This window comes from Rhinoraja longicauda, chromosome 6, assembly GCF_053455715.1.
Source record: "Rhinoraja longicauda isolate Sanriku21f chromosome 6, sRhiLon1.1, whole genome shotgun sequence".
In the NCBI taxonomy this organism is placed as follows: domain Eukaryota; kingdom Metazoa; phylum Chordata; class Chondrichthyes; order Rajiformes; family Arhynchobatidae; genus Rhinoraja; species Rhinoraja longicauda.
This window is the reverse complement of record NC_135958.1, coordinates 7,590,509-7,734,687: the sequence shown is the minus strand read 5'-3', so window position 1 is coordinate 7,734,687 and position 144,179 is coordinate 7,590,509. Positions and strand designations below refer to the sequence as shown.

At 45.6% G+C, this 144,179-nt stretch overlaps 3 protein-coding genes across 3 annotated transcripts; 2 read left to right on the top strand and 1 right to left on the bottom strand.

Annotated features, from left to right (window-relative positions):
• Positions 1–30,622: 30,622 nt before the first annotated feature.
• On the bottom strand, positions 30,623–48,244 carry snx20 (sorting nexin 20). The gene is made up of 4 exons (XM_078401639.1): positions 48,107–48,244; positions 43,595–43,791; positions 39,081–39,232; positions 30,623–32,350 (listed from the first exon to the last, which is right to left on the bottom strand). Exons 2-4 carry the CDS (start codon positions 43,776–43,778, stop codon positions 31,673–31,675), a joined length of 1,014 nt encoding a protein of 337 aa, XP_078257765.1. The 5' UTR covers positions 43,779–43,791; positions 48,107–48,244; the 3' UTR covers positions 30,623–31,672.
• Positions 48,245–54,939: 6,695 nt separating this feature from the next.
• nod2 (nucleotide-binding oligomerization domain containing 2) lies at positions 54,940–79,090 on the top strand. Its single transcript, XM_078401638.1, has 12 exons — positions 54,940–55,000; positions 59,693–60,211; positions 62,257–62,359; positions 64,357–66,178; positions 67,222–67,305; positions 69,260–69,343; positions 70,483–70,566; positions 72,748–72,831; positions 72,929–73,012; positions 75,612–75,695; positions 77,665–77,748; positions 78,928–79,090. The coding sequence occupies exons 2-12, from the start codon at positions 59,741–59,743 to the stop codon at positions 78,998–79,000; spliced, it is 3,057 nt and encodes a 1,018-aa protein (XP_078257764.1). The 5' UTR covers positions 54,940–55,000; positions 59,693–59,740; the 3' UTR covers positions 79,001–79,090.
• Positions 79,091–83,891: 4,801 nt separating this feature from the next.
• cyld (cylindromatosis (turban tumor syndrome)) lies at positions 83,892–124,598 on the top strand. Its single transcript, XM_078400399.1, has 17 exons — positions 83,892–83,957; positions 87,335–87,998; positions 94,429–94,728; positions 97,362–97,461; positions 99,267–99,362; positions 101,226–101,351; positions 102,757–103,124; positions 105,152–105,317; positions 106,177–106,318; positions 107,274–107,396; positions 108,447–108,538; positions 110,316–110,382; positions 111,944–112,076; positions 115,236–115,344; positions 118,661–118,779; positions 120,274–120,490; positions 121,178–124,598. Exons 2-17 carry the CDS (start codon positions 87,495–87,497, stop codon positions 121,360–121,362), a joined length of 2,847 nt encoding a protein of 948 aa, XP_078256525.1. The 5' UTR covers positions 83,892–83,957; positions 87,335–87,494; the 3' UTR covers positions 121,363–124,598.
• The last annotated feature ends 19,581 nt before the right edge of the window (positions 124,599–144,179 follow it).

Sequence of the window (144,179 nt, the reverse complement as noted above, 5' to 3'; positions counted from 1 at the left end):
ACACTTTCAGATTTCTTTGTTTTACCTACCAAATCAGAACCACTTTATGAAGAAGAAATTTCAAAAGCAATGTTATCCTGAATAGCTGCTTTCATGTACATCACATATCGAGGAAGGAACTGCAGCTAGATGCTGGTTTAAATCGAAAATAGACACAAAATGCTGGAGTAACTCAGTGGGTCAGGCAGCATTTCTGGAGAGAAGGAATGGGTGACGTTTCAGATCGAGACCCTTCTTCAGTCTGAAGACCCGAAACGTCACCCATTCCTTCTCTCCAGAGATGCTGCCTGACCCGCTGAGTTACTCCAGCATTTTGTGTCTATCTTCATGTTAATCATACCTGGAAACTATATGAATCCTAATATAAGACTATTTATATTATATAAGATAATATAACATAATATAATATAATATAATATAATACAACATAACATAACATAACATAACATAACATAACATAACATAACATAACATAACATAACATAACATAACATAACATAATATAATATAATAACATATAACAATATAACATATAACAACTACAGCATGGAAACAGGCCTGTCCGGCCCTACCAGTCCACGCCGACCATTCTCCCTGACCTAGTCTCATCTACCTGCACTCAGACCATAACCCTCCAATTCCCTCCTATCCATATACCTATCCAATTTACTCTTAAATAATAAAATCGAGCCAGCCTCCACCACTTCCTCCGGAAGCCCATTCCATACAGCCACAACCCTCTGAGTAAAGAAGTTCCCCCTCATGTTACCCCTAAACCTTTGTCCCTCAATTCTGAAGCTATGTCCCCTTGTTGGAATCTTCCCCACTCTCAAAGGGAAAAGCCTACCCACGTCAACTCTGTCCGTCCCTCTCAAAATTTTAAAAACCTCTATCAAGTCCCCCCTCAACCTTCTACGCTCCAAAGAATAAAGACCCAACCTGTTCAACCTCTCTCTGTCGCCTAAGTGCTGAAACCTAGGCAACATTCTAGTAAATCTCCTCTGTACCCTCTCCATTTTGTCGACATCCTTCCTATAATTTGGCGACCAGAACTGCACACCATACTCCAGATTCGGCCTCACCAATGCCCTGTACAATTTCAACATTACATCCCAACTTCTATACTCGATGCTCTGATAATATAATATAATATAGAACTAGACTATAAACATATTTTACGTTAGGACTAATTAGGACTGTATTATATTATATTATATTATATTATATTATATTTCTTTTTTTAATATAATATAATATAATATAATATAATATAATATAATATAATATAATATAATATAATATAATATAAATAATATAATATAATATAATATAATATAATATAATATAATATAATAAAATATAATAAAATATAATATAATATAGACCTAATTAGTCCTAATGTAGAATATGTTTATAGTCTATATATATATGTATTCTATATTAGGACTAATTGGACTACATTTTATTATATTAATATATAATCTATATTTAATTATATATATTTCTATACATATATATTATTTATATAGATTACACACACACACGCACATCTTATATATATATATATCTACACACACACACACACACACACACACACACACACACACACACACACACACACACACACACACACACACCCCACACACACACACACACACACACACACACACACACACACACACACACACACACACACACACACACACACACCCCACACACACACACACACACACACACACACACACACACACACACACACACACACACCCCACACACACACACACACACACACACACACACACACACACACACACACACACACACACACACACACACACACACACACACACACACACACACACATATATACAAATAAATATTATATATAAATTTATATAAATAGTTCTCTATGTTGTTTATAAACTCAGCAGATTTAATAATGGTGAGTGCAGCCAGGCAGTGTTTCCAGTTCTCCACATGCTTTCAGTGGAATTGGCAAGTAAGTTTGGATAATATTTTGCATCGTAACATATATTTGCAAAGAGAATCAAATGCCTTTGATTACTTGCTGCAGGTTGCCAGTCTTCACCCTGAGCCCGGCCGCAACAGCTCCCATCGCCACGCTATTCTCTCATTATTTTCCTGGCTTTCATCTCCTTGGCGTGTGCACTCAGTGCTCCAGGCACTTGTCGACAGGCCACCCTCCTTCTGCCGAGAAGGTGAGGCGGTGTGTGTGTGAGAGGCAGGCATCAATGCCCGTCAATAATACCTGCTGACAAGAGGCAGGCTTTGCTTTCCCTCCTATCCCCGGTTACCCGGCTATCCCTGGTGATGCAGTGCCGCACCACAGCACGGAGCCACCGCCTCGCCTCGCCTCTTGGCCACGGACCAGAGACCAGACGGGGAAGAACATTTGAAGTACAAAACCACAGAGAGACGCCGCTCACCGCATCGTGTTAACTGCAAGGGGGGGGGACACGTGCGGTTCCTGCCTCTTCATCCAAGCTTACAATCAATAGCTTGTACTTAAAACTTGTTTAGAAAGTAAGTGGAAGAAAAATAAACTTTAGCTGCATTTGGGAGCAAAAGAAACAGGTTTAGTCCAGTTTAGTTTATTGTCACGTGTGCCAAGGTACAGTGAAAAAGCTTTTGTTGCGTGCTGACCAGTCAGCGGAAAGAACCAGTCTGAAGAAGGGTCTCCATCCCTAAAGTGACCCGTTCCTTTTCTCCAGAGATGCTGGCTGACCCGCTGATTTACTCCAGCTTTTCCTGTCTTTATCAGCGGAAAGACAACACGTGATTACAATCGGGTCATTTAAAGATAGTCCAAGGGTCACCAATGAGGTGGATAGTAGTTCAGGACCGCTCTCTGGTTGTGGTAGGAGGGTTCAGTTGCCTGATAACAGCCGGGAAGAAACTGCAGTCAAAAGGGAAGGTGTGGATATAAGGAACTGCAGATGTTGATTTACGGGGGGAAAAAAGGACACAAAGTGCTGGAGTAACTCAGCGGGTCAAGTTTGTCTCAGAAAACCGAAGCTAAATTGGTGTTTAATGAGGATGATTTGAATTCATGATTAGGCATTCTATTGGGAAAGTACAGTAGAATCGAGCTGTCCACAGTGTATAGATACATGATGAAAGGGAATGACGTTTAGTGCAAGATAAAGTCCAGCACAGTCCGATCAAAATGTGAAACCGATAGATCAACAGATTCAGGGACAGTATCTTCCCAACTGTTATCAGGCAACTGAACCATCCTACCAACAGCTAGAGAGAGGTCCTGAACTACTATCCACCTCATTGCAGACCCTCGGTCTATCTTCAATTGGACTTTACTGGACTTTACGTTGCACTAAACGTTACTTCCTTTTTCATGTATCTGTACACTGTGGACGGCTCGATTGTAATCAGGTATGGTCTTTCCGCTGACTGGTTACTTAGCACACAGTTAGTGCGGGTGTCTGGGGCTGTGGGGAGAAGGCAGGAGAATGGGGTTGAGAGGGAAAGATAGATCAGCCATGATTGGATGGCGGAGTAGACTTGATGGGCCGAATGGCCTCATTCTCCTCCTATCACTTATGAACAACAAAAGGCTTTACACTGTACCTCGGCACATGTGACAATAAACAAAACTAAAATTAAAATGTTATCTTAATGTTCTATCGATGACAAGTGAGAGTAACTGGACAACATCTGATAGCATCTAAACTGCTTAACAATGTGTTAATTACCACCTTAAATCCAGCTGTAAATAATGAGAGCCTGCTCATTGAAACTGCAGTTGGGACAAGAGTGTTTAACGGTCAAAAACATAACAATGAGATTCTTACTTGCCACAGCACAACACGGTGGCGCAGCGGTAGAGTTGCTGCCTTACAGCGAATGCAGCGCCAGAGACCCTGGTTCGATCCCGACTACAGATGCTGTCTGTACGGAGTTTGGACGTTCTCCCCGTGACCTGCGTGGGTTTTCTCCGAGATCTTCGGTTTCCTCCCACACTCCAAAGACTTACAGGTTTGTAGGTTAATTGGTTTGGTAAATATGTAAAAAAAATTATAGGATAGTGTTAATGTGCGGGGATCACTGGTCAGCACAGACCCGGCGGGCCAAAGGGGCCTGTTTCCGCGCTGTATAACTAAACCAAACTGGTCCATTAACACAGTACTTATAGAAGGGTCTCAACCCGAAACGTCACCCATTCCTTCTCTCCTGAGATGCTGCCTGACCTGCTGAGTTACTCCAGCATTTTGTGAATCAGTACTTATAGATAACACACGGTCTGAAGGTCTGAAGAAGGAAGGGTCTCGGCCAGAAACGTCACCCATTCCTTCTCTCCAGAGATGTTGCCTGACCCGTTGAGTTACTCCAGCACTTTGTGTCTACATTTGGTATAAACCAGAATCTGCAGTTCATTGCTTCTACCCGTTAACACTAGCTCTATGTTATCCCACTTTTGCATCCACTCCCTGCACACGAGAGGCAATTTACAGAGGGCCAATTAATCTACAATACTTCGGGACGTGGGAGGAAACCGGAGCACCCGGGGGAAACCCACGACGGTCACAGGTAGAACGCGTAAAATCCACACGGACAGCACCTGAGGTCAGGATGGAACCCAGGTCGTTGGCAGCAGCTCTACCAGCTGCATCACTGTGCAACCTAGATCTTATCCGAAGACCTTTTAGTTCCACATGTTGTGGTACTTAGTTTATCTTTCCTTGATTAGCTCCATTTATCTTGGCCTCATTAAACATCTTAACTGCCAACTTCAGAATTAGAAGTTCACAAACTTTATATTGTGCAGGCTTTGCTGCCTATTTGAAATGTGTAATGTATGCAGAAAATGACATTTAAATTGGAATAGAATGTAATGTGTAAAATGTGAACTCAACCGGAAAGTTTATTGATGGGAAACAGAGCAAAGAACTTGGTAGAGTTGTTTACTCTGGCAAAGCCAAGAGGCAAACGCTGACAGTCTCGCACTGAGAGTCAGATCGAAAGTCTGTGCCATCAAAAATACTTCCTAAAAAACACTTTTTAACATTATTTATTCATTGTTATCAGCATTCCTTACTCATGTCATGTGGAAACGAAGAACTGCAGATAGACACAAAGTGCTGGAGAAACTCAGCAGGTCAGGCAGCATCTCTGGAGAGAAAGGATGGGTGACGTTTCAGGTCGGAACCCTTCTTCGGACTGGAGTGAAAGTCTTGTGCCTCTACAAACACAGACAGAACCTCCTCTCCTCCAGCTTTCTTGCACTTCCCTACAATCATTCTGTAGATGGGTCCCGACCCAATACGTCACATATCCATGTTCTGTATAAGAAAATCACTGCAGATGCTGGTACAAATCGAAGGTATTTATTCACAAAATGCTGGAGTAACTCAGCAGGTCAGGCAGCATCTCGGGAGAGAAGGAATGGGTGACGTTTCGGGTCGAGACCCTTCTTCAGTCTGAAGTAGGGTCTCGACCCGAAACGTCACCCATTCCTCATCTCCCAAGATGCTGCCTGACCTGCTGAGTTACTCCAGCATTTTGTGAATACATATCCATGTTCTCCAGGGATGCTGCCTGATCCGCTGAGTTACTCCAGCACTCTGTGCCATTTTTTAAACTCTTGTGACTCCAGTCTTCAGCTGGATTATTGTTGATTATTTGTGCTGGGGTAACTCAGCGGGCCAGGCAGCATCTCTGGAGGACATGGGTAGATGACATTTTGGGTCAGGACTCTTTTTTTAAAGCCTACTGTTAAATGCTGTTCCCCATAAGGCCATATATCAAAGTCTTATGCCATTCTGTTGCACCTTCCCCAAAGTTGTGTGTACATTTAGAGACACAAGAAACTGCAGATGCTGGGTTACAAAAGCAAAACACAAAGTGCAGGAGTAACTCAGCGGGTCAGGCAGCATCTCGAGAGAACATGGACAGGTGATGTTTCAGGTCAGGACCCATCTTGAAGCTCTGAGAAAAGGTCCTGACCTAAAATGAGGCATATCTGTGCCCTCCAATAAGTTTGAAGAAGAGTCCCTAACGAAATGTTACCTATCTGCGTCACGGTGGCGCAGCGGTAGAGTTGCTGCCTTATAGCGAATGCAGTGCCGGAGACTCAGGTTCGATCCTGACTACGGGCGCCGTCTGTATGGAGTTTGTACGTTCTCCCCTTGACCTGCGTGGGTTTTCTCCGAGATCTTCGGTTTCCTCCCACACTCCAAAGACCTACAGGTATGTAGGTTAATTGGCTGGGCAAATGTAAAAATGTAAAAAAGATTGTCCCTAGTGTGTGTAGGATAGTGTTAATGTGCGGGGATCGCTGGGCGGCGTGGACCCAGTGGGCCGAAGGGCCTGTTTCCGCGCTGTATCTCTAAATCTAAAAAAATCAAAATCTAAAATCTATGTCATAGTCATAGAGTGATACAATGTGGAAACAGGCCCTTCAGCCTAACTTGCCCACACTGGCCAACATGTCCCACCTGCCCGCGTTTTGCCATATCCCTTCAAACCTGTCCTATCCATGTACCCGTCTAATTGTTTCTTAACTGTTGGGATAGTCCCTGCCTCAACTACCTCCTCTGGCAGCTTGTTCCATACATCCATCACTCTTTGTGTGAAAATGATTCCCTTCAGATTCCTATGAAATCTTTTCCCCTTCACCTTAAACCTATGTCCTCTGGTCCTCGATTCCCCTACTCTGGGCAAGAGACTCTGTGCATCTACCGGATCTATTCCTCTTATGATTTTACACACCTCTATAAGATCACCCCTCATCCTCCTGCGCTCCAAGGAAGAGAGTCCCAGCGTACTCAACCTCTCCCTATAGCTCAGACCCTCTAGTCCTGGCAACATCCTCGTAAATTTTCTCTGTACCCTTTCCAGCTTGACAACATCTTTCCTATAACACGGTGCCCAGAACTGAACACAATGCTCTAAATGTGGCCTCACCAACGTCTTATACAACTGCAACGTGACCTCCAGAGATGCTACCTGTCCCGCTGAGTTACATCGGCACTTAGTGTATTTTATTATGTATAATCATATTTATGTTCTTAGCACAGAACATAGAACAATACAGCACAGGAATAGGCCCTTCGGCCCACAATGTCAATGCCGAACATGATACCAAGGTAAATTAATCTCATCTGCCTGCACATAATCCATATCCCCCCCCGCCCCATTCCCTGTCTCTCTGTGTGTCTATGTAAAAGCCTCTTAAACATCCAGTGCTGAACTACTATCTACCTCTTTGGTGACCCTCGGACTATCCTTAATTGGACTTTGCTGCCCTTACCTTGCACTAAACGTTATTTCCTTTATCGTGTACCTGCACACTGTAAATGGATCGATGGCAATCATGTATTGTCTTTCTGCTGACTGGACAGCACGCAACAAAAGCTTTTCACTGTACCTCGGTACACGTGACAATAAACTAAACTGAACGATCATATCTGCCACCACCACCACCCCTGGCAGCGTGTTCCAGGCCCCCACCGCCCTGTGTGTGTGTGTGTGTGTGTAAAATAAAACATGCCCTGCATGTTCCTGCACATCCCTTGCACAACTCCAATCCTTTCCATTCGTCAATTTAGTTTCACGTTTCATGTATTTTGTGGGATTTTTTTGTTGTTGTGTTTGTACGACTGTTGGCAGATCAATTTCCCTCCTGGGATAAATAAAGTTCTTTTGTATTGTACCGTATCGTAACGTAATGTATCCTAACGTATCGTTTTGGGCGAGTCCAGAACCGGGGGCCACACAGTCTTAGAATAAAGGGGATGCCATTTAAAACTGAGGTGAGAAGGAACTTTTTCACCCAGAGAGTTGTGTATTTGTGGAATTCTCTGCCACAGAGGGCAGTGGAGGCCAAATCACTGGATGGATTTAAGAGAGAGTTACATAGAGCTCTAGGGGCTAGTGGAATCAAGGGATATGGGGAGAAGGAAGGCACGGGTTATTGATTGTGGACGATCAGCCACGATCCCAATGTATGGCGTATAATTCTTGTATGCACTGGAATTTAGAAGGATGAGAGGGGATCTTATCGAAACGTATAAGATTATTAAGGGGTTGGACACGTTAGAGGCAGGAAACATGTTCCCAATATTGGGGGAGTCCAGAACCAGGGGCCACAATCTTAGAATAAAGGTGAGGTCATTTAAAACTGAGGTGAGAAGGAACTTTCTCACCCAGAGAGTTGTGAATTTGTGGAATTTGCCACAAAGGGCAGTGGAGGCCAAATCACTGGATGGATTTAAGAGAGAGTTAGATAGAGCTCTAGGGGCTAGTGGAATCAAGGGATATGGGGAGAAGGCAGGCACGGGTTATTGATTGTGGACGATCAGCCATGATCCCAATGAATGGCGGTGCTGGCTCGAAGGGCCGAATGGCCTCCTCCTGCACCTATTGTCTACGTTTCTATGTTTCAATGTGTTGTATCGTATGAGCCAGGATCGATGTTGCTGACGGATTGAGGATAAGAGTTGTCATTTTTGAGAAACTATGTAAACTGCTGTTTATTTTCAAGCTAAAATACAGAGAGCAGCTTGAGATGGAACTGATTTGATCAAAGACAAGCCTGTAGAGGCAATGGTAACATTAGATAATTGCAAAGACAGACTGATAATGGAAACTGTGAAATAATTAGTGGTCAGTTCTGCGGCAGATCTGTGTGGAGGCATTATTAGACTGCTTCACTTGAGATACGGGTATGTGATTTTAGTTTAGTTTACAGATACACCGCGGAAACAGATCCTTCGGCCCACCGAGTCCGCACCGACCAGCGATCCCCGCACACTAACACCACGCTACACACACTGGGGACAATTTGCAATTATACCAAGCCAATTAGCCTGCACACTGGTACGTCTTTGGAGTGTGGAGGGAAACCGGAGCTCCCGGAGAAAACCCACGCAGGTCACGGGGAGAACGTACAAACGCCGTGCAGACAGTGCCCATAGATAGGATCGAACCCAGGTCTGTGGCGCTGTAAGGCAGCGACTCTACCGCCATGATACCACCCTTCCTTTAGCAAAAACACCAAGTATGAAAGGACAATTGTCAGGCTCGTGAGGCTATGTTGGTCAAACTGAAGGCAAGAGTAAAAGGTAATGTGATATTAGCAGGGCGAAAGTGAGAATTTAAGAGGTTTAAACAAATACCCAGAATAGCACATTGCTTCAGTTTGGCGCGTTAATCAGTGCAACTTCTAGGCTTAAGTCCCTTGCATGGAATGTTGATTTTTCCATGGGATGTGCCCGCGTTGTTTCTTCCGCTGTGATTTTCCATTGCGGATTTCAAGACTTCTGTATTTAATCAAGATCGAATCCAGACAAGAACTGCCAGTTGTTACTTCCAGGAGTTTGTCAAAGGACATTAGCAACACAGAATCATACGGTGTGGAAACAGGCCCTTCGGCCCAATGCCAACCCAACCTGACATGCCCCGTCTACATTAGTACCACCTGCCTGTGTTTGGTCCATATCCCTCTAAACCTGTCCTATCCATGTACCTGTCCAAATGTTTTTTAAATGTTGTGATAATCCCTGCCTCAACTACCTCCTCCGGCAACTCGTTCCATACACCCACCACCCTTTATTTTAAAAAGTTACCTCTCAGGTTCCTATTTAATCTATGTCCTCTGGTTCTTGATTCCCCTACTCTGGGTGAAAGACTGTGAGTTTACCCTTATTCCTCTCATGATTTGCACACCTCCGTAAGATCAGGTGGCCCGAACCAGGGGCCACATTTTAAGAATAAGAGGTAGGCTATTTAGAATGGAGATGAGGAAAACCTTTTTCACTCAGAGAGTTGTGAAGCTGTGGAACTCTCTGCTTCAGAAGGCAGTGGAGGCCAAATTCCCTGGATGCTTTTAATGATAGTGGAGTCAAGGGATATGGGAAGAAGGCAGGAAAGGGGTACTGATTGTGGATGATCAGCCATGATCACGGTGAATGGCGGTGCTGGCTCGAAGGGCCAAATGGCCTCCTCCTGCACCTATTGTCTATTGTCTATCACCCCTCATTTTCCTGCACTCCAAGGAATAAAGTCCTAATCTGCCCAACCTCTCCCTATAAATCAGACCCTTGAGTCCTGGTAACATCTTTGTAAATCGTCTCTGCACCCTTTCCAGCTTAAAACATCTTTCCTATCAGAGGGTGACCAAAACTGAACACAAACGGCGGCACGGTGGCGCAGCGGTAGAGTTGCCGCCTTACAGCGAATGCAGCGCCGGAGACTCAGGTTCGATCCTGACTACGGGCGCCGTCTGTACGGAGTTTGTACGTTCTCACCGTGATCTGCGTGGGTTTTCTCCGAGATCTTCGGTTTCCTCCCACACTCCAAAAGACGTACAGGTATGTAGGTTAATTGGCTGGGCAAATTAATTTAATTGTCCCTAGTGTTAATGTGCGGGGATCGCTGGGCGGCGCGGTCCCGGTGGGCCAAAGGGCCTGTTTCTGGGCTGTATCTCTAAATCGAAAAAAAATCTAAATACTCTCAATGTAGCGTCACCAATGTCTTGTGCAACTGTAATATGACCTCCCAACTTCTATACTCAACATGTGTAGAGAAGTAAATGCAGGTCCTGGTTTACTCTGAAAATGGACACAAAATGTTGGAGTAACTCAATACTCTGACTGATGAAAGCTTTCTTGAACACCTTACCTGTGACGTCACTTGCAAGGAACTATGTACCTGCGCTACTAGATCCCTCTGCTCTACAATACCCCCGAGAGCCCAGCCATTCACTGGACATTCACTCTAATTTCATGTTTCATGTAACCTTGTTGTGTTTTATGCCTGTTGGCAGACCAATTTCCCTCCTGGGATAAATAAAGTTCTATCGTATGGTTATTTTATGATGACTTGGCTGTCTGTGTTAGCTCCAGCTGAAAGTCAGTGCCATTTCCCCATGTCTCTCGAGCTGTGGACTTGTAATGGGAGCTCTCAATCATGACTCACGCAGTCTCCACTGCTCTGGCATGGAGGATGCATTGCGCCGGCTTCATTGTGTCCTGGGTTCCACCTTCCATCCATATCTCAACCTCGGGCTTGGCATTTCACGCCTCTCTCCTCCTCTCCTCACCTGACATCCCTTTGCCCTCCTTTCCACCTCCTGTCATACAGTGTGGAAACAGGCCCTTCGGCCCAACTTGCCCAAACTGGCCAACATGTTTCGTCTACACTCGTCCCACCTGCCTGCATTTGGCCCTTATCCCTCTAAACCTGTCCTATCCATGTAACTGCTTCTTAAACATTACGATAGTCCCTGCCTCAACTGCCTCCTCCGGCAGCTCATTGCATACACCCACCACCCTTTGAGTGAAATGTTACCCCTCGGATTCCAACAAAATCTTTCCCCCTTCAACGTAAACCTATGCCGTCTGGTTCTTGATTCTCCTACTCTGGGCAAGATACTCCACCAAGATCAACCCACCCCCCCCCCTCCAACTGTGTCCACCTATCACTTGCCAGGTTTTGTCCAGCCCCCAACTCCCTTTCCCAGCATTCTCCCCCCTACTCCAATTGGTCTGATGAAGAGTCCTGGCCTGAAATGTCATCTGTCCATTCTCTCCACAGATGCTGCCTGGCCTGCTGAGTTACTCCAGCACGTGGGGTGTTGCTCAAGGTTCCTGAGTCGCAGGTTTCAAGCGTCTCCATTTCGCGAGACCTTCATCCATTGCTGTTCAGAGGGGATTGGTTCCAATATGAAGACCTCAACACAGCGGAGATACCGAAGTCTTGCTACTCCTCACCGAATCCTTGCCTGTTGTTAAAGGGGATGTTGAATACGTTTACCTTTCCGGGTAAGTGCAGATTATAAATGATAGGAGCAGAATTAGGCCATTCGGCCCATCAAGTCTACTCTGCCATTCAATCATGGCCGATCTATCTCTCCCTCCTAACCCCATTCTCCTGCCTTCTCCCCATAACCCCTGACACCCGTACTAATCAAGAATCTGGTCTATCTCTGCCTTAAAAATATCCACTGACTTGGCCTCCACTGCCTTCTGTGGTAAAGAATTCCACAAAGAATCACCACCCTCTGACTAAAGAAATTCCTCCTCATTTCCTTCCTAAAGGAACGTCCGTTAATTCTGAGGCTGTGGCCTCTGGTCCTAGACCTCAGTTTTTAGATTGGTGGGAACTGTGGGAAACGGTCCATACTTCATGATCCTATCTTTCTTTAAAAGTCCATCCACATAATTCCCATCAAAGTTCAGTTGAACCTTTGATGATAAGTTATCTTCTTCAATGATAACACTTATGACTGGCAATATGCTTGTGCTAAACTACTTTCTGTACTGATTGAAATAACAGTGAGTGGTATTTTAGATGTTTTACCGAATTATGATTTAAAGTCAAAGTAGTCGACACGTAGAAGGGACATGACCCAAAACGTCACCCATTCCTTCTCTCCAGAGATGCTGCCTGACCCGCTGAGTTACTCCAGCATTCTGTGTCTATCATCAGTTTGAACCAGTATCTGCATGTCCTTCCTCCACCTTATTGTTATGGGTTGGTTGAAATACCAGCAGGAGACTATTTGGCCGAATGATCGCTGCATATTGAAGTTAACTCCTCTAATTCCATTCTTCTGATCATTTCCCACTGCTGGTGGAGCCGATGCCTCATGGCGCCAGGTTCGATCCTGACCTCGGGCGCTGCCTGCGTGGAGTTTGCACGTTCTCCCCGTGACCGCGTGGGTTTCCTCCGGGTGCTCCGGTTTCCTCCCACATCCCAAAGATGTGCGGGTTTGTCGGCTAATTGGCCCCTGGTGTGTCGGGAGTGGATGAGAAAGTGGGATAACATAGAACTAGTCTGAACAGGTGATTGATGGTTAGCCTGGACTCAGTGGGCCAAAGGGCCTGTTTCCATGCTGTATCGTTCAATTAATATTTCAATCAATCAAAGATACTCTTTAATACCGTTTTCTCTCTAATCTTTCTGATTAATGTGGGGGTTGACTGCTTCATATCCACCTCCAGCATATTTCCGCATTCCAAATTCTAGCATCTCTTTACATAAAATGAAATCTCTTAATCTAATCTTCTCAGCTTTAGGTTATAATCTTAAATTCGTGCTCTTGCTGCTGATTTGAAGAATAGTGGGGTCTATTTATTTTAGTTTAATTTAGAGATAGAGTGTGGAAACAGGCCCTTCGGCCCACCAAGTCCACGCAGACCAGCGATCCCCGCACACAAACATTACCCTACACCCACTGGGGACAATTTACAATCTTTACCGAAGCCAATTAACCTACAGACCTGCAAGTCTTGGGAGTGTGGGAGGAAACCAAAGATCTCGGGGAAAAACCCAAGCAGGTTACGAGGAGAACATGCAAACTCCCCACAGACAGCAAATCTCAGACCTTAACTACAACCCAATTGAAGGGATTTATTCCTCAGAAAATAAACTGATATCACTTTTGGGATGTGTTTGCACACAAAGATGTGCTATAGTTTTGCCATTGTGCAGCAGAGATTGTATAATAGGATATAGAGTGATACAGCGTGCAGATACAGAGAGAGTCATAGAGTGATACAGCGTGCAGATACAGAGAGAGTCATAGAGTGATACAGCGTGCAGATATAGTCATAGAGTGATACAGCATGCGGATACAGAGAGTCATAGAGTGATACAGCGTGCAGATACAGAGTCATAGAGTGATACAGTGTGCAGATACAGAGAGTCATAGAGTGATACAGCGTGCAGATATAGAGAGTCATAGAGTGATACAGCGTGCAGATATAGTCATAGAGTGATACAGCGTGCAGATATAGAGTCACAGAGTGATACAGCATGCAGATATAGAGAGTCATAGAATGATACAGCGTGCAGATATAGATAGAGTCATAGAGTGATACAGCATGCAGAGATAGAGAGAGTCATAAAGTGATACAATATGGCAGTGCCTAAGAAACATAGAGTCATAGAATGATACAGCATGGAGACAGGCCCTTAGGCCCAACTCGCCCACACTGACCAACATGTCCCATCTACACTAGTCCCACCTGCCTTCGTTTGGTCCATATCCCTCCAAACCTGTCCTCTCCATGCACCTGTCTAAATGTTCATGGAACGTGTATGGAACGAGCTGCCAGAGGAGGTAGTTGAGGCTAGGACTATCCCAACGTTTAAGAAACAGTTACAGACAGGTACATGGATAGGACAGGTTTGGTGGGATATGGACCAAATGCAGGCAGGTGGGACTAGTGTAGCTGGGACATTGGCCGTCATGGGAGAGTTGGGCCAAAGGGCCTGTTTCCACACCGTATCACTCTGTAACTGTACGCCTCTATGTTTCTTAGACGTTGCGATAGTCCTTGCCTCAACTACCTCCTCCGGCAGCTCGTTCCGTACACCCACCACCCTTTGCGTGAAGAAGTCACCCCTTGGGTTCCTATTAATTCTTCCCCCCCCCCCTCCCCTCACCTTAAACCTATATCGCCATTAAGAGGAATTAGAAGAAAAAGTAATGCATTTAACATTATTGCATTGCACATTGGAGGCTTTCATGTGTTTCAAATCCTCTTATCTCAAAGTCTGCGCTCGCATCTGGCGAATTTTCATCATTCGAAAGCATCTTTTTGATCTGCAGAAATAAAAGCAGTTCGAAAAATTAGCAATTTCTTCATATGTGCTGCCAGCAGTGAGAGAGGTTGCAGTAACTGTTCCATTGGCGAGAGTCTAGAGAGAGGGGGGGTGGTGTCTGCTGAGGTACGGGGAAGATTCCTGCTTTGATGAGCGAAGATGAACCCTATTATGTTTTAGCCAAAAGGAGATAGGCACTGATATTGACTTAAATACTCAGAGAATTAACAGAGGCCCATATGATCCCACTTTGTGCTTTGTGTCTCGGAGATAGAGAGAGGGCTTTGATGTGCACGCTGGCACAGTGGGGTGTGAGCCTCTGTGAAAACTAGATGGTAAGTGAGAAGGATGTCAGGGAACATGGGAAAAACTCTTCACTAATGCTGCAGCAAAGAGCCCAGGCAGAGCCAGTGATAATGTGCATCTGTTCAGGGGAATTTCTAAGCTTTGAACATTTCTGTGCGTAGATAAGTGGATCATTTATATTTTAGCATAATGGTCTGATTAATTGAAGTACTTCAAAGCAGATTGGCTGGATGATGTAAATAAGGATTTTTGTTTTTTGAACGCGGAGCTTTTAAAGGCGAGAGAGAGGGAGAGAGAGAAAAAAAGATATGTTTAAAAAGAACCTGCAGTACCGACCGCAGTGCCAACACTTTACCAGCAGGTGCAACAGAGAGTGAAAAACTAAAATAATAAGTCATCAGGAGTGTTGATTCAGGAAATCCGAAAGACAGTTTTATCTTCCATTTAAGTGGTAGAGGTTCTGCTGTTTGAGATTTGATAAACCGATCATACAAATGGGGCCAGTCTGAAGAAGGGTCTCGACCCGAAACGTCACCCATTCCTTCTCTCCCGAGATGCTGCCTGACCTGCTGAGTTACTCCAGCATTTTGTGAATAAATACCTTCGATTTGTACCAGCATCTGCAATTATTTTCTTATACAAATGGGGTGGCACGGTGGCGCAGCGGTAGAGTCGCTGCTTTACAGCGCTTACAGCGCCAGAGACCCGGGTTCGATCCCGACTACGGGTGCTGTCCGTACGGAGTTTGTACCTTCTCCCCGTGACCCGTGTGGGTTTTCTCCGAGACCATCGGTTTCCTCCCACACTCCAAAGATGTACAGCTTTGCAGGTTAATTGGCTTGGTATACGTATAAAATTGTCCCTAGGGTGTGTCGGGTAGTGTTAATGTGCGGGGATCGCTGGTTGGTGCGGGCAGGGTGGGCCGAGGGGCCTATTTCCACACTTTATCTCTAAAACAAGGAAAAACCCTAAAGATAATAAGAGCGTAACTTAATATAAAAGGTGGCAAATTTAATAAGTCAGTCAAAGAGACTGTTATCTTTCATCTAATCTTAATGCTGCTAGTCTGAAGAAGGGTCTCGACTCGAAACGTCACCCATTCCTTCTCTCCTGAGATGCTGCCTGACTGCTGAGTTACTCCAGCATTTTGTGAATAAATACCTTCCATTTGTACCAGCATCTGCAGTTATTTTCTTATACTATAATGCTGCTACAGAAACTATTAAACACGATGTTTGGCATTTCAAAAAGATGTTATACCAGTGATGTTCACTCTCATCATTATGTCCCTATGTACCTGCTCACTGAGTTGACAAATGTACACTTTTAGTTTAGTTTAGAGATACAGCACGGCAACAGGCCCTTCAGCCCACCGATCCCCGATCAGCGATCCCCGCATATTAACACTATCCTACACACACAAGGGACAATTTACAATTACACCAAGCCAATTAACCTAGAAACCTGGACGGCTTTGGAGTGTGGTAGAAAACTGAAAATCTCGGAGAAAAAAAAACATGGGGAGAATGTACAATCTCTGTACAGACAGCACCCGCAGTCAGGATTGACTCTGGCGCTGTGAGGCAGCAACTCTACCGCTGCGCCACCGTGCCGCAGCCCCCGATTACTATTTTTTATAAAGAAGGATCAGAAGGGTGAGAATGCATTTGTAATATTGTGTCCAGTTTTGGTCACCCTACTCGGGAAACATGTTGGGGGAGTCCAGAACCGGAGGTCACAGTTTAATCATAATCATAATCATAATAGTACTTTATTAGCCAAGTATGTTTTTCAACATACGAGGAATTTGATTTGCCATATGTTTCCAAATACACAGGACAAGATGTTAGAAATCCAAAGTGCCAGATGTCAACTTGCTCCCGGTGGTGATGGGAGGCTTATGCACTCACCTATGCTCCTCTGATGTTGAGAAAGGCTAGGCAGACACGTCATTGGGGTTATCAAGTGGGCACCTACTTTCACCGACGTTTCGCTGATTGGACCCACGACATCTCCAATAGGCTCAGCAGTGCATTCTGGCGTCCCAGAACCACCCCCCTCTGCATCTGCCTAGCCGGCTTATTTGGGAGACCAGATGGGGTCTTTCCTCTTCAGCCAGAGCCACTGGCTACTCCGCTCTGCCACCCGTGAAGTTTCCTTGATAGCCTGGCGTAGGGCTTGTCCGCTGATCCCCAGGTCCTTTGCCATACATTCATACCAAAGAGCAACAAGACACCCAAATAATTTGTTTACATGAACATGCGCCACAGTGACTCCTCCACATTCCTCACTGTGATGGAAGGCAAAAAAAAAGTTCAATCTCCTTCCCTTCTTTGTTCTCCCGCGGTCGAGGACCTCGAGCCTTCCGTTGTCGGGGCGATCAAGCTCCCGCATCGGGGGGTCTCAGCTCCCTGTGCCAGGCGATCGGACCCCAGGTCGGGGCTAGTCAAACCTCCTGCGACTTTGGAGCTTCCTGACATCAGTCTCTACCCGAGACTGCAAGCTCCTCGATGTTGAAATCCGCAGGCCACAGTTGGAGCGTCGATCCCAGGCAAGCGATCGCAGGCTCCGAGGGTAAGTCCACGGCCCCGCGGTGGGGCTCAAAGTCAGTCTCGAGCAAGGCCGCCAGCTCCACGATGTTAGGCAGCAGAGCGACCGGAGATACGATCCGGAAAACAATCACATCGCCGGCAAGATAAGAGATTGAAAAAAAGTTTCCCCCAACCCCCCCCCCCCGCCCATCCCCCACATTAAACAAACCATAGAACATTTACACAAGCTTTATAAAACACACTAAAAATAACAAAAAAGACGAAAGACAGACAGTCCATTGGCGAGGCTGCCAGCGTTGACGGTGCCACCTGGTGGAGAATCAGGGGTTGGGCATTTAGGACTGAGATGAGGAAAAACTTTTTCACCCAGAGTTGTGAATCTGTGGAATTCTCTGCCACAGAGGACAGTGGAGGGCAATTCACGCGATGTTTTCAAGAGAGAGTTAGATATAGCTCTTGGGGCTAACGGAATCAAGGGATATGGCGAGCAAGCAGGAACGGGGTACTGATTTTGGATAATCAGCCATGATCATATTGAATGGCGGTGCTGGCTGAATGGCCAACTTACTCCTGCGTCTATTTTCTATGTTTCTATGTTTCTAAGGCGTCAGATTTCTGGATTTCTGACAAGTTAAATATTTCACTGGCACTTCACAAATTGAAGAACTAATAGAGGTTTAGATATGAAACCGCACCTGTCATCGCCAGCATAAACTAGTACTGCATTCTAGTCGTTGTTCCTCTCTCCAGAATGTCAATCTCACAAAGATTATGACTGCCGCCAAACCCACAGTATGTGGCCTGGACGTTGGATGATTTGCCGAGTTATTTCACTTGTAAGAGAGACATCAATAAAAACAGCTTTTTTTCTGTGAGTAGTAGCTCTACTCAATAACCAAAAGTCTGCGGTCTCTTTTTGCTCTGGTTTATTTCGCTCACATGTTTAAACCGTAATGTTGTATTTTTAATGTTTTAATTGTTTTATGCTTTATTCTTAATTGTTTACTGTACGTTCGTGTTCTTACTTGCGAGCGGAGCACCAAGGCACATTCCTTGTATGTGCACATACTTGGCCAATAAACGTATAAGAAAATAACTGCAGATGCTGGTACAAATTGAAGGTATTTATTCACAAAATGCTAGAGTAACTCAGCGGGTCAGGCAGCATCTCAGGAGAGAAGGAATGGGTGACGTTTCGGGTCGAGACCCTTCTTCAGACTGATTTATTATCCAATAAACGTACTCATTCATCCATTATCCATAGAAACAAGGCGAATGACAAAAAGTGCTGGAGTGAATCAGGGGGTCAGGCAGCATCTCTGGAGAACATGGATAGGTGGAGTTTCGGATCGAAACCCTACTTCAGTCTGAAGAAGGGTGTCGACCTGAAAGGTCACCGATCCATATTGTCCGGAGATGTGGCTGAACCTGCCGAGTTACTCCAGCACATTGTGTCATTTTGTGCATTAACCACCATCTGCAGCTCTTTGTATCCACCAAGTACTGCAGTCCTGTTATAAGTCTGAAGAAGGTACTCAGCCTGAATTGTTACCCATCCATGTTCTCCAGAGATGCTGCCTGACCTGCTGAGTTACTCCAGCACTTTGTGTCCTTTTGATCATTTCTCGTTTACTACGTTTAGACTTTAGAGATACAATGCGGAAACAGGACCTTCCGCTCACCGACACAACAGCCCGAGCGAGGCCTCTTGTTTGTACAGTGGACAGTGGTCGAGGGGTCAGCACACCAACATCCCAGGCATTTTGCAAATGCCTCCACATACCTCAGCCAACTGGTACACAGATGCTGCTCGACTTACGATGCTTCGACTTACAATATTCGACTTTACGATGGTGCAAAAGCTGGGCAACGGCAGCGAGCCGCAGCGAGCTTCCGGCCACGTGATCAGGTGTATCAAATGCATTTTCGACGCTATATCTTTGGCTTACGATGGATTTATCGGAATGTAACCCCATCGTAAGTTGAGGAGCACCTGTACTCTACTCTACAAGGCGGCACAGTGGCGCAGTGCCAGAGACCCAGGTTCAATCCTGGGTAGCACAGAAGTGCAGCGTTAGAGTTGCTGACTCACAGCGCCAGAGACCCGGGTTTGTACGTTCTCCCTGTGACCGCATGGGTTTTATCTGGGCGCTCCGGTTTCCTCCCACACTCCAAAGACATTTAGGTGTCGGCCTACTGAGTCCACGCCGACCAGTGATCACCCCGTACACTCGCACTGTCCTACATTACCCTACAAACCTGCACGTCTTTGGAGTGTGGGAGGAATTCGGAGCACCCAGAGAAAACCCACAAGGTCACGGGGAGAACGTACAAACTCCATACAGACAGCACCCGATTTGGTCACCTTCAGCCAGGGCGCTGCTCCTCAGGGTGAGGGGGGTGCTGTGGTTGTGAGGGGGGCCGGTCCTCACCCTGTCACGGTGGGTGTCGAGGAGAGGCGTGTGCGTGGAGCAATTCCGACTGGGCTTACCCCCGCTCCGTCGGAATTGCTCATTGGGCCCACGGCCCGGGTCCCTTCCCGAGAGCCGGCCCCACGCAATATAAGCCGACTTTCCCAGATGCCCAGCGTGCCGTTCCGTGACGCGGAGAGGCGCGTTTTGTACAGGCTGCTCCTGCACACTCTCCACTTCCTCGCTCTCGTCTTCCGTCCGGACACGCCCTGGCGGTCCGTGTTACCACCTGACGGCGGGAGCGGTCCCCAGTGGAGGTCTCTCTATAAGGGGGTCCTCCCGCTTTACATCGGGGACCTGGGGTGGAGAGTGTTGCATAAGGCTATAGCCTGTAACAGATACTTGAGCCGGTTCACGGTCTCGTCTGCCGCCTGTCGCTTCTGCGGTGAGGAGGAGACCGTGTACCATTTGTATACAGAGTGCGTGAGGTTACAGCCCCTGTTCCAGTATCTGAAGGGGCTGCTCCTCAAGTTCTGGCTCCATTTTAGCCCTACGCTTTTAATTTTTGGGCACCCGGTACAGAGGGGGGAGGGTCAGGAGGGAGGAGGGGGTCTCCCTGTCGGTCTGCTCCTGGGCCTGACCAAGATGGCCATCCGCGGGTCCAGGCAGCGGGCAGTCGACGGCCTCACAGAGGTCGGCTGCCTACCCCTGTTCCGGGCTTACGTCCGTGCCCGCGTGTCCCTGGAGAGAGAACACGCGGTGTCCACGGGGAACTCTGGAGGCCTTCCGGGAACGCTGGTCGCCGCGGGGGGTTGAATGTATTATTGACAGAGATGGCGGGATTTTAATGTGATAATTGTTTAATTTGTAAACTGCCGATACAGGCGGCTTTTGTTTGATCACATTTTGCTTAGTATGTTTGTATGTTTTTGTTTGGAATAAAACTTTTATATATTAAAAAAAAAAAAAAAAAAAAAAAGAGGTCAGGATTGAACCCAGGTCTCTGGCGCTACAAGGCAGCAACTCTACCGCTGTGCCGCCATGCCACCTCTCCCCCCAACCCTCCCCCCCCCCTGAATGTTATTGCTTGTGAAGTAGTGTATCTTTGACAGTTTCCTGCATCTTCTTCAGTGCAAGCTACAAAACTCTCAAATGGTTAATAAAGATTGCATTGAAGTTCCTGAATAAAGTTGCTTTATTTAAACTGAGAGTTGAGGTTAGCAGGAGGGTGAGGAATAAAACACAATAAATATCAAGTAACTATATAGTTTTTTTTTTGGAAAAGTACTGTCTGAAAATGTTGTTTGATTTTCCCTCACATCAAAGGCAGTGGTGTCTCTTTGAAGTCTCAGCATGGTGTTTAAGGTTCTACCTGAATGCAGAAATGCCAGGTTGCATGGAGTCCATGTAGTTTGTGCCGAACAGCAGATCAAACTTGGAGATAAAAGGCAAACACAGCATTTGACAATCAATGTGCCTAGCAAGCGTCTTTAATGGAAATGGCAGGAAATCTCTGTTGGGTAACTTCTTCCATCAATTTAAATGCATTGCCTCCATCAGTACTGCAACCGATTATCGGAATCTGAACTAATTAATTCCCATTCTTTTTAGATTTAGATTTAGATTTAGAGATACAGCGCGGAAACAGGCCCTTCGGCCCACCGAGTCCGCGCCGCCCAGCGATCCCCGCACACTAACACTATCCTACACACACTGAGGACAATTTTTACATTTACCCAGTCAATTAACCTACATACCTGTACGTCTTTGGAGTGTGGGAGGAAACCGAAGATCTCGGAGAAAACCCACGCAGGTCACGGGGAGAACGTACAAACTCCGTACAGACGGTGACCGTAGTCAGGATCGAACCTGAGTCTCCGGCGCTGCATTCGCTGTAAGGCAGCAACTCTACCGCTGCGCCACCGTGCCGCCCTTGTTTCTTTGTTGCCTTTTCTCCCTCACCACTGCCATCTACACCCTCACAGGGCCCCATATCTGAGGAAGGATGTGCTGGCACTGTCGAGGGTCTGGAGGAGGTTTACAAGAATGATCCCAGGGATGACTGGTTTAACCTACGATGAGCGTTTGTCGGCATTGGGCCTGCACTCGCTGGAGTTTAGAAGGATGAGGGGGGGGGGCCTCACTGAAACTTACCAAATAGTGAAATAGAGTGGATGTGGAGAGGGTGTTTCCACTGATGGGAGAGTCTAGGACCAGAGGTCACAGCCTCAGAATTAAAGGACGTTCCTTTAGGAAGGAGATGAGGAGGAATTTCATTAGTCAGAGGGTGGTGAATCTGTGGAATTATTTTCCACAGAAGGCTGTGGAGGCCAAGTCAGTGGATATTTTCAAGGCGGAGATCAACAGATTCTTGATTAGTACGGGTGTCAGGGGTTATGTGGAGAAGGCAGGAGAAGGGGGTTGAGAGGGAGAGAAAGACCAGCCATGATTAAATGGCGGAGTAGACTTGATGGGTTGAATGTTGGAGTAGACATGATGGGCCAGATGGCCTCATTTTGCTCCGAGAACTTATGAACTCACTCTTGTTTGATTCTTTTGCCACTTATCGACACACAATTTATTTATTGATTTATTTAACTTTAAATTAAATTATTTAACTTTCAATTCAACCGAAGGCACTTTGTAGGAATGAGGGAGGGAACTGGACACAATGAGAACACAGCATCTCTTGGCTTTACACTTCAGTCTGGCATCCTAGGCATGCAAGGAGTTTGGTTAAAATACCGCGCAGTACGGAAATAATTAAAAACATTAAATTAAGTTCCTCGCTCTTTCCCTCTTCATTCCAAAAGCTAAGGATTCCCAGCAAGATCGGTTTTCTGGGAAACAGCACAATATAATAGAAGTGCCAGTGTCTGGTATTCACTACGTTACAGCTTATTGCACTTGGACTTATTGCGTGCAGTTCTGGTTGCCTCCATTACAGGAAGGATGATGTGGCTTTGGAAAGGGTGCAGGGAAGGTTCACCATAATGCTGCCTGGATTAGTGGGTATTAGTTGCAGGGAGAAGTTGGACAGGCTTGGTATGTTTTTAGTTTAGTTTAGTTTGGAGATACAGCGCGGAAACAGGCCCTTCGGCCCATCGAGTTTGCGCCGACCAGCGATCCCCGCACACTAACACTATCCTACATACACGAGGGACAATTTACATTTATACCAAAGCCAATTAACCTACAAATCTGGACGTCTTAGGTGTGTGGGAGGGAACCGAAGGTCTCGAAGAAAACCCACGCAGGTCAGGGGGAGAACGTACAAACTCCGTACAGACAGCATCCGTAATCGGGATCGAACCCAGATCTCCGGCGCTGCAAGCGCTGTAAGGCAGCAACTCTACCGCTGCGCCACCGTGCCGCACGGTTTTCCAGAGAACCTGGGGTTTTTTCTGGAGCGCCGGAGGTTGACGGGAGACCGGATAGAAGCATACAAAATGATATGAGGCATAGACAGGATAGACAGTCAGAAACTTTTCCCCAGGATGCTAATCATACACCTAGTGGACACAACTTTTTGAAACATAGAAAGTAATTTCTTAACCACAAATGTTTCTTGATAAGCAACCTTAGGGTAGGGAATAAGATTTGAGTTGACAATATCTTTTTGAAGATATCTGAAGAAGGGTCTCGACCCGAAACGTCACCCATTCCTTCTCTCCAGAGATGCTGCCTGTCCCGCTGATTTGCTCCAGCATTTTGTGTCTGTCGATATCTTTTTGATAACTGGATCAATAATCAATGCTTCCTTCCTCTACACTGTACCCTTCCAGCAATTGGTCTAGCTCGATTCTGTTCCATCTAAAATGGTTATTCTTTTGACGATGTAAGCAATTAGTGATCACGGCTGCATTTGCCTCCCTGGTTTATTGATAACTGCCTGATTGGTATTTACTGATAAAACATCTATCTCTCAAAATATTGTACAGAGTCTCTTGCCCAGAGTAGGTGAATTGAGGACCAGAGGACAGTGTTTAAGGTGAAGATGGAACGGTGTAACCTGAGGGGTAGCTTTTACACACAAAGGGTGGTGGGTAGATGGAACAAGCTGCCAGAGGAGGTAGTTGAGGCTGGGACTATCCCAACATTTAAAAAACAGTTAGACAGATACATGGATAGGTCAGGTTTGGAGGGATATGGACCAAATGTGGGCATGTGGGACTAGTGCAGATGGGACTAGTGTAGATAGCGTTGGCCGGTATGGGCAGGTTGGGCCAAAGGGCCTGTTCCCACACACTATCAGTATGACTCTCTCTGTGACTCATCAGCAGCTTGGTCAGCGGACCTCAAAGATTGCTTTGATGCCAATCTATTCAACAACTATACTGGCCAAGGAACAATGTTCTTACTTGCAGCTGCATGGAGTTAGCCTGAACTTTTGTTGGGCATTTTTATTGTGCATTTATGAACATGGAAATCTCAGGAGTAAGTTAACTTGTAAAGCTATAATATTCTAACCTACATCTTAACCCTTAGAGCTGTTTTTATGGTTAGAGCTGAATGGGGGGGAAAGTATGAACATAAGAATCAAAATACACAATTATCTTCTGTCTTTGACCGCCAATGGAGCATCCGTGTCTTGTTTGGTAAAACTAATAGAAATATTGAATCTATCCCCTTAAGACAAAACAATGCATAACTGGTTATAGATTCATAGAGTGATACAGTGTGGAAACAGGCCCTTTGGTCCATCTTGCCCACACCGGCCAACATGCCCCATCTACACTAGTCCCACCTGCCTACATTTGGCCCACATCCCCCCTAAACCTGTCCTATCCATGTACCTGTCTAATTGTTTCTTAAAGGTTGCTGCCTCAACTACCTCCTCTGGCAGCTTGTTCCATACACCCACCACCCTTTGTGTGAAAACGTTACCGTCAGATTCCTATTAAACCTTTCCCCCTTCACCTTAAACCTATGCCCTCTGATTCTCAATGCCACTACTCTAGGCAAGAGACCGTTACTCTGTGCATCTATCCAATCAATTCCTCACGTGGTTTTGTACACCTCTATAAGTTCACCCCTCGTCCTCCTGCGCTCCAAGGAATAAAGTCCTAGCCTGCCCGACCTCTCCCTGTAGCTCAGAGTCCTGGCACCATCCTTGTAAATCTTCCGACTTGATTGGTATTTAACAGATCTAAGTACCGTAGAAGCCAAAACGTTATTTCCCTCAAGGATTTCTGTTGAAAGGACATGTCCATGATGTTAAAATAGCCGACTTTTTCTACGTTCCTCAAAAGCAAATGTCGGAACAGAAAATATATGGAATATCTATTGAGGAACGAGCAGCCACAGGTAGATGACCCCCCTCAGCATTTAACCTTGGGCGAATTATTGGAACACTTTTGACATTAGAATTGACCCTCTGTGGGTGGTGCAGTGGTAGAGTTGCTTCCTCACAGCGCCAGATACCCAGGTTCAATCCTGACCTCGGCTGCTACCTGTCTGTGGCATTTGTACATTCTTCCTGTGACCACATGGGTTTTCTCTGGGTAGAAACATAGAAACATAGAAAATAGGTGCAGGAGTAGGCCGTTCGGCCCTTTGAGCCAGCACTGCCATTCAATATGATCATGGCTGACCATCCAGAATCAGTACCCCGTTCCTGCTTTCTCCCCATATCCCTTGATTCCATTAGCCCTAAGAGCTGAATCCAACTCTCTCTTGAAAACATCCAGTGAATTGGCCTCCACTGCCTTCTGCGGCAGAGAATTCCACAAATTCACAACTCTCGGGTTGGAAAAGTTTTTCCTCATCTCAGTCCTAAATGTCCTAAGGTGCTCTGGTTTTCTCTCACATACCAACGACTTGCGGATTGTAGGATAATTGGCTTCTGTAAATTGCCTCCAGTGTGCAGAGAGTGGATGTGACAGTGGGATAACATGGAACCAGTGTAAATGGTGATCGGTGGTTGGTGTGGACTTAGTAGGCCGAAGAGCCTGTTTCCATGCTGTATCTTTAAACATAATCATAACCTTGTTATCCAAGGACTACAATATACATTAATGACGGATGAAGGGATTAAAAGTACCATTAGCAAATTTGCAGATGATACAAAGCTGGGTGGTAGTGTGAGCTGTGAGGAAGATGCTATGAGGTTGCAGGGTGACTTGGACAGGTTGTGTGAGTGGGCGGATGCATGGCAGATGCAGTTTAATATGGATAAGTGTGAGGTTATCCACTTTTGTGGTAAGAATAAGAAGGCAGATTATTATTTGAATGGTGTCAAGTTAGGAAAAGGGGACGTACAACGAGATCTGGGTGTCCTAGTGCATCAGGTACAACAGGCAGTGAAGAAAGCCAATGGAATGTTGGCCTTCATAACAAGAGGAGTTGAGTATAGGAGCAAAGAGGTCCTTCTGCAGATGTATAGGGCCCTAGTGAGACCGCACCTGGAGTACTGTGTGCAGTTTTGGTCTCCAAATTTGAGGAAGGATATTCTTGCTATTGAGGGCGTGCAGCGTAGGTTTACTAGGTTAATTCTCGGAATGGCGGGACTGTCATATGTTGAATCACTGGAGCGGCTAGGCTTGTATTCACTGGAATTTAGAAGGATGAGAGGGGATCTTATCGAAACATATAGGATTATTAAGGGGTTGGACACGTTAGAGGCAGGAAACATGTTCCCAATGTTGGGGGAGTCCAGAACAAGGGGCCACAGTTTAAGAATAAGGGATAGGCCATTTAGAACGGAGATGAGGAGAAACTTATTCAGTCAGAGAGTTGTAAATCTGTGGAATTCACTGCCTCAGAAGGCAGTGGAGGCCAATTCTCTGAATGCATTCAGGGGGTATAGGGAGAAGGCAGGAACGGGGTACTGATTGAGAATGATCAGCCATGATCACATTGAATGGCGGTGCCGGCTCGAAGGGCTGAATGGCCTACTCCTGCACCTATTGTCTATTGTCTATTGTCTGAAATCTGGTGATAGACACAAAAAGCTACAGTAACTCAGTGGGTCAGGCAGCATCTCTGGGGAAAAGGAATGGGTGACGTTTCAGTTCGAGACCCTTCTTCAGGCTGAGAGTCAGGGGACAGGGAAAAACGATAGATATAGACAGTGATGTAGAGAGATATAGAACAAATGAATGAAAGATATGCAAAAATGTAACAATGGTAAAGGAACAAGGCCATTGTTAGCCTGTGGGCGAGGTGGAATAATTGTTGTTCCATTCCCTCAATCATGGCTTCTGCTAAGCTGCAAATCTCTGTGAGATGACTTTCATCGCCTTCATCTGAGCTGTGAAGAACCTCCATCAGGCCTGGCTTCAATTAGCACCCTCGAGCTTCAATAAGGGTTTTTGCACTAAATTGGACGTTGTGTGTGTGCAAGAAAGCCAGAAACAACCCACTAAATGCTGGAAGCTCACCGAGCCCACGCCGACTAGCGATCCCCATACATTAACCCTATCCTACTACACACACCAGGGACAATTTTATATTGATACCAATCCAATTAACCTACAAACCTGTACGTCTTTGGAGTGTGGGAGGAAACCGAAGATCTCGGAGAAAACCCGCGCAGGTCACGGGGAGAACGTACAAACTCCATACAGACAGCGCCCGTAGTCAGCATTGAACCCAGGTCTCTGGCGCTGTGAGGCAGCAACTCTACCTCTGCGCCACCGCGCCACCCTGGATGTGAACTGAATCGGAGCAGGTATGCTTGCAGGAGTTTAGAAACATAGAAACGTAGAAAATAGGTGCAGGAGGAAGCCAATTAGACCTTCGAGCCAGCGCCGCCATTCATTGTGATCGTGGCTGATCATCCACAATCAGTAACCCGTGCCTTAGTTCTTCCCATATCCCTTGATTCCGCTAGCCCCAAGAGATCTTGTAGTGGTCGGCACGGTGGTGCAGCAGTAGAGTTGCTGCCTGACTGCGCTAAAGACCCAGGTTCGATCCTGACTACGGGTGCTGTCTGTACGGAGTTTGTACGTTCTCCCTGTGACCATGTGAGTTTTCCCTGGGTGCTCCGATTTCCTCCCACACTCCAAAGACGTGCAGATTTACAGGCTTGTTGGCTTCGGTGAAGATTGTGAATTGTCCCTAGTGTGTGTAAGAATAGTGCTAGTCTATGGGGATCGCTGGTCAGCACGGACTCGGTGGGCTGAAGGGCATGTTTCCGAGCTGTATCTCTAAACTAATCACTGAATCGGAGAAAGCGATGATTTGATCAGATGTATAATAGAGTCATAGAGTCATAGAGTGATACAGTGTAGAAACAGGCCCTTCGGCCCAACTCGCCCACACCGGCCAGTAATGTCCCACTACCCTAGTCCCAATTGCCTGCGCTTGGTCCTTAACCGCCCAAACCTGTCCTATCCATGTACCTGTCCAACTGTTTCTTAAACGATGGCTAGTCCCAGCCTCGACTATCTCATCTGGCAGCTTGTTCCATACACCCACCACCCTCAGTATGAAAAAGTTACCCCTCAGATTCATATTAAATCTTTTCCCCTTCAACTTGAACCCATGTCCTCTGGTTCTCGATTCCCCTACTCTGGGTAAAAGACTCTGCGCATCTACCCGATCTATTCCTCTCGTGATTTTGTACACCTCTATAAGATCACCCCTCATCCCCTTATGCTCCATGGATTGGAGATCCAGCCTACTTAACCTCTCCCTATAGCTCACACCCTCTAGTCCTGGCAACATCCTCGTAAATCTTTTCTGAACCCTTTCAAGCTTGACAATATTATTCCTATATCATGGTGCCCAGAACTGAACACAATATTCTAAATGCGGTCTCACCAACGTCTTATACAACTGCATCATGACCTCCCAAATTCTATACTCAATACTCTGACTGATGAAGGCCAAAGTGCCAAAGGCCTTTTTGACCACCTTATCTACCTGCGACTTGACCTTCAAGGAACCACGCACCTGTACTTCTAGATCCCTCTATTCACAAAATGCTGGAGTAACTCAGCAGGTCAGGCAGCATCTCGGGAGAGAAGGAATGGGTGATGTTTCGGGTCGAGACCCTTCTTCAGACTGATGTCAGGGGGGCGGGACAAAGGAAGGATATAGGTGGACACAGGAAGATAGAGGGAGATCTGGGAAGGAGGAGGGGAAGGGAGGGACAGAGGAACTATCTAAAGTTGGAGAAGTCGATGTTCATACCACTGGGCTGCAAACTGCCCAGGTGAAATATGAGGTGCTGTTCCTCCAATTTCCGGTGGGCCTCATTGTGGCACTGGAGGAGGCCCATGACAGAAAGGTCAGACTGGGAATGGGAGGGGGAGTTGAAGTGCTCGGCCACTGGGAGATCAGGTTGGTCAATGCGGACCGAGCACAGGTGTTCAGCGGAGCGATCGCCGAGCCTGCGCTTGGTTTCGCCGATGTAAATAAGTTGACATCTGGAGCAGCGGATGCAATAGATGAGGTTGGAGGAGGTGCAGGTGAACCTTTGTCTCTGCTGGAAAGACTGTTTGGGTCCTTGAATGGAGTTGAGGGGGGGAGGTAAAGGGACAGGTGTTGCATCTCGTGCGGTTGCAGGGGAAAGTGCCTATAGTTCAATTGTTCTGAGATTATAAAGTAAATCATCGCCTTTGGAGATTTCCAGAATGCAGCTAACATCAGTGACAAGAGGTTATATATGTGTGAGGTCTTTCAAAGATCTATTTATTTTATAATAATAACTATTATTATTATTCATTACATATATATATATATATATAATAATAATAATAATAATAATAATAATAATGCATTACATTTATATAGCGCTTTTCAAACACTCAAAGACGCTTTATAGGGATTACTAGAACATAGAGAAGAAAATAAATAGGTAAATAAGTAAACGAACAGAAAAAGGAGACAGAAGGTGAGGTGACGGTCAGTGGTTGAAGGCAGTGCTGAACAGGTGAGACTTCAGTGATGTTTTGAATGTGGTGAGTGAGGAGGAGTCTCTGGCGGTTTGGGGTAGTGAGTTCCAGAGGGTGGGAGCATATATATATATATATATATATATATATATATATATATATATATATATATATATATATATATATACACACACATACATACAGGTAAATATATATATGTGTGTGTGTGTAGGAAGGAACTGCAAATGCTGGTTTAAACCGAAGATAGACACAAAATGTTGGAGTAACTCAGCATCTCTGGAGAGAAGGAATGGGTGATGTTTCGGGTCGAGACCCTTCTTCATATATATTGTGTGTGTGTCTGTGTGCGTGTGTGTGTCTGTGTGCGTGTGTGTGTGTGTGGTTGTGTGCGTGTGTGTGTGTGTATGTCTGTGTGCGTGTGTCTGCGTGTGTGTGTCTGTGTGCATGTGTGTGTGTGTGCGTGTGTGTGTGTGCATGTGTGTGTGTGTGTATGTCTGTGTGCGCGTGTGTGTGTGTGTGTGTGTGTGTGTGGTTGTGTGCGTGTGTGTGTGTGTATGTCTGTGTGCGTGTGTCTGCGTGTGTGTGTGTGTGTGTGTGTGCGTGTGTGTCTGTGTGTGTGTGTGTGAGTATTTGTATATATACACACACTGAACTTTTTTCTCGTTTATTATATAGTTTACAGTGCACTATGTTTACACATTCTGCTGTGGTGCTGCAAGTAAGAAGTTCATTGTTCTATCTGGGACACATGACAATAAAACACTCTTGACTAGTGAATAAGAAAACATTGTTTAACTATTCCCCTCCCCCTCCCCCCCACTTGAATTGATGAGACTGACACAAAACTAAAACCTGATGAAAACTTTATCTCATTCGTATGTTCCCGATAAAACCAGAAACTATTAAAGAATTCCCCGACGTGTAAGTTTTCTTCTCGTGTGTGCAGTTATGAAGGCTGTGGACCAGACTGCATTGGACTTCATTGTTACACAACTAGTTTGCCAATGTGCGTCTTACAATATTACGGTGCCATCTAATGGTGAAGAAGGGGGAATATCGCTCAAAAGCTTGACGCAAAATGCTGGGGTAACTCAGCGGGGACAGGCAGCATCTCTGGAGAGAAGGAATGGGCGACGTTTCGGGCCGAGATCCTTCTTCAGACCGAGAGCCAGAGGAGGGGGAGACACAGAGGTAAGGAAGGGTAAGGTGTGGAAACGAGACATCAAAGGGGACGGGGATTTATAGAATAGATCACTGTTTGCGATTGGACGATGACAGCGAAGCATTCAAAGGTGAACTTTAATCAGGACAGTCAAACTGGTCAGAGAACTAGGATGGGGGAGGGAGGGGGGGGGGATAGAGAGTGAGAGTACTTGCTTGTTTACTCAAAAGCTTGATTTGCGTGTAGACACTTGAAATGGCGGTAGAGAAGGAATGGGTAACGGAATGGCGGGACTGTGATATATTGAAAGACTGGAGCGACTAGGCTTGTATACACTGGAATTTAGAAGGATGAGAGGAGATCTTATCGAAACGTATAAGATTATTAAGGGGTTGGACACGTTAGAGGCAGGAAACATGTTCCCAATGTTGGGGGAGTCCAGAACAAGGGGCCACAGTTTAAGAATAAGGGGTAGGCCATTTAGAACTGAGATGAGGAAGAACTTTTTCAGTCAGAGAGTTGTGAATCTGTGGAATTCTCTGCCTCAGAAGGCAGTGGAGGCCAATTCTCTGAATGCATTCAAGAGAGAGCTAGATAGAGCTCTTACGGATAGCGGAGTCAGGGGTATGGGGAGAAGGTAGGAACGGGGTACTGATTGAGAATGATCAGCCATGATCACATTGAATGGCGGTGCTGGCTCGAAGGGCCGAATGGCCTCCTCCTGTGTCTATTGACTATTGTCTATAAGTGAGGTGATTGTAGTCAGTGGGTAGGACTTCAGTCTGTTGATCAGCCTTCTTGTATGTATTCCTGCACCACCAGTTCTTTCAGCGAAGGCTGGTTGCTTTGATCTCCATGTAGTTCCTCCATTTTGATCAGCTTGTCTTGTAAGTGCCGCATGTCCCTCCCCAACTCATTTCCCAGAATAACCTGGATCGTCATCAAAGGGTAATAGTACCGGTGGCAACTAAAATCGTGCAAAATAAGCGCTGCTCTCGCGCAAAATTCATAGGCATTCTCTCGATCGTCCAGATCTCTGCAGCACAGGCCAATGGCACTGAGAGTGAGGACCAGGGTGTCGTGGTGAGGCGTATACAGCTTCTCCTGCAGACCAAGCACGTTGAGCAGGCTGGCCAGTGCTTTGGTGTACTGCCCGCTTCGCAGGCACCCGTATCCTTCCCGCGCCTCCGGCAGAAAGAAAAACCCAATAAATTCATCGGAGAGACGGACGTCTTTGATTGCGTACAGTTGCGCCAGGTAGTCTCGGAACCCCAGCTTCCGTTCGGTGATTTTCTCGGGGAGAAAGTTCCCAGCCATGATTTTCTTTGGAAAAGTGATCTCCTCCACCTCTTCCTTGAAATTCTTCAAGATATTTCTGTGCAGTTTCTCGAAGTCCGAGTATCGCCGTTCAACGTAGGCCTGGCTGGCATCGTAGGTGCCTGACCTTATCACCACCACCTTGTACACCTGATGAGTGGAGAATACACACGGCAGAATGGCTTGGGTCAACTTCAGAAAATGATTCATAATTATTCACCGTTAAATATCCCATTGAATGTCCTCGCAAATTTATGAAGTTAATTCAACATTTCAGCACAGCTGGAACAACTTAATTAATAAACAGACAGACAGACAGACAGACAGACAGACAGACAGACAGACAGACAGACAGACAGACAGACAGACAGACAGACAGACAGACAGACAGACATGCGTAGGAAGGAACTGCAGATGCTGCTTTTAAACAGAAGACAGACACAAAATGCTGGAGTGACTCAGCAGGACAGGCAGCATCTCTGGCGAGAAGGAATGGGTGACGTTTCGGGTCGAGATTGAAAGTCACGCTATGTAACTGTGCTGTTAGAGAGTGTTTACTGAAGGTGATGTTTCGCTGTGTGTTGATCGTATTTGCTTGTGAGAGGCTACTTGGCCCATCGAGTCCATGCTGGCACTCAGAGCAATCTCATTTCTCCACTCATCTCTCTCATAAGCCTATCACCTGTGCTGTTAGTAACTTATCACAGCCATTTAAACTACCAACCAGCACGCCGGCAGCAGGAGCATGTGGGTGAAGCCCATGCTGGCAGAGAGAGAATGCACATCCTCCAGGCAGGCCACACAGGAGATCAGCCACGAGGACACGTTGCGGGTCGGCCAGATAGATAGAAACATAGAAACGTAGAAAACTGGTGCAGGAGTAGGTCATTCGGCCCTTCGAGCCAGCACCGCCATTCAATATGATCATGGCTGACAATCCAAAATCAGTACCCCGTTCCTGCTTTCTCCAAACACCCCTTGATTCCTTGAGCCCTAAGAGCTCAATCTAACACGCTGTTGAAAACGTCCAGGGAATTGGCCTCCACTGCCTTCTGTGGCAGAAAATTCCACAGATTCACAACTCTCTGGGTGAACAGGTTTTTCCTCATCTCAGTCCTACATGGCCTACCCTTTATTCTTAAACTGTGACCCCTGGTTCTGGACTCCCCCAACATCGGGAACATTCCCCTGCATCTAACCTGTCCAATCTCTTAAGAATTATATACGTTTCTAGAAGATTCCATTAGATATACAGACAGATAGACAGATAAATAATCAATAAATACGTAGACCAATAAACAAAGAAATAGATAGAAAGATAAATAAATAAACAGATCAATAAATAAATATATGGATAAAGTAATAAAAAAGATTAAAGTAATCAGAATTAGAGTATTTGGCTCATCGAGTCTACTCCGCCATTCAATCATGGCTGATCTATCTTTCCCTCTCAACCCCATTCTCCTGCCTTCTCCCTGTAACCTTTGATACCCTTACTAATCAAAACTTTGGTGTATCTACACAGAGAGACTCAGGTTCGATCCTCTCTACGGGTGCTGTCTTTGTGGAGTTTGCACGTTCTCCCTGCGACTGCATGCGGTTTTGCTCCAGGTGCAACTCCAGATGGGTTCCTCCCCCATCCCAAGGACGTGCAGGTTTGTAGGTTAATTGATCTTGTGACAACCAGGACAATGTATTTTCTACATATTAAAATAATTCTGTGCATCTACACTCCTGGAAAACGTAAGATTTTGTTTTTTTGTTTTTGTTTTAGAGATACTGTGAGGAAGCAGGCCCTTCGGCCCATCAAGTCCTCGCCGACCATCGATCACCCGTTCACACTAGCTCTATGTTATCCCACTTTCTCATCCACCCCCTGTACATTAGGGGTCAGGCGCACTACAATAGACAATAGACAATAGACAATAGGTGCAGGAGGAGGCCATTTGGCCTTTCGAGCCAGCACCGCCATTCAATGTGATCATGGCTGATCATTCTCAATCAGTACCCCGTTCCTGCTTTCTCCCCATACCCCCTGACTCCGCTATCCTTAAGAGCTCTATCTAGCTTTCTCTTGAATGCATTCAGAAAATTGGCCTCCACTGCCTTCTGAGGCAGAGAATTCCACGGATTTACAACTCTCTGACTGAAAAAGTTTTTGCACATCTTTTTTGATGTGAGACCCGAAACGTCGCCTGTCCATGTTCTCCAGAGGTGCAGCCTGAGTTACTTCAGCACTTTGTGTCATTTTCTTGAGAATATTTGTTTTTTTTTCATTTGCAAGCATCATATTCGTGAGCATATGATACCTAGCTTTTCCCCCAACAGTTTGTGTACAGTGCAGAGACACAAAGTACACAAAAAATCAAAACTAAGGTTTCAATATCTTGATCATTTTGAGAGCCTTTGGAAGTTTGTGGGTTAGAAGAACAGTGACCCTCACACCGAAAGATTAGCAGCCCATTCAATGTTCATAACTTCATAATTTCTAGGAGCAGAATTATGCCATTCATATAAGTGATAGGAGCAGAATTTGGTCATCAAATCTACTCCGCCATTCAATCGTGGCTGATCTATCTCTCCCTCCTAACCCCATTCTCCTGCCTTCTCCCCATAACCCCTGACACCCGTACTAATCAAGAATCTAACAATCTCCACCTTAAAAATATCCATTGACTTGGCCTCCACAGCCGTCTGTGGCAATGAATTCCACAGTTTCACCACACCCTAACTAAAGAAATTCCTTCTCATCTTCATTCTAAAGGTACGTCCTTTTATTCTGAGGCTGTGCCCTCTGGTACTAGACTCTCCCATTGATGGAAGCATCCACTCTCTCCACATCCACCATATCCAGGCCTTTTCTCCAGAGATGCTGTCTGACCCGCTGAGTTACTCCAGCATTCTGTGTCTATCTACGGTATAAACCAGCTTCTGCAATTTAGTTTTGTTTAGTTTAGTTGTTCAGTTTGGAGATACAGCGCGGAAACAGGCCCTTCGGCCCACCATGTCTGGTCCTCCACCCTTCGGCCCACCACCGACCAACGACCACCCACTCACACTAGTTCCATCCTACACACCTGGGCCAATTTGCAGAAGCCAATTAACCCACAAACCCGCACTTCTTCGGAATGTGGTAGGAAACCAGAGCACCCGAAGAAAACCCACGCGTTTTTATGACCTCGTGCTTTGACATGTGGGAAGGAACTGTAGATGCCGGTTTACACCGAAGATAGACACAAAATGGAGTAACTCAGCGGGACAGGCAGCATCTCTGGAGAGAAGGAATGGGAGAGGTTTCGGGTCGAGACCCTTCTTCAGTCAGAAGAACGTCACCCATTCCTTCTCCCCAGAGATGCTGCCATGTCCCGCTGAGTTACTCCAGCGTTTTTTTGTGTTTATCTTCCTCATTGACTTCCTCATTTTCGACTTGGCATGAAACTAAACGCAGAGTCAACACTTCAACAAAAGCCAACTCTAAAAGCCAAGAGCAGGTTCCCTACCACTGGACTTCACACGGAAGTGAAACTGAAACTCGGCAGCGTTTCCCGGGTGGGGATTGTTAGCTTCCATCACCTTTTTGAGTGGAAACTAACCAGATCCCCGTAACCCCTGATGATATCATGGGCGAATGTGTGTAAGGTTACACAACTGTCTTGGGGCTTTCCATCCATGCTGCAGTCTACGTCTGCATGCTCTTATTCATTTTTGATCATGAACTCACAAACAAAATTCCTCCCAACAGCCATCAGGCTATTAAACCCTGCAACCTCCAAATAAGCTTCAAACTACATAGACTTGGGGACACACACACACACACACATATATATGTACATATATACACACACACACACACATATATATGTACATATACACACACACACACACACACACACACACACACACACACATATATATATGTACATATATACACACACACACACACATATATATGTACATATATACACACACACACACACACACACACACACATATATATATGTACATATATACACACACACACACACATATATATGTACATATATACACACACACACACACACACACACACACATATATATATGTACATATATACACACACACACACACACATATATATGTACATATATACACACACACACACACACACATATATATGTACATATATAGGGTGAGCAGTTTCAAATACTTGGGAGTCCGCATCGCAGAGGATCTGACGTGGGCAACGCACATTGCCGCACTGGTGGGTAAGGCTAAGCAGCGCCTTTACCACCTTAGACAACTGAGGAAATTCAGAGTGTCGCTGAGGATCCTTCATTGCTTCTACTCTGGGGCTGTAGAGAGCATCCTGTCCGGCAACATTACAGTCTGGTTTGGGAACATCTCTGCCCAGGACAGGATGGCCCTGCAGAGAGTAGTGCGTTCGGCAGAACGCACCATGGGAACTACACTCGTCCCCCTGCAGGACCTATACATCAGGAGGTGCAGATCCAGAGCAAGCAAGATCATGAGGGACCCCTGCCACCCCAGTAACGGACTGTTCCAGCTGCTACGGTCAGGCAAACGTCTCCGCTGTCACGCTGTGAAAACGGAGAGGATGAGACGGAGCTTCTTCCCACAGGCCATCAGGACTGTCAATTTTTATAACCCCAGAGACTAAATTTTTGTCGACACTTTTTGTGCTATGTTTAGTAACTTATTAACTTTATTTATATGCTGTAACTGTAATTCTTTTTGTGCACAACCCGCAGGCATTGCCACTTTCATTTCACTGCACATCGAGTATGTGTATGTGACAAATAAATTTGACTTGACTTGACACATATATATGTACATATATACACACACACACACATATATATATATGTACATACACACACACACACACACACACACACATATATGTACATATATACACACACACACACACATATATATGTACATATATACACACACACACACACACACACACACACACACATATATATGTACATAAATATATAGATATATTACACATGAAAAACAATTCAGCGTGTGTATATATATAATTTTTAAAAGTTCAATATATACTGTATATATATATATTTATGAAACAAAATTCAGTATGTATAGGTGTATATATATATATATATATATATAGACACACACACACACACACAGACCGTGTAGAGCTGCACCAGAGACCCAAGTTCGATCCAGACCTTGGGCGCTGTCTGTGTGGAGTTTGCAGGTTCTTCCTGTGACCACGTGGGTTTTCTCCGGGTGCTCCAGTTTCCTCCCAGATCCCAAGAAACATGGGTTTGTAGATTAACCTGGCCTCTGTTAAATTGCCCCTCGTGTGTATGGTGTGGAAGGGAATGTGAGATTACGTCGCACTCTTGTGAACGGGTGATGAATGGTCAGCATGGCCTCGGTGGGACGAAGGGCCGGTTTCTTCAGACAATTTCATTTGGATTTGAGGAATGCAAATGCACACCATTTTGCCTAGTGGTCCTTGTTAGAATTCTCTTTTAATCCAAATCTCTAGCAGATTGACCAAGGCTTTCAATAATTCACACAGTATCACATCTGAATTTATCATGTTCCTCTTTCTACTGCTAAAGTTATCTCTTTAAGGTATATTACATGAAACCCATTTCCCTTATTAGTGAGGGAAGTGGTAGCAAAACTGTACTATACCAACTGAAACACATTTCAAGTGAAATTAGTTTGAAATAGATCTAATCGCAGCAGATTTTAGAGAAAAAAGTGAGACTTATTCTGCTTTCATAGGTCATTTTCAGTGTCAGAAGAACTGGTTGGATCCATTTGCATTACAATTAGCTTCATCACCTTCTAATTTTACAATTTTACAAAGGTTTAGCTTAGTTTAAAGATACAGCAGCCCATCATGTCCGCACCGACCAGCGATCCCTGCACACTAACTCTACCCGACACACACTAGTGACAATTTACACTTATACCAAGCCAATTAACCGACAAACCTGCACCTATTTGGAGTGTGGGAGGAGGCCGAAGATCTCGGAGTAAACCCACGCAGGTCACGGGGAGAACGTACAAACTCCGTACAGACAGCATCCTGGGTCTCTAGTACTCAAGCACTATGAGGCAGCAACTCTACCGCTGTGCCACCGTGCCCTGATGTCTCCTTATGGATAAAGGCATTTCGTACAATAATCTGATTAATAAGCATTATGCTTTTAAAAGGACATTTTGAAAGGACATTTGAAGAAATTAACTTTTAATTATTTTCAAGAATATTCCAAATATTAATGGCGGCACGGTGTCACAGCGGTAGAGTTGCTGTCCTACAGCGCCAGAGACCCGGGTTCCATCATGACTACGGGTACTGTCTGTACGGAGCTTGCACGTTCTCCCCGTGACAGTGTGGGCTTTCACCGGGTGCTCTGGTTTCCGCCCACACTCCAAAGAAGTGCGGGTTTGTAGGTTAATTGACTTCCGCAAAAATTGTCCCCGGTGCGTAGGATAGAACTAGTGTGCGGGTGATTGCTTGTTGGCGCGGACTCGGTGGGCCAAATCCTACATGTCTTTGGAGTGCGGGAGAAGACCAGGGCACCCGGAGGAAACCCACGGGGTCACAGGGAGAACGTACAAACTTCGTACAGACAGCGCCCATGGTCGGGATTGAACCCGGGTCTCTGGCGCGGTAAGGCAGCGACTCTACCGCTGCGCCACCGTGCTGCCCGGGATTGAACCCGGGTCTCTGGCGCTGTGCCACTGTGCCGCCATGTAAAGTAGAGTATACTCATTGTCTGAGGTTTGAGGAGACAATTGCAAAATGCCTGAGATGTTGGTGTGGCGACTCCTAGACCATTGTCTACTGTACATGCAAGAGGCCTCGAGTCCGTTGTGTCAAACTCACCACGTATCTGGAGCACTGCTCCTTCACTATTCTGGTTTCTGGTATCTCGAAGAGCAGGCGAATGGGCTTCACCTTCTTGTTCACGGTGTTCCAGTACTGAAACAGCTGCTTCGTGGTCAGCAGAGCCTCCGGCAGAGTCCTGTTGCACGGCACTGAGGGGGGCAAAGAGAAAACTAGTTGAACTTCAACCCAGAAAACAACACAAAGTGCTGGAGTAACTCAGCGGGTCAGGCAGCATCTCTAGTGATGGAAAGGAACAAAGTGCTGGAGTAACTCAGCAGGCCAAGCAGCATCTCTGGAGATAGAGACACAAAGTGCTGGAGTAACTCAGCGGGTCAGGCAGCATCTCTGGAGATAGAGACACAAAATGCTGGAGTAACTCAGCAGGCCAAGCAGCATCTCTGGAGATAGAGACACAAAGTGCTGGAGTAACTCAGCGGGTCAGGCAGCATCTCTGGAGATAGAGACACAAAATGCTGGAGTAACTCAGCAGGCCAAGCAGCATCTCTGGAGATAGAGACACAAAGTGCTGGAGTAACTCAGCGGGTCAGGCAGCATCTCTGGAGATAGAGACACAAAATGCTGGAGTAACTCAGCAGGCCAAGCAGCATCTCTGGAGATAGAGACACAAAGTGCTGGTGTAACTCAGCGGGTCAGGCAGCAGCTCTGGTGTGTGTAGCGTATTGTTAATGTGCGGGGATCGCTGGTCGGTGCGGACATGGTGGACCGATGGGCCTGCATCCTCGATGTAGCTCTAAACTAAACAAAACTAAACCAATACTAACCACCTCAACTTTGTAGCTCTATTAGCGTCAACAAATGTCACCTAGCCATTTCCAGATGCTGCCTGACCCACTGAATCCTCCAGCATTTTGGCATTTTGTGTCTATCTTCAGTATAAACCAACATCTACAGTTCTTTGGTGTTACAAAGGCAGGATAAACCCTGGCAGGTCATAGGGGCATATTTTGATTCATATCAGGAAGGAACTGCAGATGCCAGTTTACACCGAAGATAAACACAAAAGGCTGGAGTAATTCAGCGGGTCAGGCAGCATCTTAGGACAAACGGAATAAGTAACACGTTTTGGGTCGGGACTCTTCTTCTGACGCATCCTTCTCCGGGGATGCTGCCTGGCCCGCTGAGTTACTCTGCCTTTTGTGCCTCACTTCGGTATAAATCAGCATCTGCAGTTCCTTCCCACACAGGTGGATACAGGTGGGGAAGGTTTTTAAGCCAAAAGGCAGATGATTTGCCCGGAGGTCTGATATTAAAAAAACCGAAGGCGTGAGACAAAGGATGAAAGTCTCGCGAATTATGAAGCTAGAGGAAGGAATGTAGTGGGAAGGGGAGGGTGAGGAGTGTATCGGCCCATCAGTAAAACAAATACCTTGCAGCGTTTTGCTTCTCATTTAGATTTAATCAGTCCAGGAAATCCTCTATAATATTATTCCCAGGATGGGGAAATCACTTTTCCCCCCCAGATTGGAAAAATCAAATACTAGAGGGCAAAGCTTTAAGGTGAGAGGGGCAAAGTTTAAAGGAGATGTGCGGGGTGAGTTTTTCTACACAGAGGGTGGTGGGGGCCTGGAACGCGCTGCCAGGGGTGGTGGGGGAGGCAGATACGATAGTGGTGTTTGAGAGACTTTTGGATGGGCACATGGACATGCAGGGAATGGAGGGGGATGGATTATGTGGAGACGGATAAGAGTTGGTCTTGGCATCATGTTCATATTTTCATATTTTCATATTTCAGATACAGCGCGGAAACAGGCCTTTTCGGCCCACCAAGTCGGCGCCGCCCAGCGATCCCCGCACATTAACACTATCCTACACACACTAGGGACAATTTTTTACATTTACCCAGTCAATTAACCTACATACCTGTACGTCTTTGGAGTGTGGGAGGAAACCGAAGATCTCGGAGAAAACCCACGCAGGTCACGGGGAGAACGTACAAACTCCTTACAGTACAGCACCCGTAGTCAGGATCGAACCTGAGTCTCCGGCGCTGCATTCGCTGTAAGGCAGCAACTCTACCGTTGCGCCACCGTGACGCCCACATACAATACATACAATTCAATGCACCAATTACATAAAATTATCCCCCCATCCTTGCCACTGGCGTGAAACAGAAGCACAGAAACATAGAAAATAGGTGCAGGAGGAGGCCATTCGGCCCATCGAGCCAGCACCACCATTCATTGTGATCATGGCTGATCATCCACAATCAACAACCTGTGCCCAACTTCTCCCCATATCTCTTGATTCTCCTCGCCCCCAGAGCTCTATCTAACTCTCTCTTAAATTCATCAAGTGATTTGGCCTGCACTGCCCTCTGTGGCAGAGAATTCCACAAATGGACAACTCTCTGGGTGAAAAAGTTCCTTCTCACCTCAGTTTTAAATGGCCTCCCCTTTATTTTAAGCCTGTGGCCCCTAGCTCTGGATTCCCCCAACATTGGGAATATTCGAGTAAGACATTGTGGGCCGAAAGGCCTGTCCTGTGCTGTGCTGTGTTCCAATATGCCAATTCTTCTGATGGTGTGCATGTGGTTAGAACATGGGCCGAATGGCCTATTTCTGCTCCAATGTCTCGTATATTATAGACATTTTGCTTACATAATTTCTTTCACTCCTTGCAATCTTAGAAATTTCAGCGCAGCCGAGGGCATGTGGACTTCTCGGTTTAAGTCAGCACTTCCTCTACAAATTAAGATGTTGTTTTCACTGCAGAAACAAGGAACTGCAGATGCAGGGTTCAACCCAGGTCCCTGGCGCTGTGAGGCAGCAACTCTACCAGCTTCTCCACGATGCCGCCCAAAGTGATTTTCTAGGCCTAAGCCTGACTTAAGCCTGTTTCCGGGAGCCGGGTTCAATCCTGACCCCAGGTGCTGTCTGGACGGAGTTGCGGTCTTCCCCCAGCGACCTCATGGGTTTCCTCCGGGTGCTCCAGTTTCCTCCCACGTCTAGGGATGCCAACTATGGCGCTCCCAAATACGGGACAAGGTGACGTCACTGCCCCGCGCCCCACGTGACCTCACCCAGCCAGCGGCCACGTGCTCCCGCTCCACCAATGGCGGCCGCCCGGGCCGGGAGGTGGGTTGCTACACAACCTCTGTCAGGCGGTGCACGGGCCGACGCCGTCCGGAAGGTAGGCACAGATTTTAACCAGCATCTGCAGTTTTTTTCCTACAGCGTCCAGGCCTACAGCGCCCCCGGGCCTAATACGGGCCAGTTGGCAACCCTACCCACGTCCCAAACACGTGCGGGTTTGTAGATCAAGTGGCCTCTGTAACATTGCCCCTGGTGCGTAGGGAGTGGATGTGAAAGAGGGATGTCATAGAACGAGTGTGAATGGGTGATCGATGGTCGGCGTGGACCAGCATGGGCCAAAGAGCCAATTCCCATGATGTATCTCTAAAACTAAAAAACTAAAATGAAAGAAAGACACAAAGTGCTGGAGTAACTCAGCAGGTCAGGCAGCATCTCAGGACAACACACGTTTCTGATCGGGACCTTTCTTCGGACTGATTGTTCAGACTTGTGTCTGAGGAAGGATCCCGACCCAAAACGTCACCAATCCATGTTCTCCAGAGATGCTGCCTGACCCACTGAGTTACTCCAGCGCTTTGTGTCTTTCTTCGGTACAAACCAGCAACTGCATTTCATTTTTTTGTTAAATTAAAATTAAAGTTGGAATGCTCTCCGATTTTTCAATATCTCTATAATAATAAAATGTAGTACAGATGCCCCTTGATTTACGATGCTTCGACTTACGATATTTTTCGACTTTACGATGGGGCAAAAGCGATACACATTCAGTAGAAAGTCAGTCAGCCGCGCGATCAGCAGTGTAAACAACCGGTACTCGACAGTGTACTTGCACAATATAAGTGCTCTGAGCACGTTTAACTTAGGCTAGGCTAGGCGATGATGTTCGGTAGGTTAGGTGGCTATGATGTTGGGTAGGTTAGGTGGCTGTGATGTTCGGTAGGTTAGGTGGCTATGATGTTCGGCAGGTTAGGTGGCTATGATGTTCGGTAGGTTAGGTGTCTATGATGTTGGGTAGGTTAGGTGGCTATGATGTTGGGTAGGTTAGGTGGCTATGATGTTGTGTAGGTTAGGTGGCTATGATGTTCGGTAGGTTAGGTGGCTATGATGTTCGGCAGGTTAGGTGGCTATGATGTTCGGTAGGTTAGGTGTCTATGATGTTGGGTAGGTTAGGTGGCTATGATGTTGGGTAGGTTAGGTGGCTATGATGTTGTGTAGGTTAGGTGGCTATGATGTTGGGTAGGTTAGGTGGCTATGATGTTGTGTAGGTTAGGTGGCTATGATGTTGGGTAGGTTAGGTGGATATGATGTTCGGTAGGTTAGGTGTATTAAATGCATTTGCAACTGACGATCTTTTCGATTTACGATGGGTTTATCGGAACGTAGCCCCATCGTAAGTCAAGGAGCACCTGTATTAAATTTGACAGTAAACGTATCCTCCATTACGTTCCGTGATCCCACCTTTTTGATTTGCTTGGTTTGGTGATGGAATTCCATTCATTGGGTTACATCCCTGTTCTCGGATATCTGTGCTTCCCGCATCCGGAACGCACGCATCCTCGCTCCCACAGCATGCCACAGATTGATCATCGCTCGTCGATAAATGTTGTGGTCTGTTGATCTGATCAATGCCGTCATATTCCATTGCTGCAAACAACCTACAAGTGAAAGCACGAGATTATATCATTGGATTTAACGCTGAGACATCACGGTAGTTGGTTGATTGGATTGAAGGGCGACAAGATGGCGCCCAAGCCAGGCGACTCTTTGTGTGCTGGGCCCAGACCACGCGCTCCAGCATTTTGTGTCTATCTTCGGTTTGAACCGCCATCGACAGTTCCTTCCTACACATTCAATGGCCGTTATTTCGTTTTGAGATACAACGCAGAATGAGGCCCTTCGGCCCACCGAGTCCACGCTGACCATCGATCCACTACACACACACACACTAGGGACAACTTACAGAAGCCAATTAACCTACAAGCCAATAGACAATAGACAATAGGTGCAGGAGTAGGCCATACGGCCCTTCGAGCCAGCACCGCCATTCAATGTGATCATGGCTGATCAGCCTGTACGTCTTTGGGATGTGGGAGGAAACCAGAGCACCTAGAGAAAACCCACGCAGGTCATGGGGAGTACGTACAAACTCTGCACAGACAGCACCCATAGTCAGGATCGAACCCGGGTCTCTGGGCGCTGCGACCAAAACTGGGCTTGTATTCACTGGAATTTAGAAGGATGAGAGGGGATCTTATAGAAACATAAAATTCTTAAGGGATTGGACAGGCTAGATGCAGGAAAAATGTTCCCCATGTTGGGGCCTTCCATAACCAGGGGTCGCAGTTTAAGAATAAAGGGTAGGCCATTTAGGACTAAGATGAGGAAAAACCTCTTGACCCAGAGAGTTGTGAATCTGTGGAATTCTCTGTCACAGAAGGCAGTGGAGGCCAATTCACTGGATGTTTTCAAGAAAGAGTTGGATATAGCTCTTGGGCTTAACGAATAATCAAGGGATATGGGAAGAAAGCAGGAACGGGGTACTGATTTTGGATGTTCAGCCATGATCATGTTGAATGGCTTGAAGGGCCGAATGGCCTACCTATTTTCTATGTTTCTATATTAAAACCTTATACTAGTACAGGTGAACATTTATTCAATCCATCAATAGAAAATCTTAGTCAGGATCAAGGCCGGGTCTCTGGCGGCCTGAGGCAGCAACTCTACCGCTGCGCCACCCTGATTGGAAAACATGCAAAACAAAGCCTTTCAATGTACCTCATTACTTATGCTGATAATAAACTTAAACCATTTTCCTGCTAACCACGTGTATGCGAAGATGTTTTAAAATGGGAAATGAATCTGCTAAATATGAACATGATACTTGACAGAGAGAACTCAGCCGTGACAGCAGGTGGGAGAGGGCGGGCAGATCCAGATGTTGCATGTTGTAAGTACACATGTGGGCAGCGGTAGAGTTGCTGCCTGGCAGCACCAGAGACCCGGGTTCGATCCCGACTACGCGTGCTGTCTGTACGGAGTTTGTACGTTCTCCTGCGAGGGTTTTCTTCGGTGCTCCGGTTTCATAGAAACATAGACATAGAAAATAGGTGCAGGAGTAGGCCATTCGGCCCTTCGAGCCTGCACCGCCATTTAATATGATCATGGCTGATTATCCAACTCAGTATCCTGTACCTGCCTTCTCTCCATACCCCCTGATCCCTTTAGCCACAAGGGCCACATCTAACTCCCTCTTAAATATAACCAATGAACTGGCCTCAACTACCCTCTGTGGCAGAGAATTGCACAGATTCACCACTCTCTGTGTGAAAAAAAACTTTCTCATCTCGGTCCTGAAAGACTTCCCCCTTATCCTTAAACTGTGACCCCTTGTTCTGGACTTCCCCAACATCGGGAACAATCTTCCTGCATCTAGCCTGTCCAACCCCTTAAGAATTTTGTAAGTTTCTATAAGATCCCCCCTCAATCTTCTAAATTCCAGCGAGTACAAGCCGAGTCTATCCAGTCTTTCTTCATATGAAAGTCCTGCCATCCCAGGAATCAATCTGGTGAACCTTCTCTGTATTCCCTCTATGGCAAGAATGTCTTTCCTCAGATTAGGAGACCAAAACTGTACGCAATACTCCAGGTGTGGTCTCACCAATGCCCTGTACAACTGCAGCAGAACCTCCCTGCTCCTATACTCAAATCCCCTCGTTATGAATGCTAACATACCATTCGCTTTCTTCACTGCCTGCTGCACCTGCATGCCTACTTTCAATGACTGACAAGAACAAGGCGCACCCCGGCCACTCCCTCCTCTCCCCTCTCCCGCCAGGCAAGAGGCACAGAGGTGTGAAAACGCGCACCTCCAGATTCAGGGACAGTTTCTTCCCAGCTGTTATCAGGCAACTAAACAGTCCTCTGGTCAGCTAGAGTGCGTTCCTCACAAGTTCATAGGTGATAGGAGCAGGAGCCATAAGTGATAGGAGCCATTCGGCCCATTAGGTCTACTCTGCCATCCTATCATCAACTTGAGAGCAGTCCTGACCTCCCATCTGCCTCGTTGGAGACCCTCGCGAGGACTATCTTTAAACGGACTTTATCTTGGACTGAACGTTATTCCTGTATCTGTGCACTGCGGACGGCTCCATTGTAATTGTGTATCGTCTTTCTGTTGACATGTTAGCAAGCAACACAATCGCTTTTCACTGTACCTCGGGACACGTGACAATAAACTAAACTAATTATGTAATTGAGGTACATTTCTGCAGATATTCCGGTTGTAATACGGAGACGGTGGTTTTGAGAACGTTTTTAAAAAAGGCAGAGTTTATGCAGAGTACAAATGTAAAAATAATGTTTCCTTCGTTTCTGCAAAGTAGTTATTTCTAATTATGACACAAATTACGATTATAATTATGAAATTAATCCATGTGTTACAGTCACTGTTTGATATCTGGCTCACAACAGGGCCGGCATGGTGGCGCAGCAGGTGGGGCTGCTGTCTCACAACGCCAGAGACCCAGGTTTGATCCTGACCTCGAATGTCGTCTGTTTTGAGTTTGCACGCTCCCCATGTGACCGCGTGGGTTTTCTCAAGGTGCTCCGGCTTCCTCCCACACTCCAAAGATGTGCGGGTTTGTAGGTTAATTGGCTGCTGTAAAGGGTCTTCTGTCCCTAGTGTGTGTGGGATAGAACTAGTGTACAGGGTGATCGTTGGTTGGTCTGGTCTCGGTGGGCCAAAGGGCCTGTTTCCATGCTGTATCTCTAAAGTCTAATGGCTAGATCCCTAAGGGGCGCGTATTTGTAGGTTAATTGGCCCCCTGTAAATTACCCTTGGTGTGTAGGGAGTGGGTGGGAAAGTGGGTTAACACAGAACCAGTGTGAACGGGTGGTCGATGGTTGGTGTGGACTCGTTGGGCCGTAGGGCCTGTTTCAAACTCAATTGAAGTGCACTTAATGTAAAGTAGGCGTAGGCGTAGGCGTAGGGGTTTGCACAGTATGATCCCATAAAGAAAGTGGGATAACACAGAACCTGTGTGAACAGGTGATCGATGGTCGGCGTGGACTCGGTAGGTCGAAGGGCCTGTTTCCATGCTGTAGTTGTAAGATTACGTGGATCAGAAATAGCAAACCGAAAAACTGAATCTACGATCCCTGCTGTGGCGCAGCGGTAGAGTTGCTGCCTTACAGCACATGCAACGTCAGAGACCCGGGTTTGATCCCGACTACGGGCGCTGTCTGTACGGAGTTTGTACATTCTCCCCGTGACCTCCGTGGGTTTTCTCTGAGATCTCCGGTTTCCTCCCACATACCAAAGACGTGCAGGTTTGTAGGTTAATTGGCTTGGTGTAAATAAAAATTGTCCATTGAACTTAGTGTGTGTGGGATAGTGTTAATGTGCCGGAATCGCTGTTCGGCGCGGACGCGGTGGATCGAAGGGTGTGTTTCCACGCTGTATCTCTAAACTAAACTAAACCAAACTAAACCAAACTCAAATAAACTATGGAATTCTTAGCCACAGAAGGCTTTTGAGGCCAAGTCATAGATAGATAGATAGATGGATTCTTGATTAGTACGGGTGTCAGAGGTTATGGGGAGAAGGCAGGAGAATGGGGTTAGGAGGGAGAGATAGATCAGCCATGATTGAATGGCGGAATAGACCAGATGGGCCGAATGGCCTAATTCTACTCCTATCACTTATGACCTGAAACTAAACCAAACTAAACCTGCTGAGCAGCAGATATCTTGTTGCAGTAACTGCTGCAACTTGACCGTTCAGTTACATTTCCTCAAAATATAATTACCAAACCAAAATACATGAACAAACAAAAAAATGCCCACCAACAAGTGGGTTCAAAATCTGTACGCTGAGAAAGTCAAAGACAATTCAAACTCTGAATTACGTCATTACAACACAATCATAGCAATCTCAACATCGAGCGCACTGAATCTGAAGCATAAACTAACCTTTAATCCCTTCCTGGAAATGAAACATCAAAACAGGCTTGCTCTTTGCAACTGTTGTGATCATGGATGTAGGCAAGCGAGGTGTAATTTGCACAATCGACACATATTTCCGTGTGTACTCGCACTTAAACACTTGTGTTTCCGAGCTTGGAGGAAATACAGAAATAGCGCCCGGTTACTTTAAACTACCTACTTCACACAAGGGAGGAGTTAATGCAAAGTAAAAGATTCCTGTAGCTCTTCTTTTAAAGAGACACTCGCGCCGTTCAAAATGTTTGCAAACTGTTTTATTTTTATGTGTAAGAAGGAACTGCAGACTCCGGCTTATACCGAAGTTGGACACAAAACGCTGGAGTAACTCAGCGGGACAGGCAGCATCTCTGGAGACACGGAGTGGGTGATGTTTTGGGTCGAGACCCTTCTTCAGTCTGATGAAGGGTCTCGACCTGAAAAGTCACCCATTCCTTCTCTCCAGAGATGCTGCCTGTCCCATTGAGTTACTCCAGCGTTTTGTATTTTATTTTTATGTTGACTTTGATAGGCCGGGAACAATTATTTGATTTTCATTACATTGCTACCGAAGTCGAGATTATAGCAATGAGTTCCTGGTTGCTAAACTCCCCCTCCCATTCCCATACTGACCTTTCTGTCCTGGGCCTCCTCCACTGTCAGAGTGAGACCCAACGCAAATTGGAAACCCACCCTTGGTAAAATATATTCTGACTGTCGAGACCAACATCATGGGTATTTATATACACATTTACAAAAAACAGGCACAGAGTGCTGGAGTAACTCAACGGGTCAGGCAGCATCTGCGGAGAACATGGATAGGTGACGTTTCGGGCCAGGAATCTTCCTTGGTATGCTCATTAATCATCTTCGCTATTGGATAACGTAAAGGAATGAACTAGAACATTTATTTGTTTAGACTTAAGAGTTCAGTTATTATTTAGTGTAAGAAAATAACTGCAGATGCTGGTACAAATCGAAGGTATTTATTTCACAAAATGCTGGAGTAACTCAGCAGGTCAGGCAGCATCTCAGGAGAGAAGGAATGGGTGACGTTTCGGGTCGAGACCCTTCTTCAGACTGATATTATTTAGTTATTATTTAGATTATTATTATTATTATTATTATTATTATTATTGTTTTATTATTATTATTGTTATTATTATTTAGTTTAGTTTGGAGATATAACGTGGAAACAGGCCCTTCGGCCCACCGAGTTTAAGCCGACCATCGACCATCGGACTGTCACTGTCACTGAGTAGCTACTGCAATAGACAATAGACAATAGGTGCAGGAGTAGGACATTCGGCCCTTCGAGCCAGCACCGCTATTCAATGTGATCATGGCTGATCATTCTCAATCAGTACCCCGTTCCTGCCTTCTCCCCATACCCCCTGACTCCGCTATCCTTAAGAGCTCTATCCAGCTCTCTCTTGAATGTATTCAGAGAATTGGCTTCCACTGCCCTCTGAGGCAGAGAATTCCACAGATTCACAACTCTCTGACTGAAAACGTTTTTCCTCAACTCTGTTCTAAATGGCCTACTCCTTATTCTTAAACTGTGGCCCCTGGTTCTGGATTCCCCCAACATTGGGAACATTCAGCTGCTTCAGTGACAGATTTCTTCACCCAAAGTGTGTGAAGGAGAGATATCGAAGGCCCTTCCTTCCTGCTGTCGTCAGAGTGCACAACCAGCACTGCTCCCAGCAGCCTAATGTATAAAGATAATTACCCTTATCTTATTTTTTAATGAATGTTTATCTATTTTTGCTATCCACTTTGCCGCTGTAACCCTGCAAATTTCCCCGCTGTGGGACGAATAAAGGATTATTATTATTATTATTATATTATCATTTCACATCCACACCAGGGGTAATTTACAGAGGGCCACACAGCCGCCTAAAAGACCCGCGCGTCTTTGGGATGTGGGAGGAAACCGGAGCACCCGGAGGAAACCCACGTGTGGACAGGGAGAACGTGCAAACTCCACGCAGACAGCACCCAAGGTCAGGATCACACTGAGGTCTCTGGCGCTGTGAGGAAGCCGCTCCACCCGCTGCGCCGCCCTTTGGACAATAAATTAAATTGCTTTCTATATCTGCGACTGCAGCATCATTTTTTTCTAAGGAGCAAAATAATGAAAACACCTTATTCTTAAGGTCATAAGTTCTAGGAGTAGAATTAGGCCATTCGGCCCATCAAGTCTACTCCGCCATTCAATAACGGCTGACCTACCTTTCCCTCTCAACCCCATTCTCCTGCCTTCTCTCCAGAACCCCTGACGCCAATACGAATCAGAATGGGGTTAAGGGGGAGAGATAGATCAGCCACGATTATATGGCGGAGTAGACTTGATGGGCCGAATGGCCTAAAAATTCTGCTCCTATTCCTTATGACCTTATGATAATCCATCTATTTCTGCCTTAAAAATATCCATTGACTTATAACGTGAAGGATTATTAAGGGGTTGGACACGTTAGAGGCAGGAAACATATTCCCAATGTTGGGGGAGTCCAGAACAAGGGGCCACAGTTTAAGAATAAGGGGTAGGCTATTTAGAACGGAGACCAGGAAAAACCTTTTCAGTCAGAGAGTTGTGAATCTGTGGAATTCTCTGCCTCAGAAGGCAGTGGAGGCCAATTCTCTGAATGCATTCAAGAGAGAACTGGATAGAGCTCTTAAGGATAGCGGAGTCAGGGGGTATGGGGAGAAGGCAGGCACGGGGTACTGATTGAGAATGATCAGCCATGATCACATTGAATGGTGGTGCTGGCTCGAAGGGCCGAATGGCCTACTCCTGCACCTATTGTCTATTGACTTGGCCTCCATAACCATCTGTGGCAGTGAATTCCACAGATTAACCGCCCTCTGACGACATACCTCCTGCTACTAACCCGCCCAAATAAAAAACCCCAGCACACACTGAATTCTGCAAGGAAATGTAGAGCAGGAATAAGTCAGCCCACAAGGCAGGACACGTGTGGATGTGTGACAAGAGTGAGTGAGGTCTGGGGTTTGGAGAGGGTGCTTTCCCAAGGAAATCCAAGGTTCTCTCTGTGTCCCCTGTATACAGGTGCCAGATCTCACACATGCAATGCAGCAGACACAAGGATCAGTGTGGGGACAGAAACAGTAGCCTGAATGCGTCATGTAAAACCCCGACAGCCTGCACTGAGAGAGACTGGGCACTTCCACCGTTCCAGGTGTGGACTCCTGTACAACGGCCAGACCACGCGCAGTCTCGCCGATCGTTTCGCTGAACACCTCCGCTCAGTCCGCCTAAACGTACGCGACCCAACTTACTTTAACTCCCCCTCCCATTCCCAATCTGACCTTTCTGTCCTGGGCCTCCTCCACTGTCAGAGTGAGGACCAGCGCACATTGGAGGAACAGCACCTCATATTTCCCTTGGGCAGATTACACCCCAATGACTTCACTAACTTCAAGTAACCCTTGCTTTCCCTCTCTCTCCGTCCCTCCCCCACCCTAGTTCTCCGACTAGTTTCACTGCGCTCCTGATTAAATATTATTGATTGTACTCCTCGTTGTCACCATCCCCTCAGCCAACAATGAACCATTCCACATTTCCATGATCACCGTCTGCTTTGATCTGTGTTTTCACACCTCACTCCTCCATATCTCCAGTTTCCCTCTGCCCTGACTCTCAGTCTGAAGAAGGATCTCGACCTGAAATGTCCCCCATTCCTTCTATCCTGACCCACTGAGTTACTCCAGCATTTCTATCCTGACCCACTGAGTTACTCCAGCATTTCTCCACCCCCTGACCCACTGAGTTACTCCAGCATTTCTACCCCCCTGACCCACTGAGTTACTCCAGCATTTCTACCCTCCTGATCCACTGAGTTACTCCAGTATTTCTGTCCTGACCCACTGAGTTACTCCAGCATTTCTACTCTCCTGACACACTGAGTTACTCCAGCATTTCTCCACCCCCTGACCCACTGAGTTACTCCAACATTTCTACCCCCCTGACCCACTGAGTTACTCCAGCATTTCTACCCTCCTGACCCACTGAGTTACTCCAGCATTTCTCCACCCCCTGACCCACTGAGTTACTCCAGCATTTCTCCACCCCCTGACCCACTGAGTTACTCCAGCATTTCTACACTGACCCACTGAATTACTCCAGCATTTCTACCCTCCTGACCCACTGAGTTACTCCAGCATTTCTACCCCCCTGACCCACTGAATTACTCCAGCATTTCTACTCTGACCCACTGAGTTACTCCAGCATTTCTACCCTCCCCGACCCACTGAGTTACTCCAGCATTTCTCCACCCCCTGACCCACTGAGTTACTCCAGCATTTCTGTCCTGACCCACTGAGTTACTCCAGCATTTCTAGCCCCCCCTGACCCACTGAGTTACTCCAGCATTTCTACCCTGACCCACTGAGTTACTCCAGCATTTCTACCACCTCCCCCCGACCCACTGAGTTACTCCAGCATTTCTACCCCCCCCGACCCACTGAGTTACTCCAGCATTTCTACCCCCCCCCTGACCCACTGAGTTACTCCAGCATTTCTCCACCCCCTGACCCACTGAGTTACTCCAGCATTTCTACCCTCCTGACCCACTGAGTTACTCCAGCATTTCTGTCCTGACCCACTGAGTTACTCCAGCATTTCTACTCTGACCCACTGAGTTACTTCAGCATTTCTACCCCCCCCCCCCCCCCGACCCACTGAGTTACTCCGGCAATTCTACCCTGACCCACTGAGTTACTCCAGCATTTCTACCTCCCCTGACCCACTGAGTTACTCCAGCATTTCTACCCCCCTGACCCACTGAGTTACTCCAGCATTTCTACTCTGACCCACTGAGTTACTCCAGCATTTCTACCCCCCTGACCCACTGAGTTACTCCACCATTTCTAACCACCCCCCGACCCACTGAGTTACTCCAGCATTTCTACCCTGACCCACTGTTACTCCAGCATTTCTATCCTGACCCACTGAGTTACTCCAGCATTTCTACTCTGACCCACTGAGTTACTCCAGCATTTCTACCCCCCCTGACCCACTGAGTTACTCCAACATTTCTACCCTGACCCACTGAGTTACTCCAGCATTTCTACCCCCCCCTGACCCACTGAGTTACTCCAGCATTTCTACCCTCCTGACCCACTGAGTTACTCCAGCATTTCTATCCTGACCCACTGAGTTACTCCAGCATTTCTACCCTGACCCACTGAGTTACTCCAGCATTTCTACCCTGATCCACTGAGTTACTCCACCATTTCTACTCTGACCCACTGAGTTCACTTTGGAAGTAAGAATAGAAAGGCAGATTATTATCTGAATGGTGTCAAGTTAGGAGGAGGGGGAGTTCAACGAGATCTGGGTGTCCTAGTGCATCAGTCAATGAAAGGAAGCATGCAGGTACAGCAGGCAGTGAAGAAAGCCAATGGAATGTTGGCCTTCGTAACAAGAGGAGTTGAGTATAGGAGCAAAGAGGTCCTTCTACAGTTGTACCGGGCCCTGGTGAGACCGCACCTGGAGTACTGTGTGCAGTTTTGGTCTCCAAATTTGAGGAAGGATATTCTTGCTATGGAGGGCGTGCAGCGTAGGTTCACTAGGTTAATTCCCGGAATGGCGGGACTGTCGTATGTTGAAAGGCTGGAGCGATTGGGCTTGTATACACTGGAATTTAGAAGGATGAGGGGGGATCTTATTGAAACATATAAGATAATTAGGGGATTGGACACATTAGAGGCAGGAAACATGTTCCCAATGTTGGGGGAGTCCAGAACAAGGGGCCACAGTTTAAGAATAAGGGGTAGGCCATTTAGAACGGAGATGAGGAAGAACTTTTTCAGTCAGAGAGTGGTGAAGGTGTGGAATTCTCTGCCTCAGAAGGCAGTGGAGGCCAGTTCGTTGGATGCTTTCAAGAGAGAGCTGGATGGAGCTCTTAAGGATAGCGGAGTGAGGGGGTATGGGGAGAAGGCAGGAACGGGGTACTGATTGAGAGTGATCAGCCATGATCGCATTGAATGGCGGTGCTGGCTCGAAGGGCTGAATGGCCTACTCCTGCACCTATTGTCTATTGTCTATAGTTACTCCAGCATTTCTACTCTGACCCACTGAGTTACTCCACCATTTCTACTCTGACCCACTGAGTTACTCCACCATTTCTACTCTGACCCACTGAGTTACTCCAGCATTTCTAGCCCCTCCTGACCCACTGAGTTACTCCAGCATTTCTACCCTCCTGACCCACTGAGTTACTCCAGCATTTCTACCCTCCTGACCCACTGAGTTACTCCACCATTTCTACTCTGACCCACTGAGTTACTCCAGCATTTCTAACCCCCCTGACCCACTGAGTTACTCCAGCATTTCTAACCCCCCTGACCCACTGAGTTACTCCAGCATTTCTACTCTGACCCACTGAGTTACTCCAGCATTTCTAACCCCCCTGACCCACTGAGTTACTCCAGCATTTCTAACTACTCTGACCCACTGAGTTACTCCAGCATTTCTAACTACTCTGACCCACTGAGTTACTCCAGCATTTCTAACCCCCCTGACCCACTGAGTTACTCCAGCATTTCTACTCTGACCCACTGAGTTACTCCAGCATTTCTACTCTGACCCACTGAGTTACTCCAACATTTCTACCCCACCTGACCCACTGAGTTAGTGTCTATCTACGGTGCCAAACCAGCAGCTGCGGTTGCCTCCAGCACACTGCATGGGTGTTGACAAGTTGGAAAGGGTTACACTTGCACTGCGCCTGGCCATGCCTTTCCTCCCACCGCCTGAACTTCCGCAGCAGAGAGAGGAGCAGTCAGAGCTCGGTGCAGCCAGGGGCGGTGAAACAAGTGGCTGGCCGTCCTTCCACAACGCCAGGAACAAGCGCAAAGGTAAGACCCGACCCTCGCCTTCACCTGTCCCTGCATCAACCCGCACGCTTTCTGCCCTAACCCTCTCCCCAGTGCCCTCCAGCGCCCTTCCATCTTCTCCCCAAAGAACCCCCCCCCTGGCTTGCCTGACTCCAACCCATTGCTGACCCTCACTGTTCACAATGATCAATTCCCTCACTCAATGCAATAAGGTGTCCTTACTTATCCTCACTGTGTAAACCTAGAGCTTTGTCAAACCGTCTGGGATATCTCTCCCCTGCAGGACTTTATGCCAGATCTACGTTTGCTGTTTTAATTCTCTCTGCAAGGGGGGTGTGAGTGTATTCTGAATGTCTCTGGTAGTTGCGTGTGTGTGTGTGTGTGTGTGTATGTGTGTGTGTGTGTGTGTGTGTGTGTGTGTGTATGTGTGTGTGTGTGTGTGTGTATGTGTGTGTGTGTGTGTGTGTGTGTGTGTGTGTGTGTATGTGTGTGTGTGTGTATGTGTGTGTGTATGTGTGTGTGTATGTGTGTGTGTGTGTGTGTGTATGTGTGTGTGTGTGTGTGTATGTGTGTGTGTATGTGTGTGTGTGTGTGTGTGTATGTGTGTGTGTGTGTGTGTGTGTGTATGTGTGTGTGTATGTGTGTGTGTGTGTATGTGTGTGTGTGTGTGTGTGTGTGTGTGCAGGCATTAGTTAATGCAAGGGTCTGGGGGAGGGGAGGGGAGGGGAGGGGAGGAAGCATTCTGCAGGTCAGGCAACATCAATGAGAAACAGTAAATATTTCAGGTCAAAACCCCACCGCCCAAAACCGAGAAAGTGGGGAAATAAAAGTTAGAAGAGAAGGGATTGGGTGACGTTTCGGGTCGAGACCCCTCTTGAGACTGGTTCAGGATAAGGGAAACGAGAGATACAGACGATGATGTGGAGAGATAAATGGATGAAAGATAAGCAAAAAGAGTAACGATGATACAGGAAACAGACCATTAGACAATAGAAAATAGACAATAGGTGCAGGAGGAGGCCATTCGGCCCATTCGAGCCAGCACCACCATTCAATGTGATCATGGCTGATCATTCTCAATCAGTACCCCGTTCCTGCCTTCTCCCCATACCCCCTGACTCCGCTATCCTTAAGAGCTCTAACTAACTCTCTCTTGGATGCATTCAGAGAATTGGCCTCCACTGCCTTCTGAGGCAGCGAATTCCACAGATTCACAACTCTCTGACTGAAAAAGTTTTTCCTCATCTCCATTCTAAATGGCCTACCCCTTATTCTTAAACTGTGGCCCCTGGTTCTGGACTCCCCCAACATTGGGAACATGTTTCCTGCCTCTAACGTGTCCAACCCCTTAATAATCTTATATGTTTCGATAAGATCCCCTCTCATCCTTCTAAATTCCAGTGTACACAAGCCTAGTCGCTCCAGTCTTTCAACATATGACAGTCCCGCCATTCAGGGAATTAACCTAGTAAACCTATGCTGCACATCCTCAATAGCAAGAATATCCTTCCTCAAATTTGGAGACCGAAACTGCACACAGTACTCCAGGTGTGGTACTGCCTGCTGTACCTGCATGCTTCCTTTCAGTGACTGATGCACTAGGACACCCAGATCTCGTTGTACGTTCCCTTTTCCTAACTTGACACCATTCAGATAATAATCTGCCTTCCTATTCTTACCACTAAAGCGGCTAACCTCTCACTTATCCACATTAAACTGCATCTGCCATGCATCTGCCCACTCACACAACCTGTCCAAGTCACCCTGCAACCTCATAGCATCTTCCTCACAGTTCACACTACCACTCAGCTTTGTATCATCTGCAAATTTGCTAATGGTACTTTTAATCCCTTCATCCAAGTCATTAATGTATATTGTAAATAGCTGCGGTCCCAGCACCGAGCCTTGCGGTACCCCACTAGTTACTGCCTGCCATTCTGAAAGGGGCCCATTTATCCCCACTCTTTGCTTTCTGTCTGTCAACCAATTTTCTATCCATGTCAGTACCCTACCCCCAATACCATGTGCTCTAATTTTGCCCACTAACCTCTTATGTGGGACCTTGTCAAAGGTTTTCTGAAAGTCAAGGTACACCACATCCACCGGCTCTCCCCTGTCAATTTTCCTAGGTACATTCTCAAAAAATTCCAGAAGATTAGTCAAGCATGATTTCCCCTTCGTAAATCCATGCTGGCTCGGAACGATCCTGTTACTGCTATCCAAATGCTCCGCAATTTCGTCTTTTATATTTGACTCCAGCATCTTCCCCACCACTGATGTCAGACTAACTGGTCTATAATTTCCCGTTTTCTCTCTCCCTCCTTTCTTAAAAAGTGGGATAACATTAGCTACCCTCCAATCCACAGGAACTGATCCTGAATCTCATCTCAATCCATAGAACATTGGAAAATGATCACCAATGCGTCCACAATTTCTAGAGCCACCTCCTTAAGTACTCTGGGATGCAGACCATCAGGCCCTGGGGCTTTATCAGCCTTCAGTCCCATCAGTCTACCCAACACCATTTCCTGCCTAATGTGGATTTCCTTCAGTTCCTCCGTCACCCTAGGATCTCTGGCCACTAGAACATCTGGGAGATTGCTTGTATCCACCTTAGTGAAGACAGATCCAAAGTACCGGTTCAACTCGTCTGCCATTTCCTTGTTCCCCATAATAAATTCCCCTGCTTCTGTCTTCAAGGGACCCACATTTGCCTTGACTATTTTCTTCCTCTGTAAGGCAGCAACTCTACCGCTGCGCCACCAAATTGATGCAGCACAGAAAACAGGCCCTTCGGCCCAACTCATCCATGCCGACCAAGGTGCCCCGTTGAAGCTAGTCCCATGAGCCTGAGCGATTTACAGGGGTTTCTCCTCAACGTTGGTCTTTAAACAGAGCCTTGCCATCATTTATTACAATTGTAAACCTTTCACATTTTAAATCCATTCCACCAATTCTTGTGACAGATCTTTGGAATTGATAAAATGCCAGATGACATCGCGGTGTAAGTCTGATGGGGATGATTTCACCCAATTGCCACATTATCACTTCCCTTTACATTCTGAAGACTCAATGTTGCAACTATTAGTCTGGTCTGTAATATAACGTGCTTTTTTCTCTTGATAAGCAATTTCTTTGCATTCTTCTTGTGAAAGTGCAGCTGCGTCATTATCTGATGCCAATGTTTTTTTAAAGATATTCTATATTTTGTGCGACACGGTGTCGCAGCTGGTAAAGTTGCTGACCCGAGTCCCATCCTGACCGTGGTTGCTGTCTGTGTTTGTGTGTGTGTGTGTGTGTGTGTGTGTGTGTGTGTGTGTGTGTGTGTGTGTGTGTGTGTGTGTGTGTGTGGTGTGTGTGTGTGTGTGTGTGTGTGTGTGTGTGTTTTTGTACGTTCTCCCTGTGACCGCGTGGGTTTCCTCCGGGTGCTCCGGTTTCCTACCCACATCCCAAAGACTTGTGGGTCTGTGGGTCGATTGGCCCTCTGTAAAATTGCCCCCCTAATGAGTCGGGAGTGGGTGAGAAAGTGGGGTGACACAGACCAAGTGTAAGCCAGTGATTGATGGTTGGCATGGACTCGGAGGGCCGAAGGGCCTGTTTCAATAGACAATAGGTGCAGGAGTAGGCAATTCAGCCCTTCGAGCCAGCACCGCCATTCAATGCGATCATGGCTGATCACTCTCAATCAGTACCCCGTTCCTGCCTTCTCCCCATACCCCCTCACTCCGCTATCCTTAAGAGCTCTATCCAGCTCTCTCTTGAAAGCATCCAACGAACTGGCCTCCACTGCCTTCTGAGGCAGAGAATTCCACACCTTCACCACTCTCTGACTGAAAAAGTTCTTCCTCATCTCCGTTCTAAATGGCCTACCCCTTATTCTTAAACTGTGGCCCCTTGTTCTGGACTCCCCCAACATTGGGAACATGTTTCCTGCCTCTAATGTGTCCAATCCCCTAAATATCTTATATGTTTCAATAAGATCCCCCCTCATCCTTCTAAATTCCAGTGTATACAAGCCCAATCGCTCCAGCCTTTCAACATACGACAGTCCCGCCATTCCGGGAATTAACCTAGTGAACCTACGCTGCACGCCCTCCATAGCAAGAATATCCTTCCTCAAATTTGGAGACCAAAACTGCACACAGTACTCCAGGTGCGGTCTCACCAGGGCCCGGTACAACTGTAGAAGGACCTCTTTGCTCCTATACTCAACTCCTCTTGTTACGAAGGCCAACATTCCATTGGCTTTCTTCACTGCCTGCTGTACCTGCATGCTTCCTTTCATTGACTGATGCACTAGGACACCCAGATCTCGTTGAACTCCCCCTCCTCCTAACTTGACACCATTCAGCTAATAATCTGCCTTTCTATTCTTACTTCCAAAGTGAATAACCTCACACTTATCTACATTAAACTGCATCTGCCATGCATCCGCCCACTCACACAACCTGTCCAAGTCACCCTGCAGCCTTATTGCATCTTCCTCACAATTCACACTACCCCCCCCCCCCAGCTTAGTATCATCTGCAAATTTGCTAATGGTACTTTTACACTGGTCTTCACTCTGACAGTGGAGGAGGCCCAGGACAGAAAGGTCAGTGTGGGAATGGGAGGGGGAGTGAAAGTGTTGAGCAACCGGGAGACCAGGTGGGTTTAGGCGGACAGAGCGGAGGTGTAAAACTTAATGATTGATCGATTTCTTGGCCCTGGCAGATTACCGCTCCACCTTAAAACACCCCGAACGCTTGGGCAGCAAGTGGAATGAGCACCGATAAGCTACTGAACGCAGAAAGACACCAGCTCATCAACATTCTTGGAGAAGGCTCGGCGGAAAACTTTGAGACAGTCCTCGATCACCTGTTGGCCTGGGACCTTCTGAACTGGGAGGAATATGAGACGGTGAAGTCGCCGCGGCAGCTGTTCAGTGCCAGCCGCCTCCTGCTGGACACCGTGATGTGTAAAGGGGTGAGAGCCTGCGAGCTCTTCGTCCTCGTGTGGAGAGAGGTCTTTCCCAGCTACCAGCTCCCGCGTATAGAGCTGAGAGACTGTAACCCTCCAGCGGAGATGGACAGGACACTGCCCGCCCAGACGCTGCAGCGGCGCAGGCCCTCCGTGGTGCGGAGACTGCATGGGCGTACCGCCGCTGCATTGCTGCTGCTGCATGATTGTGGACACTTTACACAGTACGAATGCGACGAGATTCAATTGCCGATATATACTCCGTCCCAACAGGTAGGTGGACCCGAAGAATTAACCGTGTCAATGGACAATAGACAATAAACAATAGACAATAGACAATAGACAATAGACGCAGGAGGAGGCCATTCGGCCCCTTCGAGCCAGCACCGCCATTCAATGTGATCATGGCTGATCATTCTCGATCAGTACCCCGTTCCTGCCTTGTCGACATTGTAGACAAGGCGTAGAAAGGATATCTGAGACGGCATGTTTTTAATTTGCAGGTTATCGAAAAAGGTGCAATTATAAGTTCATGAGTTGTGAAAGGATTTCACTGCGCTGTCCATAAGTGCCAATAGAGAACCATTGAACCATTGATTACGCACTGCAGAATCTGTAGTTGCTGCTTATTAACTTTGTCTCATAAGAGATAGGAGCAGAATTAGGCCATTCGGCCCATCGAGTCAACTCTGCCATTCAATCGTGGCTGATCTATCTCTCTCTCCCTCCCTCCAAACCCCATTCTCCTGCCTTCTCCCCATCGCCCCTGACACCCGTACTAATCAAGAAAAAGTATTATTATGGTTAACAAAACGTAGAATCAACAGGAAAGTGATGCAATATCTTTTTTGATGCAATATGTTTACAGCCTGCTCCTAGAGTACAGTTCAGTCCTGTAAAGAATAACCTTTTCACCCAAAGGTTGGTTGGTTTAAGGAAGGATTTGCCTGAGGAGAGAGTTGAGGCAGGTACTATCGCAACGTTTAAGTAACTTTTAGAATAACTGTGTGCAGAGGAGGCATTACAGGGAAGAACTGCAGATGCTGGTTTAAATCCAAGGTACAATTCTTGATCAGTCTGAAGAAGAGTCTCGACCCGAAATTTCACCCATTCCTTCTCTCCAGAGATGCAGCCTGTCCCGCTGAGTTACTCCAGCATTCTGTGTCTACCTTCCTGTATAGGAACCCTTCTTCAGGCCAATTGTAGTAGAGTCTACCAGACATCACAGGGAGTTGTGAAGCACTGGCACGGTGGCGCAGCGGGTAGAGCCGCTGCCTCGCAGCGCCAGAGTCCCGGGTTCGATCCTGACCTCGGGTGCTGGCTAAGTGCGGAGTTTACACATTCCCCCCATGACCGCGTGGGTTTTCTCCGGGTGCTCCGGTTTCCTCCCACATCCCAAAGACATGCGGGTTTGTAGGTAAATTGGGCCCTCTGTAAAATTGACTCTGGAATGCAGGTGAGGGAGAGAATTGGGGGAGAGAATGAAATGGGAATAATGTTAGATTACTATGAAGGGAGGTTGATGGTTGGCACAGACTTGATGGGCCGAAGGGCCTGTTTCCGTGCTGTATCTCGTTCTCTTATATGTAGCTTACGTGCTCAGAATTCATATCAGTTTGTCTGGCTCCATGATGAACACAAAAAAAACATCCCTTGCCTTGAAGCAGCTTGTGTCTCATATTTGATTGAATTATAGCTGTGTATGGTTTTAAAGCTATTTAGTCAGTTGTATATGGATATTGGTGCAGTTTTATGTAATTGGTTCGGTCTCTGACATCTTGGGAAAGATCATCCATGTTTAGTTTAGTTTAATTTAGAGATACACCACGGAAACAGGCCCTTCGGCCCAACTTGCCCACACCGGCCAACATGTCCCATCTACACTAGCCCCACCTGCCTGTGTTTGGCCCATATCGCGCCGACCACTAACACTATCCGACAGACACTGGGGACGATTTACGATTTTTACTGAAGCCAATTAACCTCCAAACCTGCACGTCTTTGGAGTGCGGGAGGAAACCGGAGCACCCGGAGAAAACCCACGGGGAGAACAGAACGTGCAACCTCCGCACAGACAGCACCCGTGGTCGGGATCGAGCCCGGGTCTCTGGTGCTGCGAGGCAGCAACTCTATCACTGTGCCGCCGTGCCACCCCATTATGTGTGTTGGGACTCTGAGGAAGTTGTAATTAAGATGAGTTGCCATTATCTCTGCCGCGATACATGATTTGGAATCTGGGCAGCTGATGCTCGTGGGCTGTTCCGTTCCCGCCATTTCATAAAGCACTATTTTTGTTGTGATTAATATCTCATTGTTAGGCACGGAAGCTTCTAGATCTCACCAAAGGAAAGGGGGACGATGCAGCTCGGGCCCTGTTAGAATATCTTGAATCCGAACCCTCGCCTATCAAGTCTGTGGTCGGTAAGAAATATTGCCAGGTGTTCTTAGTGATTTATTATCAGTACTGTGGTTGCACTGCAAAATTGTCTAAAGGTGATTTTGCAGCATAAGTAAGCTCACAAACTCTCAACCCTGTTGTGGTTGCAAATAAGAATCTCATTGTTTTGTTCCGGTGCATATAGAGTCACAGTGATACAGCGTGGAAACAGACCCTTCGGTCCAACTTGCCCACACCGGCCAACATGTCCCATCTACACTACTCCCACCTGCCTGTGTTTGGCCCATATCCCTCTAAACCTGTCCTATCCATGTACCTGTCTAAACGTTCCTTAAATGTTGCGATAGTCCCTGCCTCAACTCCTCTAGCAGCTCGTTCTATAAACCAACCACCCTTTGTGTGAAAAAGTTACCCCTCAGGTTCCCATGGAATCTATCCCCCCCCCCCCCCCCCCCTCACCTTAAACCTCTGGTCCTCAATTCCCCTACTCTGGGCAAGAGACTCTGTGCGTCTACCCGATCTATTCCTCTCATGATTTTGTACACCACTACAAGATCACCCCTCATCCTGCTGACTCCCAAGAATAGAGTCCTAGCCTGCTCAACCACACCCTGTAGCTCAGGCCCTTGAGTCCTGGCAACACCCTCGTTAATCACATGCCAAATCATAGAACAATGAAATACTCTTGGCTCTCCTCTCACCCTGTTTCCAGCAAAGATGCGGTGTACAGTTGGCCTACGGCCCTCTCTGAACTTCACCTATAAAATGGTTGAATATACTTTGAAAAACGGGCTTGAAAAATGAAACAAAAGGTACAAGTTTGTAAATATCAGCATTTCCTTTGTCTTTTGCATGTTGTCAGTTCCAGTCTTCTTTTAGAATCTGGAAGAAATCTAGTGCAGTGGTAGAGTTGCTGCCTTACAGCGCCAGAGACCCGGGTCTGATCCTAACTACGGGTGCTGCCTCTACGAGAGTTTGTACGTTCTCCCAGTGTCCGCGCGGGTTTTCTCCAGGTGCTCTGGTTTCCTTCCAATATTCCAAAGATGTGCAAGTTTGTAAGTGACTTGGATCATATAAATCGCCCCTAGTGTGTGGGATAGAATTGGTGTGCGGGTGATCGCTGGTCGGTGCGGACTCAGTGGGCCGAAGGGCATGTTTCCATGCTGTATCTCCAAACATAAACAACATAAAGATCACAAGGATGTCGGACACAGAGCCAGTGTGGGGTGAATGATGACCAGCACGGCCTCAGTGGGCCGAAGGGTGGGTTTCCACACTGTATCTCTAAAACTAAAACTGAATCTATGGCTGGTGCTGATTGCACTTTGGCACAGTAATGCACCAAGATAATTCAACGGTTGCAGTTGACTTCCTGCCATTTATAAAGAAGATGGTCATTTAAAGGGCGGTCACGGTGGGGCAGCGGTAGAGTTGCCGCCTTACGGCGAATGCAGCGCCGGAGACCCGGGTTCGATCCCGACTACGGGCACTGTCTGCACGGAGTTTGTACGTTCTAGCCGTGACCTGCGTGGGTTTTCTCCGAGATCTTCGGTTTCCTGCCACACTCCAAAGACGTACAGGTTTGTAGGTTAATTGGCTTGGTATAAATATAAAAATTGTCCCTAGTGGGTGTAGGATGGTGTTAATGTGCGGGGATCGCTGGTCAGCGCAGACCCGGTGGGCCGAAGGGCCTGTTTCCGCGCTGTATCTCCAAACTAAACTAAACTAAAAATACACAAAATGCTGGAGTAACTCAGCGGGTCAGGCAGCATCTCGGGAGAGAGGGAATGGGCGACGTTTCGGGTCGAGACCCTTCTTCAGACTGATGTCAGGGGAGGGGGCGGGACATTTGTCCCTGACATCAGTCTGAAGAAGGGTCTCGACCCGAAACGTCGCCCATTCCTTCTCTCCTGAGATGCTGCCTGACCCGCCGAGCTACTCCAGCATTTTGTGTCTACCTTCGATTTAAACCAGCATCTGCAGTTTTTCTTTCCTAAACTAAAACGGCTATCTTTTTCAGATAACGCCCGGTTAAAGTATCAGGAAAAGTTGAGTTCCACGCTCGCGGCCCAGTCGCGGTTCCTAACGAACTACGCAGGAACTGAAAACATGTGTCTGGAGGATGTCTACGTGAACTGTACCTTGGAACTAACTGACACCACCTGCGGGAGCAGCCGCCTGCGGTCTTCAATCGGGCTGCAAGACATCTTTGGTTCGGAGGGAGTATTAAATAAAGACGCAGATATGGTGCTAATCATCGGGGAAGCCGGAAGTGGGAAAAGCACTGTGTTGCAGCGAATCCAACAGTTATGGGCCACAAGGCAGGCCTTCCAGGAGTTCACATTTGTGTTTGCGTTCAGCTGTCGAAGGTTGAACTTCATTGACACGCAGGTCTCTCTCAAGATGTTGCTGTTTGAGTACTGCTGTTGGCCGGACGGCGGCCAGGACGAGGTTTTCCAATATATTCTGGACCACCCCGAGGAGATTCTCTTCACGCTGGACGGCTTCGATGAGCTGAGGCTGCGGTTTGCGGATGAGGTGAAGCACTGTTCCCCCACCAGGCCCGCCTCTGCCCTCGACCTCATCTCCAATCTCCTTCAAGGGAACCTGATGAAAAACACCAGGAAGGTGGTGAGCAGCCGCCCCGGTGCCGTCAACGCCGCGCTGAGGAAGTACCTGCAGAAGGAGGTCGCCCTGAAGGGCTTCTCGCCCGAGGGGATCCAGGCCTTCATCAGGAAGAGCCACGGCGGCCGCTCGGACGCGGAGCGCATCTTGCGTTTCGTCGAGGCCAACCCAGCCGTTCACGGGCTGTGCCACCTGCCCTTCTTCTGCTGGATCGTGTCCAAGTGCCACGAGCAGCTGATGCGGGGCGGCAAGGACCTCCCGCAGACCATGACCGACATCTACCTCCTCATCCTGGACCACTCTCTCTTGCATTGTACGCACGACGCACGAGGAGGAGATGGCGTCCTCCCGTCTCACGCCAGCACCATCCTCCACCTCAGCAAGTTGGCCATGGACGGCCTGGTCTCCTGCAACTACGTCTTCTCAGCCGCACAACTCCAGGAGGCCCAGATATCGGAAGAAGACATCTCCATGGGGTTTCTTGTCCAGAGTCAAGGTTTCTCCCATGCGCGGACCACGACCGGAAATAGGAATTATGAATTTCTTCACATCACCATCCAGTGTTTCTTCGCTGCGTTGCACATCACATCGAGCGAGGATGTCGGCGAACCGACCCTTTCCTCGTTGTTCAGAGCCAGGGAGAAGGTGACGTCTTCTTGCCTGAGGCCCATAGCTTGCATCGAGATGCTCTCACTCAATTGCCTCCAGTGCCACCTGCAAACGGAGAGGAGGTGCAAAGTGATGTTGAGGGAAGCAGAGAGGTCTAATCTCCACATCACAGCCAGCTTTGTCTCTGGGCTCCTGTCAGCTCGACACAGGCACCTGATGCACAGATTATCGGTTAGCCCGAGGCAATCCAAGAAGTCCAAGCTGGTGAAGAGCTACTTGGCAAAGGGCATTGAGAAGCACTTCCTGTCCATACCACCAGCCGTCAGGGACGAGAAAAAGAGCATGCATGCCTTGCCTGAGTTTGTCTGGTGGATCAAGTGCATTTACGAAATGCAGAACGATGATTTGGCCAAGCAGGCCGTTAGTAACCTGGAGGTGGATCACCTGAAGCTGACCTTTTGTGGAATCGGGCCTTTGGAATGCACTGCCCTCGCCTACGTTCTCAGGCACTTGAAAAATCCCGTCGGATTACAATTGGATCACAACTCGGTTGGTGATATCGGCATTGAACAGCTCCTGCCCTGCCTGGGAATCTGCCAGTCCATCTAGTAAGTGTTTCCAGTTGGAAACTAGAGTTGACGATGTTAATATAAATACATGTTAATGTGTCCCTGTGACATTCGGGCGGCACGGTGGCGCAGTGGTAGAGTTGCTGCCTCACAGCGACAGAGACCCGGGTTCCATCCTAACTATGGGTGCTGTCTGTACGGAGTTTGCACGCTCTTCCTGTGACCGCGTGGGTTCTCTCCAGTTGCTCCGGTTTCCTCCCACACTCCAACGAAGTACAGGTCTGGAGGTTAATTGGCTTTGGTAAAAATGTAACTTGTCCCGAGCTGTGTGTCAGACTGTGTTAGTGTGCAGGGATCGCCGGTCGGTGTAGACCCGGTGGGCCGAAGGGCCTGTTTCCATGCTTTATCTCTAAACTAAACTATAAGTTCAAGATTGATTAGTGCGGGTGCCAGGGGTTATGAGGAGAAGGCAGGAAAATGGGGTTAGGGGGGAGAGATAGATCAGCCACGATTGAATGGCGGGGTAAACCTGATGGGCCGAATGGCCTAATTCTGCTCCTTTCACTTATGAACTGATAAATAACGAAAATAAAACATTGTACTAAAGAATATTACAATACTTAGAAATTGCAAATATTACCATGATAGAAAACAATTTAAATCACAAAATTGAGGCACAATGTTCAAAAGAAGATTGGCACGGTGGCGCAGCGGTAGAGTTACTGCCTTACAGCGAATGCAGCCCCGGGTTCGATCCCGACTACGGGCGCCGTCTGTACGGAGTTTGTACGCACTCCCCGTGACCTGCGTGGGTTTTCTCCGAGATCTTCGGTTTCCTCCCACACTCCAAAGGCGTACAGGTATGTAGGTTAATTGGCTGGGCAAATGTAAAAATTGTCCCGAGTTGGTGTAGGATAGTGTTAATGTGCGGGGATCGCTGGTCGGCGCGGACTCGGTGGGCCGAAAGGGCCTGTTTCCGCGCTGTATCTCTAAACTAAACTAAACTAAAGATCTCTTTGCAAGATCTCTTTCTATTTGCGGAAGGTTTATCGTGCAATCAATTTTATTTTTATATCTTACAGCCTCCGGGCAAATAACATTTGTGATCGGGGAGCCGCCACACTGGTTGATCAAGCTCTTGGGTGCAGCAACTTAAGAAAGATTGCGTAAGAACGGGGTTCCTGCTTGTCTCTCTAAATAGTAGGTCTGGCAGCTGCTGTCAATAAAGGAATCAGTGAAGGGAGACACAAAATGCTAGAGTGAGGACAGGCAGCTTCTGTGGAGAGAAGGAATGGGTGACATTTCGGATTGAGACCCGTCAGTCTGAAGAAGGCTCTCGACCCGAAACGTCACCCATTCCTTCTCTCCAGAGATGTTGCCTGTCCCGCTGTGTCACTCCTGCATTTTGTGTCTATCTTCGGTTTAAACCAGCACCTGCAGTTCCTTCCTACACAAATGGGGAAATGCTAAGAATATGCAACAGGATTTGATGGAGGGGTTGCTTATGTGTTTGATTAATTATAGTTAGGGTCATAGAGTGATACAGTGTGGAAACAGGCCCTTCGGCCTAACTTGCCCACACCAACCAACATGGCCCATCTACACTAGTCCCGCCTTCCTGCGTTTGGCCCATATCCCTCTAAACTACCCTATCCGTGTACCCGTCCAAATGTCTTTTAAATGTTGCAATAGTACCTTTCTCAACTCCCTCCTTTGGCAGCTCATCCCATACACCCACCACCCTTTGTGTAAAAAAAATAGCTGCCCCTCAGGCCCCTCAGATTAGATCTTTAGTGCAGGAAGGAACTGCAGATGCTGGTTTACACCGAAGAAAGTCTGAAGAAGGGTCTCGATCCCAAATGTCACCCATTTTATCTCTCCAGAGATGCTGCCTGACCTGTTGAGTTACTCCAGCATTTATTCCCTATTAAATCTCCACCCCCCCCCCCCACCCCCCACCTTAAACCTATGTCCATTGGTTCTTGATTCCCCTACTCTGGATGAAAGTCTGTGCGTTTACCCTAAAATATTCCTCTCATGATCTTAGGCACCTCAGGATTATCTACTTAATGACTTGCTGGACTTGCCTGTCAATGGTTTGTGGTCCATGCACTGGAACACTAGGATGCCCCTGAACTTTGCTTGTTTTTGGTTCGCTCTGCATTTACCCTTCGGCCCACAATGTCCACGCAGAACACCATGCCCCGTTAAACTGATCTCCCCAGCCTGCACGTGATCCATACCACTCCATTCCCCGCGCATCTACAAGCCTATCTGAAGGCACGGTGGCTCAGCGGTGGAGTTGCTGCCTTACAACACTTGCAGCGCCAGAGACCCGGGTTCGATCCCGACTACGGGTGCTGTCTGTACGGAGTTTGTACGTTCTCCCCGTGACCTGCGTGGGTTTTCTCCGAGATCTTCGGTTTCCTCTCGCACTCCAAAGACGTACAGGTTTGTAGGTTAATTGGCTTGGTGTAAATGTAAATTGTCCCTAGTGTGTGTAGGATAGTGTTAATGTGCGGGGATCTCTGGTCGGCGCGGACTCGGTGGGCCGAAGGGCCTGTTTCCGTGCTGCATCTCTAAACTAAACTAAACTAAAAGCATCTTAAATGCCACTATCGTATCTGCCTCCACCACTACCCCTGGCAGCACATTCCAGGCCCCCACCACACTCTGGATAAGAAAATATTTGGCCCACACACCACCTTTATACTTTGCCCTTCTCACCTCAGAGCAATACCCTAATCTTTAACATTCCATGCTGGAGCAAAGGTTCTGACTGTCTACCCCATCTGTGCCTGTCATAATTCTATCAGGTCTCCCTTCAGCCTCTGACGCTCCAGAGAGGACAATATAAGTTTGCCCAACTTCTCCTTGAAGCCGATGCCCTCTAATCCAGGCAGCTTGCTGGTAACCATCCTCTCCAAAGTCTCCACATACTTCCTGTAATGGGGTGACCAGAAATGCACACAATACTCCCAAGGCCTGACTGCCCATAGTGCTCTAAAGTTGCCACGTGACGTCCTGACTAGAATAGGTTGTGTTCTGTAGGAGACTAGAGGTATTTACAGGTTCAGAGGATATTATTCGATTTACTCTTCAAATTCTTTATTTCTTTAGGTTGTTTCATAACAATCTAACCGACGACTGTGCTGCGAACTTTGCAAGGCTTCTGAAACACAAGGATAACTTTCTAGCACTCAGGTAAGGTTAGCGTTGCGAGCGGTACTTAACAAAGGAAGCGCTCGGACAAATATAGCCTGATATTCGAGGGAGTGGTCAGGATGAGGCAGATGAGTCTTTTACTCAGAGTAGGGGAATCAAGAACCGGAGGCCATAGGTGTAAAGTGAGGGTGGGGGGGGGGGGGGGGGGGGGGAAGATTTAATAGGAACCTAAGGTTTCACCTTTTCACACAGAGGGTGGTGGGTGCATGGAACGAGCTGTCAGAGGAGGTAGTTGAGGCAGATACTAGAGCAATATTTAAAAGACATTCGGACAGGCACATGGAGAGGGTAGGTCTCAAGGGATATGGGCCAAATGCGGGCAGGTAGGACTAGTGCAGAGTTGGTTGGTGTGGGTATGTTGGGCCGAAGGGCCCGTTTCCACACTGTATGACTCCATGAGACTTGTGCGCAGTTTCTGAAAGAGATTTGAATTTGGGTTGAGCCTGCACCACTTCCGGATTTTGTTTGAAAGTAGGTCTGGCTTCAGATTTTGTGAAGGAAGGAAGTGCAGATGCTGGTTCAAACCGAAGATAGACACAAAATGCTGGAGTAACTCAGCGGGTCAGGCAGCATTTCAGGAGAGAAGGAATGGGTGACGTTTCGTGTCGAGACCCTTCTTCAGAATGATGAAGGGTCAGAAGAAGGGTCTCGACCTGAAGCGTCACCCATTCTTTCTCTCCAGAGATGCTGCCTGACCCGCTGAGCTACTCCAGCATTTGGTGTCTGCCTTCGATTTAAACCAGCATCTGCAGTTCTTTCCCACAATCAATTATTCAGTTTCAGTTTCAGTTTCTGTTTGGTTTATTGCCCCGTGTACCGAGGTGCAGTGAAAAGCTTGTGTTGCGTGCTGTCCAGTCGGCAGAAAGACAATGCATGATTACAATTGAGCCATTTACAGTGTACAGATACGTGATAAGGGAAGATCATAGTTAAGGTAAGAAACGTCGCTACAGGCGAAGAGATTGAAGAGTGAGGAGCGAGTGTGATATGTGACTGTGGACCTGCTTCTGTGGCTAGCACGCAGATAGTCGCCTGGGTTGGGCGCCATCTTGGAAGCTACTTGTTTTAGTCAGGCTGGTGTTGGTTCTACCTTCACATTCATTCTTGAACATTTCCAGGCTGGGTAACAACCACCTCACAGCTGCTGGAGCAGAGGTACTGGCAGAAGGTTTGAAACAAAACAACTCCATCCAGTTCTTGGGGTACGTCCCTTCGCTGTTCGATTCCTTGTTCCGCTTTCGTACGTTGCTGCCGAACGTCACGCTCCATTCACAAATGTTCTCCATTGTGGGCTCATGTCAAGGCTGGAGAATGGGGTTGAGAGGGAGAGATAGACCAGCCGTGATTGAATGGCGGGAGTAGACTTGTTGGGCCGAATGGCCTAATTCTGCTCCTACAACTTATGAATAAAGTGTTTTCATTGAGTTTTCCCCTCAAATAAATGATGCTGGTGTGGAAAGCAATTTAAGTTATATAGTCCGAAGGGCAGTATGGTGGCGCAGGTAGAGCTGCTGCCTCACAGCACCAGAGACCCCGGCTCAATCCTGTACGTAATCCAGATCTCGGATGCTGTCTTTAGTTTAGTTTAGAGATACAGCGCGGAAACAGGGCATTCGGCCCACCGGGTCCGCGCCGACCAGCGATCATCGAACATCAACACTATCCTACACCCACTGGAGACAAATGTTACATTTACCAAGCCAATTAACCTACAAACCTGCACACTCTTTGGAGGAGGTAGTTGAGCCAGGTGCTACAACAGCATGTAACAAACATTTGGACAGGTACATGGACAGGAAAGGTTCAGAGGGCTACGGACAATAGACAATAGGTGCAGGAGTAGGCCATTCGGCCCTTTGAGCCAGCACCGCCATTCAATGTGATCATGGCTGATCATTCTCAATCAGTACCCCGTTCCTGCCTTCTTCCCATACCCCCTGACTCCGCTATCTTTAAGAGCTCTATCTAGCTCTTGAATGCATTCAGAGAAATGGCCTCCACTGCCTTCTGAGGCAGAGAATTCCACAGATTCACAACTCTCTGACTGAAAAAGATTTTCCTCATCTCCGTTCTAAATGGCCTACCCCTTATTCTTAAACTGTGGCCCCTGGTTCTGGACTCCCCCAGCATTGGGAACATGTTTCCTCCCTCTAACTTGTCCAATCCCTTAATAATCTTATACGTTTCGATAAGATCCCCTCTCATCCTTCTAAATTCCAGTGTATACAAGCCTAGTCGCTCCAGTCTTTCAACATACGACAGTCCTGCCATTCCGGAAATTAACCTAGTAAACCTATGCTGCACGCCCTCAATAGCAAGAATATCCTTCCTCAAATTTGGAGACCAAATCTGCACACAGTACTCCAGGTGCAGTCTCACTAGGGCCCTGTACAACTGGAGAAGGACCTCTTTGCTCCTATACTCAACTCCTCTTGTTATGAAGGCCAACATTCCATTGGCTTTCTTCACGGCCTGCTGTACCTGCATGCTTCCTTTCAGTGACTGATGCACTAGGACACCCAGATCACGTTGTACGTCCCCTTTTCCTAACTTGACACCATTCAGATAATACTCTGCCTTCCTATTCTTACCACCAAAGTGGATAACCTCACACTTACCCACATTAAACTGCATCTGCCATGCATCCGCCCACTCACACAACCTGTCCAAGTCACCCTGCAACCTCATAGCATCTTCCTGACAGTTCACACTACCACCCAGCTTTGTATCATCTGCAAATTTGCTAATGGTACTTTCAATCCCTTCATCCAAGTCATTAATGTGGGCTATGGGCCAAACGCAGGCAGGTGGGACTAGTGTAGATGGGGCACCTTGGGCGGAATGGGAAAATTGGGCCATGAGTCTGTGAGTAATTCAAACGGAAGTTATCTTAAGCTATTATGATTAAAATAATAATAGATTTTAGTCATTAAAAATACTGGAGTAACTCAACAGGTCAGGCAGCATCTCTGGAGAACACGGATAGATGATGTTTCAAGTTGGAACCCTTCTTCAGAGGAAGTGTTCTGACCTGAAACTTCACGTATTCATGCTCTCATAAGTTCATGTTATAGGAGCAGAATTAGGCCATTCAGCCCATCAAGTCTGCTCTGCCGTTCAATCATGGCTGATCTATCTTTCCCTCTCAAGCCCCATTCTCCTGCCTTCTCCCCATGCCCCAGAAATGCTGCCTGACCTGTTGAGTTACTCCAGTATTTTTAATGACTAAAATCTATTATTATTTTAATCATTATAGCTTAAGATAACTTCCGTTTCCTTCATAGAATAACCAAGTCATTTTACAGCATTCAATATATTTGCTCGGATTATTTACTAATATTTAATAATGGGATTCATTAGCTTATTCTTCAATATTTCTGCAGGCTTTGGGGGAACAAGGTTGGAGATGCAGGAGCCTCGGCCTTAGCCAAAGCCCTTGAAGATAACACCAGTCTGATCTGGCTGAGGTAACGAAGCTCGTAGAGCAATGGTTCGCATGCAGTGTTATTCAAAACCCCGTTGTGTCCAGTTAAGTGACCCTACGCTCTCTCTTTTGACCGCTAGCCTCGTCGATAATAACATTGGTGGACGAGGTGCCAGAGATTTGGCGTCAATGTTGAAAAGGAACACGGCCCTGCAGGAACTGTGGTGAGATTAATTAACGGAGGTGCCTGCATTCACCTGGTCCTGGTGTGCCGTTCATCATCAGGTCAATGATGGTCCTGGATTAGTTGATTATTATGATGATAATACTTTATTGTCCCATGTACTAGGCACATTGAAATTCTTCGTTTTGCACACAATTCAGTAAGATTCAGTTTTGGTTTATTTTTAGCTTCGTTTAGAGACACAGAGCGGAAACAGGCCCTTCGGCCCATTGAGTCCGAGCTGACCAGCGATCCCCGCACACTAACGCTCTTGCACACACTAGGTGTAATTTATACATATACCAAGCCAATAAACCTACAAATCTGTATGTCTTTGGAGTGTGGGAGGAAACTGAAGATCTCGGAGAAAACCCATATGGTCACGGGGAGAACGTACAAACTCCGTACAGACAGCACCCGACGTCTGGATCGAACCTAGGCCTCCTGCCCTGCATTCGCTGTAAGGCAGCAACTCTACCGCTGCGCCACCGTGCCGCAAAATTTCTTCCCGATTATCCTTTTTGCCAGACACTCTTCTTGGAGACATTACCTTTTGATTGATTGAAAGATACAGCGTGGAAACAGGTCCTTCTGCCCACCGAGTCCACACTGCCCATCGATCACCCATTCACATTTGGTTCTGTGTTATCCCACTTTCGCACACACCAGGGGGTGATTTACAGAGGCAAATTAACCTCCAATCACGCATGTCTTTGGGAAGTGGGAGGAAACCGGAGCACCCGGAGGAAACCCATGCGGTCACGGGGAGAACATACGTGTACAACACACAACACAGACAGCACCCGAGTTCAAGTCAAGTCAAGTCAAGTCAATTTTATTTGTATAGCACATTTAAAAACAACCCACGTTGACCAAAGTGCTGTACATCTGATTAGGTACTAAGGAAAAAAAATGAAACATACAGTAGCACGCAAACAGTTCACAGCGCCTCCTCAATGAGCCTCAAACGCTAGGGGGTAGAAATAGGTTTTGAGCCTGGTCTTAAAGGAGTCGATGGAGGGGGCAGTTCTGATGGGGAGAGGGATGCTGTTCCGGATCGAACCCGGGTCTCTGGCGCTGTGAGGTAACAGTTCTTCCACAATTTCTCTGCTCCTTAAAACTCCATCTCTAATAAAATATTATAGAACCAAAACATTAACGTTAGAATTTTTTGTTGTTGGTTTTATTTAAATAGCAGTAACAGTACTTTGAAGTATTTTAAAGTAATTTTGACAGATTTATTTGCTGCTACAATACCTGAATATTTTGGTTGATTTTTCAGACACTTTAGTGTTAGGTGACCATCAAGTAACAGGCATCTGGTGATAACTAGAACACAGAGCAGCACAGGAACAGGCCCTTCGGCCCACATTTTCCCTGCCAAACATGATGCCAAGATAAACTAATCTCATCTTTTGATTGGCTTGGATAGAGTGGATGTGGAGAGGATGTTTCCACTAGTGGAGAGGATGTTTCCACTAGTGGGAGAGTCTAGGACCAGAGGCCATGGGCTCAGAATTAAAGGACGATCCTTTAGGAGGGAGATGAGGACGAATTTCTTTAGTCAGAGGGAAGTGAATCTGTGGAAATCTTTGCCACAGAAGGCTGTGGAGGCCAAGTCAGTGGATATTCTTAAGGCAGAGATTGACAGATTCTTGATTAGTACGGGTGTCGGGGGTTATGGGGAGAAGGCAGGAGAATGGGGTTAGGAGGGGGAGATAGATCAGCCATGATTGAATGGCGCAGTGGACTTGATGGGTAGAATGGCCTAATTCTGCTCCTATCACTAATGACCTCATGACCTGCATGCGCATGATCCATATCCCTCTATTCCCTGCATATCCGCGTGTCTGTCTAAAAGACTCTTAAATGTCACTGTCGTATCTGCTTCCACCACTATCACTGGCAGAATGTTCCGGGCCCCCCCACCACCCTCTGTGTAGAAAAAAACTCCCCCCGCACATCTCCTTTTTAATTTTGCCCCTCTCATCCTAAACTCAGCCTTTAGTACTTTTTGCTTGCGGTAACAAAAATAAATTTTTAGCTGTTAAAAAGAACTTTTGTACTTGAAGACAACACGTTGTTTCATGGAGTGTTTGGATCAAGTCCCTCACTCCGTTATAGTGGACAATCTGCAATTACGGACACCATTCCCCTTCTAGGGTAAGAAAATAACTGCAGATGCTGGTACAAATCAAAGGTATTTATTTCACAAAATGCTGGAGTAACTCAGCAGGTCAGGCAGCATCTCAGGAGAGAAGGAATGGGCGACGTTTCGGGTCGAGACCCTTTTTCAGACTCTCCTGGGATGCTGCCTGACCTGCTGAGTTACTCCAGCATTTCACGAAATAAATACCATTCCCCTTCTAGGGTCTGTGGTAACGTGGGTTATCTGTGCCGTCAAAAATGGAAGAGGAAGTGAGAGGACCAGGGATACATGTGTCGGAAGCAAAACTCAGCAAAGCCAGCAATTGAAATACGGTATTAATTGAGAGCAAAGTACTTTATAGCAGTTACATGATGAAGCAGCTCTCAGCTCCGAATAGCCCAGTAATCATTTCGTAATTCTGATCTTCTTGCCAAAACTGTTGTTGTTGCAGCCTTGACGAAAACAGTTTAATTGATGAGGATGTGCAGCATTTTGCAGACGGACTACAGAACAACACAAGCCTGAGGGTTCTCAAGTACGTACTGAAATATTGCCTAATGCACGATTCATCAAGAACTTATGGCGCAGTGCAATATCGAGGGAAGTGATTTGGCTGCTTTACGCGGTGGCACGGCTGGTAGAGCCGCTGCCGCACAGCGCCAGAGACCCGGGTTCGATCCTGACCTCGGGTGCTGCATGTGTGGAGTTTGCACGTTCTCCCCGTGACCGTGTTGGCTTCCTCCGGGTGCTCCGGTTCCCTCCCGCATCCCACGAATGTGCGGGGTTGTAGATCAATTGGCCTCTTTAAATAACCCGGAGGGTGTAGGGTAAGAAAATAACTGCAGATGCTGGTACAAATCGAAGGTATTTATTTCACAAAATGCTGGAGTAACTCAGCAGGTCAGGCAGCATCTCAGGAGAGAAGGAATGGGTGACGTTTCGGGTCGAGACCCTTCTTCAGACTGATTATTAATTCACAAAATGCTGGAGTAACTCAGCAGGTCAGGCAGCATCTGTGGAGAGAAGGAATGGGTGATGTTTCGGGTCGAGATGCTTCTCTCCTGAGATGCTTCTCTCCTGAGATGCTGCCTGACCTGAGTTACTCCAGCATTTTGTGAATAAATACCTTCGATTTGTACCAGCATCTGCAGTTATTTTCTTACACTTTTTCAGACTGATGTCAGGGGGGGAATGGATGCAAAAGTGGGATAACACAGAACTAGTGTGAACGGGTGATTGATGGTCGGCGTGGACTCGGTGGGCCGAAGGACTGTTTTCATGCTGTATCTTTCAGTCAATCCAGCATGTGGAGTCTCTTTGAAGAAGCAATACACTCCTTCCTAACAATAGTCAGCAAATATTCTTCTACAGATGCACCATAGAAAGCATTTTATCAGGATGCATCACAGCTTGGTTTGGGAACAGCTCTATCCACGACCGCACGTAATTGCAGCGAATTATGGACGCAGCCCAGACCATCACACAAACCAACCTCCCTTCCATTGACTCCATCTACACCTCACGCTGCCTCGGCAAGGCCAGCGGCATCATCAAGGACGAGTCGCACCCTGGCCATTCCCTCTCCTCCCCTCTCCCATCGGGCAAAAGGTACAGAAGTGTGAAAATGCACACCTCCAGATTCAGGGACAGTTTCTTCCCGGCTGTCATCAGGCAACTGAATCATCCTACCACAACCAGAGAGCAGTGCTGAACTACTATCTACCTCATCGGGGACCCTTGGATTATCCTTGATTGGGCTTTACCTTGCACTAAACGTTATTCCCTTATCATGTATCTATAAACTGTAAATGGCTCAATTGTAATCATGTGTTGCCTTTCCATTGGGCGGATAACACCCAACAAAAGCTTTTCACTGAGCCTCGGTAACGTGACAAGAACTTTAAACGGAAATCTGTTTCAAAACGGTTGATCTTGGACGAAAGTATTTTGGGCAAATAATACCAGGCGCTACCTGAGTTGCAAAGACAATGTTGCTGCATGTGACAGGAAGTTAAGGACAGGGTAGTTAATCTGTGGAACTCATTGCCACAGAGGGCTGTGGAGGCCAAGTCAGTGGATATTTTTAAGGCAGAGATAGACAAATTATTGATTAGAGCGGGTGTCAAGTGTTACGGGGTGAAGGCAGGAAAATTGGATTAGACAATAGACAATAGGTGCAGGAGGAGGCCATTCGGCCCTTCGAGCCAGCACCGCCATTCAATGTGATCATGGCTGATCATTCTCAATCAGTACCCCGTTCCTGCCTTCTCCCCATACCCCCTGACTCCGCTATCCTTAAGAGCTCTATCCAGCTCTCTCTTGAATGCATTCAGAGAATTGGCCTCCACTGCCTTCTGAGGCAGAGAATTCCACAGATTCATTAGAGGCAGAGATCAGCCATAATTGAATGGCAAAGCGAACTCGATGGGCCGAATGGCCTTATTCTACTCCGAAAACCTGTGAATGCTATACTATGACTTTTAATTTTTTTTCTCTCTCTACAGGTTGTCTAATAATAAGATAACCAAAAAAGGAATTGAATTTATTGTTTCTGCGCTGAAGCACAATGTCACCGTTACGTCTATTTGGTGAGTCTTTCATGTGCGGTCTCTTCGCGTCACTCTCAATATGACACGATATGATATGATAGAACTTCATTGATCCCAGGAGGGAAATTGGTCTGCCGACAGTCACAAAACATAACAAGATACATGAACCATGAAATTAAAGTGACGAGTGAAAAGTCCAGGATTGGGGCGGGGCAAAGATTGGGGAGGGGGGGGGGGGGGTGGGGGGAAGGTGGAGTCAGTCTTACCCCATGACAGAAGGGGGAGGAGTTGTACAGTTTGAGAGCCACAGGGAAGAAGGATCACCTGTGACGTTTTTGCACTGCATCTTGGTGGAGCCAGTCTGTTGCTGGATCTCCTGCTGCCTACTTTCCCACTGCTGTGATATTAAGGTTCAGGTTTTGTACAGTGTTGTAGGAAGACTGTTCATATAAGATCCTGACAACATAGAAAAGTACAGCACAGGACAATGTCTGTGCCGAACATAATGCCAAGATAAACTAATCTCCTCTGCCCGCACGTGATCCGTATCTCTTCATTCCTTCCATATCCATGTGCCGATCTAAAAGCCTCTCAAACACCACTATTGTACCTGCCTCCACCACCACCCCTGGCAGCACATTCTCCGCACTCATGACACTCTGTATAAAAACTTGCCCCGCATATCTTCTTTAAACTTCTCCCCTTAAAGTTATGCCTTATAGAAGATACAGAAACGAGAGTTGGACTTTGAAGAAAAGGTCTGGTTTTGTTCAGAGATACAGCATGGAAGCAGTCGCTTCGGCCCACTGAGTCCACGTCGACCATCGATCGTCCGTTCACACTAGTCCTATGTAGTCCCACTTTGTCACCCACTCCCTACACACGAGGGGCGATTTTACAGAGGCCACAAACCTGCATATTTTTGGGATGTGGGAGGAAGCCAGGGCACCTGGAGGAAACCCCACGCGGTCACAGAGAGTATAGATACAGCATGTATCTACCCACCCAGTCAGCACCCGAGCTCAGGATTGAACCCGGGTCTCTGGGACTGCGGGCAGCAGCTCTACCCGCTGCGCCACCGTGCCGCTGGGAAGTTTGCTGAAACATGTGCTGCAAGTGACATTTTTTCTGTTTGCAGCAAAATAATTGTACAACCCAAGCTAACTGTTAAACAGAGTTTACCTGCGCGGTATATATTGATTTTACTTTTGGTTTCAGGTTAGGGGGAAATCAGGTGACTGCTGAGGAGATCGAAGAGGTGACCAGGGCAGAAACAAGATTGACCTTTTGACCAAAAGTCAAATACTTCAAAAGTAAACTTTGACCTTTTGTGGCTGGACTCACAATGAACTGGGCTGATTATTTATTTGCAATTTTATAATGGTTAGGAGTCATATTTACGAATTTTGGTGCTTAAATAAACAATTTTTACTTAATCAATTGGCTGAAAAGCTCACTAATTGTAGTTACTGGAAAGGTGGTGTGTGACTGTGTGTGTCTGTGTCTGTGTGGTGTGTCTGCAATGTGTCTTCATGTGTCTGCTTGTCTGTTTAGGTGTGTATCTGTGTCTAAATGCGTTTGTGTGTGACTGAGCAGGTTTGTGTGTCTGTGTGTGTGTGTGTGTGTGTGTGTGTGTGTGTGTGAGCGTGTCTGTGTGCATCCTTGCTTGTGTCCGTGTGTGCATGTGTTTATGTGTGCGTGTGCACGTATGTGTGATTACCAATGATTTCCATTTTTATCAACAATGTTCTTTTGTTTCTGACAACTGTTATCATCCAGTAAGATAATACAGAAACATAGAGTCACAAAGAACTGCAGATGCTGGAATCTTGAGCAAAACACAAAGAGGTGAAGGAACTCAGTGGGTCAGGCAATATCTGGGGATGAATGGGCTGGTAACATTTGAGGTCGAGACCCTTCCTTAGACTGAAACATAACCTGTTCATTCCCTCCCGAGGTGCTGCCTGACCCGCTGAGTTCACAAGTAGTTTGTGAATGCAGGAACATACATTTTTAAATCTAACTTTTTCATTGTCAATTGTTACATAAAGATTCCTACAAAATCATATCCTTGATACATTCAGCACAGATCTAGCCACTTGTGTTTTTGAAGGCTCAGAACGATATTTGCAATGGCAGAGTTGTGTTCAACTGTATTCCAACACAATCTGTCTGCCAAGGCCTACTGGATCTCCCGGTTGCGAAACACTTTAACTCCCCTTCCCATTCCCACACTGACCTTGCTGTCCTGAGCCTCCTCCACTGCTACAGTGAGTCCACACGCAAACTGGAGGAACAGCACCTCCAGCACCTCATATTCCAAAGAAAGGCACAAAATGCTGGGTTATCTCAGCGGGTCAGGCAGCATCTCTGGAGAGAAGGAATAGGCGATGTTTCGGGTCGGAACCCTTCAGACTGAAAGAATGGGAGGGGGGGGGGAAGACGGGACTGGAGGTGAGAAAAGGCCAGAACAAATCAGGGCCGGCAACAGATGACTTCAGGAAGATTGGAGCCCATGATGGTCCATTGTTGGCTGTGGAAGATGCGCTAATGAGAGAGATACAAGGATGCAGAGAGTGGAACTGGCAGGATGACTAAGGTGGGGAGGGGGGGGGGTGGGGGGGAGAAGGAATGCAGGAGTTACTTGAAATTAGAGAAATCAACAGTCATACCACTGGGTTGTAAGCTGCCCAAGCCAAATATGAGGTGCTGTTCCTCATATTCCACTTGGATAGCTTGCAACCCAATGTCCCAACCCCAGATAAAACTTACATCCCTCTCCATTAAATGTTCCCCTCTCACCATGTAACTATGCCCTCGACTGGTCACACCTTACCAGACCAGGAGGAGCCAGCGCTGCCCTCGCAGTGCGGCTTGCCTGCAGTCCGTTTGTCTTTTGTGTTTTTTGTTGTTTTTGTCTTAATTGTAGTTTAAATATGATGTAGTGTTTGCGGTTGTGTGTTATGTGGGGGTGGGGGGGGGGAACTGTAACATTGTCTCTCCCGAACGGAGAACCGACCTTTGTTTCTGTGTCTTGTCTCCGTTCCCGCTGCGGCCTACCATCGGCCATGCACCTGGAGCTGGCGGCCTCCAGCTGGGACCACCTGGGCTCTGGTTCGCAGAGCCCACGGCCCGGACTCACCACCTGCGGCGCTGGCTGCCTTCGGATGCTGCGGGAGCGGCTGCGACTCGTCTCCGGAGGCTTCGGAGGCCGCCTGGACGTCGGAAGCCTGCAGCCCCCTGGGTGGGGGCCGACATTGGGAGCTCCAGCTGCGGCAGCGTCTTCGCCCGCCCCAAATCGCGGGGCTTGGGTCGGCCCGCCGCGGACCTTTCACCGTTCGGCGCGGCCTGGAATAGGCCGCGGGTCTTTCTCCGCCCGGCGGGGGCTTCAATGTCGGGAGCCCCGACCGCCCCGATGTGGCAACTCCAACAGCCTGACCGCGGGAGAGGACGGCAGGGAAGGGAAAAGACATTCTGGCCTTCCATCACAGTGAGGAGGGGACTGGAGGAGACTCACTGTGATGGATGTTTCTTTTGTTTGGTGTTGGTTATGATTGTGTGTGTTTTTTGCATTTTTATTGATTATTCTTATTGGTCTTATTGTTGAACTGTGGGTAATTTTTAATTTCACTGCACATTTATGTGTACGTGACAAATAAATTGACTATTGACTATTGTTGGATGTTCCATCCTCGGAAAAACTTGGTGCCGGAGCACGGCGATTCTTTACATACTCTTCCCAGGAAAGGACCAATAAAAGGATCATCCGATACAATCGGTCTACTCTTTTAAATTTGGTGGCACAGCGGTAGAGCTGCTGCCTTACAGCGCCAGAGACTTGGGTTCGATCCGGACTACAGGTGCTGTCTGGTGGAGTTTGTACATTCTCCCCCGTGACCTGCGTGAGTCTGCTCTAAAATCTTCAGTTTCCCCCCACACTCCAAAGACGTACAGGTTTGTAGGTTAATTGGCTTGGCACAATATGTAAATTGTCCCTAGTGTGCGTAGAATAGTATTAGTGTGCGGGGATCGCTGGCCAGTGCGGACTCGATGGGCCGATGGGCCTGTTTCCACGCTACACATGACTATAATAAACCTTAACCTAATCAAGGACCAGTCTCACCCCGGTCACTCCCTCTTCTCCACTCTCCCATCAGACAGATCAGACATGATTGAATGGGGGAATAGGCTTGATGGACCGAATGGCCTAATTCTGCTCCAATCACTTATAATCAGGCAAGAGGTACTGAAGCATGAAAACGCACACCTCCTCTTTCTTCTGAAGAAGGGGTCTTGACCCGAGACGTCACCCATTCCTTCTCTCCAGAGATTCTGCCTGTGTCCCCTGAGTTACTCCAGCACTTTGTTTCTTATCTGCAATCAAAAAATAAAACCTAGTTTTAGTTATTTAACCGGCACAACTGGAGTAAGTTTGTGTAGAAGCAATTGGTGTTTTGCATTGAGTACAAGAGGATTGCAGAGCTGTGGTGAGATAACTGTTGGGAATATGCCAGCTGTCCCACCCCGCCGCCAAGGCCCCACCCCCCGCCAAGGTCCCACCCCCCGCCAAGGCCCCACCCCCCGCCAAGGCCCCACCCCCCGCCAAGGCCCCACCCCCCCACCAAGGCCCCACCCCCCGCCAAGGCCCCACCCCTCGCCAAGGCCCCACCCCCCGCCAAGGCCCCACCCCTCGCCAAGGCCCCACCCCCCCGCCAAGGCCCCACCCCCCGCCAAGGCCCCACCCCCCGCCAAGGCCCCACCCCCCGCCAAGGCTCACCCCCGTCCCCGCCAAGGCCCCACCCCGCCGCCAAGGCCCCACCCCGCCGCCAAGGCCCCACCCCCCGCCAAGGCCCCACCCCGCCGCCAAGGCTCACCCCGTCCCCGCCAAGGCCCCACCCCGCCGCCAAGGCCCCACCCCCCGCCAAGGCTCACCCCGTCCCCGCCAAGGCCCCACCCCCCGCCAAGGCCCCACCCCCCGCCAAGGCCCCACCCCCCGCCAAGGCCCCACCCCCCGCCAAGGCCCCACCCCCCGCCAAGGCCCCACCCCGCCGCCAAGGCCCCACCCCCCGCCAAGGCCCCACCCCGCGCCAAGGCCCCACCCCGCCGCCAAGGCCCCACCCCCCGCCAAGGCTCACCCCGTCCCCGCCAAGGCCCCACCCCCCGCCAAGGCTCACCCCGTCCCCGCCAAGGCCCCACCCCGCCGCCAAGGCCCCACCCCCCGCCAAGGCCCCACCCCTCGCCAAGGCCCCACCCCCCGCCAAGGCCCCACCCCTCGCCAAGGCCCCACCCCCCCGCCAAGGCCCCACCCCCCGCCAAGGCCCCACCCCCCGCCAAGGCCCCACCCCCCGCCAAGGCCCCACCCTCCGCCAAGGCCCCACCCCCCGCCAAGGCCCCACCCCCCGCCAAGGCCCCACCCCCCGCCAAGGCCCCACCCCCCGCCAAGGCCCCACCCCCCGCCAAGGCCCCACCCCCCGCCAAGGCCCCACCCCCCACCAAGGCCCCACCCCCCGCCAACGCCCCACCCCCCGCCAAGGCCCCACCCCGCCGCCAAGGCTCACCCCGTCCCCGCCAACGTTCCTCCCATCCCCGCACCAAGGCTCACACCAACCCCGCGCCAAGACTCCTCCCATCCCTACCAAGGCTCCTCCCCCCTGCGCCAAGGCTCCTCCCCCTTGCGCCAAAGCTCCTTCCCCCGCCAAGGCTCCTCACCCCCTGCGCCAAGGCTCCTCCCCCCTGCGCCAAGGCTCCTCCCCCCTGCGCCAAGTCACCTCCCCCCTGCCAAGGCTCCTCCCCTGTGCCAAGGCCCCTCCCCGCCAAGGCCCCTCCCCCCGACAAGGCCCCTCCCCAGACAAGGCCCCTCCCCCCGCCAAGGTTCCTCCTCCCCGCCGAGGCCCCTCCTCCCCGCCCGCGCCAGTGCCGATTGGGTAACGCGCCCGCCAGTCAGAGCATGTCCCGCCCTCCGCACGCTCATTAGACTGGTCCCGCCCCCCTCCACCACCACCAGTGGCGATTGGACGGTCCGTCAGCGCTGGTCCCGCCTCCCTCCCACCGTGCGCTCCCATTGGGTCACCTCGCTGCCTCGCTGACGGACGGCGGGGCGGACCAATGGCGGGGCGCGTTGGCGGGGGGGGCGGGGCAGGGGAGGGGGCGGGGCGCGTGCGGCCGTTGTCGTTTCCGGTCGCTGCTCGTTACCGCCGTCAGGAGGGTCGGCGCCGCCGCTGATGGAAGCCGGGGATAGAAGGCAGTCGGTGAGAGCCTGGAGCGCGGGCGGGATCCTGGGCCGTGTGCGGGTGGGGGGAAATCTGTCGATGCCGCCGTCCGCATCATTGCATCAACCCGCGGGCCGAGAGCATCGTGTACAGCACGGACATTGTGGGCCGAAGGGCCTGTCCCTGTGCTCTAGAGCTCTGTGTCAGGGAAGTAACCAGACAGGAAGTTTGGTTCAACATCTCAAATGTACCTCTGTCTCAAACTCCGTGTGTGTGTATTATGTGTGTGTGTACGTGAGTGTGCAGTGTGTGTGTACGTGAGTGTGTACGTGTGTATGTTTGTGTGTATGTGTACGTGTGTATGTTTGTGTGTATGTGTATGCACACGTGTGTGTATGTGCATGTGTGTACGTGAGTGTGCAGTGTGTGTACGTGAGTACGTACGTGTGTACATGTCTATGTATGTGTATGTATGTATGTGTACATGTGTGTGTACATGCATGTGTTTATGTATGTATGTATATGTGCAAGTGTGTATATATATATATATATATATGTGTGTGTGTGTGTGTATAAATGTATGTGTGTGTGTGGATATGTACAGGCAGGAACTGCAAATGCTGGTTTACACCGAAGAAAGACACAAAATCCTGGAGTAACTCAGTGGGACAGGCAGCATCTCTGGAGAGAAGGAATGGGTGATGTTTAGTATGGGAGAGGGATGGGGAGAGAGAGGGAAAGCAAGGGTTGAAGAAGAGTCTTGACCAGAAACGTCACCCATTCCATCTCTCCAGAGATGCTGACTGTCCCATTGAGTTACTCCAGCATTTTGTGTCTATCAAGGGTTACTTGAAGTTCGAAAAAATCTATATTCATACAGCTGGGTTGTAAACTGCCCAAGCAAAATATGAGATGCTGTTCCTCCAATTTGCGTTGGGCCTCACTCTGATAGTGGAGGAGGCGCAGGACAGTTGTATGTATGTATATGTGTATATATACACACACTGAACTTTTTACTCGTTTATTATATTGTTTACAGTGTACTATGTTTATATATTCTGTTGCGCTGCTGCAAGAAAGCATCTCTTTGTTCTGTTTAGAACATATGACAATAAAGCACAATTGACTTGTGTGTTATTCCTTCTCTCCAGAGATGCTGCATTTTGTGTTTCATCAGTTCATAAGTGATAGGAGCAGAAATAGGCCTATCAAGTCTATTCCACCATTCAATCACGGCCGATCTACCTTTCCCTCGCGAACCCCATTCTCCTGCCTTCTCCCCTTAACCCCTGACACCCGTACTAATCGAGAATCTGTCCATCTCTGCCTTAAAGAATATCCATTGGCCTCCACAGCCTTCTGTGGCAATGAATTCCACAGATTCACCATCCACTGTCAATCTTGTGGCTAGCTACCACTGGAGTTGCGTTTCAAGGCCAAGATTGCAATGATCAACATCTTAAATCATCTTTTATTCAACATTGTCCAAAATGTAATGGTTAACGCTCTTCAATCAGGGTGAATTAAAGATTTTATTGACAGCTGTCATACATCCTGAGACAAACACCAACTTCAGTGCAAAAATAATCCTATCCAATTACAGGAGGAAAACCTAAGATAGACACAAAAAGCTGGAGTAACTCAGCCGGTCAGGCAGCATCTCTGGAGAAATGGAATTGGTGACGTTTTGGGTCGAGACCCTTCTTCAGACTGAGAGTCAGGGGAAAGAGAAACAAGCGATATAGACGGTCATATAGAGAGATTTAGAACACATGAGTGAAAGATAGATATACATTACATGGAAAGAACAGGTTTGGAGGGATATGGACCAAATGCGGGCAGGTGCGACTACTGTTGCTAGGACATTTTGGCTGGTGTGGGCAAGTTGGGCCGAAGGGCCTGCTTCTACACTGTATGACTATATGCAAAAAAAGTAACGATGATAGAGGAAACAGGCCATTGTTAGCTGTGAGCTAGGTATGAACAAGCCACAGACAATGAGATTCAACAAGACAACTTTGAAGCTAGTATGACTTGGGTGCGGTGGGATGGAGGTGAGGGTGGGGGGGATACAAGGGTTACTTGGAGTTAGGGAAATCAATATTCATACTGCTGGGTTGTAAATTGCTCAAGCGAATTATGAGGTGCTGTTTCTCCAATTTGTGTTTGGCCTCTGACAGTGGAGGAGGCCCAGGACGGAAAGGTCAGATTGGGAATGGGAAGGGAAATTAAAGTGTTTGGCAACCGGGAGATCAGGTAGGTCCTGGCGGACTGAGGAAAACCTAGATTTGAAACTAAACCAATCTTTGGCTGATCCCTGCAGAGAGATTATTTTCGAGCCCTCATTTACAAAGGAATTGAAAGCAGAGTTCTGTTCAACTAGTTCTGTTCAGTTTCATTGGGTTAGAACCAAACATGTTTTTGATTCCTACCATTATGCTGCATCTCAAAACCTTGCTCTGATATTTGTAAATTCTTTATAGCTGTATAATTCAATAACAAATGTGGCTTGCATTGTATTTTGGAAACCTAAATCCTGCTTTCACTCAGTCTGATATGATTTTATCTTTGAATAATATACGATGCATGTTTTCCTTATTTTAAGTAGGAACTGACATACGTAGTTATTGGATAACTATGTATCCAATACATACATATTGGAGACGGTCCAGAGGAGGTTTATGAGAATAATCCCAGGAATGATTGGGTTAACCGAGTGTTTGAAGGCACTCGCTGGAGTTTAGAAGGATGAGGGGGGATCTCAATAGACAATAGGTGCAGCAGGAGGCCATTCGGCCCTTCGAGCCAGCACCGCCACTCAATGTGATCATGGTTGATCATTCTCAATCAGTACCCCGTTCCTGCCTTCTCCCCATACCCCCTGACTCCGCTATCCTTAAGAGCTCTATCTAGCTCTCTCTTGAATGCATTCAGAGAATTGGCCTCCACTGCCTTCTGAGGCAGAGAATTCCACAGATCATTCTCATTGAATTTTACTGAATAGTGAAAGACCTGGATAGAGTAGATGTGGAGAGGATGTTTCCACTAGTGGGAGAGTCTAGGACCGGAGGACGTAACCTCCGAATAAAAGGACATACCTTCAGAAAGGAGATGAGAAGAGATTTCTTTAGTCAGAGGGGGGTGAATGTGTGGAATTCATTGCCACAGGCGGCTGTGGAGGCCGTCAATGGATATTCTTATGGCGGAGATTGCCAGACTCTTGATTAGTACGGGTGTCAGGGATGATGGGGAGAAGGCAAGAGAATGGGGTTGAGAGGGAAAGATAGATCAGCTCTGATTGAACGGCAGAGTAGACGATGGGCCAAATGGCCTAATTCTGCTCCTTGAACTTATGATCACAATGCATGAAATGTTTGGGATAATTATTGACATTTATTTTTTGTTTACCCATTTAGGTGAACGACTTACTGTGTTTACTGAAGAATTGAGTTTTTTCTCAATGAAATCTATTTAATGCATTCAATAATGTAATGTAGACATTGCTCTTGGTCCCAGGACTCATAGCAAAAAGGTGACTTTGAGACACAGTCTAGTCTAGCACCTGAAGTTTGCACCATGAATACTGCGGCTACGTGGAACAAAGATAAATCCAATGCTGTGACTCGTGACGAGGCCAGATATTACCTAGTTGCTCAAGAATGTACCGCATTTGAAAAACCTACCCAATCTCTAGTAAAACTAGTGAAGGGGACCATGGTGATGCTTTGCGACCGAGGTTCTCAGCTGCCAAACATTCACGGTAACAAGCTCAAAAGGGGGACGGTTATTGTGCAGTGCTTGGAAGACCCGTACACCATCATGCTCATGGAAGAGAAGGACTTGCAGGAAGTTGAGCCACGCATTGCTGAACTGCTGTTGGCTGTTTCAACCGGTGAGGAGAGGCACGCTCTGTCCAAAAACAAAACAAAGTTGCAGAAAGCTCTCCAGATTAATTGTGGGTCGAATGTCATTGTTCAGTTGAGACCCGGTGAAGAAAAATTACCTGGAATCGTACAGTTTAAGGGACCGCTGCTGCAGAGTATGTTGCTGTGTGAAACGTGTTTTGGAGTGGAATTACTGGTAAGCCTTTTCTGTGTTTTGTTAAATACTGTGTACATTCTAGAGTTTAGTGATACAGAGCGGCGGAAACAGGCCCTTTGGCCCACCGGATCTGTGCTGCCCAGCGATCATCCTGTACCCTAATGCTATCCTACACACTAGCGACAACTTACAATTTTTTACTGGCCAATTAACTTATAAACCTGTATGTCTTTGGAGTGTGGGAGGAAACCGGCGCACTCGGAGAAAACCCATGTGGTCATTGGGAGAATGTGCAAACTCCATACAGACAGCACCCGAGGTTAGGATCGAACCTGGGTCTCTGGCGCTGTGATGGGGGCTTTGGTGGAGTGCAACAATAAAACGTCTATCTCTTCTGTCTAACATGGGTATTGAATTATTGAACACCTCTGCCTGTTGACTCCTCTGCTTCCATAATTATTCTGCAAATCTTCTCGACGAGAAGCAATTCTTTCTCGGTAAAAAGAGATAGAGTGCTGGAGGAATGCAGTGGGTCAGGTTGCATCTCTGGAGAACATGGTTAGGTGATGTTTTGGGTCGTTCAAACTGATTGTGATTGGAGGGGAGAAAAGAAGAGAGGTGGGGGCAGGACAAAGCCTGGTGAAGGATAGGCGGATATCGGTAAGCACCAGTTGCTACTCATTGATAACCTGTTCCTTGTCTTCTGCTGAGACTGCTACAGCACAGGCTACAGGAATGGAGTAAACATCTTTGAATATCACCCTGCAAGCTGCATGAAATAATAATTAAGTGCTCCGAGATAACACTCTTGGTTCTAAATAACAAAGCTTTAGGTTTTGATTGGATAAATACAGTATGGAACCTTGTCCGTCAGAAGGGTCCCGGTCTGAATCTTCGCCGATCCACATTCTCCTGAGAAGCTGCCTGACCAACTTAGTTACTCCAGCACTTTGTGTCTCTTTTGGTCAACCAGCATCTGCAGTTCCTTGTGTCTCTCTTCTTTTTCTGGGGTGTTTTGTCAGTGCATGCTGATGGTCATAAATCTGTCTGTTCGTTCATTTGTCACAATCGTACATTTGTTTAACTTGCTAATTTGCTATCTTGGCTATTATTAGTGGTTTATTAAGATTGCGTTATTAAGCATGATTCTGGGACGTTTTAAATGAGAACAAACCATTCAGTCGCAGTTGATTAGACCCAGCATAACAACAAGATCAAGTGATTAGATTATTGCAATTATGGCAGAGGAATTATTTATTCAGTAGCATAAAGTATTCATGGATTCCTATCTGTATATAAATCCGAATTGCTATTTTCTAAAGGGAAAATAATTGGTACAGAAACTAAAGAAATACCTCAAAAAGGGAATTGTTTGTAAAATAGAGTATAATCTTTTTCATCCAGCATGCTTGATTCTTAATTAGCAGATTTTCTCATCTCTAGGATGTTATTCCTATTAATCCACCAACACATTTTAATTCATTGTTTTTAGATATTAGACAATAGAGTAATAAAATTGCTATGAAACAAGTAGTTCGAAATATTGGAAAAAGGCCCAGGTAAGTTTTAAGGGTACGTGAGAAATGAAAATGGACTCGTTTTGAGAGAACACTCTGGCTGAGTGAGAGAGAGCCTAGGAACCAGCATTAGGTGAATCCAATGTCCTACCAACAGCATTTCTGAATGATTGGCTGGCAGATTAACAGAGTTTATCTGTAATTATAGTCCTGACACAAAACATCACCATTCCACATTCTCCAGAAATGCTGCCTGATCCGCTGAGTTACTCCATCACTTTGTGCCTTTTTTGTTTGTAAACCTTCAGCCTACATAGTAAATGACTGTGTGGTTTTTAACTGGGGTGTCCATCAAAATTTGAAAGCAAATCTTAAATAGAGATTGTAAATTAAGAATGATGAATGGATCGGCCATAACTGTCCAGAAAGCAAATGCCTCTCACAAGTTTTTTTTGCTATGGTGTTGGTTGTCTTTCTACTCTTCCCCATGATGGTCTCTCTTACTTTGTGATTTATTTTTGTTTAAACCTCTCTTTTCTTGTCGTTTGCTTTATCTTTCTTGCCCTTTGGGTGGGACTTCCATATGGCATGATATGGTGGTCTGAGCTATGAAAATGTTTCCAAACCCAACACGTTCATTTCCCTCAACAGATGCTGCCTGACCTGCTGAGTTACTCTAGCACTTTGCGTTTTACTCAAGATTCCAGCCTCTGCAGTTTCTTGTGTCTCCAAACTATATACTTGTTGCGATTGTAAGAATGTGTAGGCTGTGCCCTCATCTACTGGCTTCCTGTCTGTTTCATCTGTACTTCCTTTAGAGTTCCCCAGCATTTTCAGTCACCTTCTCAACTTGGCTGTATGGTAATCCGCATATCACTCTACCTTAATTGGTGCATGTGACAATAAAAGACCTTTGAAACCTTTGAACTTCCTTCCCTCTGCTCCATGACACTGGTCTTATTAATGTTCAATGCCAAGCCCTGTTTGCACTTCCTAATCTTACTTCCTCTTCATTGTTTTTAATTTTTTTAATATTGTTTCCCTTAACTAACTGTATGTTTATTCTGTTCTTCCCTCCCTAACCCCTATAGTCTCTTTAAACTTCCTGTCCATTCTCCATTAAAAGAAATTTGTTCAGGTCCATGGATAGGAACGGTTTAGAGGGATATGGGCCAAACATGGCCAGGTGGGACGAGTATTGGTGGGGTATCTTAGTTGGCATGGGTAAGTTGGGCTGAAGGGCCTTGCCGTATGACTCAGGTTCCTCAAACTTATCAAATTTAATTTCTTCTACAACGCTCTCTTTTTGTGCACTCTGCTTCTTAGTCCATTTATCCCGCACCCCTGAGAAACCTTTTCTTCAACTGATACACCAGCTAGGAAATCCAGGTGCATCTGAAGCACTGGTCTGAGGAAAGGCATTGTCCAAGCCCAGGTTCTTTGTTCGAAGCTGATGATTTTAAATATGTTTGTTTTATTGGAGTTGCTGCCTTACAGCGTTTGAAGCCCGGGTTCGATCCTGACTGTGGGTGCTGCCCGTACAGAGGTAGTACGTTCTCCCCGTGACCATGTGTGTTTCCTCAGGATGCCCTGGTTTCCTCCCACACACCAAAGACGTGTAGGTTAATCGGCTTCGGTAAAAATTGCGAATTGTCCCTAGTATGTAGGATAGCGCTATGCCTGGCCTGCTGAATTACTCCAGCACTTTAGTTTAGTTTAGAGATACAGCGTGGAAATAGGCCGTGCACCGACCAGCGATCGCTGCACATTAATACTATTCTACACACCCTAGAGAAAATTTATACTTATACCCAGCCAATTAACCAACAAACCTGTACGTCTTTGGAATGTGGGAGGAAACCAAAGATCTCTGAGAACCCCCCCCCCCCATATCACGGGGAGAATGTGCAAACTTCATAAGGACAGCATCTATATTCAGGAATGAACATGGGTCTACTGGCGCCATAAGACAGAAACTCTACCGCTGTGCCACCATGCCACACTTAGAGACTGTGTCTTTTATTTGTAAACCAGCATCTGTAGTTCCTTGTACCTCCCAACCTTTGTATTAATTTCCCTTTGCAATAAGCAATATCATTATTCTCCTATTTGCTGTATTTTATCACTAGCCTTTTGCAAATCATAGGGAAACATCCAGATCCCTTTGCAAGTCAGAGCTCAGCAATCCCTCACCATTTGTATTGAAAACATTTTTTTCCCCAAAATAGTCAATTTCTCCATGCTTTGCTATGATGCTACGCCTTTGCCCTTTGACTTAATCCTATCTTTAGCCCTGAGTAACCTTACTTCCTCTTCATAACTCACTTTCTTGCCCTTCTTCGATTTGAAAGGATGTTTAACTGCAATAGGCACTAATGTCTGCATGTTGAAATTATTTTTCACTTCAGACTTTTACAGAATAAAATTCTTGATTTGAGGGCATGACGTTAATTTAGAAACTTCTGCTTTTGCACATATGACAACGTAGTGGCAGGGTAATTTGTTCTAATAGGAGCATTCTATTCTGTGAAGTGTTTACAGTAAGTATTTTTATTTCATTTCCTCTTGCTTTTAACACAGTGAGTTAGATCTTGAAATGATTTCTAGGTGTATGGAGAAACGGAATTGCAGTTGGTGGTTTACAAAAAAAACACACACAAAGTGACGGAGTAAATCAGCAGGTCGGGCAGCATATCTCTGCAGAGCGCTTGGATAGGTAAGGTTTTAGGTAGGTCTGATGTGTCTGTCTGAAGAAGGCTCCCGACCTAAAATGTCGCCTTTCCATGTTCTGCAGGGATTACTCCAGCATTTTGTGTATTTTTCTAGGTTTATGGAATTGTGCAGGACCCAGCCCCTATGACCATTGCCATAGGTTGCAAGTTCTTATTATGAGCACTGCAGTCTTAGGAGTTAAGATGTAAAAGAAAAAAATAATTAAGTTAGGGTAGACGATCAGAAACTTTTTCCCAGGAGGGGAAAATCAAAGACAAGTGGGCATAGCTTGAGTCTGAAGAAGGGTCTCGACCCAAAACCACTTATTCCTTTTCTCCAGAGATGCTGCCTGACCCGCTGAGTTACTCCATCATTTTGTGTCTTATCTTCAGTGTAAACCAGCATCTGCAGTTCCTTCTTGCACACTTGGGCATATCTTTAAGGTGAGGGGGCAAAGTTTAAATCAGGTAGGTTGAGGCAGATATGATAGTGGCTGTTATGAAACCCTTGGATAGGTGTAGAAATATGCAAGGAATGGAGAGATATGGATTATGTCCGGGTAGATAAGAGATGGTCTTGCCATCATGTTCGGCACAATATTGTGGGCAGAAGGGTCTGTTCTTGTGCTGTGCTGTTCTACGGAAAAGACTATAAATGAGCTAATTAATCCCTCGGGCTACATTGTACCACTTTTGTTTTTTTAAATTCTTGGTGAATACTAATGTGAAGACAATTTACAGAAGCCAATTCACCTGTAAACCTGCACGCCTTTGGGGGTGTAGGAGAAACCAGAGCACCCGGAGAAAACCTACACTGGCATAGGGAGAACGTACAAAGTCCATACCGCCACCACCCATAATGTTGAAGGAGAGGTTGTTATCTTGACGCCTTCTCAGAAAAAGGAGTATCAATCACCCAGAGTTGCACAGGATGGAAACAGTCCACCTTCAAGGATCTTTGGTTTTGCATGCCAAAGTCCCCATGTTCTTCAGTACTGCCTTGGACACGATCGTTCACGGTGTATCTCCTAGCGTCCATAGTATGTCCATAATGTTTCACCTCACATTTATCAGCATTAAACGCCATCTGCTGTTCTCTGACCATGTCACCAATACATCAGCCTTTGATAACATTATAATTTAGTGATCAATCTTTGAACTCCTTCCAAAGTTTGTACATCAGCCAACAAACGAGTGAAGCAAATTGGACATAAGTACTGTGCACAAGGTCTTGTATAATGATAATTTTATTGATATTTAATCCTCCTAGCAGAGTGTACTAATCTATTTTTTCTGAAGTCCTTCCAGCCTGGTTAGGTATTTTAGTTCACAAATCTTTAAGTATTTCTCATGCTTAATAGCATTAAGATTGTGCCACTTAAATTCCTAAGACTACATTTATTTGTTTTAAATTGAGTTGGTCTGATGCTTGCCCAGTTCCCATTCCATCAGGATCTGTCTGTAATCTGCTGTAATTTGCTGCTTTTATACATTTTAGCTTCGATGCACAATGGCCATCCATTAATTTGTTAATTCCCCATTGCCTACTTGGCTGTGCTGAATTATTCATCAGGATCATTAGCTTCTCTTTTGATACGTGAGGCTTCCTTGGGTGGCGTGGGTTCTATTTTCCTCCTGCATTTGATGGCAGGAAATCAAAATACATTTAAAATTAAAAAAGACACAAAGTGCTGGAGTAACTCAGCGGTTAAGGCAGCATCTATGGAGAACATGGATAGGTGACGTTTTGGGTCGGGACCCTTTTTCAGTCTGATTGGACGGCACAGTGGCGCAGGTGGTCGAGTTGCTGCCGCACAGCACCAGAGACCCGGGATCGATCCTGACCGCGGATTATGACTTTGCAGAGTTTGCACCTTCTCACAGTGACCACATGGGTTTTCTCTGGGTGTTCCTGTTTCCTCCCACATCCCAAAGACGTGCGGGTTTGTTGGTTAATTGGCTTCTGTAAAAATTGCCCCTGGTGTGTAGGATAGTGCTAGTGTGCGGGGGATCGATGGGCAGTGTGGACTTGGTGAGCTGCTCGATTCTCCGACTCTGGGCAAGAGACTGTGTCTACCCGATCTATCCCTCATGATTTTGTACATGTGTTTTAATGTCTATGAATTTGTCATTGTTCTTGTAGTTTCAACGTGTAGTGTAGCCAGTTGTTTCATTTGTATAAAATCTGTCAAAATCTGCTTGAGTGAATGAATAACAATGTGTTTGTCGCTGGTTTAACAGGAAGAAGGCCGCGGTCAAGGCTATACCGACGGCTCGTACAAAGACAAACAATTGTTTGAGTGTGATGAGGACTGTGGGGTTTTTCTCCCATTTGACAAACTGGGGCTTGTGGAAGAGGAAAGTGACATGGAACACGAAACTGGGATCGCCGAGAGGTTTTATTTCAGTGAAAAATCTGCCTTGCCGATCAACTCCAGGGTGGTTACATTAACCAATGACGAGTTCACGTTTGGCACAGTCGTGTTCTGTGGCCTCCTGCCAGGAAAAGAAGACTACGGCTACTTTTTAGGCGTTCATATGGTGAGAAGATTTCGTTCAAGTGCATTCTAATATTGTTTTCCCTGTCGCGTTGAACATCTTGTGCCTGTTGAATTTCAGTATCTGTGTAACTCGTTATCACCTACCCTGCAGCCAGCAATGGACCATTGTGGGCTCCACATTTCCTTGATCATTGTTGTTTTTTCCATATCTTTCATTCACTTGTCTTATGTACTTACTATATTTCTCGGTTACCCTCTCCCCCTGATTCTTAGTCTGAAGAAAGGTCTCGACCCAAAATGTCACCCAATCCTTTTCTCCAGAGATGCTGTCTGACTCGCTGAGTTACTCAAAACTATTTGTATCTATCTTCGTTTTAAACCAGCATCTGTAGTTCCTTCGTACACCTTTCGCTTTTTGTTTTTCCAACCATTGGCATACTTTAGTTTAAAAGATTTAGCACACGCCAAGCCTAATGTTTCAGAGAAGTATGCTAGTGTAAAAAACTGTGGAAATGAGGAAATTGTGGTACTAACAGAGAAACTATAGCATACTATGAGAAGGAATTTGTACTGTTTTTTTTAAGATCTTCTCAACCACTGAAGTTTTTTTTCCAATGTTTCGCTGTTGTAAGAAAATATTCAACCAGTTTTAGGCTGACACCATCCCACCAAAATAACAATAGGATATAGAGAAGCAATATATTTCTTCATCAGAGACTATGTGTGGGCTGCAGCTGTTGATTCTTCTTTTGCTTGTCGATCAGGATAAAGGATCTTGTACATTTGTACATGTGAATGCATTTTAAAACCTTATTCCAAAGATATTAGGTAGAGTCGAGTGGCACCACCTCTGTGCTGTGTGTGATTTGAGTATCCGATGAGGTTCCAAGCTGCAGTATTGTCCACTTTAAAAGTGCAACCACTGTAAAAGTTAACACCACTTCTTTATCCTCCAAAGAATTCAAAAGTCCATAACACATAGGAGTAGAATTAGGCCATTTGACCATCAAGTCTGCTCCGTTATTCGATCATGGCTGATCTATCCATCTCTGCTTTAAAAATACCCAATGACTTGGTCTCCATAGCTACCTGTGGCAATTAATTCCAGAGATTTGCTACCATCTCCATTCTAAAGGTACATCCTTTTATTCTGAGGCTGTGCTCTCCGGTCCTGGACTCCCATTACTGGAAACTTTCTCTCCACATCCACGCTATTGAGGCCTTTCATTGTTTGGTAGCTTTCAATGAGGTGTGTCGATTCTCTCTCCCCCCCTCCCCCCCTCCCAATCCTTCTAAACTCCATGAGTACAGGCCCATTAATCATCTCTCATGTGTTAGCCCAATGATGGGTCCAATTATGTTTACCTGAGCAAGAGTTGACTACAACTTCTCTACTTTTGCAATTTCATTTCTCTTTACGTGAAGGATAACAATTTGGACAGTATTTGCGATTGTAGTTTTCTAACTTGCGTATATTCACAGTCTTAGGAAGGGTCTCTACCCGAAATAATACTTATTCATGTCCTCCAGAGAAGCTGCCTGATCCACAGAGTTATTCCAGCACTTTGTGTTCTACTCATAACTTGGTAGTCCTTTGAAGGCTGTAATGGTTTCTTGGTTATCAGCATTAGATTCACTACACAGGAATGCAGCATAACTAGTGCTCCACAGTTTGAGCATTAGCTCATCTGACTTGTACTCAACTGTTATACAAGTGTAATTGACTGTTCCTACGGCTTTATTACTCTGCAATGCTTTCACATCTTTATTGAGTCCAGTAGGACTTTTGGACATTTCTTGACCATTTTGAGAGGAATAGAAGGGATAGACGCATAGAGTCTATTTCCTTATTCTCTTTGCACTTAATCACACTGAATAATGTTACATTTTACCTGTCATTGTTCTATCTTAAGTACTTTGCCCAACGTGTTCTGATTTTATTTTTGGTTATGTTCTCTGAATTGTAGATTGAGGTCATCACCAAATTAACTTACTTTACAATGAGTTGCTAAATTCAACAACTGTGTACATTGGAAATTGTATCGCATCTGATACTGAATTGTAGGATGCTCCTTCCACGTTTTACCACCATCCTAGCCACCCTGTAAGTGGTGGGGAAGAGTTAGGTTTAGGCTTATTTTTGTCCTGTAAACTGAGGCCCAATGTAAAGCTTTGCTATCCATACCTAAGTACAATCAAATCAAACTCAAGTACAATAGAAAGAGCACAATGGAAGATGCAGAGTGCAGACTATAGTTCTCAGCATTGTAGCGCAGCAGTACCAGAGACAAAGTCCAATCTCCACTGTGGGGTAGAGGGGAATCGGACAGTACCCAGCGTATGAAAGGACCGTTCAGAAACCTGACAACAGAGAGGAAGAAGCTGTTTCTGAGTCCGGTGGTGCGCGCTTTCAAGCTTTTGTGCCTTCTGTGGGACACGACCAGGGAGAAAAAGGAATGACCGCGGTGGAACAAATCTAAGGGCGATGGGGAACAAAAGATTAGTCATGGTTATCAAGAAGAAAATAAAACCACCAAATTGTGTAGGTAGTGAGTAAAAGCATTAAAAAATATATATATTTCCTTCGGTATTATTACTCATTGAAAGCTTAAATACCTTTCATTACATGATCAGTACAAGAATGCTGTTTAATACTAAAACTTGTGCTTTCAGGACAATGGCTTCAGTGATTGGGATGGCACATGGAAAGGGAAAGTATTATGCAGATATTTGCAAGCTTTGGCTCTTCTTTGGATTGAAGATGTAATCCCAGGTATACATCTTCAGATTTGAAAAGTTAAGAAAATTAATTCTCCAATGGAGACTTTCCTATATCATTTATATTGTGTTTACGAAGTGCATAAGGGTTCATGTGACATAATGAAAGAATCCATTTTATAAATAGTAATTTGGACAGGATGCTTGCTCATTTAGTTTCTTTACTTTCACTTTGCACAAACATCTCTTTCATCGTGACGGCACAGTCTTGAGTTGCAGTCTTTGACACAACACAGAGGCGCGGCTGGTAGAGCTGCCATCTCACTGCGTCGGAAACCTGGGTTCGATCCTGACCTCGGGTGTTATCCATGTGGAGTTTGCACATTCTCCCTGTGACCTTGTGGGTTTCCTCCAGGCGCTCCGGTTTCCTCCCACATCCTAAAGACATGTGGGTTTGTAGGTTAATTGGCCCTCTGTAAATTGGCCCCAATGTGTGGGAGGAAACCGGAAGGCCCCGGGGAAACTCAGCTCGCAGGGAGAACGTGCAAACTCCACACAGACAGCACCCAAGGTCAGAATCTGCTTCTTTCATTTAGAAGGGTCCCAACCCGAAATGTCACCTAACTATCATCTCCTGAGATGCTGCCTGACCCGTTGAGTTACTCCAGGATTTTGTGTCTTTTTTTGTAAACCAGCATCTGCAATTCCTTGTGTCTACTCTTAACATTTTGTTTTTGCTTTAAGTTGGTACTTTTGAAGTCATAATTAGATAGTGTTTCCTCACGGAATACACAAGGTGTTTTCAGAAGCCAACAATTGTCTAAGATTGCTGTTGCTGAACCATTAGTGTATGTAGTAATGTTCTTTGTGATGTCACAGAGCTCTATCCTTTTAACAATCCATTTAGGACAGTACAATATTTGTCAGCAATCTGTTTAGTGGATGATACAATTGACATCTGAAGGCAGAGTTTCTTTCATGTATGTATTGGCATTTTTCAAGAATAAAGTAGAAACTAAATACAGGAAAAAAATTAAAGTCAGAATATTTGTGTCGGCTTTCTTTTGAACATTTGTTAACCCCTAATGATTGAGATGAATGACTGAGAAAGATTTTACGTGATAAAACTGCCTGGAAGGTAGAGAGGCACTGTTTCCTCTGAAAAAGTGTTACAAGGGAGGGAGAATTTAAATATCAAGGGTCTTTCACCCAAGGGTAGTAAATCTGTACGGTCCAATGGACGGTTACGGTCACGAGGAAATGAGATTCATCCGTCTCTCTTAGACAAGGAAATTAAGGAATGTGGAATAAATGTAGTTAAATAAGCTAATGATATGGATGGCTTTTGATTTAACTTTTGTTTTAAGCATGGTAGAAGAAGCTTGAAATACTCATCTATTTGTTCTTAGGATTGTGACATTGCTTGAAATGTAATGGAATCCAGTGAAATTATGAGTTTGTGTTGGCAATATCATATATCAAACAACAAACAGAATGACAATTGCAGCTGTCATAATATTTGGGACAGACTACAACAGTAATAATTTTGAAATTATATTTTGTCTAAGAAAGGTCTTTAACTTTAAATGTACTTGATATCCTGAAAAACATTATCTAATTATCTATTTTCTATCATAAGAAAACATGTTCTTATAATGAATGGCTTCAGTATGTTTTTGCCTTTCCACTATATTATAATAAATGATTTGCATCTGATACATTTGTCAATTGGAATCAAAATTGGATATTTTTGACACAAACTGCCATGTCATAAATTGACAATTGTAAAAGCACTTCAGAACCTAAAAATTGTTGATTGTTAACCTGTTGAAGATGCTCACTGTTCTGTCCTTTTTTCAGATAATTCAGAAACCAGGTCTTTCAAACAAAGTTTTGAATCAAGAGCGTGTCATGAAAAATTCTCTTCAAATATAAGTAACAGATCAAAGAATAAAGGTAGGAGTGGCTTTCTGTTCTATTCCACACCCTGAAGCATCCACCTTCAAATGCCATGACAAGTGACGTTGGGAGAAGATTTAGTTCTGGCCTCTACCTGGTGGATAGAAATGACTTATTTCCCGAAGGGCTTATTCATAAATGGCATGTGTTTTGGGTAATTAGTAGATTGAGGGATGTTTTTTGCCATGGAAAGTGGTGGAGATGTAAAACTCAGTGCCTTAAATCGTGCTATCATGTTTAACAAGTGCTTGGATGTGCAGGTGCCCAAACCTGCAAGGCTACAATGTGCAGGAAGGAGCAGCAGATGGTAGATTATACTGAAGATAGACACAAAATGCTGGAGTAACACAGCGGGCGGGATAGGCAGGAAGGAACTGCAGATTCTGGTTTAAACCGAAGATAGACACAAAAAGCTGGAGTAACCCAGTGGGGCAGGCAGTATCTCTGGAGAGAAGGAATGGATGATGTTTCGGATCTGAAGAAGGGTCTCGAACCGAAACGTTACCCATTCCTTCTCTCCAGAGACCCGCTGAGTTACTCAGAAATGGAGTTACTCAGAAATGTGTCTATGAAAAGGAATAGGTGATGTTTGGGTCGGATCGGAGTCTGAAGAAGGTTTTTGACCTGAAACGTCACCCATTTATTTTCTCCAGAGATGCTGTCTGACTCGCTAAGTTACTCCAGCATTTTGTGTCTACCTTTGATACAAACTCACATCTGCAGTTCTTTCAACTCTCTGATAATTTACTGTTCAGTTTTCTGCAAAACCCAGTGGGTTGGCAATATATGGAGTGCATTTTTTGACTCGCTGCGTGCAGACTCTTTAAACTTAATAGATGCACAAAGCATTTACAAAATGTTCAAATGTTTTCAAAAATGGTTAACAGGTGTAAATGTGTTAATAATGGATGAATCATTTGCTCTATATTTAAAAAGAGAATCAACAGATCTATACTCTGAAACAATGTAAAATTAGTATACCAATTTAAGCACTCAAATAAAATTGCATAATGTTTTTTAACTTATCAAATGAATCATTTAATTAGATTGGCAATGCTATAGAATGATCATAGTTTTGTTCTTCTATGTTAACAGAGCATGTTCTTGTAATGAATGGCTTCCGTATGGTTTTCCAATTCCCTTTCCATTTTTAGCAGTTTTAGAGTCAAACAGCGTGGAAACAGGTCCTTTGTTCCAACCTGTCCACACTGACCACATGCCCCATCTACACTGGTCCCACATGCCTGTGTTTGGCCTGTATTCCTCTAAACCTATCCTATCCATGCATCTGTCTAAATGTTTCTTAAATGTTGCGATAATACCTGCCTCAGCTACTTCCTCCAGCAGCTTGTTCCGTACACCCATTACCCTTTGTGTAAAAAGGTACCCCTCAGATTCCTATTGAATCTTTCTCCCCTCACTTTAAACCTATGTCCTCTGTTTTTGTTTCTACCTTGTTCCTTCCAAAGTCAAGTACATCCAGTAAATCTTTACTGATTATTCTTGATCTTATAAGACAATAACTGCAGATGCTGGTACAAATCAAAGGTATTTAGTCACAAAATGCTGGAGTAACTCAGCAGGTCAGGCAGCATTTCAGGAGAGAAGGAATGGGTGACGTTTCGGGTCGAGACCCTTCTTCAGACTGATGTCAGGGGGGGCGGGACAAAGGAAGGATATAGGTGGAGACAGGAAGATAGAGGGAGATCTGGGAAGGGGAGGGGAAGAGAGGGACAAAGGAACTATCTAAAGTGGGAGAAGTCGATGTTCATACCAATGATCTTTATCATTGTTCTACATGTTACTCACAAATGGAAATGTGTTGCGTTTTAATATAGGATTTAACTTTGTCATTGGCAGGGCTTGTTTCACAACTGGGAAAATCTCCAGGCCATAATCTGAGCCGATCAGAGTTACGCTGCACGTTAAATGGCACATCGGTTGATCCACAAACAAAATCCAAAAGTACATGGTATATCGATGAAGGTACTGAACATAGCATCACCAGAGTTTATCTGCACATTGGGGGTGGAACAGTAACACACCATTTTGTGCTGCTATCGTAAATATCTCCAGTGACCGAGGTTAGATCTTGACCTCTGTGGAGTCTGCGTGTCTATTTCTTCTCGGTGCTCAGATTTCATCCTAGTGCACGGTGGCGCAGCAGTAGAGTTGCTGACTTTCAGCGCCTGAGACCTGGGTTTGATCCTGACTATGGGTGCTGTCTGTGCGGAGTTTGTGCGTTCTCCCTGTGACCGTGTAGGTTTTCTTCCGATGCTCCGGTTTCCTCCCACATTCCAAAGACGTGCGGATTTGTTGGTTAATTGGCTTCTATAAATTGCCCCTGGGGTGCATGACATGGGACTAGTGTACGGGTGATCGATGGTCGGTGTGGACTTGGTGGGCCAACAGGCCAGTGTCCACACTGTTTCTCTAAACATAAACAAAGATAAATATCATGCAAATGCTGGTTGGTAGTTTAATTGGACCCTTTGGGGAGGAAATCTGTTGTTCTTAACATAAATTATCTAGTTTACATACGGCTCCAGATTCACATCAATGCAATTGATCCTTAACTGCCAAAGCAAGCTGCTAATGTTTTATTCAAAACATAAATAAAAAATTATGTTTTGAATAAAACAATCTGGCATTAACTTGGGCTCCTGGCTTGACAAAGAGACACCTGGCCCATTCAAACCCAAGATAGCCATTTACATCGAGTGCCTGTCAACAACTGGGAGAGGTGTCTCATCACATTGACTATTATTCTCACAGTATCATATCTTTCAAATGTATTTTTCTGACGTACTTTCATATTCACTTCTTTGAAGGCTACTATTGAATTTGCTTTCATCACTTGTTTAACAATGCACCTCAGCTCACAATAACAAAGTATTAATAGATTTCTTTGTGTTGTGCTAGTTCCTGGTTCTTTTATATTATCTTAAATTGCTGACCTTTCTGTTATCTCAGGATTTTTGTTCAGGCAGTCGGAGGTTGTGTTATCCTTATCGAAGATAGACACAAAATGCTGGAGTAACTCTGCGGGTCAGGCAGCATCTCTGAGAGAGAAGGAACGGGTGAAGTTTATTGGTTTGGAACCTTTCTTGAGACTTTCCGACCCGAAACGTCACCTATTCCTTCTCTCCAGAGATGCTGCCTGGCCCGCTGAGTTACTGCTGCACTTTGTGTCTATTTCCGGTATAAACTGGCATCTACAGTTCATGTCCTGTACTTATCTTTGCATATTATTCAATTATTCACATTTTCTTCACTACAACTAAATACTGATTCACATCAAAACCATATTTCACAATTGTTCCACAGCTTCATTGTTTTTATTGAAAATATTACAATACATTGTAAGATACTTTTCTTTCATCTTTTTAAGGTGAAGATTCAGCAAAATCACTAGTGGATACGCAACCAAACTTGAGTCAGTCGCCACCCACATCGTCGGCTCAAGCCTCGCTTTCAAATGAAAACAAATTTCATTCCTTGCCCTTCAGCCTCACCAAAAAGCCAAGTGTAAATGGAAGCATTGGCCATCCCCTCTCCTTGTCTGTTCAATCAGTAATGATGGACGTGAACACCAGTGCTAGTCAAGATACTGAAGTCGTGAGAGTGCCATTCAAAGAACAGCCCGGTTTGGAGGAGGGTTCCTTGGTACAAGTAAAGGAAAATCCTCCTCTGTACGGAGTGATTCGCTGGATTGGTCAGCCTCTTGGAGTTAATGAGCAGATTGCTGGACTTGAACTTGTAAGTAGAATGGACATAATCTTATTGCAAAATTGGTGAGGCAGATCATGCTCTAGCCTGGACCTGCTTCCTTGGGAAGATTGCACAAACCCACCCTCTGCATCCAAGAAGCAGTCTGCATGGCAGAATCGCTCTAGGTAGTGACTAAGCCCTGGGCGTTGGACTTTGCTCTGGAACTTGACATGGTGGCTATTAACTGCTCAACATTGTCAATGGTACTTTATTGTCATGTGTACCTAGGTGAAATTCTCCTTTTGCATCCAGTTCAGTGACAACCCTACTACACTTTGGGCACAACCATGCCAAGCATAACAGTGTAAGGTAGTAGAATAGAACTGAGCAATACAATATATCTTTATTGTCATTGTACAGGGGTACAACGAGATTGGGATACAACGAGATTGGGAGCCATGTTTTAGGTGCCATCTTGTACCTTACAAGTCCAAAATTAAAAATAAATGTTGAGTCTTAGCTTGGCCATAAAGGCCCGTTGTCATGACGACAGCACTGGGTCATCGTTGCAGCGGTCAGGCTGGCTTGGCGATGTGTCGATGTCCTCCTCCACCGTTCCGAGTATTAGAAATTAATTAATTAAAAGCATGAAGTGAAATGACTAAAGATCTTTTTCCACAGGGACGGTGGCTCCATTTGCGTGCCATTCATCCCTGCTTTAATATTGATGGACTAAAAGCAAAAATGCATCTTTACAAATTATCCCCGAGGCGTAGGATAAAATATGTGTACTCAGTGAGCTGAAGGGTCTGTTTCCATGCTGCATCTCAAAACTAAATTAAACTAAACTAATTAATCTAAACTAAAAGCACACTTTGCATCAGGAAAATGGCTTTTCTGTCAGTGAACTACTCCAAAGAACTGCATTGGAGTGTAGAAACAAGGAACTGTAGATGTTGGTTAATACAGAAAAGTGCCGGAGTAACTCAGTGGATCAGGCAGCATCTATGGCTTCAAAATTCGCAACGCTTCTATCCTGTCTGACGCTTTCTGCTTTTATCTCTGGCCTTTGTTTCAACCATCTGTCATTCATAGAAACATAGAAACATAGAAAATAGGTGCAGGAGTAGGCCATTCGGCCCTTCGAGCCTGCACCGCCATTCAATATGGTCATGGCTGATCATCCAGCTCAGTAACCTGTACCTGCCTTCTCTCCATACCCCCTGATCCCTTTAGCCACAAGGGCCACATCTAACTCCCTCTTAAATATAGCCAATGAACTGGCCTCAACTACCTTCTGTGGCAGAGAATTCACCCCCTCCCTTGCCTATGTCCATCTATTGTCTACCATGCTTTGTCCTGCCTCTCCCTACTTTCAGCTGTTTTCTCCCCCCTCCCTCCACAATCAGTTTGAAGAAGGGTTTTAACCCAAAACGCCATCTACCCATGTTCTCCATCCAGAGATGCGGCCTGACCTGCTGAGTTACTTAAGTACTTTTGTTTCCTTTGCATGGGGGTGTCAATCTAGATTTTTATGCTCAAGACACGAGAGTAGGACATGGATCAACAGCCATCTGACTGAGAGTTGAGGCAATTTTCACTGAGTGAACTCCTCGATATTTTTGAGCCGAAAACTGATCAGAATTCCCAATCGATTGTCAGCAGTCGATAAATACAACTCCCACAGTTATAAGCAAAGATATTAGAGGAGCAAGATGAGCCACTCCATTGAAATCACCTATACTGAAGTGTAGTACGCAAAGGAGCGTAACGCCCACCATTTTAGTGGGCAATACCTGCCGTTCGCTATGCCACTCGCAGTGTAATCAGTGTTTTGGGGGAACAGTATGTGTGATGATACCATAAAAATGCAGAATATATCTCATCCATCAATTCACAGATTTTTGTTATTTTTCTTTAAAAATGTTTCTGCAAGTTTCTGCCTACTAAAATGGTGCCGTGACGTGCTACGGTTTTTAGGGTCGAGTGGTCTATCCTATCTTTGTTTATATGAGTGGAGCTGCTGCTGTTCTTAATTTAAGATATGATGGTTCTACATTCTTGTCTTTATTCAGGAAGAGGAAAGTGCGGGCTGCACGGACGGCACTTTCAAAGGAGTACGGTACTTTGCATGTGCTTCAAAGAAGGCGTTATTTGTCAAGCTTAAAAGCTGCCGACCTGATTCAAGATTCGCATCGTTGTCTCATCACTCCAATCAAATTGAAAGATGCAATTCAATTGGTATTGTTTTTGGGTGTAATTTTGTCTTTCCATTGCGCAAGTTTTTCCCGTGTCTTTCGACGTTTCCAGTCAATATTTCTTCTTTGTGCGCTCTCTATAATGCCGTGTCATCTCTCACTGATTCAGATCAAGCTACCCGACTAGATTCATTTTAACAGTTATTTTTCGTGTTAAATTTTTTTTTAAACACGCCATGGAATAGACAATAGTGTTCTATTTGTCACATATGCAACTGCAGAGTGAAATTCATTTTGCATATAGTATCAATGCGGGTACTGACAATTTTGGCGCCATTATTCAAAGTCCGGTCGGCACCGCGCGCTCGATATATTTGAGCAGTTCCTGCAAACCTCTCTTTGCCCGGCCAACTCTGTATCCCGGGGCGCCTCGTGCAGCCTACCTGAAAATGCTGGAGGCATTACCCCAGTTCAACCTCCTACCAGCCCTTGCTCCTCGCGTCCAATTTACACTAATTTAACTATGTCTGCTCACTAAATTGTTCTTTAAATTCACAAAAGGACACAAAGTGCTGGAGTAACTCAGCAGGTCAGGCAGCATCTCTGGAGAACATGGATAGGCAAGGTTTGCTTTGAGACCCTGCTTCAGCCTGGAGAAGGATCTCGACCCAAAACGTGACCTATCCATGATCTCCAGAGATGCTACCAGACTTGCTCCAATAAAAAAGCTCTTCACTGTACCTCGGTAAACTAAACTAAACACTTTGTGTCCTTTTGTATATTAACCAGCATCTGCAGTTCCTTGCTTCTAAACTCTGTTCTTTAAATACGCTAAATTCCATGCTATGCATTTCTTGTTTATCAGAAATGCTGAAAAAATTGCTTGCTTGTTTTTGTTTCAGCATTTGGTGGATACCGAAGTGAAGTGGTTAAAGAAAACACTCCTCCAAAGATGGAGAAGGAAGGTTTAGCCATAATGGTTGGAAAGAAAAAGGGCATTCAAGGGCATTACAATTCTTGTTATTTAGACTCCACTTTGTTCTGGTAAGCATTTGCAAACATATTTGCAGTATGCGGTTCTGAACTTGAAGTGCGACTTCCTCCTGACCTAGTTTCTCATTCATGTTCATAAGTTAGAAGAGCAGAATTAGGCCATTTGCCCCATAAATTCTGCTCCACTATTCAATCATGGCTGATCTATGATTCCCTCTCAACCCCCTTCCCCAGCCTTCTTCCCATAACCCTCGACACCCGTACTAATGAAGAATTTGTCAATCTCCGCCTTAAACATATCAACTGACTTGGCCTCCACAGCTGCCTGCACCAATGAATTCCACAGTTTCACCACCCTCTTACTTAAAAAATTCCTCCATCTCCATTCTAAAGGCACGTCCTTTTATTCCGAGGCTGTGACCTCTGGTCCTAGACTCTCCCACTAGTGGAAACGTCCTCTCCACATCCACTCTATCCCGGCCTCCCACTATTCAGTAAGTTTCAGAGGTCCCCCCCTCATCCTTCTGAACTCTAGCGAGTACAGACCCAGTGCCGTTAAACGCTCATCACATGATAACCCAATCATTCTGAGATTGCATGGGCAAATATGACATCTTTATTGTCATCACCCAATCCTTCTATCCTGGTCGATTTATTCACAAAATGCTGGAGTAACTCAGCAGGTCAGGCAGCATTTCGGGAGAGAAGGAATGGGTGACGTTTCGGGTCGAGACCCTTCTTCAGCATTTTGTGAATAAATCGATTTGTACCAGCATCTGCAGTTATTTTCTCATACTTCTATCCTGGTCCTCAGATTGGAAGGACATTAACCAAAGAACATTGTGATGGTGGGGTGGCAGAGGCAGAGATACAGGTTATTGTACATGTGGGGAAAAGATTAACCTCAGTAATATGTGACACATTCATAGCTGAAACAGGAAACTATATGGAGTGATGCTGAAATCGTAAATACTTCCTCATGATTTAATATTTATTTTCTCCACAGTATGTTTGCTTTTAGTTCGGTATTGGATACTGTACTGCTTAGGCCTAAAGAAAAGGATGATGTTGAATTTTATAGTGAAACGCAAGATTTGCTCAGGACAGAAATAGTCAATCCTTTGAGAAAGTAAGTGCAGCCTATTTTCATGCCCTTCATGTCTTAAACTTAATGTAGAAATATTTATAGAAACCTAATTGAACTACTTTGCATTCCAGAAATAATTGAAGCCTAAAACAGAACTGTCTGTCTAGGGAGGGCATGTTTGGGGACAGCACAGTGGCACAGCGGTAGAGCTGCTGCCTTACAGCGCAAGGGATCCAGGTTCGATCCTGATCTCAGATGCTGTCTGTGTGGATTTTGTACGTTCACCCTGTGGGTTTTCTCCGGGTTCTCCGGTTTCCTCCCGCATTGCAAAGACGTGCTGGTTTGTAAGTTAATTGGCCTCTGCAAATTGCCCCCAGTGTGTAGGTTGCGAAGTTTGGGATAACTAGTATATGGGTGATCGATGGTCGGCGTGGATTCGATGGGCCAAATGGCCTGTTTCCATCCTGTGCCTCTAAACTAAAACCAAAATCTTAATTGACATGGGATCACGAGCAAATGCAAACTGCTGAGGAACGTTAACTTGAAAATATGTTTTTGTTCCTTGGGAAAGTAAAAAATATCCAGTAGAGTGACAGTTTCTGTCACAGAATGTGATTTCTAAATTTTCGTAAACTTTTTAAACTTGTTCCCAATGTTGGGGGAGTCCAAAACCAGGGGCCACAGTTGAAGAATAAGGGGTAGGCCATTTAGAACGGAGATGAGGAAAAACCTTTTCAGTCAGAAAGTTGTAAATCTGTGGAATTCTCTGCCTCAGAAGGCAGTGGAGGCCAATTCTCTAAATGCATTCAAGAGAGAGCTAGATAGAGCTCTTAAGGATAGCGGAGTCAGGGGATATGGGGAGAAGGCAGGAACGGGGTACTGATTGAGAATGATCAGCCATGATCACATTGAATGGCGGTGCTGGCTCAAAGGGCCGAATGGTCTACTCCTGTACCTATTGTCTATGGTCTATTGTCTAAAATCATGTAGGATTTGGATTATTTGAAGAGACCATTCTATTTCTTTTTGCCATGTGATACGGTGTGCTGCAGTCCTTAATTGATACCCAAAACATTCTCTTCTCCCTCATAGTCATGGCTATGTATCTGCTACTAAAATAATGAAACTTCGAAGAATTCTTGAAAAGGTTGAGGCAGCTTCAGGATTTACCTCAGAAGAGAAAGGTGTGTCAGATTTTGTATTTTAATGGTGTGTGTGTGTGTCTGTCAATAGATGTATAGTTTGTTTAAAATTAGAGGTTCAGTGGAGTATCTATCTCTAGGATTCATTGAGTGTATTCTATTGCAACAACGGAGCAATTTTAAGAAAAGGAATAGGTGACGTTTCGGGTCGAAACCCTTCTTCAGACTTTCAGACAGCCCGAAACGTCACCTATTAGTTTTCTCCAGAGATGCTGCCTGACCCACTGAGTTACTCCAGCATTTTGTGCCTATCTTCGGTGTAAACCAGCATCTGCAGTTCCTTTCTACACATTTTCAAAGGGCTACCTCTACACTGCAGCAGTGTTGAATTCGATAACGAACTCACAAGGAACTGCAGATGCTGGAATCTTGAGCAAGACACAAGGTGCTGGAGGAACTCGGCGGATCAGGCCATATCCGTGGAAGGGATGGACGCATGACCGATGGACTAACGGAGCGGGGGGGGGGGGGGGGGGGGGAGAGAAAGCTGCATTTCTCCCCAGAAATGCAGCTTTCTCCCCCCCCCCCCACTCCGTTAGTCTGAAGAAGGGCTCCAACGTCATCAGTCTTTTCCCTCCGCAGATGCTGCCTGACCCGCTGAGTTCTTCCTGCACTTTGTGTTTTGCTTTGAAATCTAGGATTTTTTTTCCCATTTGACATAAGCTTCACAATATTTTAAGTAGTTTGTTAAACTGTTATGAAACTATTATGTAACATTTTATACATTGCATTGTGATTTTGCTCTTATCTTTGAAAGTATTTCCTTGCATCAGATCTATATTCAGATTAGTTCATTGTCACATACACTAGGGTGCAATTAAATTCCTTGTTCTCATGAAGCTCATAGAGTACCCGGAATAAATGTTATAGATACAATGAAGAATGCAAAACAGCAAAGTGGTACAAAGATTGGCGTCTGTTATCCTTGAAAATATTTCCTTGGTTCTGCTCCTGATTCACAAGTGGTCCAAACATCCCAAACTCATTTCTCAACCAATTGAATTTTTGCTTCAAGAACACATTTTAGATTCACAATGTGCCAGTCACTGTCATTCAGACTCACAGTAAAATTTCCATGATTTGTCTTTATCTTTGTTGGCCAGAATCAATCTCAGAGGTCTTCCTATGGTGCAATGCACTGTAATTCTGCAGCTTTGTGCTTTGAATTTATTCACTAGGCACTTGGTTGAGATATTTAAAATTTTAAGTATTTCCATCAAAGTCAAGATTTGATTCAAACTGCCCTAGAAATGTAGAAGGTCACAAAGTGCTGGAGTAACTCAGCGGGCCAGGCAGCATCTGTAGAGATAGAAAGCCACAAAGTGCTGGAGTAACTCAGCGGGCCAGGCAGCATCTGTCGAGATAGAAAGCCACAAAGTGCTGGAGTAACTCAGCGGGTCAGGCAGCATCCCTGGAGGTACATTTGCAAGTACTACCGCACTAGAGCAACATTTAAGGAACATTTAGGCAGGTACATGGATAGGACGGGTTTAGAGAGACATATGGACCAAAAGCAGGCAGGTGGGGCATGTAGATGGAGCATGTTGGCTGGCATGGGCAAGTTGGGCCAAAAGTCTTTTTTCCGTGCTGTATGACTCTGTGACACTATAAATATTTATGTGATGGTCATTTGGGTAATTACTGACATGTACATACTGAATTGCAGAGTCTAACTGCATTAAAATATGCCAATTAAATAATAGATTTTGTGCGTTAATGTGCGTTGATCACCTCACCTACTTTGCAACATGTTTTATAGATCCTGAAGAATTTCTCAACATCCTGTTTCATCACATATTGAAAGTCGAGCCTTTGTTAAAAATCAGGTAAGCGCATTTGTATCAGTATCAGACTTTGGATTCATCATTATATGTTAGAGTTTTCTGCTTCGGCACTCCTCCACCATTTTTGATACAAAAAAAAAGGCTAAATTGCTTAGGCCTAAACAAAAGGATGATGTTAATTTGCTCAGAACAGAAACAGTCTATGTTTGGAGTAGATAAGTAGAATTTAAAAGCTCAGTGTTTTGATCACTTACATGTGCAATTATAGCAGCACATTGGTTGAGTTTTTCCCATCCCTTTCTGATATACAGGTGCATTTGATAAAAAGTCAACAAATGTACTTGTCTGTAGTATTTTCATATTCCAAATTTCTAAACATGCCTGATGAAACATGTACAGCGCAAACATTGTGGGCCGAAGGGCCCGTTCCTGTGCTGTGCTGTTCCCTATGCTGTCACCATTTAATCACTCAGCAAATGTGTCAACAAATTTGAAAGGCAGTTTAAATGTGTGGAGCCTCGGGATATGAATGAAATCCTAAAGGAATTGATCTCATTCGGTATTTACCAAGGAGAAGGATGTGGTTGAATATGTTGTATGTTGAAAGACTGGAGCGACTAGGCTTGTATACACTGGAATTTAGAAGGATGAGAGGAGATCTTATCGAAACGTATAAGATTATTAAGGGGTTGGACACGTTAGAGGCAGGAAACATGTTCCCAATGTTGGGGGAGTCCAGAACAAGGGGCCACAGTTTAAGAATAAGGGGTAGGCCATTTAGAACTGAGATGAGGAAAAACTTTTTCAGTCAGAGAGTTATGAATCTGTGGAATTCTCTGCCTCAGAAGGCAGTGGAGGCCAATTCTCTGAATGCATTCAAGAGAGAGCTAGATAGAGCTCTTAAGGATAGCGGAGTCAGGGGGTATGGGGAGAAGGCAGGAATGGGTACTGATTGAGAATGATCAGCCATGATCACATTGAATGGCGGTGCTGGCTCGAAGGGCCGAATGGCCTCATCCTGCACCTATTGTCTATTGAGGCTGGAGATTATAGGGAGCGATATACCAATATTCTGGAGCACAGTGGTAGAGCTGCTGCCTCACAATACCAGTGACCCGGGTTCGATCCCGACCTTGCCTGCTGTCTGTCGGGAGTTTGCATGTTCTTCCTGTGACCACCGGGTGCGCCGGTTTCCTTCCACATCCCAAACACATGTGGGTTTGCAGGTTATTTGGCCTCTGTAAATTGCCTCCGTGGTCACACGGTGAACATACAAACTCCGTACAGACAAGCGCCCGTAGTCAGGATGGAGCCCAGGTCTCTGGCGCTGTGAGGCAGCAACTCTACTACCGTGCCACCCCGACTTCTTCTTCCTTTTGGTGTGATGACACTACAGGCAGTGTAGACGTCCGCAAAGTAACTAATGGATAGCCCAACATCAAACATTATAATGGAGTTAAATAGTAACTTCACCTAAAGATCACAGGTAGTTTGGGCAAATCACTGAAACTCCAGCTGTTTACATCATTTAAATTGCAAGGTATGCCAAATGATTCCATTTTTGAAGTGGTCATTGGTTTTTTTTTCTATTTCTTTCTAATAGATCGGCAGGGCAAAAAGTACAAGACTGTTTCTTTTACCAAATATTCATGGATAAAAACGAAGATGTTGGTGTCCCTACAATTCAGCAGTTGCTTGAGTGGTCGTTTATTACCAGTGATCTTAAATTTGCTGAGGTGAAACACGTTTAATTTTTAAAAAATAACTCAAAATGTCTGACTGTGAAAATGCAGTTGTAATTTGGGATGTATCGAGGTAATAAAGTGATCATGAGGCAAAGATCACCAAGCCAGAGGCGATTATTCAGTCCTTGGAGTTGCACTAATAGCACGCTGCTGGTCAGAGGGATAATTGGAATTTAGAAGGATGAGAGGAGATCTTATCGAAACGTATAAGATTATTAAGGGGATGGACACGTTAGAGGCAGGAAACATGTTCCCAATGTTAGGGGAGTCCAGAACAAGGGGCCACAGTTTAAGAATAAGGGGTAGGCCATTCAACTTTTTCAGTCAGAGAGTGGTGAAGGTGTGGAATTCTCTGCCTCAGAAGGCAGTGGAGGCCAGTTCGTTGGATGCTTTCAAGAGAGAGCTGGATAGAGCTCTTAAGGATAGCGGAGTGAGGGGGTATGGGGAGAAGGCAGGAACGGGGTACTGATTGAGAGCGATCAGCCATGATCGCATTGAATGGCGGTGCTGGCTCAAAGGGCTGAATGGCCTACTCCTGCACCTATTGTCTATTGTCTATGAGGAAAAACTTTTTCAGTCAGAGAGTTGTGAATCTGTGGAATTCTCTGCCTCAGAAGGCAGTGGAGGCCAATTCTCTGAATGCATTCAAGAGAGAGCTAGATAGAGCTCCTAAGGATAGCGGAGTCAGGGGGTATGGGGAGAAGGCAGGAACGGGGTACTGATTGAGAATGATCAGCCATGATCACATTGAATGGCGGTGCGTACAGGCTCGAAGGGCCGAATGGCCTCCTCCTGCACCTATTGTCTATAATTGTAAATTATTATCCTTTGCTTCCTGCCTAGTTCCAGTTGCTCAACGTTGCGAGAGTCATGTTGCTAGTAGTTACCCACAGAATGACCTCTGGCAAAACCCAGAGCCCGCTTTGGTTTGTGACTCATATTACAGGTCCACCGCTGATTTTCTGGCACCCTTGGTTCCAGAGCACTTGCTGGATTATCCGTTTTGCCGGACCAACAGAGGTCACGGGCTCCGAGAGGAGCCGAACAGTACCGGCACGGTCCACCTGGACTGCCAGGGAGCCAAGATACTGGCCCTGGAAGTCGGCGATGGGAACGGATCTGCCGGCTCCAGCCGTGCTGGAGTTCTAGAGCCCTGTATGGAAAATGCCCGGAAGTATTCATGTGGCACAGAATGTACAGTCCAGGGTATGGCTTAACAAAAGGAGCTGATCGTTGTGGTGGATAGAGGGGGGGGGGAGTCAAAAGCTATCATGAAATCAGGAACTTTTGTCCATTATGACCTAAAATTATTGGCTCACTGCCAGAGGAGGTAGTTGAGGCAGGTACTATAACAGCATTTAAAAAAAAATTTGGACTGGGACAGGAAAGGTTTAGAGGGATATGGGCCAAACTTGAGCAGGTGGGACAGTGTTGATGGGTCATCTAAGTTGTCATGGACAGGTTGAGCCGAAGGGCCTGTTTTTGTGCTGAATGACTCTTGACCATGACTCTTTTGGATATGTCCTCTGTTTGATGTAATAGCGTTCTCCTGTCCACTTCATGACAATCTACCATGTCTGCGGTTGCCATTAATTGCACTAGTAATGTGGTAAATAATTAGACCCTTTGGCTCCTTTCAGCACTTGCATCGTGCAGTAGGCCTGAATGATGCAAGGTGTGCGGACGATGTGGGCTGTCTGTGCTCTCGCTGTCTGACCACAATCCCACACACACCTACTGTGGTCTCTCTACCTCTGTTGCTCTCTCCCTCCCTCAGTTCCTCCCTTATTTCTCTTCTCACTTTCCAGCCCCTTTACTCTCCCGTTGACCTTAATGCTTTTTTTGCTCAACACCCTCTCACTGCACCTCTTCCACTCGTCTCAACGGCCAGGTCACCCAAGTCCTGTGAACTCAAGTCTTCCTCTTGCCCCACTCCCCCAGAACCCAAACTAGGCTTTCCTGCAGAAGACCCCTGCCTGGTTCTGGCTGCTCAGTGTGGTGGACACAGTGAACACGGTGCTAGTGTTTGCCAAAGGGTGACCTCTGGCAAAACCCATAGATCTCTGGTTTGCTCCAATGTTAGATACAAAAAGCTGGAGTAACTCAGCAGGTCAGACAGCATCTCTGGAGAAAAGGAATAGGTGACGTTTCAGGTCGAGACCCTTCTTCAGACCTGCCTGACCCGCTGAGTTATTCCAGCTTTTTGTGTCTATCTTTGGTTTAAACCAGCATCTGCAGTTCCTTCCTACACATTACTCCAAAGTTGTATCTTTGTTGTGTCCTTTATCCTTTATCTGTCACGGCTTGATTGTATTCAAGTATAGTCTTTTACTTTGACTGGATAGCACAATCAAAAGCTTTTCACAGTATCTCGGTACACGTGACAATATGAAACTAAACTAAACGAAAAAATCATGAGAACTGCAGTTTGAAGAAGGGTCCTGATCCAAAATGTCACCCATCATTTTTTCCTCCAGAGATGCTGCCTGATCCAGCACGTTGTGCCTATCTTTGGTAAGAACCACTGATGTGGACAGGAGTTGCTTCCTCGTGAAAATTGTTAACCAGCACCTGTATAAAATAAAGTATCTTCCGGGAGAAATCTCATTCTGCTTTGTGAATTTTAAACAGTATTAAAGCAATTATTTACATATTTTTCTTGTATAAAAACTGAACTTCTTCCAGTGAGTAAAAAGAAGGCACTTAGAAATTAAAGTGAGGAAGTTTGAACTGATCATCCCCGACCTGAAGCGTCACCCATCCATGTTCTCCAGAGATGCTGCCTGACCCGCTGAATTACTCCAGCACTCTGTGAAGCGTCACCTATCCATGTTCTCCAGAGATGCTGCCTGACCCGCTGAGTTACTCCAGCACTCTGTGTCTTTTTTTGTGAACCAGCATCTACAGTTCCTGGCGTCTCCCTCCACAGATGCTGCCTGACCCGCTGAGTCCCTCCAGCAGCTTGCCTCATACTGAGGAAATGGAAAGTTTTTGAATGACCTGACCACACCACATGATCGTGCTTAATAGAGTATAATATCTTATTTAAACAACTGGATTGTCAATTTAATGGAATTTAAGTTTACTTTGAGGATTTGAAGGTTAGCATAAATAACTAAAAAACTTGATAAGATTCATTTTTTCCTTAAGGCACCTTCATGTCTCATAGTTCAGATGCCACGATTTGGTAAAGATTTCAAGATGTTTAAGAAGATATTTCCAACTTTGGAATTGGATATCACTGATTTATTAGAAGACAGTGAGTAATATTTATTCTATTTCTGTTTGCTTTTCAAATTCATTTATTATTGTTATGAACCAGGAAGTGCCCTTTTTAGCTTTTCCTGTTTATGTTTAAAGTTAGAACTGTCTGCTATTTTTATATTAGTCAGCCAAGTGTTTCTGAATATAACTCATATGTCATATTTAATGTAACGTTGACATTTATGACTCCTTTTTAAGTGTTGTCGGCTTTGAAGAAGCCTAACCATTACTGAAATATGGCCTCGGTACTTTCCATTACATAATAGTTTGGCTGATTAGAATCAATAATCTAAAGAAAGCTCTGACCTTTGAGTCACAGATTTGTATCTTGTAGTTTTGCAGTTTGGCTGTTTTGGTTTGGTTCAGTTTCGAGATACAGTGTGGAAACAGGCCCTTTGACCCGCCGAGTCTGTGCCGACCAGCAATCACCTGCACACTAGTGCTATCCTAAAGAGTAGAGGCAATTTACAGAAGCCAATTAACCTGCATGTCTTTGGAGTGTGGATGAAAACCAGCACACCCGGTAAAAACACATGGTGTCACAGGGAGAACGTACAAACTCCGTACAGACAGCACCCGAGGTCAGGATCGAACTCGGGTCTCTGGCGCTGTAAGGCAGCAACTCTACCACTGCGCCACCGTGCCGCCCCAATTATTTATTCTTGCTGTGCCCAGTTTCCTATTTTAACCCTGCAGCTTTGTGTTATTTTGACTTAATAGATGCAGCGAACATTTCTCACTTAACCTCTGTATTCCCTTTATATCCAGGAGTCTGGACAATACGCATCTATAGTTGAAGATAGACACAAAAAGCTGGAGTAACTCAGCGGGACAGGCAGCATCTCTGGAGAGAAGGAATGGGTGACTTTGGGTTGAGACCCTTCTGAAGTCACTTCAGCATTTTGTGTCTGTCTTCGATGTAAACCAGCATCTGCAGTTCTTTCCTACACATATCTCTAGTTATTGTCGCAGTTTTGATGAACTCGTGTTCAGCAACATCATCATTAAAACAATGGGATCAGGCCAATATAACATTACTGGCTGTTAAATTTTCATTTGAGACATTGAAAAATTTCCAGCAAAACTTTACATTTGATCTGGCTCAGTCTACCACAAGTACTGACCATCAAAGGGATCAATAGGAGGCGTTGCCTCAAAAAGACAGGCAGTATCATCAAGGACCTACACCACCCTGGCCACGCTCTTATTTCATTCCTGCCATTGGGAAGAAGGTATAAGCCTCTGAAAACCATGACCTCCTAGTTCAGGAACAGCTTCTGCTCAACATTGATCAGGCTAATGAACACTACACAACAATAGTTTAGTTTCAGTTTAGTTTAGTTTATTGTCTTATCGAAACGTATAAGATTATTAAGGGGTTGGACACGTTAGAGGCAGGAAACATGTTCCCAATGTTGGGGGAGTCCAGAACAAGGGGCCACAGTTTAAGAATAAGGGGTAGGCCATTTAGAACTGAGATGAGGAAAAACTTTTTCAGTCAGAGAGTTGTGAATCTGTGGAATTCTCTGCCTCAGAAGGCAGTGGAGGCCAATTCTCTGAATGCATTCAAGAGAGAGCGAGATAGAGCTCTTAAGGATAGCGGAGTCAGGAGGTATGGGGAGAAGGCAGGAACGGGGTACTGATTGAGAATGATCAGCCATGATCACATTGAATGGCGGTGCTGGCTCGAAGGGCCGAATGGTCTCCTCCTGCACCTATTGTCTATTGTCTAAGTGTACCAAGATACAGTGAAAAGCGTTTGTTGCGTGCTAACCAGTCCAGTAAGATAAATACATGATTACAATCGAGCCATCCGCAGAGTACAGATGCATGATAAAGTCGGATAACATTTAATGCAAGATGAAGTCCAGTAAGTCTGATTAAAGATCTCCGATGAGGTAGATAGTAGCACAGGTCTGCACTCTCATTGCCAGTTAAACTATGAACTATAAATTGTCTTGGGGACTTAGGGCTTTAAAAAGAAATTGAGCTTTTTTTTGCTTATTATGTTATCTATAAATACTATGTTTACAGATCTGTTATACTGCTGCAAGTAAGAATTTAATTGTTCCTTTTTCGGTACAAATTACATTTAAACACACTTGATATTTCGGATTTCCCTTTGAGTTAGTTTTACTATATTTTAAAGTTGATTGTGTTACTGTAATTGTTTTGTGGTCAATCATCTTTGACCGGATGCTTTGGTGACAGAGATAATCTGTTGTCTACTAGGTTTTGAGAGAGAGTTGATATTTCTTGTATAAAAGAGAGGGCTCTTGGAGGCAGTGAAAATAATTGTAATTGTTTCATAAGCAGTTGCAGCTGCAGTATTATTGACAGCCTCTTGAGGGAGTAAAGCTTTGCAAGAAGCCCAATTGTCCACATTCCTCTGCATACAACGCACTTCAACAGTGAAAACCCTCATTATTTCCCACGGAGAAGGTGAACTATCAACTCTTCCTCCCTCCCTCCCTCTCTTTTTAAAATTGATTTCTTTAACTGCTCTACAGTTTTAAATGTTTTCAATTTAGTGTACCATTTTCCCCATTAAAAGTCAACATATTCAAGTGGTCAGTGTCCACTTGAACCTCTGAACATCGCAGTGTGCTGCCATCTAAAGTTAGTCTCTTAAAACAGCAACCCCATCACCCATAATGAGTCGAATTATGAATACTTCATTATATTTACGAATTCCACATTGATTTGAATTATGAATTCTTGGCTGATTTGAATTATGAATTTGACAAAGTTATGAATTATGTGTTGGTTTAAATTATGAATTCTGCTTTGATTTGAATTATGAATTCTACATTGATTTCAATTATGGATTTGACAATGATTTGAATTATGAATTCTACTTTGATTTAAATTATGAATACTACATTGATTTCAATTATAGATTTGATAATGATTTGAATTATGAGTTCTACATTGATTCGAATTATGGAATTGACAATGATTTGAATTATGAATTCTACACTGATTTCAATTATGGATTTGACAATGATTTGAATTATGAATTCTACATTGATTTCAATTATGGATTTGATAATGATTTGAATTATGAATTCTACATTGATTTCAATTTTGAAATCTACATTTTGAATTATGAAATGTACATTGATTTGAAAGTGTGAATTCTATATGGATGTGGCATTCACAGCAGGACCTAGTGAGACCAGTTGCTCAAGTAGTGTGCCTAGTAGGTAGAAGGATTGATGGGAAACCATGGGAAAGGATTTACACCCACTAATTGTAACAAAATGGTTTAAAAATAAGAAGGTTGATAATGTTGCCTTTCTATATTTTAGCTCCGCGAGACTGTCGAATCTGTGGAGGTCTTGCACTTTATGAATGCAAAGAATGTTATAATGACATTGATATAACTGCTGGAAAAATTAAGCAATTCTGCAAAGCTTGCACAACCCAGGTACATATATTAAATTTAAAAATTCTATTTAAGAATAGAACTGATTTTTTTTCTGTTTTTTTTTTTTCAGTGGTTTTGTTAATGTTCTTTAGACAATGAATCGCTTCCTTACCCATTTACCTAAATGCGATTCCGGTCCCATATCAACATAATTGACTAAACGGTTCCTCTTTCGAGGACGGATACGCCCCTTGTTTGCACGGGTCTTTTTAGTGTTTAGTTTTAGAGATATAGTGCGGAAACAGACCCTTTGGCCCACCGAGTCCACACCGACTAGCGATCGCCGTACACTAACACTCTCTGACACACACCAGGGACAATTTACACTTACACCAAGCCAATTGACCTACATACCTGTACGTCTTTGGAGTGTGAGAGGAAACCGAAGATCTCGGAGAAAACCCACGCGGTCACGGGGAGAACGTACAAACTCCGTACAGACAGCGCCCGTGATCGGGATCGATCCCAGATCACCGGCGCTGTAAGGCAGCAACTCTACTGCTGCGCCACCGTGGTCACCCTATGAAGGTTGATGCTCAGTGATGCTCAGATTAAGTTAATAATCAGTTATTCATTATTTATCATTATAATTTATTATAATATATATTTATAATATAATCAATAATTATTAAGTTAATAATAAGGAAAAAAAGAATTGACCGTTGAACTTTTCCTCCCTCTCTAATGCTTGGCATGAAGATGTTTGCATTAGTTTCAATGATACTTTATTGTCACATGTACCTAGGTACAATGCAATTATTAGTTTAGTTTAGAGATACAGCACGGAAACAGGCCCTTCGGCCCATCTAGTCCACGCGACCAGCGAACACCCCGTACACTAGCACTATCCTACACACTGTACATGTTTGGAGTGTGCTCGGGAGGAAACCGGAGAAGTCATGGGGGGAACGTACAAACTCCATACAGACAGCACCTATAGTCAGATCGAACCCGTGTTTCTGGCGCTGTTAAGGCAGCAACTCTGCCGCTGTGCCGCCGTACCGTACACAGTGTCGCCACGTTTAGAACATAGAAAATAGGTGCAGGAGTAGGCCATTCAGCCCTTTTTAGCCATTCAATATGATCATGGCTGATCATCCAAAATCAATACCCCATTCCTCTTTTCTCCCAATATCCCTTGATTCATAAGAGCCCTAAGAGCTATATCTAACTCTCTCTTAAATACATCAACGATTTGTGGTGTCGACAAAGTTACAGAAGTACTCGTTAGAGTTCCTCTTCATTCTTGACTGCCCACCCTCCGCCAGTTACCTCTTTGTTCTCGGCGCCTCCCCTTTGTTCTCAACCCGACTATGCTCTCCTTAGCATGTCCTCGGCCCCATTGCCTCTCCGTGGCCCGACCGCCTCTGCTCTCCTCTCCGCAGCCCTTCCTCGGCCAGCCTCCCCGGTCTGCTCTTGCGCGGCTCGCCGGGAGCTTCCCTGACTATTCGGCCGTTTCTCGTGTCGCCGTTGATGCAGTTTGCTTTGTTCCAGGTACATCTCCATCCAAAGAGACAAGGACACGAGCAGAGGAAAGTGACTCTGCCAGAGCAGATGGCGGACTATGCCTGGAGGCAATGCTGCATGCCCAGGCAGAAGATGAAACTGTTTGCAGTGCTCTGCATAGAAACCAGTCACTATGTGGCTTTTGTCAAATATGGCCCGGATGACTCTGCTTGGTTGTTTTTTGACAGCATGGCTGATCGGGACGGTACGGCAAAACTTCCATCACCTGTGCCATTTTTGAGCCGTTGAACTTTCACGCTGCGTGTTAGCTGCTGTTGTGATCATAAGCCGTAGTAGCAGAATTTGGCCATTTGACCCATCGTTTCTGCTCTACCATTCGATCATGGCTGATCTATCTTTCCCTCTCGTCCCCATTCTCCTGTCTTCTCCCGTAACCTTTGACACCCTTACTAATCAAGAACCTGTCAATCTCTGCATTAAAAATATCCATTGACTTGGCCTCCACAGCCGTCTGTGGCAATGAATTCCACAGATTCACCACCCTCTGGCTAAAGAGATTCCATCTAATTTCTAATGGTACGTCCTGTATATAACTCCCATTTCTAAAGGTATGTCCAGTATACAACTCCCATTTCTAAAGGTATATCCAGTAAATAACTCCCATTTCTAATGGTACGTCCAATATATAACTCCCATTTCTAATGGTACGTCCAGTATATAACTCCCATTTCTAAAGATACATCCTGTATAGAACTCCCATTAGGGTCTTGTGCTGTGTCTTGTGCTAGAAGCTACGTGTATCCTGAGCTCTTTTCCACAGCATTTGAGTTAAGGGTAATCTGCAAGTGAGTTTCACATTATACATTTTACAAAATCAAATATAGATTTGGAGATGTTGAGTGTTTTTAATTTGTCTTTTGTTTGTTCACAGGTGGGCAGAATGGTTACAATATCCCTCAGGTGATTCAGTGCCCTGAGATAGGGGAGTACTTGAAAATGTCACCAGAAAAGCTGCACGGATTGGATCCGAAGAGCATCCAAGGGTTTGCAAGGAGGCTGCTTTGCGATGCGTACATGTGCATGTACCAAAGTCCGGCGATGAGTTTGTACAAATAGTCTGCAACCATTTTAAGTCTTGGAAGCAACCCCATCATCTAATTTATTATTGTTTAAAGAATGTTTGAGTTGCGTAAAATAAAGTGGGAGCATGGCAATAACTTTTTACCGTAGAGTATGTCTGCCATTTCTTAAAATGTCCGCCAATTGTACGTAAAAGTAGGAGTTCTTTTAAAGACAAAGTGACAATGTGTAAATAATTTTACTTCATTTAGTTTTGGAAATGTCTCTGGATACTAACCTGTTAATGAATCCCACTCCTTTATTGCTCTGTAAGATCTACCGTTGGAAACACCTTTATCACCCACATGTCATTTGGGTGTGAGCTGATTGTGTCATTGAAATGCTGTTGTCTATGTGGCAAATGTTGCTCGGTATGAATCTTGCATTTCAGCAAATATGTTGAATTTACTGCCAGTCTGATGGCTCCATTTGTTTTTCTCGCTAAGAGCTTGTTTTCTTTTGTTTCATTTGAATCTCCTGTGTTTCCTGATTCTTCCTGTTTTATGAATTTCTGATTTTTTCCCTTTGTTTTTGCCCTTAAAAATATTATATATGCAGAAAACCTGATAAAACTGCAAATGTGCTTTGTTTGAAAGTTGATTGTATTTTTGTAATCTTGAGCTTTGAGGGAAAAGAAATAGTTGTGTGAAAATTATGGCCCATAACAGCACTGACCTAAGTATATATTTTTGGTATAGTTTATATTTTGGTCTTGTCATTTGTACTTGAGGCTTAACGAATTGGATCCTTAAATTTACTAATGCAGTAAATTTCAGTGGTAAGGCTGATCTTGGCTTTTAAAGTATAATCATCTCAATCTTTGCTGTGCACAAAGCACTTTTCCTTTAGTGTTCTATTGTGTTATGTCAGCACCATCTGATGGACAAACTGAATGAAGGAAAGTGGAGGAAAAAATAAGGGTGATTCGGCCTACGAATTGCATTTCTTAAACAGGTGTAGGAAGGAACCGCAGGTGCTGGTTTATACCGAAGATAGACACAAAATGCCCAAGTAACTCAGCAGGTCAGGCAGCATCTCTGGAGAAACGTTGTAGGTGATGTTTTCGGTCTGGACCCTTCTTCAGACTGAAAGAGAGATGGCCAGAACAAATCAGGGCCGGCAACAGGTGACCTTAGGAAGGGTGGAGTCCATAATGGCCCATTGTTAGTTGGCAAAGATGTGCTCACGAGAGAGATACAAGCATGCGAACAATGGAACTAGTAGAACGAGGGTTGGGAGAGATGGGGGGGGGGGGAATGCTGACATTACTTGACGCATTTATCCACTGGATAACAGCTGATCTGTGAATTCAGAAAAGCGATATATATATATATATATATATATATATATATATATATCCCCCTCCCACCCACTCTATCCCCCTCAACCCCCTTATCCTCCCTCCTCCCCGCCCCCTCCCTCCCTAGGAGATAAATTTAAACTTTAAAATGTGAATAACTTTAAAAATATAACACCGATTTCAATGAAACTTCTTCCATTAGCACCAAAGGGACGACGGTGAGTAAGGTGGGCCAAAAATTGTCACGCTATCGTGCACCGTTTTGGCTGTAGTTCAGGAACAAACAAACAAACAAACGAGAGTTTTAGTATATAGATGAAACGATTAGTCTCAAAGGCTTTTAGCCTGACTCCAGATGAGAATGTTTAATTAGTATTTTCGGCATACTTTTATATTGACATACTACCTGAAAAGAAATAACTGGAATTAACAGTGTCCGTTGTGTTAATGTAACGGCCTTTTAAGGTGGAATATGATATTGGCTCATGGCCTTCATGATTGGTGATTCAGTCGCGTTTGGTTTAGTGCTAAACACACTGTTAGAAAATGTAGCATTGTTTCCAGCCCAGAGAAAGTGGGCACTGGAAATTTCTTTGGGGACCTGTGTTTACCCAACAAGATTACACGCTTTGCTGTGTTTTTCTGTCCGGGTTGTTTGTTGAGCAGTGCAGAGTACAGTATAGAAGATCTGTGGATAATGGTAGTCTGACTTGTCAATGTGACTTGTCTCATGTTGTCAAGCTGGAAAGGGGGGTACAGATTGGCACAGAGAAGATTTACGAGGATGTTGCCAGGACTAGAGGGCCTGAGCTACAGGGTGAGATTGAGTAGGCTGGGACTCTGTTCCCTGGGGCGCAGGGAGGATGAGGGTTGATCTTATAGAGGTGAAAAAAATCATGAGAGGAATAGATCGGGCAGACGCAGAGTCTCTTGTCCAGAGTAGCTGAATCGAGGACCAGAGGAGATAGGTTTAAGGTGAAGGGGAAAAGATTTAATAGGAATCTGAGGTATAGCTTTTTCACACAAAGGGTGGTGGGTGTATGGAACAAGCTGCCAGAGGAGGTAGTTGAGGCAGGGACTATCCCAACGTTTAAGAAGCAGTTAGACAAGTACATGGATAGGACAGGTTTGGAAGGATATGGATCATATGCAGGCAGGTGGGACTCGTATAGCTGGGGCCTGTTGGCCGGTGTGGGCAAGTTGGGCCAAAGGGCCTGTTCCCACACTTATGACTCTGACTTTCATTGTTTTACTTTGTGGATACAAGCAGCTGGTGCAATTGAGGCAGCTAAAAAATGGCAAAGAAATAGACTAGATCATGAATCTTCGACATATTTAAAATTATGAAAGGCATAGATAGGGTAGACTGTCGGAACCTTTTTATCCAGGATGGAAAGATCAAATTAGTACTTGAGGGCATAGCTTTAAGGTGAGAGTGGGCGAGGTTTAAAGGTGATGTGCGGGCAAGTTTTTTTACACAGAGGGTGATGCGTGCTTGGGCCACGCTGCCAAGGGTGGTGGTTGAGGCAGATATGATAGTGGATCGGCCCGTGGATATGGTGGAATATGGGTTATGTGCGGGTAGATCAGAGGTGGTCTTGTCATGTTTGGCACCGACATTGTGGGCCAAAGGGCCTGTCGTTGTGCTGTACTGTTCTACGTGCTATGTTCCATGTACAAGTGTATCGGTGTTTGCTGGGCGGAGCGGACTCGGTGGGCCGAAGGACCTGTTTCCATGTTTTTTCACTGAATTCGACTCCAGATTTAATTAATTTATCTCAAATTTACCAACGATAGTGATGGCATTTAAACTCATGACTTTGGCCTTGTTTCTAGACCTCTGAAAACTAGCCGAGTCATTTAGTATGAGAAAATAACTGCAGATGCTGGTACAAATCGATTTATTCACAAAATGCTGGAGTAACTCAGCAGGTCAGGCAGCATCTCGGGAGAGAAGGAATGGGTGACTTTTCGGGTCGAGACCCTTCTTCAGTCTGAACAAGGGTCTCGACCCGAAACGTCACCCATTCCTTCTCTCCCGAGATGCTGCCTGACCTGCTGAGTTACTCCAGCATTTTGTGAATAAATCGAGTCATTCAGCATCTTTACTTTCATACTCCAAAATTAAGCATATGTTAAATATGGCTACTAGTTTCAAATTGTAATGCTGGTTGCTATTCTCAAAGACACACCATTGGAAAAACCCTATGTTTTAATGTAGTTTCCTCTCCTTCCATCCGTTTCTCCCCTCTCTCCTCTAAACCCCAGCACATGTTGACTGTTCATTCAAGTTTATTCATGTCCGAGTCCTAATTGCAGCAATTCCCCTCAGTGCACAAACTAACTTTTTTTATTAAGCAGAGAATTGCCGGCATTTCTGCATCGCTCTTCAGAGGCCAGAGTGAAATTAACTTGGCATGATGCTTGGCACAAACAGTGTGGGCAGAAGGGCTCGTTCCTGTGCTGTACTGTTCTATGTTGTGTCTTATATTGGGAGCATGGACTAACTTGCAGTGTGTGTGTGTGTCCCCCATCTCCATGCTTGCTGCACAGTGTACCGAGGGCAACGCGTTCATTTCAAGCAATGCTGTGTGTGGCCAGGCAAAGCTCTTGGAGCTGACTCTTATCTTTTCACAGTTCAGATAGTGGAAAAAGTAAGCGATGCTCCAACTCTGAGAACTTGATCAAACCTGCTGCGCCATCAGCATTCTGACAGGTCGTGACAAATTAACAGGAGCTTTGAACGAAACAAAAAAACATGCTCACACTGTCGGAAGTGCAAAGACATGATGTATCTAGGGTCCTTCCTTGCACCTACTCTTTTGCACCTGTCATTTGGTACTTCATCAGTTCGTACCTGCTCTGCTAATTTGTATTAACTCTTTAAAACAATATGCTCCTTGTTTGAATAAACCAGTCACGCATCTTTGCACTTTCTGCCTTTTGATTTTCTAGGAAGTTCTTGAAAATCTGGTGGCGTGGCGGTTTAGTGCAATGTCTTTTATAATTAGTTGGCGTTATATGCAAGTGTCCAGAAAGCTCGGTACAGTCATCCCTGACTATTACGGGACATCTTTATAACGGATATCAGGTATAGCGGACTGTCTCTTTAAGAACACAGGCCACTTGTTACACAGCGGGGGTTATTAAAATTGGCACGGCAATGAAATTGACAGGCAATCCCTTCAATCATCGACAATTAACTCGATTGAACAATGTAACAAACAGCCTTTAGCATTTATTTAGCTTGCACTAACAAAAATAATTTTTTAGCTGTTAAAAATGAACGATGCATTTGAAAGCATCTCACTATTTCACTGAGTGATCGCTACTTATAGCAGATAATCGGCAATAATAGAAACATAGAAAATAGGTGCAGGAGGAGGCCATTCGGCCCTTTGAGCCAGCACCACCATTCATTGTGATCATGGCTGATCGTCCCCAATCAATACCCTGTGCCTGCCTTCTCCCATTTCCCTTGATTCCACTAGCCCCTAGAGCTCTATCTAACTCTCTCTTAAATCTATCCAGTGATTTGGCCTCCACTGCCCTCTGTGGCAGAGAATGGACACCATCCCCCCCCCCCCATGGTCTGTTGTAATGAGGGTTTTCTTTTTATTCCATAAAACAGGGCCTTGTATCCGCACTGTATCTCTAAAAGTCTATCCACGTGCCCATCTAAAAGCCTCATAAATGCTGCAAAAAAATGTGGAGCGCATGTAGGAATGGACTCGGTGGGCTGAAGGGCCTATTTCCACGTTGCATCTCTAAAGTTTAAATTCGTACACATATTGGAATGCACACTGCAAAAGTAAAGAAAAATACTACTTTCTTTTCTTGATGAAAACAGTGTAACTTGGTGCACTGTTGAGTTCCACTTCTTGTTAGCAGTACAGAACTGGCAGTATAATTTGATCTTGGTCACAGTCTAACTGCTTTAGTTGTGTAAAAACCCTTGGAAAGATTTTCTCGCATCACCTGGCCTTGACACCTTGTGGCATGTAATTCTAGTGGTGCCAATCTACATTTAAAATGTGATCTTGTGGGCACTATAAATTGATAGGATTTTCCATTTGAGGATATATATAGGGTTCCATGTGCCATGCCAATTGCAGTTAGTCAGTATAAATGAGGTGTTGCTGGCTTGGAATTGATTTTCTAACTTCCAAAACTCTAAACTCAAATTGGTCACACAGTATTGTTTGCCTTGGAGTCATCTTGCATTCTGTTTAAATCGTTAAGTTCAGATTGCTGACATATTGCAGGACTGCTGCACCACTGAAAAATGCGAAGCTGCATTTTATGAGGTGGCATGGTGGCGCAGCGGTAGAGTTGCTGCCTTACCACGCCAGAGACCCGGATTACGGTGCGGTCTGTACGGAGTTTGTACTTTCTCCATGTGACCTGTGTGGGTTTCCTCTGGGTGCTCCGGTTTCCTCCCACACTCCAATGATTTGTAGGTTAATTGGCTTTGGTAAAATTGGCCCTAGTGTGTATCGGATAGTGTTAGTGTACGGGGATCGCTGGTCGGTGCGGGCTCGGTGGGCCAAAGGGCCTGTTTCCGCGCTGTATCTCTAAACTAAACAAAACTAAACAGTGTTTTGTTTAATCGTGTTTGCAACCATTCAGCTGTTTTTACACACGTCGTAAAATTGACCTGTGTGCTGTAACTTGTTTTATCTCGTGCAAAACTGACAACATTCATTCATTTTAACCTAGGTGGCATGCTTTGTGACTTTGAGTGCATGGGAAGGATGTTTGTCAAATACAGAACATGGTGACATTTTTCAATATTATTGATGCATCGGTTAACTTTTTCTCTGTAATGGCAGCCCTTTGTTTTCAATTGGTTCACTGCTCAAACATGACTGGCCTGGATTAGTCAATGAAGAACGGTGTTTGAACTAACTTTAGTGCTTGTTTGAATCTCCTAAAGGTTACCACTCACTATGCCTTGAGTTAATAATTCGAAAATTTACCTTGAGTCTGACTTCTAAAAGATAGAAACAGATCTTTGGTCTGAAGAAGGGTCCTGACACAAAATGTCATTTATTCTTGTTCTCCAGAGATGCTGCCTGACTCTCTGAATTACTCCAGTACTTTGTGTCTTTAAAAAAAAAACCAGCATCTGCAGTTCCATGTGTCTCCATTGTGCCCACCATGCCCATGTCATCGTGTGAATCTGTGGAATTCTTTGCCACAGAAGGCTGTGGAGGCCAAGTCAATGGATATTTTAAGGCAGAGATAGATGGATTCTTGATTAGTACAGGTGTCAGGGGTTATGGGGAGAAGGCAGGAGAATGGGGTTGATAGGGAGAGATAGATCAGCCGTGATAGAATGGAGGAGTAGACTTGATGGGCCGAATGGCCTAATTCTGCTCCTATCACTTACGAACATGATGTAAATCAATTCTATGAATATTACCTGTATCAAATTCTTATTACTGTCCAATCATGATACCATTGGCAAATTAACATTAACTTGGCAATTTTCTGACCTTTCCAAGACTGAACCAGGGATCAGGACTGCAAGATATGTTTTATTTAAACCGAGCCACTAATCCTGCCTTACTTATTTTGTTTCCTTTTAAAATTATTTTGAGCACATGAGTTTAATTGAAATTATTTTGCTCGGCAAACTGGCTATTGGTAATTTATAGGTGTATAAATGTAAAATAAATATAATTTATAGGTGTATAAATTACCAGAAAGAAAAGAATACTTTTTTTTATATCGCCATGAACTCAGTATTGCTAATGATATAAATATGCAAAGAGGCAACAAGACTCTTTGGACAGGTATGTGGAATAGATACGTTTAGAGGGAAATGGGCCAAACTCAGGAAGATGGGACTAGAGTAGATGGGGCATGTTGGTTGGCGTGGGCAAGTTGGGCTGAAGGGCCTTTTCCATGCTGTATGACTAGACTAGAGCGAATGTCAGGACAAGAAAAAGGCTTGACGCAGGTTGCGCAGTACAATTGTACAGGAGGGAATCTCAGTTTTGATTCTTGGCATTTTGCAGCCAAAATACAGGTGCACTAATTATTGGAACAATTCTAAATAGAACCCTGTTGGTTAATTTTGTACATCATTGTTAGACTGATTGTGAAGGGGTTCTCCATTAATTGTATGCTTCGGTATTTTATTCGAATTAAACATCAAAATGCTGATTTACTGAAAAATAGGCAATGTATTTTCAGCACTATAAAATGTTGTTATTGTTGCTTGCATCCGATGCTTGTTTTAGACAATAGACAATAGGTGCAGGAGTAGGCCATTCGGCCCTTCGAGCCAGCACCACCATTCAATGTGATCATGGCTGATCATTCTCAATCAGTACCCCGTTCCTGCCTTCTCCCCATACCCCCTGACTCCGCTATCCTTAAGAGCTCTATCTAGCTCTCTCTTGAATGCATTCAGAGAATTGGCCTCCACTGCTTTCTGAGGCAGAGAATTCCACAGATTTACAACTCTCTGACTGAAAAAGTTTTTCCTCATCTCAGTTCTAAATGGCCTACCCCTTATTCTTAAACTGTGGCCCCTGATTTTGGACTCCCCCAACATTGGGAACATGTTTCCTGCTCTAACGTGTCCAACCCCTTAATAATCTTATATGTTTCGATAAGATCTCCTCTCATCCTTCTAAATTCCAGTGTATACAAGCCTAGTCGCTCCAGTCTTTCAACATACGACAGTGCCGCCATTCCGGGAATTAACCTAGTAAACCCACGCTGCACACCCTCAATAGCAAGAATATCCTTCCTCAAATCTGGAGACCAAAACTGCACACAGTACTCCAGGTGCGGTCTCACTAGGGCCCTGTACAACTGCAGAAGGACCTCTTTGCTCCTATACTCAACTCCTCTTGTTATGAAGGCCAACATTCCATTGGCTTTCTTCACTGCCTGCTGTACCTGCATGCTTCCTTTTGGGATGGTACAGGGTACTGGCACCTCTAAAATGTGTTAAATAACAGTATTTTGTTTTCTGGTCAAGTCACAGGTATGTTGTATTAACCTGTTCACTGCCATGTGTATTGTTTCCCTATTGGCCATGACCAGAGTATACTGGGGGGTTGGATTGAACAGGTCAAAGGTGTCTACATATTTCTTTTTTGTCTCCAAATCAAAAGCAATGCTTGCAATCAAACATAATCTTGCATTTGACTTGCGGCGTGAACCTTGAATTATAATTTTGTGTGAGCACAGTATTTATTTCAAATCCAAAGCAAAGTTTGCAATTTCTGCAGTTGCTTGTAGAACATATTGTTTGTCTGGAAAGTTATAATTAAAACTATTTGCACAGGAGAGAATAGTCGCCCTAAGGAAATGGCATCCTTAAAGAATGGATCTTGTCAAATTTGTCCATTTACTTGTGGTAGTTTGACCTGTGGCTCCATCTTAAGGGTTTTACTTGAATTACATCTTTTTTATTTCAAGAATGAGCTACTATTAGATTTAGCCACGCTTTTTGATTTTAAACATTTTTCTCACATCAATATCAGGTGTTTGGCGGCTCAGTGTCTACATATTAAAGGCAGAAAATTCTGGAAAAACTTAGTAGGCCAAGCGGCACTTGTGGAAAGAGAAACAGAGTCAATGTCTCGGGTCAAAGACTTCTTCAGAACTGGGAAAGGAAAAGCAACAAAAAAAAAGTACAAAGTGCTGGAGTAACTCAGCAGGTCTGGCAGCATCTCTGGAGAACATGGAAAGGTGGTGTTTCAGGTCGGGACCCTTCTTTCAGACTGATTGAGGTGGGAGAGAGGAGGGGGGGAAGGATAGTGATAGACGTGGAAGGAACTGCAGATGCTGGTTTATACCGAAGATAGACCCAAAAGGCATCATCTCTGGAGAAAAGGAATAGGTGACATTCTGGGTCGGAATCCTTCTGACTCAAAGTAGTGGGGTGGGGGGAAAATAAACTGGAGGCGAGAAAAGGAAGGCCAGGACAAATCAGGGCCGGCAACAGATGACCTCAGGAAGTGTGGAGACACCATAAAGGCCCATTGTTGGCTGGGGAAGGTGTGATAACACAAAGGATACAAGGATATGAACCGTGGAACTGGTGGGATGACTAAGGTGGGCGAGGGGAAGGAATGCAGGGGTTACTTGAAATGAGAGAAATCAACGTTCATACCACTAGGTTGTAAGCTGCCTAAATGAAATATGAGCTGCTGAATTACTCCAGCATTTTGTGTCTGAGTGATAGGTGGATGCAGGTGAAAGGGGGGGGGGGGATTATTTGATAGGTAGATGGTTAAGTTGTAGAGAAGGTATGGAAGAGATAGATAAAAGGCAAAGCTCTTCGACCTGAAAGAATAACTCTTTCTCTTTCCGCAGATGCTGCCTGACCAGTTGAGTATTTTCAAGATTTTCTGTTTTTACTGCAAATGCTAGATATGTTTTTAAAAATTATTATTTGAACTCAATAAATTATTTGTTGTCAAGTTGCACGTGCCGAGTTATTGTATAAATGTCTACGAGCAATGTGTTGATGAGAAACTTCATCAAGCCCTTTGCTGTAAGTCATTAAGGATTCTGAGCCTACCATCCACTGAATGCATCCAATTAAAAATGAATGCTACCCGAAATTTATAAATAAAGCCGTCTGAATAAGGGTCCCACCCACAGCAAAATAATGCATCAGTTTCAATAAACTTCAATGATACTTGTCACATGTGCGTAGGTACAGTGAAATTCTTTGTTTTTCCATACAAGCCGGTAAAATCATACAGCAGACCTCACCTGCAAAAAGTCGACATGTTTCTGACACCAACAAAGTTTCAAAAAGTCTTAGTAATACCCAGTACCATGATTGAATGGCAGAGTAGACTTGATGGGCCGAATGATCTAAATCTACTACTAGAACGTATGAAAACAAAGCTTTTCACTGTACCTCGGTACATGTGGCAATAATAATCCTCAGTCTTAGTACTTAGATTCGATTTGACATTAAATCACATTCTCCCCGTGACCGGGTGCTCTGCTTTCCTCCCACATTCCAAGGTCGTGCAGGTTTTGTAGGTTTATTGGCTTCTGTAAATTGCCCCTAGTGCGTGGGATGCGAAAGTTGTACCATATTCTTAATTGTATTTTATTCGTAACTGTTAACTGTATGTTTGTGTTGTCATTTGTGAGCGGAGCACCAAGGCACATTCCTTGTACATGCGTACTTATATGGCCAATAAACTTATTCATTCATTCATATAGTTGCTGCCCTACAGCGCCAGAGACCCGGGTTCGATTCTGACTATGGGATGCTGTCTGTCCGGAGTTTGTACGTTCTCCCTGTGACTGCGTGGGCTTTCTCCCGGGTACTCTGGTTTCCTCCCGCATTCTAAAGCCGCGCAGGTTTGTCAGTTATGGGTATGGGTGATCGAAGGTCGTAGGGACTCAGTGAGCCGTCAGGTTGTTTCCAAGCTGTATCTCTGAGCAAGCAATCTGCAAGTGGGTTTAAAGTTCTATTCATTTCTTTTGCTGGTGTGGACACACACGGTGGACTGAATACCTTCCATAGTCATAAATTTTAATTATTTTGTGTAAATTTGATGTGTAAATTTCACTCATCAGCAACTGAAAGAAAAGGATTATTGCTTTGGTTGTGAGCCAGATGTTCTTTTTAAGAACCTGTCGAACCTGCATATTGGTTGTATGGGTAATAACTGTTCCCCTCTGTTCCCTATTTCCAGTGCCGCAAGAATCTATTTGTTGTAAATATTGCTCTCCAGGGTTCTTGCAGCTGGCATAAGCTCATTGTAAACATAAAACCTATCCTTAATCAAAGACAGCATTACTTTCAAAGTAGCTTATCTCAATTGCTTGGACGTGCAAGGGAAGGATGGATATCCAAGTGCGGGATTGAATCAGAAAAGAGTTTGAAACATTGCACTCTTATAATCTAGGTAGCATTTAATATTTTACCCTTGCCTTAATTTAGATTAAGTACATCATTACAGCGTTTCATCAAGTACGTAACATGGGCCGTCTTCTAATTTACTTTGAATATATATTGCTTAATTAACATTCAGCAGAATTTGTAGTCAGAAGTATAATTGTTTTTTCATAAAGCTTCAAGAACACTTTGTGTGGTACTCTGGTGTGTCAACCACTCCAGCTATTACTGCTTAAGAACACACGAATAATGATATGACTGCTGGGAAAATAGTCTTAGAGTCGTACAGGAAGCAGGCCCTTCATCACAACTCTTTCATGTAGACCAAGGTGCCCCATCGAACCCGCTAAGCCTTTCCTATCCATGTACCTGTCCAAATGTCTTAAATGTTTAGGAAGGAACTGCAGATGCTGGTTTACAGCGAAGATAGGCACAAAATACTGGAGTAACCCAGCAGGACAGGCAGCATCTCTGGAGAGAAGAAATGGGTCAAGAATTCTGAAGAAGGGTCTCGACCCGAAACGTCACCCATTCCTTCTCTCCAGAGATGCTGCCTGCCCCACTGAGTTACTCCAGCATTTTGTGTCTTTTAAATATTGTTATTGTACCTGCCTTAACTACCTGCTCCGGCAGCTCGTTCCATGTGCCCACCACACTTCGTGTAGATTTTATACTTTAGAGATACAACGTGGAATCAGGCCCTTCAGCCCACCGGGTCAGTGCCGACCAGCAAACCCCCCGTACACTAGCACTATACTACGCACTGGGGACAATTTACAGTTTACAGAAGCCTACAAACCTGTACGTCTTTGGAGTGTGGGAGCAAACGAGATCCCGGAGAAAGCCCACGCAGGTCACGGGGAGAACGTATGAACATGAAACAGACCGAGAAGGTATTGACACTGCAGGTATGGCACTGTAGCAAACCACACTTGGCTTCCAACCCTAGCGTTATCCCACTGAGCAGAATGTGGCATTGGCTGCTTCTCCTGTGGTTTTCATTTGCGCTTTTTACCCCAAGGTTCTGGTTGGATGTAAATTGAAATGACAACGAAGGTAGACACAAAATGCTGGAGCAACTCAGCAGGGCAGGCAGCATCTCTGGAGGGAAGGAATGGGTGACGTTTCAGGTCAAGACCACCCTTCAGCACTCTTGACAACCCTCTGATCATGTAGCAACAAGGAACTGCAAATGCTGGTTTACCCAAAAGGATGCAAAGTGCTGGAGTAACTTGGAGGGTCAGGCAGCGTCTCTTGAGAACATGGATGGGTGACCTTTTGCATTGGGATGCTTCTTCAGACTGCTTGTTTTACTCAATCCTGAAGGGTCCCGATCTGCAACTAACTGTGTTCTCGTCATCTATCCATGTTCTCTAGAGATGTTGCCTGATCTACTGAGTTACTCCAACACCTTGTATCCTCTGATAGACAATAGGTGCAGGTGGAGGCCATTCGGCCCTTCGAGTCAGCACTGCCATTCAATGTGATCATGGCTGATCATTCTCAATCAGTTCCTGCCTTCTCCCCATACCCCCTGACTCCGCTATCCTTAAGAGCTCTATCTAGCTCTCCCTTGAATGCATTCAGAGAATTGGCCTCCACTGCCTTCTGAGGCAGAGAATTCCACAGATTCACAACTCTGACTGAAAAAGTTTTTCCTCATCTCAGTTCTAAATGGCCTACCATTTTGTGCTGTTAGAAATGGACTATGAATTACTCCAAAGATAGAAACAAAGTTCTGGAGTAACTCAGCAGGTCAGGCAGCATCCCTGGAGATAAAGGTTGAGTGACATTTCGGGACGGGACACTTTCTCCAGAGATGCTGCCTGGCCCGCTAGGTTGCTCCAGCACTTTGTGCCTATCTTTGGTATAAACCAGCATCTGCAGTTTTTTTGTTTCTACATGAATTATTTCCCCCTGTACATTCAGTAAGGTGTTAGGGACCAGGAAGATCATTTGTTTCTTGCAGCCTTTGCAAATCTCTCAGAAGATTGTATTTGATTCATTTAGTACTGAATGAGACCAGCGATTTAGCAACATGAAGTGTGTGGAGGGGTTTTGATAAATGACAATGGTGAGGAGACATTGGGTGTCTTCAGCAACCCTCTAGAAGCTGTGACTACTTCGGGCGATGGTATGGGATAGCTCGTTGAAAGTGCCGAACAAATACCCTTTAAAGACTCCAGAGTCATAAAGTAATACAGCACACAAGCAGGCCCTTTGGCCCAACTTGTCCAAAATGTCCCACCTGCCCACATTTCACCCATATATCTCTCTAAACCGCTTCTTTAGACATTAGAGATACAGCGTGGAAGCAGGCCCTTCGGCCCAACTTTCTTATGCTGTCCGAGATGCCCCAGCTATGCTATTCTCACCTGCCCACGTTCAGCTCGTGTCTCTCTAAATCCTTTGTTTTGACTTTAGAGACACAGCGTGGAAACAGGCCCTTCGGCCCACCAAGCGATCACCAAGGAAACAGGCCCTTCAGCCGACCAGCGATCACCCCGTACACTAGCACTATCTTACAAACACACACTACGGACAATTTATAATTTACAGAAGCCAATTAACCTACAAACCTGTACGTCTTTGGAGTGTGGGAGGAAACCAGAGCACCTGGCGAAAACCCACGCAGTCACAGCGAGAGCATAGAAAATTTATTGTAACAATAAACTAAACTGGAGAACATCTGTACGGAGTACTGGGGAACATTTTTGTTGCATGCTATCCAGTTAGCGGAAAGACTGTACATAATTGTAATCGAGCGGTCCACAGTGTACAGATACAGGATAAAGGGATTAACGTTTCCACAACACTATGAAGCACTAATGATTGAAATGTGAATAACATTTCGCGTGTGGGCTCCAATGCATTGTGAGGTCGTTTTGAACTTTGTAACAGCACTGCATACATTCCAGCACTCAGAGTTTAATTCTTTGTGAAAAATGAAGTGCAGCTCCACCACCGGTTTTCCGGCACCCCTTGGTTCCAGAACCTTGCCGGATTATCCGTGTTGCCGGACCAACAGAGGTCACGGCCTCCGAGAGGAGTCCAATGGTACCGGAACGTTCCGCCTAGGCCGCCGAGGGGCCGAAATACCGGCCTCGGAAGTCGGCGATAGGAACGGATCTGCCGGCTCCGGCCTGGCCAGAGTTCCAGAGCCCCGGCCGCAGGGAGGCAGATTCGATCGGCCATGGAAGCCCCGATGAGATCAAGATTGGCCGCCTCGCCCGGCCTGGGCGCCACGTTTTCGGGGGGACTTACTGGGGGGGGATTTCAAGTGCGCTCTCGTGATTTTGTCTGCTGGAAAATCTCTGGTGGACCTGTACTGTAAAGAGCAGCAGATTAAAAATACCCTCATTCCTATTTTGCTTTTTATCACCAAGACAGCGCAAACGAATTTCGCCAGACCCCATAGTAAACGCTCGCTGGCTTCAACACATCCAGTATGTCTGCCACTTTGGGTTCCTCCACCGCTGTGCAAGACACACATGTGCTGACTCTGAGACTGAGCGTGGAACCCAACGCTAGCTCTGATACTTTACGTCGCCTGTGGAACCTACAACTAGTTTGTTTTGTTGTACACCCGTGACAAAAAACAAAATCAACAGTATCGCTTTCAGGAGCCAGAAGAAATGCTTGCAGCAAGTGCAATATTTAGTGGTTTGCCAGGTTGTTTGATAGTGGAGACAATGTTTTCTAGGGGGTCATGTTACCATCCATGTTATTCGATAGAAAGGTGTTGCAGTTTATTAAAATTGTAGAGAGAGGTGCTTGCCACAAGCACAAATGAGCTTGTAATGGTCCATATGCTTTGATTTTTATCGGGTGATTCCCTCAAGGGTTTAAAGCTCGAGTGCAAATAACAATGTTTTATCCCATCTGCTCATGCATTATCAGCCCTGCTTAATTTCTCACATGCTCTGAGGAGCTGGCATATGTTGCCATATAAAGATGTTTTCAAAAAAAAAAGTGCTATCAGTCAGCTTCTGTGCCAACGAATACTTTTCAGCTCGTCATTAACTTTGTCCCACTGATCAGGCAATGCTTCATCTAAAACTGTCCTCTCCCTATTAGGGAGGGAGTTGGAGATGGGGTGCAGGGAATAAGGCAGAGGGTAGGGTGCCTCTTGTCTGGGCTCCTTCTCACGTGAGGCATTGCTCGAAGATTTTCTAGCTGCACTTCACACCCACATCTTTGGACACCCTGTGTGCGTAGGGAAGAGGGTGGGGCAGAGGATGTGCTGGTTGGGTTTGCTCTTGGGCCTGGTCAAGCTGGCCATCCGCGAGTCATGGCGCCGGGCGTTAGAGGGCTCTGCCCGAGCCGGCTGCCTGCCTGCCCCTTTTCTGGGGTTACGTCCGTGCCCGGGTGGTACTAGAGAGGGACTACGCGCTGCCCACGGGCACCCTGGAGGATTTCCAGGACCGCAGGGGGGGGGGGGTCAAGTCAAGTTTATTTGTCACATACATTTGTCATGTACCCTTAACAAGGATTGCAATATTAGTTATTTGAAAATCAGGTGTTTAGATAATTTGGTGAGTTTGTATAATGGTGGCGGGTGTGTTACTACTGTTTTGTGTTGAAAGTATCATTTTGTATTGTAATTGAATAAATTATTTTTGATTTAAAAAAAAGAAAAGATTTTCACAGGAAACGTCTTGGGTTGTGTTGTGTTCTCATCTCTGTTCTGCTTCAGGGAATGTCTTCACATGCGAGGTTGGAACTGTTTCAGCACCACGTTCCAATGTCACTCTTAGCCCAAGAGCACATCGCTGCACTTACTGCACCATTCTAACGGCACCATTTACAACTTAGTTTAGTTTAAAGATACAGCGCGGAAACACGTCCTTCGGTCCACTGAGTCCGTGCCTAACGATAGTTAGCGAGCCCGCACACGAACACTATCCTACACACACACTATAGGGACAGTTTACATTTACCCGAAACCAATTAACCTACAAACCTGCATGTCTTTGGAGTGTGGTGGGAAATCAGAGTACCCGGAGAGAACCCACGCGGTCACGGGGAGAACGTACAAACTCCGTACAGACAGCACCCACAGTCAGTATAGAACCCGGGGCTCTGGCGCTGTAAGGCAGCAACTCTACTGCTGCGCCACCATGCCGCCATTCTCTTCCATTTCAATGCAGGCTAAGAACACTGTGCATGCACTGCCGATGGATGGAATTCGAATGAAGGTAACACATAGTAAACAATGAACTTACTGCCTGAGAATTGTAACGTCCAGGTTCAGGAGCAGCTTCTTCCTGACAACCATTAGGCTATTAAACGCTACAAACTCCAAATAGGCTCTGAACTATATTGACTATATTTATATCAGGGTTGCTGCCTTACAGCGCCGGAGACCCGGGTCTGATCCTGACTGCGGGTGCTGTCTGCACCGAGCTTGTACATTCTCCCTGTGATCGCTTGGGTTTTCTCCGGCTGCTCTGGTTCCCTCCCACACTCCAATGTCGGTTAATTGGCTTCGGTAAAGATTGTAAATTGTCCCCTGTGTGTAGGATAGTGCCAGTGTACGGGGTGATCGCTGACTGGCGTTGGCTGAAGGACCTGTTATTGCATTGTATCTCTAAACTAAAGTAAAGTTAACTAAACTAAAGTAAACTAAATTAAATTAAAGTAAACTGCACTAAACTAAAGTAAGCATTGTGACCGTTAACTGGGTTCCATCAGTCAAGTGGGGAACAGGCATCAATAGATTCCGAAGCAGCTTGGTGTAAGGTTGATAAAATGATTCATTGTTAGCAGCACAGCGCAGCCACCAAATATCTGCAAAGCTATCAATGGAAATCAATGTCCATATGCATCCCTCTAAAAATAAATAGAAGCAAAATGCATGTCAAATATTTAAAATCACTTTCCTCACATGGGACGTGGTGTCGGCAGATATTACTGGTGCAAAATGCAGTGTTTTGTGAAATGGTGGATTTCACAGACAGGGAATCTTTCATTTAGTGAAAAAAAACTGTGTCCTCTACTGCTGACATTTGGATTATTGAGTCCCAGGCACTTTGCTATTGAGGGCGTGCAGCGCAGGTTTACTAGGTTAAATCCCGGATTGGCGGGGCTATCATATGTTGAAAGACTGGAGCGACTAGGCTTGTATACACTGGAATTTAGAAGGATGAGTGAGGGGGGATCTTATCGAAACGTATAAGATTATTAAGGGGTTGGACACGTTAGAGGCAGGAAACATGTTCCCAATGTTGGGGGAGTCCAGAACCAGGGGCCACAGTTTAAGAGTAAGGGGTAGGCCATTTAGAACGGAGATGAGGAAAAACTTTTTCAGTCAGAGAGTTGTAAATCTGTGGAATTCTCTGCCTCAGAAGGCAGTGGAGGCCAATTCTCTGAATGCATTCAAGAGAGAGCTTGATAGAGCTCTTAAGGATAGCAGAGTCAGAGGGTATGGGGAGAAGGCAGGAACGGGGTACTGATTGAGAATAATCAGCCATGATCACATTGAATGGTGGTGCTGGCTCGAAGGGCCGAATGGCCTACTCCTGCACCTATTGTCTTTTGTCTGTTGTCTATTACCTGGGAAACATTTCTTATGAAAATGGCCTGCATAAGTCCAGAAGAGGGGATGACAGTTTCTCAAGCATTAAGGGCTATGTAATGCGTATAAAGGAACTGCAGATGCTGGTTTAAAGCGAAGATAGACACAAAATGCTGGAGTAACTCAGTGGGACAGGCAATATTCTCTCCAGGAAGGATGGAGGGAGGGGGGGAATGGAATAAATTGCCAGGGGAGCTAGTTGAGGCAGTTTTTATCACAATGGTTAAAAAACATTAGGACAGATACAACCAAAAAAGTTGCCTATCCATGTTGTCCACACGAGGGCCAATTAACCTGCAAACCATATCCCTTTGTTCCTTCCATACCAATGTGTCTATTTAAAAAGTCTCCGCCATTCAATCATGGCTGAGCTATCTCTTTCTCCTAACCCCATTCCCCTGCCTTCTCTCCATAACCTCTGACACCCGTACTAATCTATCCCTGCCTTAAAAATATTCATTGATATTCATTTTCTGTGCCATATAATCATGGCTTCCAGTTAAAACTATTTTAAAAAGTAACATTGATTTCAAATAAACTGCCAGCAGTTTTATGTTCTAATTAACTTAATGCAGATGGAAATTGGAATCAGCATTAACATTAACTATTGGCTAAATCAACATTTATTGTTTTTTTCCATGGTTAATCATTTGGATGGAGGGAGGGGGTGGGGGGGGGGGGGGAAGGATTCCCAATGTGAGCATTGGCATTGCAAACACATGGTTCCCTCGTCGATATGAAATTCCCACCCTCGGGTAAATACATTGATTCATTTCAAGTAAAATCCTTGCATCAAAATTGTGACTCTAATCTCATTCAGTCTCACAAATCATCGGCCCACTAATGGTGATAATAATTGAACAGTTTTTAATGAACTTTCTGTAGAAATTCTGTTTGAGCCAGAAGATTCAAGAATGTGTTTTATTGTCGTGTCTCAGACAGAAGAGTGAAATTCTTACTTGCAGCAGCACCACAAGAGATGTAAACGAAGCACTCTGTAAACAATATATATGTAGATAACAACTCTACCATTGCGCCACCGTGATATATATATATATATATATATATACATACCATGGTGGTGCAGCGGTAGAGTTGCTGCCTTACAGCGCCAGAGACCCGGGTTCAATCCTGACCACGGGTGCTGTCCCATACGTTCTCCCCATGACCGCGTGGGTTTATCTCCGGGTGCTTCGGTTTCCTCCCAAACTCCAAAGATTGTAAACTGTCCCTAAACTGTCCCTAAAGTGTAGGATAGTGCTAGTGTGCGGGGATCGCTGGTCGGCGTGGACTCGGTGGGCCGAATGGCTTATTTCCGCGCTGTGTCTCTAAACTAAACTCTATATACACACACACGCACATACACACGCGCACACACACACACACACACACATGCACACACGCACACAGTCACACACACACGTACACACACACACACATGCACACACACACACGCACGCACGCACACACGCACACACACATGAACACGCACACACACACACATGCGCACACACACATACACACATGCACACATGCGCATACACACGCACACACACACACATGCACACACACACACACGCACACACATGCACACACATGCACACACACACATACACATACCGATAAAAGTAAACAAGCAAGCAATAATAGTGCAAAAAGACAGAACCAATGCCCCCAAGTCTATGTAGTTTGGAGCTAATTTAGAGGTTGTAGTGTTTAATAGCCTGTTGGCTTTAGGGAAGCCATACTTACTGGTGTGGGCAAGTTGGGCCGAAGGGCCTGTTTCCACACTCTATGACTCTAAGAAGCTGCTCCTGAACCTGGATGTTACAGTTCTCAGGGTCCCACATCCAGCTTATCTAGACTAGATAACTACATTTAACTGCATTCAAGAGGGAAATAACACGATGAAATGAACTCCCCATGTAATAGCCTGGGACAAAAAACCTTAATTAAGCCAAACAGGTTGTAGTGCTGTCCTTGCCTGCATCGACCAGGAGGGGTCTGAAAAGCAGCTGTTCACAGCCACTCGGCTAGATTATCAGCCATAAACTAGCGTATGAATTGTTAATTAGAACTGCCTTTTGAACCTGTAGATTGTCATGAATAATAGGACGAGGGGCTTGACAGAATGTTGATTTTAATTAGAACTGGTTCATTTAATTTGAGGATTCATTAGCATACTTGCTTGGCACCACTGATTATGATATAACATGGCAAGCAGATGACCTTACTCCGGTAACACAAAGATGGCAGATATGCATGCAGCCTTTAGTTCAAGAGTTATGAATAAATTGTTGCTGTTGTAAAAGGCTATTAATTACACAAATTAGTGCGTACCGGGGAATCAGATACAGCATGTATAATTTATAATAATTGATTACATTTTGACTGACCAAGTGTGTCCCTGGAAAAATATACTCGGAAGAAAAATGGTCCCATTAGGAAAAGTTTAATCCTAATCATAGTTAATGAATCTTATTGCTTTAAGGTCATATTTGAAGCTTTGTTAATTGTCAGAACCATTTTAAATTGATTAGTGTTAAATTAAATCAATGTAATGTTTAGAAAAACAATATTTCTAATGGATGAGGCTGGTGCAACACTGAATAAACATATTTATCAAACGATTTTGTGGATGGGAGGAAGAGCAGAACAAAAGTAATTCATCATGTCCTCAGAATATCAAATATCACTATTTGAGTAATTATTGTACTGTGTTTGCTTATTGGCCGTATAATAACCGAGTCTTACTAAGCAAATTATATTTCTGTAATCTTACGGAGAGACCAAACAAATTCAACCTCCAAATAGACTCTGAACTATATAGACTTGAGGACATAATTTTTGATTGTGCACTAATATTGTCTAATTATTTGTCTTTATTTTTTATATGTGTACATAAACTGTATAACAGAAAACAGTTCAATATATCCGAAGAAGGGTCTCGACCCGAAACGTCACACATTCCTTCTCTCCTGAGATGCTGCCTGACCCGCTGAGTTACTCCAGCATTTTTGTCTGCCTTCGATTTGAACCATATAATATATATATATTGAACTGTTTTCTGTTATACAGTTAAGGGTGGCACAGTGACATAGTGGTAGAGTTGTTGCCTTACAGTGCCAGTAAGCGCAGGTTCGATCCTGAAAAAAGGGTGCTTGTCTATATGGAGTTTGTACGTTCTCTCCGTGACCACGTGGGTTTTCTTCCAAGATTTTCGGTTTGCTCCCACACTCCAAAGACGTACAGGTTTGTCGGTTATTTGGCTTGGTGTAAGTGTAAATTGTCCCGAGTGTGTGTGGGATAGTGTTAGTGTGCAGGGATCCCTGGTTGGAGCGGACTCAGTGGGCCGAAGGGCCTGTTTCCGCGCTGTATCTCTAAATTAAAACTAAAGTCATAGAGTCATGCAGTGTGTAAACAGGCCCTTCGGCCCAACTTGCCCACACCGGCCAACATGTCCCAGCTACATTAGTCCCACCTGCCTGCGTTTGGCCCATATCCCTCCAAACCTGTCGTATCCATGCATCTGTCTGTTTCTGAACCTTGGAATAGTCCCTGCCTCAACTACCTCCGCTGGCAGCTCGTTCCATACACCCCCATGTTGTTTATTATGGGTTTTACTGACGACCATGTTTACATATCTGTTGTGCTGCCGCAAGTAAGAATTTCATTGGTCCGTTTCAGGACACAGGACAATAAAACACTTTTACTCGTGAAACTGTGGCATATATCAATTTTGAATTTCATGCTGGGCAATTATTCAACAGAAAGGAGACGCCTGGGGCAGATTTTCTATGCAGAAAGTGGTGGGGACCTGGAATGCACTGTCAGAAGTGGCAATGGAGGCAGATACGATTGTGGCATTTTAGGCATGGATATGCAGGGAATGGAGGTATATGGATCACGTGCAGGCGGAGGACATCGGTTTAATTGGCATCTTGTTCGGCACAAGCATTGTAGGCCAAAGGGCATGTTGCTGTGCTATAATGTTCTATGTTCTGGAATTATTTTAATAGCTTATACTTTGTGCCGCAGCGACCTACGGAAACGTGCAGAGGTCCCCAGAGATCCATGGTCGATCCTGACTACGGGTACGGTCTGTGTGGAGTTTGCACGTTCCCCATGTGACCACGTGGGTTTCCTCCGGGTGCTCCGGTTTCCTCCCACATCTCAAAGACGTGCGGGTTTGTTGGTTAATTGGCCCTGTGTAAATTGCCCCCTAGTGTGTAGGGAGTGGATTAGAAACAGAGATAAAATAGAACTAGTGTGGCCGGGTGATTGTTGGTTGGTATGGACTCGGTGGGCCGAAGGGCCTGCTTCCATGCTGTATCTTTAAACTAAACTAAAGATTTTAGTTTTAGGCCTTAGACTTAGACTTAGGCCCAGTAGGGTTACACGGTGGTGCAGCGGTAGAGTTGCTGCCTCACAGCGCCAGAGACCCGGGTTCCATCTTAACTATGGGTTCTTGTCTGTACGGAGTTTGTACGTTCTCCCTGTGACTGTATGGGTTTCCTCCCACACTCCAAAAGACGTACAGGTTTGTAGGTTAATTGGCTTGGTGTAAATGAAAAGTGTAGGGTAGTGATCATGTGCAGGGATCGCTGGTCGGTACGGACTTGGTGGGCCGAAGGGCCTGTTTCCGCGCTGTATCTCTAAACCAATAAACTAATGTTGATTTGGAAAGCCTGTTATATCTCACAAGGTGAAGTCTAAAATGTTCAGATTTTTTGTTGCAAGCTGAAAATAATTTATAAGTAATTGAGGATCTTGGTAGATTGTACCATCGAACACAGTAACACCAAGGGTTGAAGTCAGGTCCTATCCATCTCCAACGTCAAACACTGTTGCTTCCACTGCCATTTTATCAGGTACGCAGGAGACCAAGTAACTGCAGATGCCGAAATCCTGAGCAAAACACAAAGTGCTGGAGGAACTCACCCGGTCAGGCAGCATCTGAAGAGGGAATAGACAGGCAACATTTCATAGAAACATGGAAACATAGAAAATAGGTGCAGGAGGAGGCCATTTGGCCCTTCGAGCCA

Coding starts and splice junctions, on each gene's coding strand:
- snx20 (XM_078401639.1), bottom strand. CDS start 43,778: ATGGAATATGACGGCATTGATCAGATCAACAGACCACAACATTTATCG. Junction 39,233..43,594: donor AAACCAAGCAAATCAAAAAG/GTGGGATCACGG, acceptor TGCCCCCCTCAG/TGCCGTGCAACAGGACTCTG. Junction 32,351..39,080: donor AGCAGTGCTCCAGATACGTG/GTGAGTTTGACA, acceptor TCCACTCATCAG/GTGTACAAGGTGGTGGTGAT.
- nod2 (XM_078401638.1), top strand. CDS start 59,741: ATGAGCACCGATAAGCTACTGAACGCAGAAAGACACCAGCTCATCAAC. Junction 69,344..70,482: donor GATAACTTTCTAGCACTCAG/GTAAGGTTAGCG, acceptor GAACATTTCCAG/GCTGGGTAACAACCACCTCA. Junction 70,567..72,747: donor AACTCCATCCAGTTCTTGGG/GTACGTCCCTTC, acceptor ATATTTCTGCAG/GCTTTGGGGGAACAAGGTTG.
- cyld (XM_078400399.1), top strand. CDS start 87,495: ATGAATACTGCGGCTACGTGGAACAAAGATAAATCCAATGCTGTGACT. Junction 106,319..107,273: donor TTAGACTCCACTTTGTTCTG/GTAAGCATTTGC, acceptor TTTTCTCCACAG/TATGTTTGCTTTTAGTTCGG. Junction 112,077..115,235: donor GTGATCTTAAATTTGCTGAG/GTGAAACACGTT, acceptor TTTTTCCTTAAG/GCACCTTCATGTCTCATAGT.